The following is a 110544-nucleotide window of genomic DNA, read 5'->3' on the forward strand; positions in this document are numbered from 1 at the left end:
TAGGATGACTGGTCAGTGAGGCCCGGAGTCAGCCTGACTTTACTTCCCTGCACAAGGATTACAAGCCCACACCCAAGCTATCATGCTGGCTTTTTAAATTTTTATTTTATGTATGTATTTATTTATTTTTAAAGATTTATTCATTTATGGGCCTCGGCGGTTTGTGTTCCTGGAGTTGTGTCCATGCCAATGGATGCCCACACACTCCAGAGAGAATTTGACATCGCTGCTGCCGTTGTTGCTGTTATAACAATGACGACCACCGCTACTACTGTTTCTGGGATTGCCATTTCATATCTGGTTACTAAGCTAGCACAGTGGAGACCCTGGCAACAAAAGTAGCTACCACAGTTAATTAATCTTTCATTCTATTGGGCATGACAAATTTAAATCAATAGTTATATACATTTCAATTGGCTTTGAAACTTATAAATTTACCATCTTACAAGAACTCCAATTTGCAGTAAGGCTTGTTAAGGAAAGGAATGGCTCAGTTGCCTTTAGCCTACCGGCTATTGGGTGGGTTAAGACTTCTGTTGGTCTTTTTTTTTTTTTTTTTTTTTTTTAAGATTTATTTATTTATTATTATGTATACAGCATGAATGACTGCAAACCAGAAGAGGGCAGCAGATCTCATTACAGATGGTTGTGAGCCACCATGTGGTTTCAGGGAATTGAACTCAGGACCTCTGGAAGAGCAGTCAGTGCTCTTAACCACTGAGCCATCTCTCCGGCCCCCTTATTCTTTATTCTTACATATTATTATTGTGTCTACATGTGCATGCATGGTGATGGGCACATGTTTAAAGTAGAGGACAACTCTGTCATGTTGCTCTCTCATTCACCTTTCTGTGGGCCCAGGGATCAAACTCAGGCCTCACACTTGTGTGGAATGCCTTGTGCTAACAGCCATCTCTCCAGATGTTAGATAGGAGTTTTTCATTTTCTTTCTTTCTTTCTTTCTTTCTTTCTTTCTTTCTTTCTTTTTTTTTTTTTTGATTTATTTATTTATTTATTTATTTATCATACAGTGTTTTGCCTGCATGTATCCTTGCAGGCCAGAAGAGGGCACCAGATCTCATTACAGATGGTTGTGAGCTACCATGTGGTTGTTGGGAGTTGAACTCAGGTCCTCTGGAAGAGCAGCCAGTGCTATTAACGGCTGAGCCATCTCTCCAGCCCTAGATATGAGTTTTTCTAATGTATTAATCCATATTTAATCCAGTGTCTAATGAAACATTTTTTAATTTTGTTTGAGACAGGGTCTCCTTATATAATCCTGGTTGGCTTGGAATTTCTTTTGTAGACCAGGCTGGCCTTGAACTCCTGGAGATCTGCCTGCCTCTGCCTCACTCCTCAGTGCTGGTTTTAAAGGTATGTGATGTCATGCTGAACTTAATTAAACATTTTAAAGTAAGCTTACATCTTTATGATCTAATTCTAGGCTGAGAAGTGCTTTCCTCCCACTCAAGAGGCTCTGGGTTTGGATTCCCAGCACTACATAAGCAAGGCAGAGGGCCAGTGAGATGGCACATTAGGTAAAGCCACTCACCACCAGGCCTGAGTTCAATCCCCAGGACCCACACGATAAAAGAGAAAACTGGGCCGGGAGGTGGTGGTGCACGCCTTTGATCCCAGCACTTAGGAGGCAGAGCCAGGGGGATCTCTGTGAGTTAGAGGCCAGCCTGGGCTACAGAGTGAGCTACAGGACACATGTACAAAACTACAAAGAGAAACCCTGTCTTGAAAAACCAAAAAGGGGCTGAAAAGATGGCTCTTCCAGAGGTCCTGAGTTCAATTCCCAGCAACCACATGGTGGCTCACAACCATCTGTAATGAGATCTGGTGCCCTCTTCTGGCCTTCAGGGACACATGCAGGCAGAATACTATATACATAGTAAATAAATAAATAAATCTTTTTAAAAAAGAGAGAGAGAGAGAAACCAGAAGAGAGAGAAAACTGATCACTGCAAAGTAAATAAATACAATTAAACAAACAACCACAGTGGGCCACTCCTGTAATCCCAGCACTCAGATGATGGAGACAAGAGACTCAGAAACTCTGGGGCATGCTCAGTTTTGTACTTAGTAAGTTCAGGACCAATCTGAGCTACATGAGACTCTGTCTCTGAAACAAAATCCAATTTTATTAATAGAATATCACTTATGAGAATCCTTATCCCCACTCACATTAACTTCCATTCCCATTCCCAAGCCTGGGGGAATGGTCTCTTTCTAGCTATAGAGAACTCCCATTTCTGGACACTTAGAAATGGAATTGTGTCATCTTTTGTCCTTGGCTTCTTTCATAAAAGCATAGTGTTTTTTCGGCTTTATCTGTACCCAAGTGTGTTTGCTCATGGATTAGTAGTTTATGCCTTTTTACTACTGGGTGATAACTCAGTGTGTGGATGGATAGACCATGCTTTGTTTATTCAATCACATTTGGGCTGTTTTTACTTTTGGGTTATAAATAATACAATCATGAACACTTGCGTTTAGGTTAAGTTTTTGCCTGATTTCATCCCTAGCACTGTAGCACAGACACAGAGATTGGTTTAGACAGGGTCTCTAAATTCAGGCTCGATGTGAAAGAGACTGCCCTTGGACTTCTGATCCTCCTGCCTCTATCTCCAAAGTGCTGGGATTAAAAAAAAATCTTAGGTGCTGGGTGGTGGTGTGCATGCCTTTAATCCTAGCACTCTGGAGGCAGAGGCAGGTGGATTTCTGTGAATTCCAGGACAGCCTGGTCTATAGAGTGAGTTCTAGGACAGCGGCTACACAGAGAAACCCTGTCTTGAAAAACAAAAACAAAAATTATATATACATACATATATATTATATAATGTTATATATTATAAATATTTGGGGGCTAGGGAGATGGCTCAGTGTGTAAAGTACTTGCTATGAAATGGGGAGGCAGTGTGTTTGGATTCCCAACACCCACGTAAAAAGCTGGGCAAAGTAGCAAGAGCCTACAACTCAAGTGCTGTGCGGCAGAGAGCAGAGGACCACTGGAGCTCTCTGAGCAGCTAGTCCAGTCATTCAATGAGCTCTAGGTTCAATGAGAAACGCTGTCTCAAAAACTATGAAAATATCTGCAGAGAAAGATGACGGCATTGACCTCTAGCCTCCACAAGCATGCACAGACACACCTGCACACACAAGTTCTCACACCCGTGAGGGGGGACCCATATTCACACATGCACAAGTGATTAGCTGGCTGGGAGTAGAGGCACATTTCTCTTCGAAAGTGAGTAAAGGAGGAACAGAAATTCAAGGTTATCATCCTTGACTACATAATAAGTTTGAAGCCAGCCTGAGAGATCAGAGACCCTATCACAAAAGACAAATGCTGGGCGCAGTGGCTCAGGACTTTCCTTTCAGCATTCTGGGGGTACAGCCAGGACCCAACGTTGAGGCCAGCCTGGTTTGTGTAGGGCTATGGAGCAAGAATCTATATCAAAAAAGAAAAAAAGAGGGTTGGGGATTAGCTCAGTGGTAGAGCGCTTGCCTAGTAAGCACAAGGCCCTGGGTTCGATCCTCAGCTCCAAAAAAAAAAAAAAAAAGAAAGAAAGAAAGAAAGAGAAAAACCAGAAAAGAAAATACAAATTAACAAAATGGTTTTATTTCTCTCACACATCTAGTTTAGAGTGGAATTGCCAGGTAATTGAGTGGGACACTTCTGTTAACTTTATTTATTTATTTTGGTTTTTCTAGACAAGGTGTCCCTGTGTGGCCCTGGCTGTTTTGAAACTCACTATGTAGACCAGGCTGGCCTCAAACTCACAGAGACCAGCCTGCCTCTGCCTCCCGAGTGCTGGGGTTAAAGAGGTGTGTCAGCATTGCTCCGGCAGTTTTATTTATTTATATTAGTGCTGGGGGTTGTCCCTGAGCCCTGTGTACGCTAGGACGTGCTTCACCCCTGAGCTACACATGGCCAGGCCTATGTTTAACTTTTATGTATTTATTTGTGAGTGTGTGTGTGTGTGTGTGTGTGTGTGTGTGTGTGTGTGTGTGAGAGAGAGAGAGAGAAAGAGAGAGAGAGAGAGAGAGAGAGAGAGAGAGAGAAAGCTCACCGCATGGTTCTCTCCCTGTACAGGGACTCAGCTCAGGGGGTCAGGCTTGGTGACAAGCATCTTTTCCTACTGAGCCATTTTGCCAGCCATGCTCAGGCTGAGAGAGGGACTCACACTGTAGCCAAAGGGGCCAGGAACTCACAGCAATCCTCTTGCCTCTGCTTCCCAAATGCTGAGATTACAAGCATGAGCCGCTACCTCTGGCCGCCAAACTGCTGTTCAAACTGCTTATGTCATTGCGCACTCATTCATTCATTCTTTTCTTTTCCAGACAGGGTTTCTCTCTGTAGCCCTCGCTGTCCTGGAACTCACTCTGTAGACCAGGCTGGCCTCAAACTCACAGAGATCCACCTGCCTCTCCTGGTATTAAAAACATGGGCTGCCACCACCCGGCATCAATGCACGTTCTTGTTCACAGCCAGCTTAAAGATTATAACCTGGATATACATTGGGGTGAAGTATTGTTTGTTTGTTTTTCTGTTTCTCTGTGTACTTCAGGGCCTGTCCTGGAACTCACTCTGTAGACCAGGCTGGCCTTGAACTTACAGAGATCTTCCTGCCTCTGCCTCCAGAGTTCTGGGATTAAAGGTGTGTGCCTCCACTGCCCAGCCAATTACTTATTTAATTTTATGTGTTTGAGTGTTTTACCTGCATGCATGTATGTCTGTGTACCATGTGCATGCTTGGTACCTGCAGAGGTCAGAGGAAGGAGTTAGGTCCCTTGGAACTGGAGTTACAGATGGTTGTGAGCTGTAATGTGGGTGCTGGGAACCGAACTTGGGTCTCTGTAAGAGCAGCCAGTACTCTTAACCACTGAGTCATCATGCCAATCCCTCAGTTAATGTCTCTTAACTTTCTCTCTCTCTCTCTCTTGAACTTCCTTTTAATCTGTAAAGTTGTTTATTTATTTGTGTCTGTGTGCCATGGAAGCCAGGGGACAACTTTGTGGATTCAATTCTTCTTCTGTCATGTGGGTCCTGGGGCAGAACTCATGTTGTCAGGCTTGGTGGCAAGTGCCTTTACCTTCCGAGTCAACTCTTGGCCTTTTCTGGGCTTTTTGTTTTGTTTTTTTGTGTGTCTCTTGTTTTGGATTTGTTTATTTATTTAAATTACTTATTCAATTAAACAAATAAGACAGGGTCTCACTGTATAGCTCTGGCTACCCTGGAATTCACCATGTAAACAGGCTTATTTTTATTTTAGTGTGTGTGTGTGTGTGTGTGTGTGTGTGTGTGTGTGTGTGTGTGTGTGATATAAGTGGAGGTGTGTTGGAGACCAGAAGAAGCTGTCAAGATTCCCAGCACCTGGACTTGATAAGAAAAAAACATTTGAAAAATCTTTTGTAATGCCGAGCAGTAGTGGCGCACGCTTTTAATCCCAGCACTTGGAAGGTAGAAACAGGCAGATCTCTGTGAGTTCAAGGCCAGCCTGTGCTACAGAGTGAGCTCCAGGAAAGGCGCAAAGCTACACAGAGAAACCTTGTCTCGAAAAACCAAAAAAAAAAAAAAAAATCTTCTGTAGATGTATGTATGTGCATGGATGTTTTGCTCGCATGTATGTCTGTCCACCACATGCATGCCTGGTGCCTGCAGAAGTCAGAAGAGGAAGTCAGAACCCTTAGAACTGCAGTTACACATGAGTGTGAGCTGCTGTGTGGCTGCTGGGAACAGAACCCACATTCTCTGCAAGAGCAACAAGTGCTCTTACTCACTGGGCCATCTCTTCAGCCTGTTTCTCGTCAAATATTCGTGTGTGTGTGTGTGTGTGTGTGTGTGTGTGTGTGTGTGTGCACATGCACACGCGCCCATGGGTGCTTGTTCTGTGGCCCACATGTGGAAGGCAATGCAACAGGAGTCAGCTCTCCTCTCTTTACAAGTGGGTCCCAGGGACTAAACTCGGGTCGTCAGGCTTGACAGCAAGTGCCTTTACCCATGAAGTCATGCTACCAATTTTCCTTTCTTTCATTTATTTTAAAGATTTTGGTTATTTAAGAAAGCATTTAAAAAAAAAAAAAAAAACCGTAGCCCTGCCTGGTTTGGAACTCACTGTGTAGCCCTGCCTGGTTTGGAACTCACAGAGAGATCCACCTGCTCCTGCCTCCCAAGTACTAGGTGTGCATGTGACAGCGCAACTGACTATTTTTTTATGTTAAATATTTGTGTGTGGGGGGGTATGTGCAAATGAGTACAGGTGCCCTTAGAGGTCAGAGGCATTGGCTACCTACCCCTGGAGCTGGAATTATGTGTAGTTGTGGGGTGCCCCTTGTGGATGCTGAGAATTGTCAGGGTGTTTGTTTGTTTGGTTTTGTTTTGTATTTGGAGACAGGATCTCTCTGTATAGCCCTGACAGTCCTGGAACTCTGTATAGACCAGGCTGGCCTCGAACTCACAGATATCCTCCTGCTTCTGCCTCCTGGGTGCTAGGATTAAAGACGTGCGCCACTCACCAGGCTCCAGGCTGCTCTTGAACTCCTCAGCCTCCTGCTTTTGCCTCCTGGGTGCGGGATTGCCTCTTTGTGCAAAGCTATCCACCCTCCACCAGCATGTCTGTCCTATTTAGAGGCCAACCCTGGAGCTGCAGCCCAGCGTTAGCGTGCCTGCCAGGCATAGTCAAGGCTTGGACTAAACCCCAGCACCAAAAAGGAAAAAACGAACCAAATCTCTTGACCCAAAGTCTGTTCGCCCATCCCTCTCCCTTTCACAGGCAAACTTGCCCGAGTCTGTCTGCACAGGCTGTTTTCCTTTTTTTTCTCACTTCCCACTTACTCCGCAGCCCACTTCCATCTGCTTCCTCCCCAACCTGTCACCGAAATAGCTCTGCTGTGGTCCAAGTGGCCTCTATCTCATCCAGCCTCCCTCTCACTGAAACCAGCAGGCCCTTGCCAGCCCCGTTGACCTCTCTGCCCCAGCCACACAAGCCTCGGCTTCTTCCGCTCTCCATCACAGGCTCCCCTCTTGTCTTCAGCCCCAAATGCTGCTGGCTCCCGGGGCTCCAACGAGAGAACTCTGCCCCTTCAAGCATCAGTCTGTGTCCACTTTGCAGTCACCATCAAGGGCTGGAATCCTCCTCTCAGCTCAGACCTACCTGTCCAGCTGCCCTGGAGTCTCCTGCTGGGGCATGTCAAAAGGCAATCTGATCAACCTGGCCAGACCCCTCAGCTCTCCTCCTCTTCCCACAACCAAGAGCTCCACTGTGATTCTATGAACCATTTCTACAACCACAAACCTTGCTGTTATCCTGATCCTTGGAGTCAGACCTGCAGCCAGGCAAACCACAGACTGGATTGTGTCCACAGCCATGGACTGGATTGTGTTACACGCTTTCAGGACAATTTTCTGCCTGATTTTTTTTTTTTTTCTAGACAGTGTCTCATATAGCCCAGGCTGGTCTCAAACTTCTATGCAGCCAACAGTGACCTTGAACTGGTATCACTACCTCCACTTTACCTCCCAAGTGCTGAGATGACAGATGTACAGCACCAGGCCAGATTATGCAGTGTCAGAGACCCTGTCCAGGACTTTCTTCCTGCTACATAGCACTCCCCCAGCTGAGCCTGGGCCTCAGTCTTCCCTTTCCTTCCATTTGCGGTTGCAGTGGACTAAAACCAGGGCCTCTGGCATGCTAGGCAAGTGCTCTCCTGCAGCTACATCACAGCGCCATCATTTCAGTTATATTTATGCATAGTGTGTTTTGTCTGTATGCATGTCTGTGCACAACATATGTGCAGGGTCCAAGGAAGCCAGAGGAGGGTGTTTTACCTTCTGGAACTGGAGGTACAGATGCTTGTGAGCTGCCACGTGAGTGCTGGAAATCAGACCCAGGTCCTCTGAAGGAGCATCCAGTGCTCTTAACCACGGAGCCATTGCTCCAGCTCCCAGCCTTATCCTTTTAACATTTCCCACCGTGTCCAGGCAAGGAGTGAATCCTAAGTGTGACAATTTTACAACAGGTCCTGCTGGAAAGAGACATGGATTCTCCTTCCTTCCGCCCTGTGATGTTCTCTCTCCACTCTCCAGTCACTTAGTACCTGTGGGTGTCTAAAGCAACAACTTCTGCCTCCCACCCCTCAGCCCCGTTTCTCCTGCTCCCTTCTGGGCAATGCCTACTCCTACTCACAGTGTTCTAGAATCACGGTTTCCCCAGGAGAAGCCTCTTCATGGCCCTTTCCAAACTGCAGCCAGCGGGCACGGTGGCCCATGCTTATAATAGGAGCTCCTGGGAAGTTGAGGCATGGGATCGGGAGTTTTAAGTCAGCCTGGATTACACAGTGAAACCCTGTCTCAAAACAAAAAGCAAGACCTGGGTTGGCGGCACTCCTCTGTAGTCCCAGCACTGTAAATGTGACAGTATAGGGTCAGGGTCACTCTGTACTACATTGTGAGTTTGAGGCCAGGGTGGGCTATGAGAGACCCGACTTCAAAAAACAAAGAGGTGTGGCATGGTGATGTTCTCTTAATCCCAGCACTCCATGGAGGTAGATGAATGAGAATCTGAATTCAAGGCCAGCCTGGTCTACACAGAAAATTTTAGGACAGCCTGGTTTATATAATGAGAGCCTTTCACACATAAAAATCAAAACAAAACAAAAAACCCATATAGAGGCAGCAGAGATGGCTCAGCAAAGGTCCTGAGTTTGAGTCCCAGCAATCACATGGTGCTTCACAATCATCTATAGGGAGATCTGATGCCCTCTTCTGGCATAAAGGTGTACATGCAGATAGAGCATTCATATAGATAAAAATAAATATTAAAAAACCCAAAACAAACACACAGTGGAGTATGATAGCACACACTTTTAATCCCAGCACTTGGAAGGCAGAGGTAGGCTGATCTCTGAATCTGAGGCCAGCCTGTTCCACAGAGTGAGTTCCAGGACAGTCAGGGCTACACAGAGAAACCCTGAGGCTGGAGAATTGCTCATTAAATAGTTAAGGGCAACCTTGATGCAGTTGCACAATGAAACTCTGTCTCAAAAGGAAACAATCAATCTACTTTCCTGTTTCCTAATGACATCTTGGACCTAAATTCTTTGTTGTTGTTTATCTGTTTTTATTTGTTTTTCCAGACAGGGTTTCTCTGTGTAGCCCTGGCTGTCTTGGATCTGGCTCTGTAAAGCAGGCTGTCCTTGAACTCACAGAGATGATTCTACCACTGCCTCCTGAGTGCCGGGATTAAAAGCATAAACCACCACTGCCTGGCTTGAGATTTCTCTTCTTCTTCTTTTTTTTTTTTTCTTTTTTTGTCGGAGCTGAGGACCGAACCCAGGGCCTTGCACTTGCTAGGCAAGCGCTCTACCACTGAACTAAATCCCCAACCCACAAGATTTATTTTCAATCTTATGTTATGTGTGATTGTCTGTCCCTGTAAATCCAGGAGCCTAGAGAGGCCACAAGAGGGCAGCAGATCCCCTGCAGCCCCTGTTGCAGGAGGCTGTGAGCCACCTTTTGAATGCCAGGAACTCATGTCCTTTGCAAAGAGCTCTTCACCACTGAGCAGGGGCTCCATCCCCACCTTTGCGTTCTGTGTTCATAGTTTCCAAGATGTGGCAATAATCTGCAGGTCAGAATTCAACAGAGGCCTTAATTAATCTAAATAATCGTATGTAGGAGCTGGCTGCTTGCGGCAGGAGGGCTGTTGGGCATTTAGAATTCCTCCATCCTCTGTCTCCTAGGGAATCAAAACTGAAGTATGCCCATGGGGTTAGCACAATGAATACCCAGTCACCCCAAACCAGAGAATTCTGTATCAGTGGTCACCTGCCAATATCATGTTACAGACAAAGGAAGCTTACACGCACGTGTGGGAACATGCAAAATGTGACAGCCATGGAGCCACAAATCAACAGGAAATTAAAAAAAAAAAAAAAAAAAAAGTACATCAAGCAGAAAACTTGGGGACCCAGGAAGGTCTCTTCCTGATAGACATCATACACCTTAGCCCTCCCAATTATGCATGGGAGTTAACTAAACATTCTGGGTAGAGAGGAAGTCAACCAACCAATCAGGGTGCCTGAAGAGTGCTCTGCATCCTGGAGATTGGAACGATTCCCATAGAAACCCCAGTTAACCTGTTCATAAATTATCATCTTAAACGAAGAACTTTCTTGCAGTCCACATTTATGAACTCTTAGGGAGAAAGGGATGTCCTCAGATTTTAAATTAGTAATGAAGGCTTTTTTTTTTTTTCATGTATGTCTGTGTGAGAGAGTATTAGAGTTACAGACAGTTGTGAGATGCCATGTGGGTGCTGGGAATTAAATCTGGGTCCTGTGGCAGAGCAGTCAATGCTCTTAACCACCTAGTCATCTTTCCAGATCCTGGTTTAATGTTTCTTGCTCATACTGCAGGCGTTGTTAATATCTTTTTTTTTTTTTTCCTTCCAGAGCTGAGGACTGAACCCAAGGCCTTGTGCTTGCTAGGCAAGCACTCTACCACTGAGCTAAATTCCCCCCCTCCCTTTTTCTAAAAAAGATTTATTTATCATGTATACAGTGTTCTGTTTGCATGTATCCCTGTAAGCCAGAAGAAGGCACCAGATCTTATTACAGATGGTTGTGAGCCACCATGAAGTTGCTGGGAAGAGCAGTCAGTGTTCTTAACCTCTGAGCCATCTCTCCAGCCCTTATGAAGCCTTTCTTTTCGTTGTTGTTGTTTTGTTTTTTTCAAGGCAGGGTTTCTCTGTAGCTTTAGAGGCTGTCCTGGAACTTGCTTTGTAGACCAGGCTGGCCTCGAACTCACAGAGATCCACCTGCCTCTGCCTCCCGAGTGCTGGGACTAAAGGTGGGCTCCACTGCTACCCAGCTCATCCCCTCCTCCCTCCAATCCTTTTTTTTTTTTTTTTTTTTGAGACAAGGTCCTGTCTTGTCTTTAGTCTTGGCTAGCCTAGAACTCACTATATAGCCCAGACTGGCCTTGTACTCACAGGATTCCACCTGTCTCTGCCTCCTTAGTGCTGGGATTAAAGGTGTGTATCACCACACCAGGCATGAAAAAATTTAAAAGATAAGTTTTATAATATAAAAACTAAAAACCCAATGAATTAATAACATAAAGCTGTGTACTTAAAAACAGTAAAATATGCCGGGCAGTGGTGCTACACGCCTTTAATTCCAGTACTTGGGAGGCAGAGGCAGGCATGTCTCTGTGAGTTGGAGGCCAGCCTGGTCTACAGAGCGAGATCCAGGACAGGCTCCAAAGCTACACAAAGAAACCCTGTCTCGAAAAAACAAACAACAACAACAACAAAAACACTTAAAATATCTTATCTCAGGGATGGAGATATGGCTCAGTGGTGTTAAGAACATTGGCTGCTTTTCCAGAGGTTCTGAGTTCAAGTTCCAGCAACCATGCGGTGGCTCCCAATTGTCTTTAACTGTAGTCCGGTGGGAACTGATGTTCTCATGTTGTGAAGACAGACACCCTTTTACATGAATAGATTTTTTTTTGGGGGGGGGTTTCTTCTTGAGAGAGGGTCTCACTATGTAGCCTTGGATGGCTTAGAACTCAGTAAGTAGATCAGGCTGGTTTCAAACTCAGTGATGTCCTTGCCTCTGCCTCCCCTGGGGATTACCAGGATTAAAGTCATATGTGCTTCCACGTCCAGCATATGTATTATTTTTCTGGAATAGTTCAAGTGATTTATAATTTGTTCAAAATTCACTCAAAAAATACACTTCAGGAAATTTTCCAACTATAATGTTATGATCACACCTCATATGATCACAACTAACAATTCTTCAGTATCATCTAATGTCCTAATATCCTGCCTGTCTTCAAATTTATCTACTTTTCCCTACAACGTGATTTTTTTTTTCATCCAGTTTGTTCTAAGCAGGGTCTAAATAAGGATGCATACCACATTTGGTTGTTTCAGAAGCCTCATTTAAATCTAGAAGAACTTCCCCTACTGTTCACTTGTTGAATTGTTAAAACATTTAAGTAGATTACAGACATCATGTCCCACCTTCCAGATTTCTCCCACTGCTTCTTCATAGTGGGGTTTCTCCTGGAAGCTGGAAACTCACTCTATGGATTAGGCTGGGTTAGACCCGGGTTTCTATACCCACAAAACCAGCTCATGGTGACACATCCCAGTCTGTGCTGGTCTGTGCCTGGGTGTCCTTGATCCCCAGGTTCTCCTGTGAGTGATGCAGACTGCCAACCCCTCATCTAGAAGTTGGGCTGGAGAGATGGCTCAGATATATGTGCAGGCCAAACACCAATGCACATCAGCAAACAGTCTACACAAGTTCTGGGATTACAGGGTTCTGCCTCCCAAGTTCTCTGTAGGGCCGAGAATGCAAGCCCCGCTAGGTATGAATTTAAGGAATTTAGATTGTGCTCTCTGGATATGGTAGCACATACTTGTAAGCTTAGCACTTTGGGGGCAGAGTCAGGAGAACTTTTGTGAGTCTGAAGTTAGCCTAGGCAATGTAGTAAGTTCAAGGCTAGCCAGGGCTGCAAAGCAAGACTTTGTCTCAAAAGCAAGCAGCAAAATAGAAATCTCTAATTCTTTTTTTAATATTTATTTATCTTTATCTGCATTGGTGTTTTGCCTGTGTGAGGGTGTCCGGTCCCCTGGAACTGGAGTTACAGGTGTGAGCTGCCTTGTAGGTGCTGGGAATTGAACCTGGGTCCTCTGGAAGAACAGCCAGTAGTTTTAAACTGCTGAGCCATGTCTCCGGCACAAAATCTCTAATTCTTACAGGACAAGAACTGTTTTCTTTTTCTTTTTTCAAGACAGGCTTTCTCTGTGTAGCCCTGGCTGTTCCGGAACTCACTGTGTAGACCAGGCTGGCCTCGAACTCACAGAGATCCGCCTGCCTCTGCTTCCCGAGTGCTGGGATTAAAGGTGTGTGTCACCACCACCCAGTTAGGACAGAGAATTTTGAAAAGCTGCAGGTCAGACTTGGAAGTGGTGGGGTGCATGGAGTTGTGCCACACAGAATGGCTTGAAAGGGGACCACATTTGCCAGCTGACCAGTTCAAACCCTGCTCCATATGGTAGTTTGGCATGAGCCATCCAAGTTATATCTCCACTAGTTTGATTTTACAGAGGAGGAAACTGGAGGCTCTGTCTTGCTCAGGCATTCTGCTAAATCCTGAGGGCAGGTCTGGTGAGCACCAGAGGGAGCACCATTTGATGGGAGGTCCAGCAGCCAGGCACTGACTAGGAAGGAGGAGCCTGGTGGAGGCAGAGGCCCAGGTCCCCCACATCTTGGGTGGGAGGAAGAGAAAATAATGAGCTTGTTCCCTTGCAGCTGTCCAGATGTCCCCAAGCTACTCCCTTGAGAACTGGTGTTTATTACAGGACAACGGCTGTAATTTGGCTTCTGGCATGTTTGGACAATTAGCTTACATTATCCTTCATTGATGTTTCATTCAAAGCAAGGACAGTCTTCCATTCATTCTGCGGAGGCCTGTCTTCAGTGAGAGTCACAGAAGGGACCCTGTGAACCTGGAGCTACTGTCTCCCTCTCAGGGGTGGAAGTTGGCCAGAGCTGAGGTTAGGCCAAGGTGAGCAGTCTGTCTGCAGGGCAGCTGGAGTCAGCTGGGGGTTGGGGGCAGTGCTGGGATCTGAACTCCCCTCAGAAGGTAATTGCCTTGCAGAGGCTCTACACACTCAGCCAGTGTAGGGGTTTGAATAAGAATGGTCCCCCATTGGGTGGTGAATCTCTGTGAGTTTGAGGCCAGCCTGGTCTACAGAAAACCCTGCATTGAAAAACCAAAATTTGCTAGGCGGTGGTGGCACACGCCTTTAATCCCAGTACTCGGAAGGCAGAGGCAGGCGGATCTCTGTGAGTTCGAGGCCAGCCTGGTCTACAAACGGAGTTCCAGGAAAGGCACAAAACTACACAGAGAAACCCTGTTTCGGAAAAAGAAAAAACAAAACAAAACACACAAAAAAAAGAATGGCCCCCATAAGCTTATGTATCTGAATGTTTAGCCACCAGGGAGTAGAACTGTTGGAAATAATTATAAGGATTAGGAGGTGTGGCCTTGTTGGAGGAAGTGTGTCCAATCTGTGTCTGTCTGTCTATGAACCATGATGTAGCTCTCCGCTACTACTGCTCCAGCCCCTGCCTGCATACTGCCATGTCCCACCATGCCGATAACAGACTAAACCTCCGAAACTGTGAGCAAGCCCCCAGTGAAATGTTTCTTTTATACGAGTTGCCTTGGTCATGGTGTCTCTTCATGGCAATGGAACTGTGACTAAAGCAGTCAGGGTCCAGAACTGTGGCCCAGAGGACAGAACACAGAGTCCTCGGGAAGGAAGCAGCTGAAACGTCAAGGACTCTCAGGCTGAGTGAGGGTGGCACCTGGAGAAAAGGGGACCCTTCTGCATCCAGGCAGTAACCTACAAGGGGTTACTGGGGTCTTGTGGGGGCGATTCAGAGACAGGAAGGAGGGAACTGGGGATGAACTCCCAGGGCTGTCTAGAGGCTGGGAACCTCCCTAGGACCTGCAGGTAGGTGTGTGTGTGTGCGTGCGTGTGTGTGTGTGTGTGTGTGTGTGTGTGCGTGCGTGCGTGCGTGCGTGCGTGCGTGCGTGTGTGTGTGTGTGTGTGTCTGTCTGTCTGTCTGTCTGTCTGTCTGTGTAGCTCTGGGCACTGCTGGGAGAGGAAGGGGGAGTCTGAAGAGGAGGCTAAGCACAGGAGGAAATGCCACTCACTGACAGTTTAAGGGGCACCTTGATGGAGGGCTGACTGGACTGTTCGGAGTAGGCTTAGACAGATTTGAAAGAAGGGTTGCAGTGGGAGAGAGAGGGACTGAGAAGGGAATGGGGGAGAATGATTCATGATTTACACGCGTGAAACTGTCAGAGAAACAAAACAAAACACACACAGGGCCTGGAGAGACGGCTCACAGTCAAGAGCAGAGTTGCTCTTGCGGAGGACATGGGTTCGCTTCCCAGTACCCACATGACAGCACACGACCCTCTGTAATTGAAGTTCCTGAGGATTTGATGTCTTCTGGCCTCTGCGAGTACCAGGCATGCATGTGGTGCATTTAGATATATGAGTGGAAAACACTCATGCACATAAAATACAATCTTTAAAGAGGAAAGGGAGATTTAAAAGTCATGAAGACAGGTTTCTAAGCACTAAGAGAACTGAGAAGAATCACTTGGAGCCAGAGCTTGGGGACAAGGAAGACAAAAGCACACTGAGGTCTCAGCAGGAATAGGCCCAAGGATGTCACCTGCTGAACAGAGCTACCATCAGAAGCAGCCACCTGAGCACATGAAGGCACAAAAGCCTAGACAGCTTGGGCCACATGCTCACCTCCAGGCTGCCCAGAGCGTGAAGACAGAGGCTGGGCATTCCATCTTCGTCCTCTCTAAACATTTACTGATAATCTAGCACCTGCCTGGCAGTCTGGGGTCGCTGACATAGCCACACCGTCTTCCAAGATCCTCTCCTGGCACTCACACAGGAAAGGAAAGGATGGGACTTGTCATAAATACCTAAAAGTGCTGTTAAGGAAAATGGGAGCACAGAAGTGTGCTATAGTTTTCATTGTTGTTGTTGTTTTTTGTTTTTTTGTTTTTTGGAGACAGGGTTTCTCTGTGTAGCTTTGTGCCTTTCCTGGAACTCATTCTGCAGCCCAGGCTGGTCTCGAACTCACAGAGATCCGCCTGCCTCTGCCTCTTGAGTGCTGGGATTAAAGGCGTGTGCCACCACAGCCCAGCTGTTTTCATTGTTTTTATGGGCAGAGGATGTAGTTCAGTTGGTACAGTGCTTGCCTAGTATACAGGAAGTCTTGGGTTCAATATCCAGCACGCATAAAACCAAGCATGGTGGAACATGCCTGTAATTCCAGCACTGAGAAGGTGGAGGCTAAAGGGTCAGAAGAAATCTGAAGTCATCTTCAGCTACAAAGTGAATCCAAAGCCAGCCTTGCCTACATGAGATCCCATCTCAAACAAAAACCAAAACCTTAGAGAGGGTTTCACACAGTAGCCCAGGCTGGCCTAAAACCTGCAATTCTCCTGCCTCAGCGCCAGGAGGAGTAAGCGCCGCCTTGCCGGGCTTGGGCACAGTGTTAAGTCGAGTCCAGGGAGGCCTTTTTCATGGAGCAATGACTTCCTGTTTTCATTCGGTAACTATATTCATTAATTACATTAATTGTATTGATTTATTACATTCATGATATTATGTCCTGATACTACTGTCCATTTGTGGGGCTTTTCAATCACACAAAACAGAGATTCTGTGCTTAGGAAATCATTGCTCTATATTCCTTTCTTCTCCATCTTGAGATAATGTCTAATCTTTCTGTCTCTATGAACTTGTGTATTCTATATATTTCATGTAATACAATTCTATAGTATTTGTTCTTTTTTGAATATAAAAACATTATATGTACAACTGCAGGGGAAATTAATACTCAGATAGCTTGAACATAGAAACAGGTTATAATTCAAAAGTCCAGGGTTATTTGAAACAGGAAAATATTTTCTCTGTAGAAAATAGTAAAAATGGGTTGGGGATTTAGCTCAGTGGTAGAGCGCTTGCCTAGCAAGCGCAAGGCCATGGGTTTGATCCTCAGCTCCAAAAAAAAAGAAAAGAAAAGGGAACACACACACACACACACACACACACACACACACACACACACACACACAAATAAATCGTGTTAGTAAAAGCTGGGAAAATAAAATAAGATACAATTTCATGCCAAAAAGTTGCGAACAGGACATCTTAAGACTTCACCACTTTCTTCTATCCCAGGTTACTCTAAAAAAAAAAAAGAAAGAAAATAGTAAAAATGATAACATTTCCCAATAAGTCCTTCTAAGCAAAATAATAACTGAATTATACATATAAATGTTGATTAGATTCTAGGATACAGGAGAAACCTATCTTCATCTGTTCAGAGAGCTAGGTTTGGTGTAAGTGAGATTCCTATTCATCTTTCCCTTCACTGATTTACAGCAGACATTTTTCTACAAGCTAATCCATAATCTAAAAAGATGTTAGCCTCCCCTCCAGGAAGGTCTTTGAAGGCAGGAACATGTTGAGAAACATCCAGGACGCCAGCCAGGCTGTGGTCCTGTGCAGACGAGGTAGAAGAGACCCACCAGAAAGATTGGGGCAGCGGGTTAGATCAGTCCTTTCAGGACCCTGTAAGACCAAGGTCTCCTTCCGAGTATGACAGGGTTTTTGTGTTCATATTACATATGGCATGCATTCACACAAACACACACAATATACATAAATTAAAATATATTTTGGGATTGGACCCCTGGAAATGGCATTACAGACCGTTGTGAGCCACGATGTGGGTGCTGGGGACCGACACAGGTCCTCTAAGAGCACTACATTCTCTTAACCGCTGAGCCATCCCTCCAGTCCATTTTATTTAGTTTTTGGGTTTTTATTTTTTATTTTTTATTTTTTGAGACAGGGTTTCTCTGTAGCTTTGGAGCCTGTCCTAGAACTCGATCTGTAGACCAGGCTGGCCTCGAACTCACAGAGATCCGCCTGCCTCTGCCTCCCGGGTGCTGGGATTACAGGCGTGTGCCACCACCGCCCGGCCCATTTTATTTTTATTATATTTACTGATTCATGTACATGTGCGTGGGTGCGCTTGTCCACTTAGTGGTCAGGAGGTAACTTGTGGCAGTTGGTTCTTTCTTTCCATCATGTGAATCATGGAGATTAAACTTGGTCCTCAGGTTCGCAGCAAGTGCCTTTACCCACTGTGCCATCTAGCCAGCTCAATTTTTTTTAGACAGAATCTCTCTCTTTTTTTTTTTTATTAAAGACTTATTTACTTATGTATAGTGATCTGCCTGCATGTATGCCTGCAGGCCAGAAGAGGGCACCAGGTCTCATTACAGATGGTTGTGAGCCATCATGTGGTTGCTGGGAATTGAACTCAGGACCTCTGGAAGAACAGTCAGTGCTCTTAACCTCTGAGCCATCTCTCCAGCCTAGACAGAATCTTATGCCGCCTGGAACTCCTGATCCTCCTTCTTTTACCTCCCAAATGATGGATTATGGAAATGTACCAGCAAGCTGTTTTTTTTTTGTTTGAGGCAAGCTCTCGCTCGGTATCCCTGGCTGACCTAGAACTCATTGCAAAGCCCAGACTGCCTTTATCCGTGGGAACCTCCCTTCCTCAGTCCATAGTTAGAACTAGTTATAGATACGCCTGGCTTTGTTGTTGTTGTTGATGATGATTTGTTTTTTTAGCAGCATCTGGCTGAGTCGCTTTTGATGGCCATGAACTTGTGCGGTCTCTTGCCTCTACCTCAAGTTGTGTGATGACAGGCCTACATCACCGTGTCCAATACCTGTACTGCTCAAATGTACTGTATATCCATTTCTGGGACATGGGAAGTGTGGCTCAGTGGTAGAGCTCCTGCCTAGTTGTCAAGGTCTTGGGTCCAGTCCTCAGAAGGACACAAATAAGTAAAATTTCAATCAGTGAATTTCAAGGGAGCGAGCATGAGATTCAGTGGTAGAGAGCCAACCTGGTGCAAGAGGCCCTGGGTTTGGTCCCTACCGTTGCAAATAAATAAAGTATGTTCTAGTACATGTAAAGTGTACCATATTAATTTGATTTTAAAAAGTGGAGAACTATGCCAGGTGGTGGTGGCGGCGGCGGCGCACCCCTCTAATGCCAGCACTCAGGAGGCAGAGCCAGGCAGATCTCTGTGAGTTCCAGGCCAGCCTGGTCTACAGAGCGAGTTCCAGGACAGGCACCAAAACTACACAGGGTTTCTACCCTGTCTCAAAAAACCAAAAGAAAAAAAGCTTGTAGAGCGGTGCTGGTACATGCCTTTAATCCCAGTACTTGGGAGGCAGAAGCTGGTAGATCTCTCAGTTTGAGGTTAGCCTGGTCTACAGAGGGAGTTCCAGGACAGCCAGGGCTACACAGAGAAACTCTGTCTTGAAACAAACAAACAAAGAAGTGGAGAGCTATACAGCAAATGCTACCTACAATCCCAGACAGAATTCAGGAGACAGAGGCAGGAGGTTGGCAGCAAGTTCAAGCCAGAATACTCTACATTTGGAGGTCAAGATAGCCAGTTCTACACAGAAGTCCCCGCCTTCAAAGAGCAGACTTTATAAAAGAGAATGTTTGCATTGAGGAGAGCGCGCTGATAAAGTGATGTCCATCAAGCATGAAGACCGGAATCTGACATGATCCCCAGAACCCATATTTAAAAAAAAAAAAAAAAAAAAAAAGGCAGGGAGAGGCTGGAGAGATGGCTCAGCAGTTAAGAGCACTGGACGCTCTTCTTCGGGTTTGTTGAGACAGAATTTCTCTGTGTAGCTCTGGCTGTCCTGGAACTCGCGCTGCAGGGAGAAAAGATCTACATGAGGGGTGGGTGGAGAGGGAATTCATGGCATGAAATTAACTGCACTCTTTTTCAGGAAGTGGGGTTCGCTTTGCAGCCCTGGCTGTCCTGGAACTCACTCTGGGGACCAGGTTGGCCTCACAGAGATCTGCCTGCCTCATTCCCAAATCCTGGGAGTAAAGGTGTGCGCCACCATGCCAGGCTATGGCAGTGGAATTGAAAGGAGAGAGTTCGGCCCGGCACGGCCTTGGGGCTGAGGAGCCCACCAGTCAAAAGTGCGAAGGACAACAGCCAGGAGCTACAGCAGAGACATCTGTACCCTGCGCAAGGCAGGGCTCATACTGACCCGTGCACACGCTCATCCCAGGCTGAGATACTGGCCCCCGTTACCGTCAGGTCCCAGCTGACCTCAGACCATCTCTGCAGCTCATCTCCGGCCTCCTCTGCACCTCCTCTACCTCATTATACCATGTGTCATTCTCCAGCCCTCTTTTTACCTTTTCCTTTTAAATACTGGAGCGTGACCATGGCTGTCCCCCAATTCCATGAATCATGGAATCAAGTTTCCCACATCTGGGGAAATTGTAGGGGTCAGCACACCTGGAGTGCACTAGGTAAGATTCACCCTGGGGGGGCTGGAGAGATGGCTCAGTGGTTAATAGCACTGACTACTCTTCCAGAGGTCCTGAGTTCAATTCCCAGCAACCACATGGTGGCTCACAACCATCTGTAATGAGATCTGGCGCCCTCTTCTGGCCTTCAGGCAGAATACTGTATACTGTATTCATTTATTATGATAAATGAATAATTCTTTAAAAAAAAAAAAAGATTCACCCTGGGTACTGTCTTCATGATCATAGTATCTCCTCTGCCAGTTGAATTATTATTTGAAACAAAGTTTTACTGTGTAGCCCTGGCTATCTGGAACTTGAAAGTGCTGGGATTATAAGTGTATATCACCCCTTGTGGATTCTGAGATACTAAATTGCTCAGGTGGTCTTAAATTTTCTACCTCTACTGTTCAAGTAGCTGGTTTATAGCTGGACTCCAAGCATCTGCTTTAATCTATGGGTGTCTATCCTTGACTTCAAGATCTTTGCTTTCCAATTTCCTACCCCCTTACTAGGGGTCTCCACTAATTCCTTCTCTCTCTCTTTGTAGTGTTTCTGAGGCAGGGTCTTACTCTGGCCCAGGCTGGCCTTGAACTTGTAGCTCACAGTGATCCTCCTGCCTTAGCCTCCCCAGTGCTGTGGTTACAAGTGTGCACCACCCAGCCTAGCCTATACGGATTCAATCTGTCAGCCTCTAGCATCGGGGCCTGGAATTTTCCAGCCTGAAGTCACCAGGCCTGTTCTTTCTAGAATCCTTCCCTCCTCCTTCCTGATGGCCTGTGACCACCATACCACCATCTTCGTCCTAAGTACCTGTCTTCCACCACATGAACTCTTCTGCTTCTAGTGACAGCCTGCTTGGCCACCCGACCTGGAGTCTTTCCAGCTTAGGTCTTCCATAGTCAGACTGGAACAGCTGAGTGTCTCCTGGGAGCTGTCACCTCCCACAGCACAGGCACCCAGGGTGGGATATCCACGGCTCAGTGGCTCTGTCACCTGACCTCTCTATCCAGCCCAGTCCCCTGCTCTGCTGCAGTTAGCTGCGTACTCATCTTACATCTGGACTCCTACACGTCCGCAGACCCCGACTCTATCCCCCAGCACTACTCAAGTATGCCCTGTGTTCAGCCGCACACCACCTAGGGGCATATTGAACCTGCTAGATCTCAGGCTGGGCTTGGTGGTACAGGCCTATAATCCTAGCATTTCAGAAATTGAGGCAAGGAGATTGCTGTGAGTTTGAGGCCAGCCTGAGCTAGTAGAAGCCCTGTCTCAGAAAATTAAAAAAATAATAAAAATAATAGCTATGCCTTTCCTGGAACTCACTCTGTAGACCAGGCTGGCCTGGAATCCAGAGATCCACCCGCCTCTGCCTCCTGAGTGCTGGGATCAAAGGTGTGCACCACTACCACCTACCTAAAAAGATAATTTAAAAATTAAGAATCTGCATTTGAGCCAGGTGGCAGTGGCACAGGCCTTTAATCCCAGCACTTGAGAGGCAGAGCCAGGTGGATCTCTGTGAGTTCGAGGCCAGCCTGGTCTACAGAGCGAGATCCAGGACAGGCACCAAAAATACAGAGAAACCCTGTCTCGAAAAAACCAAAAACCAAAAACAACACAAAACAAAAACCTGCATTTGAGAGGATGGAAAGATTGCTCAGTGATTAAGAGCCACTAGCTGCTTTTCCAGAGGTCCTGAGTTCAATTCCCAGCAACCACATGGTGGCTCACAACCATCTATAGTGGGATCTGATGCCCTCTTCTGTCATGGAGGCATACATGCAAATAGGGCACTCATACACATAAAATAGATCTTTAAAAAAAATCTACATTTGAGGCTGGTCAGTGGTGGCACATGCTTTTAATCCCAGCACTCAGGAGACAGAGGCAGGCAGATCTCTGTTAGCTCAAGGTCAGCTTGGTCTACAGAGATAGTTTCAAGATAGACAAGGCTACACACACACAAAAAAAAAACTGTCTGGAAAAAAAAATCTACATTTGAATATTAAAAAAAAAACAGAAACCCTGGGAGTTCACATGGACTTTAAGATTGAGAATCACTGGGGGCTAGAAAGATGGCTCAGAGGTTAAGAGCATTGACTGCTCTTCCAGAGGTCCTGAGTTCAATTCCCAGCACCCACATGGTGGCTCACAACCATCTGTAATGAGATCTGGCGCCCTCTTCTGTATAAATCTTAAAAAAAAAAAAAAAAAAGATTGAGAATCACTGTCCCAATTACCTCCCAACTTCTAGTGGCCACCCAACCCTAAGCAACATCTGAGGGAAGCAGAGTGAACATATATGGCCAATCACATCTTACCTAGAAAGCCTGAGGCACTGAGTTCTAGTCCTTGACTGCACAATTAGAAGGGAGACCTAATTATCTCCATTTTAGTTTGGCAAACGGAAACTCTTTGCATCTGAACCCTAAGTGTTGTCTTTAACATTTGGGCTTAAACCCAGACATTCTGACTGGACACCAAAGGCCCCTTCATCTGTTTGTTGCCCTATGGACAATTCCTCCTGTTCCTTCTCCGGCTACACTTGCTGGGACGGTTATCACAAAACACAGCTTCAACACAATGGCTTGGGGGCTCCTGTCTCTGAGCATGCTGGCTTCTGGCCTGGAATTTCTGCTGCCCCCATCTGCCTATGAGCCCTTGCTCACCCACTGGCCTTCGCTGACGTCACAGACACCTCGGATTGGGAACTGTTCACAGCACCCCTATTGCCCGACTCTCTTGAATGAGTGATTTCTGCATACTGCTGTCATTTCCGCCAGCCCAGGATTCATTGAAATACTTGCTGAACTTTCTCCACCTCTGTCCTGACTGAAGCTGTAAGAGGGATGGATGCATGTGAGACTTTAGGAAGGCCTGGTAGCAGAGAGGAACCGGGAAAACATACCCGTCATCAAGTCATCAAGTCATCCTCAGGCTGGAAAGTTCCCTGTGAAGAGTCACCAACCCACAGGGTTAAGTCCAAGGGGACTTCCGAGATGAAACCACCCACCCAACCGTCAGCCGGTCACTGCTGTGCCCAAGGCTACACGAAGGGCTAAGAAGATAGGCTGGGACTGGATTCCAAGAAGCTCTGAAGCTGATGACTCTTACCCCACGCACTTGCCCCTTGCTACCCACCCTCTCCCTAGAGGAAGTCGCTGCTGCCCTGATGTGGTCACCCCACCCGTAGGACTGAGGCCTCCGGCTGGAGAGGAGGACCTAATTATCTCCATTTTACAGTTTGGCAAACTAAAGCTATTTGCATCTATTTGCATATGAGCCCTAAGTGCTGTGTCTTCCCGTGAAAATGTGTGAAAAGCCCATGTTCAGGGCCATTGCAACAGCGATGACTCTGGACAACCTAGGGCCTGGGAAAGCCCCCGACTCCCACGGTTCCTCTTCAGATGGGCCTCTGAGTATGGGCACAGCGCTTGTGATTTAGGAAGGAACCTGCTGGCTCATCTCCCTTCCCCCTAGACGGGTCATGGGCAGTCATAACCTTTGGTGGGAAATCACCTTTTGCACCGATAGCAAGAGGCAACTCGCCCCCCTTTCAATCCTTGGGCTGGTACAGCAGCCTATTTCGGAGAAACTGACGGCCCCAGCTATGGTATGCTAACCAGTCACACAGCCAGGTAATGCCAGGGCTGGGGCTGGCACCAGAGACCAACTGGAACGCACCCTTCCCGCCCGCCCGCGTTCCCTCGACCCCATGCCAGGTCGGTCTACCCGATCACTAGAAACCTCGTACTCACGGGCTGGGCCGCCTCCGCGGAAAGGCACTTAACCTCCCCAAGCGGCCCCCAAGGTCAGCAGCTTTGCGTTGGGGGCTGAAAACAGTTCGCCAAGGAGGCGTAAAGGAAAAGCAAACCCGCCCGTGGGCACCCGCGCAGTCCGTTCTTCCAGCCCAGGTCTGTCTACTAGCCCAGAGAGGTCGTCCTCCCCTTCCCCCCGCCCCCCGGCCCCGGGGACCGACGAAAGCAAACGTAGGGCAAAAACCGAAACCGCCACCCTCTTCTGCCTCCCCCGCTCCGTTCCGGGAACCAGCGAGCCAGACTGCGCGGAACCGCGCCCGGCGGCAGGCGCCTGGGCCCGGGGCCGCCCCGACCGCAGCCCGCAGCCCGCAGCCCGCAGCCCGCAGCCCGCAGCCCGGGCCGGGAGGTGCGGGGGCCGGCGCGGTCGGGCCCGAGCAGCAGCGCGGCGCGCGCTTCCGCCCCGCTCGGCTCCGGCGGCGGCCAAGGCGGCCCCACAATCCCCTTCTGGCTCCGGGGACGGGCGGGGCGGGGCGGGGCGGGGCGGGGCGGGCCGAGAGGGCGGAAATAATTTTCTGTTTCGCCCTCTCTGCCCCAGTCCCTTTGCGGCGGGACGAGCAAGGCGGGCGGAGATGCGGGAGGCGGGAGTGGGACGCGCTGCCTGCACTGGCGCGCTTTGCCGGGGGCGGAGAGGGTGTCGAGAGGAACCGCAGGGATTGAGCGCCTACTGTGTGTACTTGGTCTCCACGCCTTAGGGCAACGTCCCACTTATGAAGAGACCGGCGGAGCCCAAGAGTTGAAAGCTGTGCGGCCAGAACATGCGTGACACCTCAAATCGGTGACGCGTCCTACTATTGGAGAGCACCATGAACTGGAACCACTTGTTGGTCGAGACCCGCTCCTGCTTGGGTCTTATGGATATGCACAAAGTGGGCGCTCAGAAAAAGGTCTGAAGCTGGAGAGTGAGCCTGACAGCTCCGCCCCCCCGGTACCGGCTGCGAACCCCGCCAAGCCTGCAGAGGGTTCCCCAAGTCCAGAGGGGAGCGCGTGGGGAAGAGGCGGGCGGCTCAGCTCCCCCCAGGCTGGAGACACGGTAGCAGAGCCCTGGTCTTTGCAGAAGCCAAGACTGGGTTCAAATCTTGGCTCTAGCTTTCGAGCTATGCGCCTTCGAGCAAGTTATTTAACCCGTGTCGCAGTCGCTCCATCCGTAAAACGGAGACCATTTCCACCCACCTTAGATGAGGATTAAAGCAAAATGTTCCTAAATCGCTAAACACGCGTCAAACGTCCATCCTAAAAGGGGACATGTTGGGCACGGGCTTGACTCAAGACAGGTATTCCGTCCCCTGTCCTCAAGTCACCAATTCCTGGGTGCAGGGACCAAGGGGTCGTAACGTGACCCTCGTCGGGCGAAACCCGAACTGTGAGCACTTTAGACGGTAGGGGTTCCCGAGGTAAATACTCCGGTATTTTGAAACTGTTGGAAAGGTAGGGCAGACATTTTCCGTCTTTCCTGCAGATCTGTTCTTGCCAGTAGAAGTAGTTCGCTAGAAACTTCAAGTCAGGTTTCTCCTGAGTCTTAACTTTTCATAGGAGCCAAGCTCACCATCTGAGTACAAAAGCAGTTCTAGCCGAGAGCTCGGCCCTCGACACGTCCCGATTCAGAAGCCCAAGATAAGACGACTACCTCTGGTCCACCTCTCTAGACCGTCGTCTCTCCGTCCTGGCAGCCTCCGGGATTCCCAGGGTCCAAGGGTGAGCCGCAGAGTCGGGGGCTGCAGCCCCGAACTCCCGCCTGGCCAGGATTAAGGGAGTAAATCCCTGACGCCACAGGCCAGGTCAAGGACAAGTTCTCCCCCGCCCTGCTCCCCCGTCCTGGGCGGGGAGACGCGCAGGGGGAGCTGCGGGCCCCGGCCCCTTGATGTTCCGGTTGAACAGGTGCTGGTGAAAAGGAGGCGGACCCGGCGGAAGAGTGGGCCAGGGGGGCAGTGCGCGGAAGGGGGAGCGGCCCCTCCAGCCTCAATCCCCCAGCCCGCCTCCTCCTCTGCCAGCCTCCTGCCCCTCCCCCCCAGGAAGCGTTCCCGGCCCAGAGGTCTTTGAAGTGTGGATGAAGCCCCCAGGGCTGCCGTCTCCCCTCGGCCACCCGACCTCCCGCTGAGGGGGTATTTGACCTTTGGTCCCATGAGGGCGCCGTGTCCCCCTTGTAAAGAAAAAAGGGGGGGATCAGATCTCGTCTTTGGGCCTATACCAGTCTGGGGGGGGGGCTGAGTCTTGGGTCGCCCCCTCCCCCAAGCCCCAGACCCAATTTCGGGGGCTTTAATCCTTCGTTGTGAGAGCTATTGTGTTTGTGTGCATGCCCAGAAGTCAGGCACGATTCTGTTTGCAAGGGCCTCCAAGGTAGCGATCTCTTAACTCGCGTTAAATCTTTAGGCACGCCTTGAAGCTGGAGGTGGAGCTAGGTCTTTGAGACTTCAGATGGCGGGGCTTGGGTGAAGCTGTGTACCTCGGCGTACCCCAAAGGTGTCTAGAAACCTTGAGAGTAAAGACTTCAAAGGGAAGCTGCCGGAGGGCAGGAATATCTACTCTGGCGGCCAGCCGATGCTAGCATTCAACAAATATTTGTGCAGGGCGTGGTGGTACACGCCTTGACTCTAGCACTTAGAAGGTGGAGGCAGAATAAGGAGTTCAAGGTCATCCTTCACCACACTGTGCGTTCGAGGCCAGCCAGAGCTGTCTCAAGCTAACAAAAACATTATTTGTAGAGCAAGTAAAAGTTTACGTGTGATATCGCCTACCCTCCAGAGTGGTCTCCAGGGACAGCGCCCATGAGATGCCATCCAAGGAGACACCCCCCACCCCTCCCAAGAACAAGCACGGGCAAAGGGTTCACATCACCCCGTTCCTTGTAGAGCCCCCCGGTTTTTTTTACCTCCCCCAGGTTTTCCTAAGGTTGAAGCACACACTCAGAGAGGGGGCGGGGGCGGTGTGATCGGAGACCCCCCCCCCCAAAGTGTGACACCCAGAGCCCACAGCGGGCTCTACCCACCTAGTGTCATAAAAGGGAAAGGAAGACGGGAAAGCTGCACGGAGCGCACGAGCGAAAAGCTCCCTACCAAGCCAGGCTTTGTTCCCTGAACCTAAGACTTTACCCGGCGGCGGGCGGGCCGGGAGCGAGCGAGCGAGCGGAGGCGCGCGGCCATGGCTGCCGCGGCCGGGCAGGGGGGCCGGGGGGGCGGCGCGTGAGCGGGCGGGCGGGCGGGCGGCGCGGGGCGGGCGGGCGCCCGCGATGTGCCACTCGGCGCCTCCCCCGCCGGGCCCTGCTTGCACGGCGGCCGGGCGGCCCTGGTAGCCGGCGAGCGGCGCGGAAGAGCAGCGCGGCGCGCGAGTCTCATTGTTGGGGCGGGGGGGGGGGGGCCCGTCGGGGCATGAGGGCGAGAGCACGGCGGGGGGGGCGGCCAGACAGAGCGAGCGAGGAGGAGGAGGAGGACGCCGAGGAGGAGGAAGGAGGAGGCAAAGAAAAGAAGCGGCGGCGGCGGCGGCGGAGGAGGGGGCGAGGAGGCGCGCGGCCCCCGCTCCCTCCCTCCGCCCCTGACCCCCGACCCCCGCCGGCCGGCCCCCCGCCCCAGCCCCGGAGGGAGCTCATGGGAGTATGAAGGAGATGGTAGGAGGCTGCTGCGTATGTTCGGACGAGAGGGGCTGGGCCGAGAACCCGCTGGTCTACTGCGATGGGCACGCGTGCAGCGTGGCCGTCCACCAAGGTAAGGCGCGCGCTGGCGGGGGGGGCGGCCGGCGCGGGGCCGCGGGACCCCGGGGGCGGCGCGCGGTGGCACCGGCCGCCCTGGGCCGCGCCCTCCGGAGCCCTCCCGGGGCGCGGGCCCCTCCCCCACCCACCTGAAGCGGAGGGCGGCGTGGGCTCCCCCCCTCCCCTCCCCCCCCCAGCCTGGGTCCTCCAGGACCGGGTCAGGCATTGTTTTCTGGCCTATTGTTCCAGTCCCGCGCCCCCCACCCCAAGTTGAAGGAGTTTTGGGGAGAGTCCAGGGAGCCAGGAGTGAACTCCCTGAGCCCCGCACCGCCGGTGTCCCGGCTGTCCCGGGAATGTTTACCTGCGAGGTATCCCCCCCCCCCCCACTCCTCCTGCCTGGTTTATTTTGGTTCCCGCTCCGGGAGGAAGAGGTCAAGGGGGGGTCATCCCCCTTTGCTTCCGGATGCTGGGAGGAGCGGAATTGGGAAGGGAGGAGAAGGGTCCCACGGGAGAAGGGACTCCTGAAATCCTCCGGGGAAGAGCTGCCTGGCCGGGAGAGCGGTGGGACAGGGGGCCGGGATGGAGCAGAGGGAGGTTTGGAGTTTCCCCCAGCTGCACATGGTTCGGGAGTTAACTCCTTAAGGAATCTTGCCGAGGGCGCAGGCTGGCATCCCCGCCTGTCTGGTACAGGCAACTGCCCCCCTCTTCCTGAGACAACCCTTAATGCCGTGGCTGCGGGCTCTTCCCGCCAGTCCCCTCCAGTTACCAGCACCACACCTGCTCAGCTTTGACTTTTGACCTGTACCTGCGATAGAGGCTCTTGGACCCCCGACTTCCTTGCCTCGCCTCTTACTGGCCCTTTAAGAAGTGCCCCCCCCCCCCATAACAACAAACGTGTTACAGTCCTGACTGTTTCTTGTTCTGATGCTTGGGGACTGACTGGTCAGGGCAGAGGATGGGAAACAGGTCCAGGGAAAAGATGGGTAGGGAGACGAGGATGGAGGATCTTTGGAAGTTTAAGGTCAAGGACTGTCAGACTTTTTGCCTCTGTTTGGAATGCTTGGTTGTGTGATTGAAGGCTGGCTGGCTCTAGGCTGTTGGACATTTCTTGTGGTCCTGTTTCTGAGTGACCTGGGGTCTGGGGAGCAGCCCCACCTGCTGGACTGGTTTTAGTCCACTGAGTCTCTCACCGCCCCCAGTTACTCTGGGAAAAAACTAGTGGCTGAGGGCTTTGCTCAGTGACTCTCCCCCCCCTCCCTTAGCTTGCTATGGCATCGTCCAGGTGCCCACGGGACCCTGGTTCTGCAGGAAGTGTGAATCTCAGGAGCGAGCAGCCAGGGTGGTGAGTTCAGATTCTACCATCTCCTTTTCCTCTCCCACATCTGCAGGTTGAGCTAGGGTACCCTGAGGCAGGGCAGCACTAAGCTCTGCCACTCAGGATATCCTGTTTCCTACCCCATCAACAGCCCTATCTCTCCCTCTGCTCATCACTTAGCTCTGCCCCACCTCCGGCATGGGGGCTTTGATTTTTGTGTGCATATGTGCTTTTTTGGGTAACTTTTAGTTATGAAAGGTTGTCAAGGCTACAGTGATGAACCTCAGTTCTCCTTACTCAGTCTCCGGCAGTTATGAGCTCATGGCCAAGCCTCTTTGCTATGTACCCTCACCCCTTACCCAACTCTTATGTCCTCTTGGGTCCTTTTGGATGAGTTCAGGGAGGGCTCAGAGCAGCAGATTCCCCAACCCCTGTGCTCCTTGCATTGGCAGAGGTGTGAGCTGTGCCCACACAAAGATGGGGCATTGAAGAGGACAGACAATGGAGGTGAGGGGACCCTGAACACCTGCTGAGGTCAGCCAGACCCCCTGAGCAGGTGTGGGGTGGAGGCTGGCTTTCCCTGCTCTGCTTGGTACAGGAAGGCTGTGGAAGCAGGGGACAGTCTACGGCTTGGTGTTGGGAGGGAGGGGTGGGGTCTTGCGCTTGCTTTAGTGCTGAGGCTAATCCCCACACTGCCCCAGGCTGGGCCCACGTGGTGTGTGCCCTCTACATCCCAGAGGTGCAGTTTGCCAACGTGCTCACCATGGAGCCCATTGTGCTGCAGTACGTCCCCCACGATCGCTTCAACAAGGTCAGTGGCCCCTTACTCGTCCCTTTCTGGCCCGCTGGCCTGGGGTGCCACCCTTATGCTCTCTGGTTCTCTTAGGGCACTCGGGAGATGGGTGGATACTTACACTGAACTTCCTTCTATGCACAACAGATGTATGCCTGTGTTCTGTAACGTGACAAAATAGTAAGCTACCTCCAAGTAGCACAGTCAGAGAATCGCCTTTAGTCAGTAGTACGTTTGTTTTCTTGAGTTTCTAATATGTGAGAGACATGGTGCATCGGGCACCCGGTGCTTGCTGGTCCAGACAGATGTATAAACAAACAGGCATGGAGATAAAGGGCACCCACTGAGGCTTGCTTGGGTGTAAGGTGGTTAAGGAAGGAGATGTTTAGGCTGAGACCTGGGGCATGAGAAAGAACTGACTTTGATTGAGGATGGCGGGTCCCAGGGTCCATGAAAAAGACACAGTATATGCAGAGGTCCAGCAGGCGGAGCAACGGGCGTATCAGGGAGCTAGGCTAACGTAGATGTCGGCCTCTCCAGCATTCCCGAGGATTGTGCTGGCTGTAGGAGAATATGCGTTGAAAATTGAATGCTCCGGCTGGAGAGATGGCTTGGTAGTTAGAGCACTTGCTGCTCTTGCACAGACTCCAGGTTCAGTTCCTGGTACTCACGTGACAGCATACAACCATGTTTACCTCCCGTTCAAGGGGATCAATCCAGTGCACTCTTCTGGCCTCTGAGGGCACCAGGCATACAGTGTTGTACACACATACATGTAGCCAAACACTCACAAAATTCAAACCTTTAAATTGAATCCATTTAAATTCAGAATCCATTTCCTCTGGCATACCAGTTGCATTTCGAGTGTTTGATGGCCTTGTGGCTAGTGCTTGTTGGCCTCCAAGCATTTGTTGGCTTGCATTGTGTAGGCTAGAGGCCATTTCTGTTCTTGCAGGAAATTCTGTTGGATGGCATTGAACTGGGGTGGAGGGAGACAGGATGGAATTGAGGGGAGGCCGGGGCGTCCCTCCGTGGGCAAGGTGGGGTTCCCTGGAGGAGGGATCAATTGTGCTGTGCCCTACAGACCTGTTACATCTGTGAGGAACAGGGCCGGGAGAGCAAAGCTGCCTCAGGAGCCTGCATGACCTGTAACCGCCACGGGTGTCGACAGGCTTTTCATGTCACCTGGTGAGATCCCTGTTCCCAACTGCTCTGAGGTTTGTGGTGGCTATTGAGTGGGATTATCTTGTGAGAGACGGTGGCGATGCCATGCTTGGAACTTGGGTCCAGGAAGAAGGAGGTGGGGACAGCTGTGGTTTGTGGCTACACCCTGGTGACCTGCCTCTCTTCAGTGCCCAGATGGCAGGCCTGCTGTGTGAGGAAGAAGTGCTGGAGGTGGACAATGTCAAGTACTGCGGCTACTGCAAATACCACTTCAGCAAGATGGTGAGTCCGTCCCACCCGCTAGTGGGCACACAGGCCCTGGGACATGCCTGTGCCCGGTACTGGAAGGTTGAAAGACCCCCATGCTCTAGTCCCTGCTTTTCAGGAACTGTGCCCGTCAGAACTAAACCAAGTATGGAGGCTAGGATACAGACAGGACCCCCTCCTCCCCATGCTTGTCAATCCAGGAATCCTAAGCTGTAGAACTAGGATGAGTAGGTTAACAGTTCTTGTTGGGACAATGTCTTTGCCACATTCATCATGACGGTTGACCTTGTATGGTTCTCCCACAGCCCAAAATGTGCTGCTTGGGCCTCATTTCACAGTTACGTAAATTAAGCATCCCTAAGGTTGCCGGGCAGTGGTAGAACACCCCTTTAATCCCAGCACTCTGGAGGCAGAGCCAGGCGGATCTCTGAGTTCAAGGCCAGCCTGGTCTACAGAGCGAGATCCAGGACAGGCACCAAAACCATACAGAGAAACCCTGTCTCGAAAAACAAAACAAAACAAAACAATCCCTAAGATTATATAGCTTGTCTCACAGCTCGTGGGTGGGATTCAGATTAAACAGATGCATCAGAAAGCCCCTCAGGAACCAGGCCGTGCCATGGGTAGACAGAGCCCTGAGGTGAGGAGGAGTCTGCTGGCGGCAGGAGGGAGGGTGTTGGATAAGACCAGGCAGGTAGTGAGCTTGAGGCAGGGAGATGAGGCGCTCATGGCTGAACAGACTTGGAGATTCCCCAGGCTGGGATGGATCAGCAGAGGTAGGCTACAGCCAGGACTCCATGCCCCAGGCCACACAGCTTGGAGAGCTCCAAAGCCAGAGAGTAACATGATCAGATTTGTGTTATAGGCAGATTACCCTGGCAGCAGCCATGAAGCTGGGTGGAGAGACAGCTGCAGGAATGGGGGCGGGTGACAGGGACCGGGCTGTCTGCTGGAGTCCTGTAGGTAGACTTGTCTAAACATGGGAGTTGGTCAAGAAGCAGAAGGTGACTGAAATAAGACCCAAGCTGTAGCTAATCACTGCCTGGGAGAGGATACCTGGGGTGGTAGGAAGCGGGCAGCTGGCCTCGAAGGGGCATACACACCCTGGTTCACACCAGCTCATCATGTTTTGTGCCTGTTGCTCTGGTGTAATGATTAATAGTTCCCTTCCCTTTTCAACAGTGCCCTGGTTGGCTCATAAATTACATGGTCGCCATGCTTTTTAGAGTTTGATAGCCACTTAGGACAAGGTCGGGGGTTTTGTTGCCTCTGCAGGTGGCACCGGGTAGACACGAGATCAGAATTTGGTGGGGGTCCCCAGGCAGGGTGGCAAGGGCAGATGGAGGTTACCAGGCTGAGGCTGCCTCTGTGGGTGTCCAGAATAGTCGGGGTCCAGATGTGAAAGAGACTTGGGAGAAAAGGTCTGGAGCTTGATGAAGTGGGAGCGGAGCCCAAGCTGGCAAGGTCCGAAGTTAATCCTAGGCTTTGGCAACCAGGGAGTAGTGGTGATCTTAGGGAGCAGCTGCAAGGCCGGGATGGGGAGAGCCATCAGACCAGGCACAGGAGGGCAGTCCTGGGGAGGTAGTTTGGTGTTCATAGCCAGTGGCCCCCAGTTCAGGGCGGCAGGTCTTCTGTACTGCTGGACCAAGGGAGGAAGGTCTGATGGCTAGTGAGCACTGGAGTTCGCAGGGATACTCCTTTTTCTAAGGGAAGGAGTGGAACTGGGCTGTGGTTCAGTCTGCCTGAGACTGCTCCAAGAACACTGTGGAGTGGAGCCGTGGAGTAAGGAGCCCAAGTCCACCCCCAACCTCACTGTACCTTGTTGGGGGCTGAGGCTGGTCCCGGCCTCTTTCGAACCTCTGTGGTTGAGTCTGTACATTGCTAAGACAGTGGTGCACACCTTTAATCCCAGCAATCAGGAGGCACAAGCTATCCAGTCTCTGTGAGTTCGAGGCCAGCCTGTTCTACAGAGTGAGTTCTAGGACAGCCAGGGTTACACAGAGAAACCCTGTCTCAAAAAAACAAACGAACAAAGACATCCGGGGAAGCTCTAGGATTTCTAGTTTGTCCAGAGTATCACCGAAGACAGGAGTGACCTGCAGGGGCAGAGGGACTGGCCTTAGGATCTTGTGACCTTCAGGAACCTTCCTTAAGCTAATGAAAGAAAGGTTTGGCAATTCCTCTCATTCTTTTCTTTCTTTTTTTTTTCCCTTGGTTTTTCGGGACATGGTTTCTCTGTGTAGCTTTGGAACCTTTCCTGGATCTCACTCTGTAGCCCAGGCTGGCCTCGAACTCACAGAGATCCGCCGGGCTTAAAAGCGTGTGCCAACACCTCCTGGCTAATTCCTCTCATTCTCTACCTCTAGAAGACATCCCGGCACTCCAGCGGGGGAGGTGGCAGTGGCGGTGGTGGCAGCGGGGGAGGAGGAGGAGGCGGCAGCGGCAGCGGTGGTGGAGGTGGCGGCAGTGGTACCAGCGGTGGTGGAGGCAGTACAGGGGGAGGCAGCGGCGGCGGTGGCAGCAGTGGCAACAGCTTCCTCACTGGCAGCAGAAGCCGGTCCGCCTCACCATCTACCCAGCAGGAGAAGCACCCTACCCACCATGAGAAGGGCCAGAAGAAGGTGAAGGCCTGCTCTGGTTCCCATACTTCTTTTTAGGGACTGCCACCAGATGCCCATGTTGGAGAGGGAACTCAGGAAGTGTAACTTGGGGCTCAGAGGTTGGGACCTGCTCTCTGTGTCTGTGTATTCCTGTTTTCCTCGTGACATGACAGTGTCCCCAGCCTCCTATTTCGTGACCCTACATGTTTGCACATATTTCTAGCCTATCTATCCCCTTGTGCCCCATGCCGAGAAGTGCTCACTTTTTGTTCATTGTGTGTTCCAGGGGGACACCCTTGTGAGTGCCTGCTCATGTGTGTGGCACTCCGGCACTGGCACGATAATGGGACAGGCTATTTTTAGCAGGAGGGAGGATGGGGGAGGGGCTCTTGGCTCTCTGAGGATCTTGCCTGAGCCGCTCCTGTCCAGCTGGAGTCTTCCATCCCTCTGTAGAGGGAGAGGACTCGCTGAGCCCCACTCCTAAGAGGGCTCAGTTCCCAACACCCACGTGTCATGGTTAACCTCCTTCAGACCACCCGTCCATCAATGTCTGGTTACCCTTTCCTCCCCAGAGTCGGAAGGATAAAGAACGCCTTAAACAGAAGCACAAGAAGCGGCCTGAGTCCCCCCCCAGCATCCTTACCCCGCCTGTGGTCCCCACTGCTGATAAGGTACCGCTGCTCATTCTCAGGATCCTGGGTGTGAGTAAGCATGTACTGTGAAGGGTGAGCAGGGGCCTGCGTGGGCATCATACTCTCACAGCTTGTGGGTTAATGTCACCTCTGCCCAGCAAGCCCTGACACATCATAAGGGTGAGGTGGGGGGTGCCTCCCTGCCTGTTAGCTTCCATGGGCACCTTTGTCTACACAGAGGCTCAGCATTGGGATCTTGTCTTCAGAGGGCAGATGGATGGCCCTGTGGCTTGTTCTCCATCCTGCAGGATAGGCTGAGAATGCCTACCACTGGCAGGACATCTAGATCCTACTTCATGCCGGGTGGGGGTGGGAACAGGCTTCTGACAATACCCTGAAATCCCTAGTCACCCCACCTCCTCAGCAGGCTTGTTTCTAGAAATGGGTGGCATCAGAATGAGCAACAGGCAGGCCCTACCCTAGGCCATTGAGCACTAATCCAAGCCAGAGCAGACCCATGGGAGTCCCCGGGGGCCTGGAGAAAGCACTCCCTCTTGTCCTATTACTGCTAGTCACCTCTGCTCCCTCACATGGTTGGCAGGGCACTGGGCATCTTAGCAGGAGGCTCAGGTATCAGGTTTCCAGGGTGATGTTGCTGTGGCAACTGCCCCCATAACTCCCCTCCTGCTTGGCTTCCCTGGGCTCACCTGGGAAAGCTGGTCCGACCTTTCCTGGAGCCTTCAGGCAGGTAGAAAGACCTGTCAGGCCCCTCCCAACCTCCCAACCAGGATAACCCTTGGACATGCTGTAGAGTTTTGCCTATCCCCCCTACAACCCATCCCAACATTTAAGCCCCCCTCCCCCAGCTCCTCTCTTCCACATCTGGCTCCCTTCAGAACTCCAGCTGCAGGAAAGAACAAAGGAAGACAGAGGAGGGCTCCGCCCAGGGAGGGGCAGCAGCCCAGGGAGGCTCTCTCTCCCTTCCCCTCATTTGTTCCTTGATCACAGTTTGAATACCTGGTGTCCACCCTAAAGAAAATCCCCTTCCCGGGTACCAGAGGCCCAGCTACCTTGAGACTGTTTCTGTACCCGGGGAGAGAAGGGGCGTGTGGGGAGGGCGGAACTCATTCCTTAGAATAACTCCGTGTGGTAGGTAGGCGCCGTGCCGCTTTCTCTTCCTCGGGTGCTCAGCCTGTCAGAAAGCACCCAGATAGTGGTCAAGTTTCAAGCCAAAGTGGTCTGGCTGGAAGGGCACCACACGGAACTGCCCTTGCTAGGCTCATAACAGCCATGGCCATCGGACTCTGAATTTACTGTTAGTCTCTGGTGTGGAGCTGCTCCTGACTCCTAGGAATGTGCTCCTAAGGATGGTGGTGTAGCTGAACCAGGTCCAGAGGCTAAACCACATAGATAGCATGGTGAGGAGGCCAGAGCCTTCTAGGCCCACAGCTGTGTTCCTCCGATACTCCCCCAACACCTTGCCCTCTTAGGTGATCGGACATAGGACAATGTACTTCAGGGCGGCAAAGCAACTCCTGACATGCAGGCATGGTTTGCAGGCCCTGAGAGGAAGATGGAATGGGTCGTCACCTAGGTGTGTAGGGAGGCTTCCTAGAGTGGGACTTCCTCCCTGGATGTTGGAGGAGCGAAGACAGGCCGCCCTGTGGAGGGTTGGTGTGTAGGCTCGGATGTCCAACAGGAGCTGGCAGTGGTCAGAACCAGGTGGTTGTGAGTGGTAACAACTGGAGGGCCCTGGACCAGCACCAGTCTTTAGGCCAGAGGTGTTTATTAGTGATCTTAGGTGAGTAGGCCAGTTCAGAATGTGGCCTGGTCTCTCTTGGGTCCTGGGGCAAAGACAGACAGACCTTGGGTTCAGGACATTCCCTAGAACTCCACAGCTACCTCCCGTCTCCATGTTCTAGAGTCTCCCACAGGCTCCTTGCCTGGAAAGCCTACACAGGAGACTTCCAGTTGAGCCCAGGTCCTCTGCCTTGGCCCTCACCCCGAATCAGGCTGAGCTGGACTGTACAGCCTGCGATGAGCGTCTCTTTCGTCTCTCCCTCAGGTCTCCTCAGCTACTGCTTCCTCCCACCACGAGGCTAACACTCAGGAGACCTCTGAGAGCAGCAGGGACTCAAAAGGGAAAAAGCCTTCCAGCCATAGCCTGAGTCATAAGGGGAAGAAACTGAGCAGCGGGAAAGGTGTGAGCAGTTTTACCTCCACCTCCTCTTCCTCCTCCTCTTCCTCTTCTTCCTCCTCCTCTGGGGGGTCTTTTCAGCCTGCAGGTGAGTATGGGTATCCTGGAGGAGGCTGGGAGCGGGAGCCTGCAAGGGCCTTTGCCTGGTGGTTCACATCTCTCGTTGTTTTACAAGCTGATGTGGGGTAACAAGGCAGAGAATCCCCCCAGTGGCTCATTTCCCAGCTGGACTCTCTACCCCCCCCCCCCCCCCCCCCCCCCCCGCCGCCGCCGCCGCCGCTTTTTTTCTTAAAAAGATTTCTTTATGTAGATGGGCGCTTTGCACACCAGAAGAGCGCGTGGGATCCTGATGGACGGGTTGTGTCAGGTCCCATTATTGATAGTTGTTTAGATCTCATTATAGACGGTTGTGAGCTGCCATGTGGGTGCTGGGGGTTGAACTCAGGTCCTCTAGAAGAGCAGTTAGTGCTCTTAACTGCTGAGCCATCTCCAGCCTCCACCTTTCCCTCTTAAGTCAGAACTCCTCTTTTCTTTACAGGGCCAACCGCTCTAGCCCCGAAGTAATATCCCCTACTTTTGTGTCAAAAGGGCCATTTGAAAGCATCAATATTAGTTCCAGGCACAGCGGCCTGTAATCCCAACATTTGGGAGCTGCAGGACCCCTGAATTTGGGGCCAGCTTGTGCTGAAGAGTGAGACCCTGTGCCCGGCCCGCGCTAATGTAACAGGAATTTGCCCAAGGGTGGGAGGTGCTGTCCTCCTGTTTTATTCTGCAGGGACTGTTAGCCTAGGACCCGGAGCCGGCCAGGACGCAGGCTTCCTTTCCTAGCTAGTGTCCCCCTCCTGCCGAGGGGAAAGGGGGAGGGGTCCAGCAGTAGTCCCCTTCCTTTGTTGCAGGCTCATCCTTGCAAAGCTCTCCTGAGTTCGCAGCGTTCCCCAAGCTGGAGCAACCCGAGGAAGACAAGCCCTCCAAGCCCACAGCCCCCACTCCGCCAGCCCCTCCCTCGCCCACGGTCCCCGAGCCGCCGAAAGCTGACCTCTTTGAACAGAAGGTGGTCTTCTCTGGCTTCGGGCCCATCATGCGCTTCTCTACCACCCCCTCCAGCTCCAGCCGGGCCCGAGCCCCCTCACCTGGGGACTATAAGTCTTCCCATGTTTCCGGGGCTGGGGCCTCGGCAGGCACGCATAAGCGGATGCCTGCACTGAGTGCCACCCTTGGACCTGCTGAGGAGGCCCCTGAGACGGGCCTGAAGGAGAAGAAGCACAAAGCCAGCAAGAGGAGCCGACATGGGCCAGGGCGTCCTAAGGGTAGCCGAGGCAAGGAGGGTGCCACGGGCCCGACTGCCTCCCTCCCTGGGGCTCAGCTGGCTGGTTTTACTGCTTCCTCACCCTTCTCCGGAGGGTCCCTGGTCAGCTCTGGCCTTGGGGGTCTGGCCTCCCGGACCTTTGGGCCTTCAGGAAGCTTGCCCAGCCTGAGCCTGGAATCCCCACTACTGGGGGCAGGTTAGTGACCCCAGTAGTTACAGAACATCATCTGTCTCAATATCTAGCCAACCCTGGGGGGTCAGGGCATACATGGAAGAGTTAGAGGAAACGGAGCTAGGTAGAGACTGCTCCAAAAGGAGAATGGAGATGGCCATTACCTCTAAGGTATTCCCTTAGATGTCTGTGCATGAAGAGGTTGGGGTAGACACTAGCAGGACTTCCATGTTCTGGTAGAGGAGTAAGACAAGCTAAGAATGGCCCAGGCTAAGGCAGGTAGTCAACTGAACGGCCCGAGTCCCAGGCATGCTGTGTCCCCTGAAGAGGGCCGCCTTCACTATCTGAAGAGGAGTCTGGGGTAGAATGTGACCTTAGAGTTTCCTCTGTGTCTTTGTACCTTCAGGAATCTACACCAGTAATAAAGACCCCATCTCCCATGGTGGAGGGATGCTGCGGGCTGTCTGTAGCACCCCACTCTCTTCCAGCCTACTGGGGCCCCCAGGGACCTCAGCCTTGCCCCGCCTCAGCCGCTCCCCGTTCACCAGCACCCTCCCATCCTCTTCTGCTTCCATCTCCACCACTCAGGTGAGGCCCTGTCCCTGGCTCCTCTCCTGGGCACCAGGGGGCCGGCACTTCCTCTGTGGGCCGCTTCTCCGGGTGTCCCCCCAGTGCGGCTGTGGCAGATTCCCGAGGAGCACTGTGAGGCTAGAGTCTGTTCCTCCCAACAGGTGTTTTCTCTGGCTGGCTCCACCTTCAGTCTACCTTCTTCCCACATCTTTGGAACCCCCATGGGCACTGTTAACCCCCTCCTCACCCAAGCTGAGAACAACCACACAGGTATGCTGCTGGCCCTGCGCCTGTTCTCTTTTCTTCTGAAGGACGTGGCTGTAGAGAGCAGGAGAGTCCCTTCCCCCTGGCCGTTGCCTACTCTGTCTAACCAAATTTACTTCACACACTACCAACCAGGGGGCACCTTCCAGGAAAAGAGGTGCAGGGCCAGGCAAGGCAGTGCCGCCCTGTCCCACAGAAGAGAATTGAGCTGCTCTAAGCAGCAGGTAGAGGATGCCACAGTCACCTCAGACAGTCCCGGGCCAGCCCAACGCCCTCAGCACTCTCCCTGGTCCTGTGCAGTTGTAGTCGGGGTCACAGAGGCCCTGCCAGCTGGGCTTTCTGCTCTTCAGGTGTTTAGGAGTTAAGGGGGTGGGATCACCTCCCCTCTCTCACCCTGAAGAGAAGTCTACCCAGCCTCTGAAAGCTGAACAGAGACTCAGGCCTGTCAGCTTGGAGGCGGGACTTAGCTCTAGGATGCCAGTTTAGGTAGGCTTTTCAAAGAAACCAAATCTTACTGCAGTTTCAGGACCCAGTTGGGTAAGATTGGTGTGTTTTCTATAACTCTGAGCATGTGTGTGTGTGTGTGTGTGTGTGTGTGTGTGTGTGTGTGTGTGTGTGTGTGTGTTGTGTGTGTGTGTGTGTGTGTGTGTGTGTGTCCATTTTGTGGCCAGCAGTTTTCTCTGAGTTTATGAATATAAAAAGTCAGACAGAGCTAATTATGATCATGCAGTGATTAAGGACTTGCTTTGTGTGTGCTGAACCCTCCAGCTAAGCACTTCACTTAAGAATCCTCGGAACAATGGCTGTAGTGAGGCTGGTTACCGTCTCAAGGTCACACAGCTAGTGTCTGGTTCATTTGGTCAGGTTTGTCTTGACCTCAGATTGGGTCACTGGAAGATCTAGAGGCAGACAGCAGGAGCCCTGTAGGATGGGGAAGAGAGCTTTCCTGAGGTGGGGGTGCCAGCATGAGCTCTCAGGCTAGGTTTGGGAGATACTGAAGAAGGGGTCTGAGGCAGACAGTCTCCCCACCCCTGATCCTTACAATCCCTTCTCCTTCCAAGAGCCAGACCTAGAAGACTGCAGCTTCCGGTGTCACGGGACCTCCCCCCAGGAGAGTCTCTCTTCCATGTGAGGGAGGGTGCACCTCTCGGGAGGGAGGAGTGGGTAGGGAAGGGATTGAGGATCTCCGGGTTGGTGGGGTGGGGCTGGAATCAGGGCGCTAGCTGGGCCTGAGTCCATCCCTCTGGCCGGCAGGTCACCCATCAGTAGCCTCCCTGCACTTTTCGACCAGACAACATCGGCCCCCTGTGGGGGTGGCCAGTTAGACACCACGGCCCCGGGGACGACTAATATGGAGCAGCTGCTCGAGAGGCAGGGCGATGGAGAGGCTGGTGTCAACAGTGAGCAGGGTGCCCAGGGAGGGGCCTGCCCCAGCCGTTCCTTTCCCTTTTCCCAGGGCTCGTCTTTAACTGACTATGACTCTGGGACTCTGGGCATTCTATGCTCCCTGCCCTTGTTCCTCCTGGCCTCCTGGCCCAGATCTTAACCAACCCCCAGGTTGCACCCTCAATTTCGGGGACATCGGGGCTCTTCCCCAGCCCTCAGACCTCTGTATCCCAGATCCACTGTACTGCCAGTGGGAGCAGCCTTCCCAAGGAGATCTGGGTTGCCTTTTCCCTCCAGACCTTGTCCCTCCGGCTGGCCCTGCCTCCTTAATGCAGGAGGCACTAACCTCAGGCTCCTCCTCCTCCTCCTCCTCTCCGAAGTTGTGGAGATGCTGAAGGCCCTGCATGCCCTGCAGAAGGAAAACCAGCGGCTGCAGGAGCAGATCCTGAGCCTGACAGCCAAGAAGGAGCGCCTCCAGATCCTCAATGTACAGCTCTCCGTGCCCTTCCCTGCCCTGCCCGCTGCCCTGCCAGCCACGAATGGCCCCATCCCAGGACCCTACGGGCTGCTTCCTCAAGGTGAGGGGACCCAGCCCAGGCCGGGGTGAGGAATTCCCGCCTGGTGACTTGAACTGTCCATTGCATCTCCTGCACTCCATCCTTCAGCGGGCAGTAACGACTCCTTGAGCACCAGCAAGAGCCCTCCAGGGAAGAACAGCCTTGGCCTGGACAATTCCCTGTCCACGTCTTCCGAGGTGGGCACTGCAAGGAGAGGCCGGGGAGGAGCACTGGGGAGGGTCCTTTCAGTCTAGTTACTACCAGCCACTGTTGGAAGCTGGCCGCCGAACAACTGATTATCTTAGTCATTATTTTAAATAGGTGATACGTATGGGGTGCCTCCTTAACACGGGGCACTGACAAAGCAGACAGTGAGGAAAGCAGACCCAGGCCTCCTGACGAAAGCAACTTGCAAGGGAGAAAGAAGGATGAGCTCGCTTAAGGGCTGGGGGAGCCTGAGGGAAGGCCGTCTTGGGGAAGGAGTGCTGAGAAGCGTTTGTGAAGGGTTTATTCCAGTGCCTCGCACAAACTAATCCCTGCGTAATTGGTAGCGGTTGGAAGAGCAGTGGCTGTTGTTATGTTGTGGAAATTATTGGAATCAAACAAACCGGGTGCTTGTTTCTTCTCTGCCACTTACCACTGTGACTTAGGGCCGTCATAATCATAAAAAGAACACTAGTTGCAAGCTTGCCTGTAACTCAAAAGCCTGAGTCTCTCGTCTGTCTCCACAGTGACCTTGTGGAATGGCTATTAGTAGCACCCATGGGGCATGAATACACAAAGCAAGGGAGAGAGGTTGAACCTAGGGCTACCCAAGGCACTGAGTTGTGGGCCTGGGATTTGAACCTGAGCCTCTCACTCCGGTGAGAGTTCTGAAGTGGAAATAACAGGGTAGTGCAGGTCACGTCCTAACCGCTGGACCTGGTCCCTTTGAAAAATCAGGGCCATTACTGTTGTTTGTTACTGAGCCAGAACAAGAATAGTTGCTGGGCATCCGGAAGTGGTCAGGGAACGCCATCTGAGTACTGTGTAGATCTTTAGTTTTCATCACTGGACTGCTGTTTCTCCAGGGTGCTTGGAGGCTTAGGGGGCTTCGCTTCAGGAGAATGCTGGTGGGTACTGGGCTGGGGGCCAGGAAGGTCCTGCTGGCCCTCCGCCCTCTGACTTGTCCCTCCCCCTCCCTCCCTCCCCAGGACCCACACTCAGGCTGCCCGAGCCGCAGCAGCTCATCGCTATCCTTCCACAGCACGCCCCCACCGCTGTCCCTGCTCCAGCAGAGCCCTGCTACTCTGCCTCTGGCCCTGCCTGGGGCCCCTGCCTCGCTCCCACCCCAGCCACAGAATGGGCTGGGCCGGGCACCTGGAGCAGCGGGGCTGGGGGCCATGCCCATGGCGGAGGGGCTGTTGGGTGGGCTGGCAGGTAGCGGGAGCCTGCCCCTCAATGGGCTTCTGGGGGGGTTGAATGGGGCTGCTGCTCCCAACCCTGCGGGCTTGAGCCAGGCTGGCGGGGCCCCCACGCTTCAGCTGCCAGGTTGTCTCAACAGGTGAGGGAGAGAACTCAACCCTGGGGAAGGGGAAGGGAGGCTGGATGTGGGAGGGATGCCCCCAGTAGCCTTTGTCCCCTCAAAGGGAAAAAGTGCCCTCGGCCCTATCGATTTATAATCCTGGCAGTCTGTTGGTTTGGGGGACTCCTTGAAACTTTAGCCTTGGGTGCATCTGGACAGGAGTAGTTCGGGGGACAAGATCTTAACCATGTCCCCACCATTAGTCTGTCCATCTACCTGGGCCTGAGGGAGTCCGGGAGCTCGTGGGAGTGGGGTGCACTTCTCTGCACCTCCTTACCTGTCCTACCCCTGCCTCAGCTTGACAGAGCAGCAGAGACACCTCCTTCAGCAGCAAGAACAGCAGCTCCAGCAGCTTCAGCAGCTCCTGGCCTCCCCGCAGCTGACCCCAGTGAGTGCCCCTCCCTTGCCAGCCCCTGCCAGCTCTACCCAAAGAGCCTCTACCTCCAAGAGCACAGCCCTCCGGGGAGGGGTTCCAGGCTGGTGGGTTTGAACCTGTGGGGCTACTGGGCAGAGGCTGCTGGGAGACTCGGCTCTGGCTCACATTGCAGTGAGGGTCTGGAGAGTGGCAGGTCCGGTCACTGAGCTTTGTAGTCTTCAGGGAAACTCCAGGATCTCGGGGAGGTATCTGAGCAGGTGACATTCTCTCAACTGGAGTCTTGGATCTGTCTTACATGGTGTGCTCTTGTTTTTTGTTTTGTTTTGTTTTTGTTTTTGTTTTTTTTTTTTTTGAGACAGGGTTTCTCTGTGTAGCTTTGGAGCCTGTCCTGGAACTCACTCTGTAGCCCAGGCTGGCCTCAAACTCGCAGAGATCCGCCTGCTTCTGCCTCCCAAGTGCTGGAATTAAAGGCGTACGCCGCCACCACCCTGCCCATGCTGTGCTCTTTCTTTGGAGGGAAGTGGTTTCACCTTTTTTTTTTTTTTTTTTTTTTTTGGTTTTTCAAGACAGGGTTTCTCTGTAGCTTTGGAGCCTGTCCTGGACTAGCTCTGTAGCCCAGGCTGGTCTTGAACTCAGAGATCCGCCTGGCTCTGCTTCCCGAGTGCTGGGATTACAGGCATGCACCACTGCCCGGCGTGGTTCCACCTTTTTAAAATGAGGGAATGAGGCTGGAGTGTGGCCCAGCATACCTTAGGTCCTTGCATGTATCCCCAGCAAGCTGGGTGTGGAGTGTAGTATATGACAGTAGTCCAAGTATTGTAGAAGCCGATGCTGGAGAATGGCCATGAGTTCAAGGCGAGCCTGGGCTACATAATGAGTTTGAGTCTGCCCAGGACTTCAGAGTAAGACATGAGTCTATGGGTTGGGGATTTAGCTCAGTGGTAGAGCACTCGCCTAGCAAGCACAAGGCCCTGGGTTCGATCCTCAGCTCAAAAACACAAAGAAGTCATGAGTCTTAAAGAAACAACACAACAGCCGCAAACGGTGACAAGTCTGTTAAGATGGCTCCACAGGTGGAGGACCTTCCTGTGAGCCGGATGACCCAGCTCAACCCCCGGGCCCACACGGTGGGAGGGGAGACTGCACCTCATAACTAACGCACAAAGTAAATACACGTAATTAAAGAAACTACTCGGGCTGGAGAGATGGCTCCGAGGTGAAGAGCACCGACTGCTCTTCCAGAGGACCCAGGTTCAATTCCCAGCACCACATGGTGGCTCACAGCCATCTGTAACGAGATCTGGCGCCCTCTTCTGTATATAAAAAAAAAAAACAAAAAACACCTACTCAACAAGAGGAGCAGTTGACTGATTACTGTATGGGGACAGTAATAAGAATAAGGTTTCTTTGACAAATTATTCTTGTTTGTTTGTTTTTGAGACAGCTGCCATCCCCAGCCCCACAGACAGGGTTTCTCTGTGTAGCCCTGGCTGTCCTGGAACTTGCTTGTAGACCAGGCTGGCCTCAAACTCAGATCTACCTGCCTCTGCCTCTTGAGTGCTGGGATTAAAGGCATGCACTACCATGCTGGGCTTTATTTTGTTTTTTGAGACACTGAAAATAAATTCCTTTTAAAGTTATAGGGAAAAAATGGTTGGGTGTAGCAATTTTTGCTTGTAATCTCAGCACATGAGAGGTAGAGGTGGGAGAATCAGAACTTCAAGGTCATTATCAGCTGCATATCAAGTTTGAGGCCAGTCTGGCCTGAATGGGACCCTGCCTCAAAAACAAAGCAATTTTTTGGCGCGCGCGCTTTCCATTTTATTTTTGTTTCACATGTATGTCTTTGTACCACATATGTGTGCAGTGCCCACAGAGGCCAGAAGAAGGCATTGGGTCCCCTGGAACTAGACTGTTTTATGGACTGTTGAAAGCTGCCATGTAGCTGCTGGGACTTAAACCCAGGTCCCGTGGAAGAGGAGCCATTGAGGCAGCATCTCTCTTGCCCACAAATGAATTTTTTTTTTTTTTTTTTTTTTTTTTTTTTTTTTTTTTTTTTTTTTGTTTTTTTTTTTTTTTTTTTGAGTCAGTGTCTCCCTAGGCCTGGAACTCCATATATAGACCAGGCTGGCCTTAAACTCACAGAGATCCTCCTGCCTCTGCCCCCTGAGTGCCACTCAAACCAGTTTTTTGGGGGGAAAACAACGAAGGGAAGTACCTGGAGACTATTCTCCCAGTTCAGTGCTTTCATGGGGAGTGGTGCTGTGGCCGGTTAGGGACCAAGGACCTGACATGGGCGGGGCCAGAGGTGTTTACACTGTGCACTTGCCCAGGTACTCAGTTGGCAGATGCTTACCTGGCCACATGCAGTCATTTTCTTGTGCAGATAGGGAGGTGGAGGCCCGCAGTACCAAAGTAAAGATGGAATCTTGGTCTTCCTGTTATGGGCCTTGCGGTTCCAGTATGAGGGCCCCTGGTCTGGCAAGGCAGGCAGCTTTGGGGAGGGCAGCAGGGGCCCACTGCCAATGGACAGTCTGTTGTCCTTGCAGGAGCACCAGACTGTGGTCTACCAGATGATCCAGCAGATTCAGCAGAAACGGGAGCTGCAGCGGCTACAGATGGCTGGGGGCTCCCAGCTGCCCATGGCCAGTCTGCTGGCTGGCAGCTCCACCCCACTGCTGTCCGCGGGCACCCCTGGCCTGCTGCCCACAGCATCAGCCCCACCCCTGCTGCCTGCTGGAGCCCTGGTGGCCCCTTCCCTCGGCAGCAATACAAGTCTCATGGCTGCAGCAGCTGCGGCTGCAGCAGTAGCAGCAGCAGGCGGACCTCCAGTCCTCACTGCCCAGACCAACCCCTTTCTCAGCCTGCCTGGGGCAGATGCCAGTGGGAGCGGTCCCAAAGGAGGGGTGAGTAAGGGGCCTGGGCCTTCCTGTGTCCCTTCTAAGGGACAAGCAGAGGATGGTTACAGTGATGTCATCAGGTACATCTGAGGTGGGAGGCAGCAACCCCTAGGTCAGCCAGATAGTGGTTCCCTTCTTTAGAGGCAAGAAAGGCCACTCTGAGCAGGAACCACTCAGAGAAAACAGCCTTCCAGCTTGGTGAGATGGCTTAGTGTGTAAAGAAAGGGTGCTTGCCACCAAGCCCAGTGACCTGAGTTTGATCTCAGGGACTCACGTAGTGGAGGGAGAGCTGATTCCAGAAATCTGCCCTGCTGTCCACACACGCATGTACACACATGCACATGCACACTGAATGCATTTTTGTTGTTGTTTTGTTTTAAATTCCTTTTTAAAAAGAAAACAGCTTTCCAGTGGGAGGAATAATTAAAATTTTAAAGGCCATTTCCTTTCTGTACAGCAGTTAGAAAAAGATGACCCTCTGGGTGGGCCAGCGACAGAAGAAAAGGCCTCTTTCTTCCTTGGAGGACTAGCCTGAGCCCAAGAAGCCAGCTTTGGGCACAAGCTAGGCATTTCCTCACTCCACACGCGGCAGGCTAGGCTGAGGCCTGGCTAGCTCACACTGCTCCTACAGCAGGCTTTTCCTTCCTTGGGAGCTGTTCCTAACTGGGTTTTAGGACCAGATGCCTCCAACACTCAAAGCCTCCCTTCCTGTCTTTCCAGACCGCTGACAAAGGAGCCTCAGCCAGCCAGGAAAAAGGCTAACTCCACCCTGCCCCTCCTGACCCCTACACGGCTTGAGGGTCCTTGTCTGGAATGGGTTCCTAGGCCCAGACTCTGCAGAGCCAGGCCCAGAGCCTGTGCTGATGCCCAGGGAGTGTGTGCCTGGAGTTCAGGTGCTGTGGAGAGAGAGAGACTGGAGGGAACCCTTCCACTTGGCCTGTTCCCTATTGCACTGGCTGCTTCAGGAGAGAGGATCAGGGGAAGACAGGCTCCAAGCCTGCCTAGGAACCCCCATCCTCCACAGATGCCTAGGGGCCCCCCAAAGAGCAAAGTAGGTCATGGCATAGGAAGTGGAGAGTTGGTTGGACCTACCGAATAAACCAGTCAGCACTTGAATGGGGAAGGTGAAGGGTGGGCCCTTGGGCCTATCCCTGTGTGGAAATTCCTCACGGAAAAAGGGCTGGTCCCAGTTGACCTTCAGTTTCTTCCCAGCAGAAGGTGTATCCCTTTGACTGTTTCTCATCATCCCTTCCCACTGAGGGTCACAAGCTGAGCTTGGAAAAGCCCACAGATGTGGGGGGCTGAGGAAGGGCAGGATAGCACCTCTTGGGGCACCGTGATGGGGCTGGGCGGGGCAGAGTCCTCGCTGTCCTTGGTGACCTGCCTCTTTTTGCACTATTGGTTTGAGGAGTGTCGGGGGTGGGGAGAGGGGGCTGCCTGACTCCACAGAGCGTGCGTGCATGGGTGTGCGTGTGCGTGTGCGTGTGCGTGTGTGTGTGTGTGTGTGTGTGTGTGTGTTGGATGGTCAGTCTGTTTAACCTGTCTGTCTGTCACCTCATTCTCTGGACCTGGGACAGCCAAGGGCAAGGACAGGACCAGTGGCTGGCACCAGAACCGGAGTTCCTAGCTCTTGTAGCCCCTACCTACCCCATCACCAACCCTGGTCCTTCTCCAGGCATGAATGGTTAACTTTTAAAGAAAACAGAACAGTACTCCAGTATTGGAGAATTCCTGGGGGCTGGGGGCTCTGTATCAGGGTAATATTTACCTTCCCTCCTCTGGACCCCATTCCATCTCAGGGCCCCCTCAGGGCCTCCTCCCCCACTGGTAGTTTGGTCTTTCCTGGCACGAGAGAAGGGGAGGGGTGAAGTGCCCCCTCTAAGCACGTCTCCCTCTCAGAAGTAGCTAGCCTGCCTCTTCAGCCCCCCTTTCACCAGCTCGCAGAGCCACTTAAGCTAACAAATGTGCCTTTCAGGCACCAGCTGTTTTCCAGGGTGTAGTAGTAGGTAGCAGCGTCAGTCTGCCCAGGGCTGTCAGTCTGCCCAGGGCCGTCAGTCTGCCCAGGGCCGTTGTGAAAAGGCGTTGAGTGGGACACGGGAGCGCAGCCATGGAGGCCTCTGTCCCTCCCTTTTGGTTGCACTGGCTGGGACTGAGGGTCAGTTCCAGTTTTCCCCGATGTTCATGTCTGTGGGTCTCTTTGCATGTGTGCATTTTGGTGTGTTTCTGTTTGGGTTTTGTTATTGGGGTTTTTTGTTTTTTTTTGTTTGTTTGTTTTTAAATAAAAAAAGATGTGTATATTTTTGGCAATGACAGAAACGTAGTGCAGATATATTTTTGCCTGTGCTGCTCAACTGTTTTTTTTCTGATATGGAGAATAATATTAATATTCCTGTTAAGACTTTGTAAGATATTAGGGTGGGTTGGGAACCTTCAGAGGCAAATTCTTTGACACTAGGAAGGATTTTGGGGGGCAGTTGTGATGACCTCAGAAATACTTTTCTAACTGAATCTTAGTATCAGAAAGACATTCTCATCTTTGCAGCCCTCACCTCTTATCAAAAGCCAGTGAGTCTTCCGATTCTTAGATGACTTGCTTAAACAGGCCCCAGCCACCGGTCAGAACCAAGTGGTCTGGAAAGCCATCAGATGTGAAGCAGGAGCTCTAGGTGCCCTGGACCAGATGCTCCCTCTCCCCAGTCACTCTGATCTTTGGAACTCTAGTCTCAACTTTCTCAAGCTTTTTTTTCCCCCCGACTTTGGGCCCGGATGCCCTGGCAGGTAGTCAGGTTAGATTTGCTGAGACCTGGGCCTTGCATGGATTGGTGCTGCTCTTTTTTAGATTTTCAAAACAAGGTTTCTCTGTGTAGCCCTGGCTGGCTGACCTGGATCTCACTCTGTAGACCAGGCTGGCCTCGAACTCAGAGATCCGCCTGCCTCTGCCTCTTGAGTGCCGGGATTAAAGGCGTGTGCCACCCTCACTGAGGGACACAGGAAGTTGTGACATTCTTGGTGCAGTTTCACAGGAGAAATTATGATGACCCTTGAAAGGGAGCAGAGTCCTGCAGAGTGGCCATAATGACCCCAGTCTTCCAGCCTTGGTCGTCTTTTTTTTTCCCCTGAAACAAGGTCTACTCTATTATGTAGCTCTGGCTGTCCTGGAACTTGCTATGTAGATCGGGCTGGCCTCAAACTCACAGAAATCCACCTGCCTCTGCCTCCTATGTGCTAGGATTAAAGGTGTGTGCCATCATGTCTGGCTTTGGTCCATTTCTTGATAAAGAGCTTTGGTGGGGTGAGGGGAAGGATGCAGATTTGGGGCCATCTCTGTCTGGGGGACGGGGAGGATGTGGTTTGCAGAGCGGAAGTGGAGTTTGAGAACGCATGAGTGGATCTTAATGTCACCACCCTGAGTGAGAAGCGATGAGTGAGTAATGCGTGAGGAGTCTGCGCCCACCAGGGGGGTCACGGCTAGTGGATACCAGTGCTAAAAGGGGCTCCCCTGTATTTAGGGGTCACTGGAGCTGGCTTTACAGGCTTTACAGCTCAGCCTAGGAGGGATGGGTACTCAGTGACAGCAGTGTTCAGCCTCACCTAGCCTGGTCATTCCTATCCCACTGTCCAACCTCTAAGCTGCAGCTGGTTGGCAGGCTGTCCCTGTGTGTGTGTGGTGTGTGTGTGTGTGTGTGTGTGTGTGTGTGTGTGTGTGTGTGTGTGTGATGGTGTGGTTGTGAGTGTAGGGTTGTGCCCATGGTGGGAAGGTATCTATCTATGTAGCACTAACTGTCTTAGCTCTGAGCTGACGAATCCTCTCCATAGACAATGACACTTTAAGGGTTGCCTTTAAGAAAAAAAAAAAAAATTGTATCTCCCCATCCCCTCTCCCTCATCCCAGCTTGTGGGTTTCCCCCTCAGGCTCCTGGGTCAACTGCTGCCCCTAGGTACCCTGATCTTGGGGCTGGTGACCCTTTCCCTTTCCTGTGTTGAGACCCAGGGAGTGCCCACCCTAGACTCCTAGGGAGGGCCTGGACAAGTGAGGGGAGCCCAAAGAGAGGCTAACATTTACATTTCCCTTTCCCAAACTGGTAATGCTGACAGGTTCTCAAAGACACAGGCTCCCTACTGCTTTCCATCTTAAGAGTGCAGTGGGCCAAAGGGAAGTAACAGGCAGCTGGTTCCTGGGAAGAGGTGCCCAATAGGATGGAGGTAACTTCACCCGGATCTTGGAGGAAGACTGGGCCAGGGAACCCTTCTGATCCCTCTAGCTACTTCCTCCTGGATTGCAGGTGTGTTAAAACTTCCACCAGACTACCTTGTCTTGACCTACTGAAGACTTGGGGACTGAGGGCTGCTCCCATTCTCCTGTGTTCACTTTCTCCAGCCCCACTTGGGACTGAAGACCGAACTCTGGCTCCCTCCCTTCCATCCCAGCCTGTTTCCATGTAGCGAACCCTTCCTAGGGGAGCAAGGAAGGGAAGCCACAGATTGCAAACCCAGGGGTTCATTTTTCATTCTTTCTGAAACCTTTATATCCTCAGCCCAAGAGGCAGTGTCCCCTTGCGACCTCCAAGCCTGGAATTGTGCATAGCCTGGGTCTTGTATCTTTGTATAACGGATGTTATTTGTACGAAGGGCAGTTCGTAACAGCACTTGTTCTTTTAATAAAAGAATGTTTTACTAAAAAAAAAAAAAAAAAAAAAAAAAAAAAAAATGGAAATCCAAAGAGACCTTGCTTTGTCTGGCTTCACTGAAGGGAGGGAGATGGGCTGCCACCTCTGGGGGCCTGTGGGAGGGGGGACAGGATATGTATGGCCAATGACCCTTTTTCAAGTACTTGGAGGAGCAGTTCAAACCGGAAGTCACAGACTACGCGGTGCAGGTGAAGATGCGGACAGCGGAGCTCCGCTGGCTGATCCGTCCCCACCCCGCGTGCGCTTTTGACACACTCACTGCCGTGGACTCCTCAGGGCCAGGGCGGCACCTGCCGGCTCCGGGGCGGCTCTGCCTGCCCTTCTTCCTGCGCGGGGCCGGCCGGGCGGCCTCTTCCGGGAGGAGTAGCGGGGGCGGAGCGGAGAGGGTGGCGACCCGGACGCGGCCATGCGCAGAGCGGCCCTGCGCGGCGTGGGGACGAGCCTGCACGCTGTGGTCATGCGCGGAGCCTCGGTTGAGCGTCCTCTCTCTGGTGACCCCGGGCCGTTCAGCCCCGCCTCCCCCGGCCAGGACCAGACCCCGCCCCTCGGCCGTGCGTCCCCGCGGCCGTGCGTCCCCGCGGCCGTGCGTCCCCTCGGCCGTGCGTCCCCGCGGCCGTGCGTCCCCTCGGGGCAGTTCTTTTGCCTGTGGGAGCATCGGGTGGATGCCAAGACCCGCCTCTGCTGCGACCCTTTTCCCAACCCCTTTGTCGCTCTCACGACCCCTTAGCCTGTGGTCTTTTCCTTCCCAGATGGGCTTCCGGCGTCCTCCCTTCTCCACTGATTTTATTTTTCTATTTCCAAATCACATCTGCCGGCCTGCCTTGTGGAAGCTGTGCCAGAGGCGGGAAATCTCCTCTTGGCTGGTGAGTACACCGAATGCCGCCTTCTCTCAGCAGAAGTGATGAGTCCCATCATTTCCCCTGATTTCAGGGCTACATCGAAGACAGCGACAGGGGACACCCCTGCTCCCAGCAGGCTCTAGGAAAAGTTTTGTGGAGCAGAGGGCAAGGAGCCAGGCTTCAGGACGGAGGCGAGGACAGCCATTTGATAAGCCCATTCCTGGGGTTTGAAGAAAGTAGCAGGGATCATGCAAACTTACAGTACTTCCAAGGCTGGGGATGACCCTGAGCCTCTTATCTTCCCTGGCCATAGGCCCGATGGTTCCCCAAAGACCCAGCCAAGCCCGTGGTGGCACAGAAAACACCTATCAGGTTGGAGCTTGTTGCCGGGAAAACCTACAGATGGTGTGTATGTGGCCGAAGCAAGAAGCAAGTAAGTTATTCCTGTGGTCTTTCACTTGGATGCGACACAGTTCTATAGTCCTACCACCCTGAACAAGCCTGACCTCAGAAGCTAAGCAGGGTTAGACCTCGTTATTTCTTGGATGGGAGATGCAACACACACACACACACACACACACACACACACACACACACACACATCTCCACCCCCACCCCCACTTGGAGTCAGCATGGTCTATCCTGGGAACTTTCAGCCTAGCCATATTTCCTTTCTTTCTGTATATACCCGAGATACAATGTGGGGGCCAGTGTGTCCCATTATGTCCCTTCCAGGAAGCGTTCAAAGCAGAGGCGTGGAAGATGGCCCTTCAGTAACTGCCTGCTGTAACTGGCTTCTCTCCTTGTAGCCCTCCCTCCCTCTGCACCTCTGTTCTCCAGCTCCTGGGCACCAAGGACTTGTCTTTCTCCCTCCTCCTCATAGGCTGCATCTCTGCCCATGTGCCAGGCTTTGGCCCTCACAGCTGGGAAGATTCTGCCCTGTCTTCCCCAGTGGATGTGACTTCTGTTTGCCTGGTGCCTTTTAATGCCATCCTGCATTGTAGCAGGAGCCTCTCTCTCTCTGGAGAACTCTGCACTGTTCTCCATGCTGGGTGACTGGGATGAGAAACCCAGATGCCAAGGCTTACTTTACCATAGATTTGTTGTGTGGCCTTTGAACAGATATTCCAGAGGGTGGGGCAGTTTCAAGGGCCTGCCAGCCAGAGGACTGGGGTGGGGTAGGTGCCATGCCCTTTAGGCAGGGTGCTGTCTGTCTCCTCCATTTCTGCCTCTAACAAAACCTCTCCCGCTTTGGGCCTCGGTCTTCATCATCTTGCTTTGAAGGCGTCTTGGGAAGGACATGGTACACACATTAATAGTGCTACTCCAGGCAGGCAGGTTGTCACAGACACACCCTTGCTGTTTTCTGGACCCAAGCAAGACTGACCCCACTGTGGAAAGGTACTGGGACTGCTGGGCTCTCTCTCACCCTGGTGACCATTGAGAAGAACGTCCACGTTCATGAGTCAGTGGGGATTCACTCAGCCCTTAACAAAACAAAATAAAACTGAGGGTTGTGGCTCTAGCTCAGTTGATAGAATGTTTGTTGTGCACTGTGCACGGAAGCCCCTGGAGTCTGTCCCCAGCACGGAATAAACAGGGTGTTGTTGGGGTTCACAGAGGTTTCCTAGTGAGATCTGAGCTTGCTTTACCCAGCAGGGCTGCATTAGAAGATTGCTTAACCACAAGCATGGTTACTAGGTGACTGGAAGGGTCTGCACTTGGCTGTGCTAGGGGGTGGGGGGAGGCCTTTGGCTCCACCCCTTGGCATTTCTATAAATGGCCCTTTCAAAGAGACAGAAGGGGTCGGTGGGTTTTGATCTAGGCCCTCCCGAGGCTATCCTGTGTTTCTGTCTCTCTCCCTCTATATTTCTATCTAAATATTTCTCACTTCTTCCTCCTCAAGAGTACCAGGGGGTAAAAGTGGGAGCAGGTCTCCCATAGGGTGTGATGACACACACCTGTAGTCCTAGCACTTGGAAGGCAGAGGCAGGAGGATAGGAGTTCAAAGGTCATCTTCCTTCAGGTAATATAGCCTGTTCAAGGTAGGCCTCCGTTACATGAGAATTTATCTAAAAACAAAAGAATGGGGCTGCTAACGCTCAGTAGTTGGAGACACTAGTCATACCACCCCCGTGACGACCCCCCCCCACAGGGTAGGATAAAACCAACTCCGCACAGTTGCCCCATGACTTCTGTGTGAGCGAGCACGCACGCACACCAAATTTTAAAGTGTAAGAGACAACAAAAAACTCCAACCTTGTTTGTGTTAACATTGCCTCTCACTGAGGCCCTGTTCCTCCTGCAAACTGTCCTGGCCTTCTGGGTTTCCCACAGGTGAACACTGAGGAATACTTGTAATACCTGTACAGTGACCATTCCCGTGACCCTCAGATGCAGGGCTGGGGAGAATAACTGGTCAACTCTCCCCCCACCCACCCCTCTTCTTTCTCTCCCATCAGCCCTTCTGCGACGGCTCCCACTTTTTCCAGCACACTGGCCTTTGGCCACTCAAGTTCAAGGCCCAAGAGACCCGCACAGTGGCCCTATGTACCTGCAAGGCCACCCAGCGTCCTCCTTACTGCGATGGTACCCACAAGAGTGAGCAGGTACAGAAGGCGGAAGTGGGCTCCCCACTCTGAGGAGTACTATGGCTCCCCGCCTCCGGCAGCCTTCCCCCCTGTGAAGCCAACAGTGCCACAGAAGGGAACATCCGAAGACCAAGTTGTTAGCAGCTGTTCCCTGAAGAACCTGTAGTCTCCTGTTGTACAGTTGAGAGCAGGCCCCTGGTTCAGCACCTGGTAAACTGTCACTATAAACAATGCGACCCACCCTCTCTCTGAGTGTCCCTGTGGTCACCGGCAAGGCTCACAGTGCCTCCTGCTAGAGTTGGATCTGTGGAGGCAGAGGGTATCCGTGGCCAAAGTGGAGCAGTTCAGATCCGCTCCAGTCAGCTTGGTAGGGCCAGGGAGCACTTCCTCTCTCCCTCCCTCCTCCTCCTCCTCCCTCTGCCCCAAAGAATGACAGGCTCAGGAGAGTATGCAGCATTTATTACAAAACCAAGAGATACAAACGACCAGCTGAGGAGAGTACAGTCACAGAACCTCAGACTCAGGACATGGTGCAAACAGACCCATGGCCTCAGGACCTCACATACCTGAGCCCATACCCTGGTCCTCCCCCTCCCCCTGCCCCCCGCCCCCGTCCATCTATGTACACTTGAGGAAAACCAGGTAGGCAAGGTCTGCCCCTAACAGGTGGTCCACTAGGTAGAGTCGGGGTAGCTTACACTTTATTTTCTTGTGCTTCTGCATGCCTGAGCCTTGTCCCTGCTCGGCCTCAGCTAGGAGAGCTGTTGGCCTGGGGCAGAACTGAAGTCTGTGCTTGTCTGGGGTTACCCATCCTAACCCTCCACTCTAGGCCCCCAGCGAGTGTCACCTCTGTCTTGCTAGGATGAGTTCCTGGGTCAGGGTAGGGCAGGAGGAAGGTCACACATAGACTTTGCAGGGCTGGCTGGGGTCTCCCCATAGCCTGAACCTCCTCTTCCACAAAGGTAAATGATGCAAAGGCCACACACAGGAAAGAGGAAAAAAAGGAAAGAGGGCGGATATAAAAAGGTAGAGCTGTCAATTCTTTGCACAAGGTTCCTACTGCCCAAAGAGGTGAGGGAGATGTTCTCTCCATGGCCACCCCACCCTCACAGCCAAGGGGCAAGCCACACTTGTCAAAGGCACTGTCTCGGCAATCTCCGGACATTCAACAGTGGGGCTCAGAGACGGGTGGGGTGGGGAGCGGTGGAGATGGACCCCATATCTAGTCAGCTAGCAGGCCCACTCTGTCTGCCCTGGGAAGCAGAGGGAACACAGGAGAGGGCCTTGGTACTTTCCAGTGGCCCCCTAAGACTACCAGGTATCCCCCCAGAGGAGCAGAGCAAACTACAGAAGGCCCCCTAGACAGACACACACACACACACACACACACACACACACACACACACACACACACACACACACGAATTTGTTTCCTGTGGCATTTAAATTAATCTGGTTGGTCCATAGAAAATAAGTATGTATATTTGGTTTTTCCTATGTACATATATATATTTATATATATAGATAGATAGATTTATTTATAAAACCCACCTCCCACTCTGAAGATGGGAGGAACCAGGGAAAGTCAAAGGTGGAAAAAGGGGCCCAGAAAAAGTAGAAGGGAGGGGAGAGGTGGCTGCTGAGGGAGAGGGTCCCTTTCCTCAAGTTAAGGGGGGCAAGGAGCTCCGTTAACAGTCATCTTGCGCCCCCTGCTGGTGGAGGATGGCGTCTGCAGGCAGTTCGAAGTGCCCCCGTTGGTAGCAGCGGTGGTCCCACTGGCAGTCGAAGGTGGAGTGGGGGAGGTAGGGTGGGTGGCTGGGGGGCCGTGGGAGCTGGGAGAGCCATGGGAGGGGGTTGCAGGGCTGGGCAAGGAGGAGGAGGTGGCCGGAAGGGTGGCAGGGCTGGGAGCCTTGTCGCTGACTGACTCACACTCGGATGCTCCGCTGGTGTTGGTGCCCTCTGAAGGAGTGGGCACTGTGGGCAGGGTGAGCCGCTTGCAGGCTGGCTGGACACGGTACTTAAGGGGGAGAGGTCCATTCTGTGGTGGAAGGGAAGAGGCCACCAATAAGAAAAGAATAAGTGTCAGCAGAAAGACCCACCAGGGGCCACCCCATCCCTGCACCCAACCAGGAGCAAAGGGATGGTCTGAGCCTTGAAGAGGAGAGGGCCTGCCGAGGGAAGAGTCAGACAAGCCAAACAGCCAAACAGACACAGAGCCAGTGAAGAAAGGGTATAAGAGATGGAGGCGGCGGGGTCGAGAGTGAGGGTGGGCTGTAAGACCCCACAGGATGCAGGAGGCATCATACACCACAGTGGCCACCCTTACTGCTGGCCCCTCTCTGGGTGGTAATAGCCAGGAGGGCATCAGCAAGAGATATGTGGTAGGTACGCCAGTAATCTCAGCCTTCAGGGGGCTGAGGCAGGAGGATTGCTGTGAATTCAAGGCCAGCCTGGATCTCATACCAAGTTTGAGGCCAGCCAGGGAGAGACCCTAGGTCAAAACAAGAAAAGAAATGGCCTAGAGCTGACCTGGTATGATGAGCCACCAGGGCCAGGCCTGGCTCCAGAGACAAGGGGTGTCTCATGTCACTGCCGTGGCCACGGACCATGCCAGGCCCAGTAGGACCTCCTCCCCGGGACTGCCCCCATCTTGTACCACCTGCTCCCAGGCTCACCCTCCGCCAGGGGTAGATGTAGGCAATGTCCATGAGAGTGTAATACTCCTTCAGGGGTTCATCTTCATAGAGGATCTCCACCTGCAGGGAAGAGGTGACATCATGAGGCCTGACTGTTGTGCCCGACTGCCAGGGCTGGGAGTCTCGGAGGCTGAGCGTGAGCGGAAATGAAAGATGGATTGCAGGAGACCCTTCCCTACTGTAGACATGACTTCCCTTCCAGAATTGTCCCAAGTCCCCCAACCTGCTGATGGGGAGGGGTCAAGCCTCTCGCTAGGTCTCTAGAGAGCCAACAAGGCCCAGGCCCCTTAGGGAACCACAGGAGCAGCTCTGATACCATCATCCCTGCATCTGACCTCACTGGTGAATGAAACAATGCCTACTGTCTCCCTACCCCAAGTGTAGGCTAAGTGAAGCCTTTGCAGGAGCAGCATCTAGGAGCTTGTCAAAGAAGCAGGGTCAACCGAATCAGACCCACAAGGGAGCCTGTGTTGCTGTGTTCAACAGGGCTAGCCGGTCTGGGTCCTAGAGCCCCCTGGCACTCTTGAAGGCCTGACACTTTTTGCACGCATACCTCCCTGGTCTTGGGCCTTTTGCACACCAGCTACAACAATTAGACTGTCGTATGCTGAACAGTTGGGCTAGCCTGCCTGTTCCTGCAGGTCCAGCTATAGAACTACATGATACCCATCAACCAGACACACTGACAGCCCCCTGATGTCTGAGATGGCACAGGCATTCACCTTGTATTTGCTGGGTACATCCATTTTGTTGCGGAGGAACTTTGCGAGGTGCATGACCGTCATGGCTGCTGGGCATCGCAGGAAACGCACGCCTGTCTGTGGGGGAAGAGGTCCCAGTGAGAAGGCCTATCCCAGGGCACTCTCTCTCCGCTCACAGCTCACTCCTGGGAAGGCCCTAGGACTCACCTTCTCCTTGTCCCCATCCCCATCCTCCATGAGGCTCTTCTTCTCCTCTCGGTCCCTGGAGGAGAGAGAAGGGAAAGATGGAGGAGTTGCTGGACCAAATCTGACGGGGTCTTGGAGGACGAGCCAGGGTGGAAAAAAAAGGATTAGGTTGAACTTGCCTGACTCCTTCGTAGAACTCAATGGAAAGGCTGACAATCTCATCATCGCCCAGAGCCCCCTTCTCCTGCTCTAGGACCTCGCCACGGTCCTCGTTGGAGCCATTGGGGACTGTAGAGGGAGACAGCTCAGAGGGGTTGGTCAGAGATAGAGCAAGGGGCTGAGGACCTAGGGAATGGGAGCGGGTGGCTCAGAGGCTGAGCCCCACCCCCTCTGCACAACACTCTCTAGCAGGGAGGTCAGGTGGAGATGGACTCACAGCGGGGGCAGCCCTGGCTTCAGGAACCAGAACAGAACGCACCGAGGGGAAGACACTCACCCTCCGTCAGGGGGTACGCTGCATAGAAGTCCCTTCGCCGTTTCATCTCATCTAAAGGAAGGAGGCAGGCATGAGTAGGCAGCCATTGGGAAATGGGGGAGGCTAGCTGGACGGCACAGAGGCTTGTGATACCTTTAAAAAGCCCAGGCACCAACTTGTAGACAATGTCCTGGAGGGTTTTGTCTGACCTGGGAAAAGAATGGTACATAAACATTAGCAGCCATAGTACCTTCATCTCTCCAGCCAGGGATCAGCTTGGTCCCCCTTTCACAGCCAGCACCCAGGCATGCAGGTTCTCAGTCTGGTATTTCCTAGCCTATGTCAAGCTGGAAGCCACTGGGAGGCAGGGTAAGAGGACACAAGCCCACCTGATGCTCAGTAGTGGTCGTGTTTTATGGACCTGGACGTCACACATGGGGCAGTACTTGTTGGTCTCCAAGTAGCGCACGATGCAGGTTTTGCAGACTTGGGGTGCGGACAGAGAGAGGACAGTCAGAACCCCTTTCTGCCCAGGCCTTCCCTTCCCACCTTGACCCAGTAGCTCAGGGTTGCTCACATGGCACTGTGCATTCACACATCTGGCCTGTTGCGCCTTGTCCACCCTTAGGCCCTATGTCTCTGTGTGAGGCAGGATGATGTCCTGCCAAATAAAGTGTACCAAGTCCCAGGCTCCTCTGAGCCAGTCTGGTAAGACATCCCACCAGTCCTGGATCTCTTGGATCCAATCCGACAGTGACCCCCAGTCTTCAGGGGTCAAACCAGCCAGAGATACCAGGGAAAGTGGAGGTTTTTGAGGTGAACTTCTGGGCCCAGGACTACCCCCAGTTTGTCCCTTCTTAGCAGTTCCTCAGTGACCCAGTGTCTGCTCCCCAGGGCAGCAAGAGCTGTGTTCCAGTTTCCCCAAGCTGAGCACCCCTGCACTCAACTCACAGGAATGTAAGCACTCCACAATAGTGGTGGCGTCGATGAAATATCCCCCACAGAGAGCACACATGAGGTGAGGATTCAGCTCCGTGATTTTAATCCGTGTGGTCCGATGCATGATGCCAGGGCCAGGACTGAGGAGACTGGGGAAGTGTCACCCTGAGAAATAGAAAGGGGATCAGAAAGCCAGCCACCTGGGCAGTGGGGGTGCACTCCTGTAGTCCCAGCACTCGGGAGGCAGAGCCAGGCGGATTGTGAGTTCGAGGCCAGCCTGGTCTACAGAGTGAGCTCCAGGAAAGGCTCAAAGCTACACAGAGAAACTGTGTCTCAAAACAAAACAAACAAACAAAAAAGAAGCCCAGCCACCCTAAGCCGCTTCCTCACATTGCTTCAATCAACAGCTTTCCTGAGCCGAGCCCCCCCCCCCCTTGTTTTTCTGTCTCAGATGTGGAACCAGGCACATGTCTGAGGCTGGCTGTCTCGGGGCCTCCCTCGAAGTGTTCACTGGGTGTTGGAGGCACAGGAGGTTTCTCCCACTTTGAGAAACAAGGCTGTGTACCATCTCAGAAGCATCAAGAAGACTGAGGTCAGACCATAAGAAACACTAACCAACTCTTGAAGATGGATGTGGGAGGGCAGGAAAATGGAAGATCTTCCTGGTAGCTGTGTGGTGATGGCATGGCACGCCTTTAATCCCAGCACTCAGGAGGCAGAGACAGGCGGATCTCTGTGAGTTCGAGGCCAGCCTGGTCTACAGAGAGTTCCAGGAAAGGCGCAAAGCTACACAGAGAACCCCTGACTTGAAACTTCTCCCACCCCCCAGAAAAGATCTTCCTGGGACACGTGGGCCTATGAGAAGGCTCACCATACCTGGTGCTTGCAACCAAGCCTAGTGAGCCACATGATGGAAAGAGAGGAAAAAAACCCCAAATAGCTGCAAGTTGTCCTTTACATACATACACACACACACACACACACACACACACACACACACACTAAATGTAATAAATTTTGCTGGGCGGTGGTGGCGCACGCCTTGAATCCCAGCACTCGGGGGGAGGCAGAGGCAGGCGGATCTCTGAGAGTTCAAGGCCAGCCTGGTCTACAGAGTGAGTTCCAGGAAAGGCGCAAAGCTACACAGAGAAACCCTGTCTCGGGAAAAAAAAAATTAACAATATTCCCAATTTCAACCCACCTCCATTCAAGTTGTCAAATATTTACCGAGTACTAACAGCTATGAGAAATCGTCCAGACAACTCAGTTCACAGACCAAAATGAAGACTAAATTATCGCTTCCCCATCAGTGAGATTCGTCATGGGGAAGCTTCTTGAGAGGTACTAGGTCACAGGCCTATCACTTGTCCTTTTGGCTGGATCCCTCCTAGTCCTCAGAGCACTCCCTCCTCTAACATCCCTGGACACATACAGCTAGCTCCTTGAATGTCTACCATGCGCTGACCCTTTGGCCTTCCGGCTGAGAACCCTAAGGCTGGTTTTCATTATGTCCCATGTTAGGAAGAAGCTGTAGGCCCAGCCTGGCACTGGATTCTACAGGTAGTGTAAGAGCCTGGCAAAAAGACCTTTACTGCACTGTGGTGAGAACCACTCCATGGTGCCCCCACCCCCAAAGCACACTAAGTGCTCTCCAGTGTGCTCGTGGTCCAGGAACCCACTTTCATGAACACACAGAATGGCTTCATGTGCCACTGGGATCCCACCACACCCCAACCTGGTGACTTCTGCCACCTGTTCACAGGCTACCCACCAGCAAACCACAGGCTCCCCTAGACACCTGCCAACACTGGGCAGAGAGCGTTCTCTGTCCCCAGCTCTCCAATGCACCTGGCCAGACCCTAGCAGGCCAAGGTCATTTCAAAGCTGACTCTGGCTCTGGACTGGAGGAGGCTGCCTCTTTCCTCCTCTCCCAGAGCAAAAGCCCAGGAGCCGGGCTTGAGAGGCTGGCCAAGCCCCAACCGCGCCTTTACAACATACAACCTTTCTTTTCCAGAAAGATTTCTAAAGCCACCACACGGGCTTTTCTAGGACAAGAAATTCACAGCCAGGATCAGCAGTTTCTATAGAGACCCCAGGATGAGCCTGGCCAGGACCCAAACAGCCAATAAGGCCCCAGGGCACCTGGCCAGAGACTGGGGTAGATGGAGAGACACAAAGGCCACACTTGGGACAGACACCGAGTTGCAGAAAAGAAAGACTGAACAAGACAGCCAGAGGCGGCCACCCCTGGCCTGCAAACCCGGCCTGCAAAGATTCTGCCCCTATAGGTGGCCCTAGCTGGTCCTCCCTGCAGGGGCCCCCCTTCACAATTTCAAAGAGGCTGCTGGCTACTCTACTGTTTAGTTGTTTCCATGGTAACATAGTCCCTGGCTAGAAGCCCAAATATTATTACAACCATCCAGAGGATAGAACAAACTCCAAGTGGCTGTCTCTTTGAGTGTGGGTAATAGCCACTGTGTGTACGTGCTGTCTGGGCTTCCAACGGTACTTCATGTGACTGCTTGCCTTGTGCGTGTCTGTGTCCAGAGACACACCGAGACAGAAGTAAATTGTATCAGAGTAGGATCCAGCCGGGCAATCTAGGCTGCAAGGGTAAGTACCCCCCCACACCTGGTACACATATGCAAAACACACACACACACACACACACACACACACACACACACACACACACACGCTCTTCACACTGCCTCAGGCATTTCAGTCACAGGTTCACTTTCTTTCCAAATGGATAGATACCGGTCTCTAAGAAGCCACAGGAGCCCCACTCAGCCCATCAATTTTGAGGTTTCATACAAGAGCAACCCCCAGGTCCCCTTCTGGGCTCAGAGTAGTAAGGGAAGGAGATGCCACAAACTGAAAAGCTCCTTGTCTCCTCTGGGAGCAGAGAGCCTCCCTGTTCCCCATCCTCATCCCTAGGGGCCTCAGAAAGCCATTGCTAGTGCTGGGGGTGGGGAGAGGCACTGATTGGCTCCCCACCTGATTGCCATGGTTACCTGCAGGGCCCTGTCAGCCAGCAGGTGCCAAGAGTATCTGTAAACAGGAGATCCAAGTCTCCAGAGCATCCGCTCCCCATTTCCCTGCCCAGGATCAGGACCTGGGTTCCATCCTCCACACACAGGGGGCTGTGGTGCTGGGGGACCAAGAGGGACAAAGAGGGACAAGGAATGATGCACCATGTCACCCTGGAGGGGACAGCGGGAGAGACAAAGGGCCTGGCGATGAAAAAGTGAAAGACACAGGTGCCAAGAAGCAGGAAAGGGGCGGAGGCCATTTGGAACTGGTCTCACTGGACCTGGGGAAGAGGCCAGAACCAACTACATCCCTCCAACCCCCGCCTCCGTCTTTATCTGAAGTCTGGATCTCTGCTCTCCCTGGCCCAGCTCCTGTCTCCCAGTGGCCCCAGGCAGGAAAGGGGCTCGGTCAGCACCTGCATCCAGTCCCTTGCTCACCTGTATCTGTATCTCTCCCCATGCTCCCAGCCCCCTGCTGACAGACATCTCACATCTCTTCAGTGAACCAGACTTCCTTCTCTCCTGCAGGTGCTGGCCTCTGACAACACAGAGGGTCCTGCTGCTCCCGGGGACACGAGCCACACAGCCTTGCTTGTCCACAAAATCAAATCAAGGCCCAGGCCCTGAGAGGTCATTCAAGGTCACATCCTAGCCCTTGACTAGCAGAGGTCGATGTGATCTTTGAAAGCATGTTATGCAGGCTTCTCATTTTACAGATGAAAAGCTTAGGTATGACTTGTCCAAGGTCACACAGAAAAACAGGGGCAATGCTCGGACAAGTATCTGCCTGCCTCCTGTTCTAACGCTTTTCGTATGCTGGTTCCCAGTGGGTGCTTCTTCCTCAGCTGAAGTGCTGAGCTGGTGAGTAGAAGGGCAGGAAGCTCACACATGGACTTGCTGAAAGGGAGGCAAAAGCTAATGCCTACACCACTTCCACCGTGTAGATGGGGAAACTGAGGCACCATGGAACCAGAGTGAGCCAGAGTCTAGTGTGTAGACACGAATTTCTAGCATTTGTTCCCGGGCCAGCTTCACAGACCAAACTGTGCAAACCTCATGTGTTTACATGTGGGCCAGAGCATTCTGCACTAGGACACTGTGAATCTCTCATCTCATCTTTTCCTAACCTTTGACACTGGAAAAAAGCTGGAAGCCTGCCCTACCCACCACTCAGCTCCTGAAGATAAAATTTAAAAAACAAAACAAAACTAAACCAAAAACCCAAAGAATATACTCAAGGCAACACTGCATGACACACAGATCCAGAGCCAGACACACCCCCTTCATCTCTCACATTTACAGCGCCCAGAGCCAGATAAGGGTGGTCACACACAAGACACACAGTCACTCGGCCAGACACACACCACCACCACCACCACCACCACATGCACAGCTAGACTGGAGCCAGGCTCCCACTCCACAGATGTAGAAACGATTCCCACCTACCCCATCACATCCTGCCTGAAGCCGGAACCACCAAGATTAACCTTCTATGAACCCTGGCCTTCTCTGGGTAAATTATAATTTAAGTCTTCCAGCAACAAAGGCAGCTCCCCGCCCCCCAGCCCGGCTCTGGGGCCAGAGGCTGGAGGACTACAGTCGACATCTGACCTGTACAATATGTAACCTCTTCCACTTCAGGCTCCCTCCGTTCCCATGGCAACAGCCCCATCAACCAGACCTCAGGGAGCCCTCTTCCCTCCTCCCTGCTCTCACCTCCCAATACTTCAACTTGAACAGAATCAGGCGACAGCCGGACTGGATCGTGGAGTCTGTTTCCTGCTCCCATTCTGAACACAGCTAGCTCTAAGTGCACAAGCCCCAGCCTTAAACCAGGGGAACCCCTGGGAAAACCTCTCCACCAAAACGCTGCAACAGAGCTGGCTTTATGCTCCTCCGATTACAGTAATAACACCTTGGAGCTGGGATAGGGATGTGTGTCGGCGGGGGTGGGGGATGGGGGGTGTTGTCATGAGTTTCAGGAACAGTACAACTGCAAGAAGTCTAGAGCGGGAGGCCCAGGGCTGTGCGAGCTGGCTAGGAGAAGCCCCTCCCTCGGAGAGAGGGAGCCCAAGAGAGACCGAGGCAGCATGGGGGATGGCGGGAGCAAGGCTGGGGGCTCCGAGAGACAAAAGACTCTGGGAAAACTCGAGGTAACACCTGTATATACTTAAAACATTTACATTCACACATACATACCCTCCTCCTCGCTCGAGCCAAGCTGAGCAATTTTGGGTAGACCCAGGGAGTAGAGGAGGGGAAGGAGGGGGTTGCCTAGACGCCCCTGGGAGACAGAAAGGGCGCGGGGTGTCCGCGGGCCAAGGGTTCCCCAGCTTTCAGGGCTAGCCGCGCCAGGGCTCGGAGAAGAAAGAGTAGCCGCTTCCATTTGCCCTCCCCTCCCCATGGAAAAAGGGCCAGCTCGTCAGACCCCTTGGCCACTCCTGGTGAAGGAGAAAGCACGCTAAACCTCCCCGCGCTCCCAGTCTACCCCCTCCACGCGTGCTTCCCCCGGAGCCCGGGTCAAAGGATCAGGCACCCCAGTGACCGAGTGGCCACTCCCTCCTTCCCTAGAGCCAAACTTCGGTGGGGCCCGGGGAGGGAGGTAGAGGAAAAGCTCTGCCGAGGTGGTTCGGGGAGGGGGCGGGGCGCCTCGCACCGGGACTGGGGAAAGGGACCTCTGGGGGAGGTGCCCGGGATCCGGACCCCAGCAGTTAGGGCGCCCTCCCCCGGCCTCGCAGCCTCCAGAAAGCCAAGTCCCCTTCCTCCGGGCCTCAAGTCCTCGCGCGTCTACCACGCTCACTGCCCACGCGAGAGAGGCGACCCTTGCCCGACTCGAAGGGGGGGCTGATGGGCCAGAGCCCCAGTCTGTTCCGGCTGGTGGAGACACTGGGGTGGGGGGCGACACCCACCCTGGCGTGTGTCCCCAAAGCCCTCGTGGCCGCCCGGACCCTCCCCCTCGATACCTCGCGAACAGGGTCTTAGCAGGGGGACTGCTGCACAAAGAGGAGGTGGTCGAGGGAGACGCCAGATCGTTAAGAGGGGGGATCCACTTCGGCCATCTTGGAAGGGAGGGAAGGGGAAAAAAAAAAAAGAGAGAGAGAGAGCGAGACCGGGAACGGGAGAAAGAAAGGCGGACGGGGCGAGCTTGGACAGCGGCTGGCAGGGCGGGAAGGGGACGCGATCGGCAGGCCAGGCCGGGGCGCTCGGCTCCCACTGGGGTCTGCGGGGAAAGGTGGACCGGCCCGGGTCGCCAGCCCCAGACGCTGACGAGGTAGCAAGGGTGCAGGCGCGAGTCGGCGTCCGCTTACCTGGCTTCGGGGTCCGGTGGGTCTCGGGGAGGGGGGGATGGGAGGGAGGGAGGGAAGGGAGGGGAGGGGGGCCACAGCCCTGTCGCTCGCTCGGCCGGCGGGAGGGGAGAAACCTAGGGTAAGAAAGGAGTTTGTAAGAGCAGCTTGGGGTGGGAGGGAGAGTGGGGAGGGGAGGGGACGAGAGGGGAGGGGAGGGGCGGGGGGGCGACAAAATGGCTTTTTTCCTCCAGACAAGAGTAGGTCCCGCCCACTACTCACCCACGTGACCTCATTCCTTCAGGATGTTTGCAGAGAGGGAAAGAGGAGGGGGAGAGGCTAGCTCAGCTGCTCCCCACTGCCGTGCTCTGGGCTTCCCCCAAACCCGAGACCCCCCTCTCATCCAAAGAGACCCCTTGAACCCAGAGGAGAGATCCTGTTGTGTTACCTGCGGCCACGATACCTTCTCCTCCTCCTCCTAAATTAAGTGTGCCCCCCCCCCCACACACACACACCGACCCTGCGATCCCTACTCTAGCTGGGGAGCTTGGAAAATGGTGAGATGCAGACTGGGCGGAAATGTGTCTCGCAGCACCCGCTGCCTGGCCGCCACCGAAGGGCGCTGGGGCGGGGGACACGGCGCCGCCGGCCACGCGTCCGAGCGAGGTTTCGCTCGCTTCTGCTGACATTCCCCCGAGATTCCTAAGTGCGTGTGTGACCCGGAGCGTGGCCCCCCTTCGCCCCGGGGGACGCCGCACCTCCCCAGGAGCGCACGGTGGCCGCGGGGCTTGGCTGTGGCCGAGGCTGGCGCGCTCGGCGTGCTCCGGCGGAGAAGAATGGAGCGCAATCCGGGGCGGGGAGAGCAGCCCGAGACACGAATTCGGGCGCCGGGCCAGAGACACAATAACTAGCCGAATTCGCGAGGCCCGGGCGCAATGGGAAGCGAGGAGTCGAGAGAGGACGCGCGCCTTTCCGCCGCCCGTGCGCCTCCCTGGCCGCCGCGGAGGAGCCGGCGAGCGCGAAGGCGGCCCGTGTCAGCCGACTCCGACAGTCACCCTCGGCTCCACCCCAGCGCTTGCCCTCGGGTCCCCAGCGGCCCCGGCACCAGGCAGGGGAGGAAGGAGAGCTGGAAGAGACGGCGCCGAGGCAGCGAATCGATTCTGCGTTACCACGAGAACCGTGGGCCTCATTAGGTCGCTCGATTTCGCTTATTCGTTACTTCTGATCTTTAGGGGGTGGCCACTGTGACTTTCCCTCCAGAGAGCTCGATTATCCGGCCTGAAATGCCTTTAAGCGCCAGCACGGTAGGTTGGCTGGAGCAGGGAATGAATCTTTGTGGAGCTTCGGAGCGCCCGCCTCCTCTCCTTGTCCCAAGCCCAAAGCAGCCCCGAAGTTGGGGCTCCCCGGACTGAGTGCTTTACACACTGGCTGGCTTAGCAGGAGCCCTGTGGACGCTGGCCGTCCAGTGACCCCTCCGGTTTCAGCCCTCAGCCCGCGCTGGCCGAATGAGGGTGGAGAGGGAGGGGCGGGAGAAATGTCCGCCTAGAGCGGGGTGATCCCATCGCGAGCGGGAGAGGCCCCCGGAGAATCGGTCACCTGCTTCCCAGTCGGGTACCACCAGCTCGCAAGCTACCGTGGAAAGGGGGCTCGAGTTAGACACGCCCACTGTCATCAGGGCATCTCGGCATCTTGGACTCTGCTGTGGCGAGCACAAGTGCCCAGCACGAAGGGTACCGCCACAGGGACCCCGTCTCTGCCATTCTCTCACTACAAGTCCCTGAACAAGAGAAACCTGAAGGGGCGTCGGAAATTTCGGTGCCATCAAACGCTGGCACACCCAGGAAGGTCTGGCTGCCCCTGGCTACCTTGCTTATTAAATGAATATCCATTTACTCCCCAAGCAGCTCTTAAGTTCCAGTCCGGAGTAAACCGCTGGAGAGTAGAGCACGCCCAAGACCCACTGCCCACTAAAACTTCAATAAATCATCTATGCTGGGACACAGTTAGCGTCTCTGGTTTATCAGGAGAATCAACCCACATCTGGAGTTCTCTGGTCTTTCTGTCTTTATTCTATTAGCTGTGGAGAAGCATCTGACACATGCCAATGTCAAGTATTGCTTTAGGCAGCGCAGGTAGGAGGGCATGCCTGAAAAACCCTTCTCCTCCCGCCTCTTGAAGCGCCAGGTGGTCCTCTAGGCTTGTGCACATGGGTGTGCACACATCAGAGAGGGAGTCCAGAAGAGAGTTCCTTTGAGCCAAACGTCAAGAGAACAGATTGAAAGAGTCCTTGCACATTCTCCTCAAGGAAGGTAGAGGCTTCCTGCCCACCAACACCAGTGCACCTATGCAAACGTGAAGAACTCTTCCTTCTCTCCATGTTGTCTGTATCCTACCCTGTCCTCTAGCTGGTAACTACTCACGGGAGGGTCACTATCAGTCATAAATCAGGTTCCCAACGGGCAGGAACCTGGGACATCAAGGCAGGGACTGTCTCCAGTGCATACTAGGCCTATGTAAGGATGAGATGCAATGGCCGTTGCTTTCATGTACAGCTTTACCTCTGTGTCCTTTACACCTCTCCCTCCTGCAAACAATACCCGTCCGTCTCTGCATCTATCTCCTCATTCTTCTTAATGGCTCTCTTTGCCTCTCTTTGGGGGCAATCTTACCCTACTCCCCTACTTATGTCCGCTTAGACCTCCCTCATTGTGTGCCTCTCTCTGTAGATCACAGCTAGTTTCTTCCTCTTTCGCCTCTATCCCCGAGATTTCTTTCCTGACTTTCCACCGGAACAGATGTACTACTTCAGGTTTATATCGTCCACTGACACAGACAATGGAAAGCTGTCCAGCCAACCTCCACAGCAAATTCACTCTTAATCCTAGGAAAAAAGCATCGTGAGACATGACAATGAGACAGAAAACCTGCCTTCGGCTTTTCAGTAATCTAGATTGGGGATAAAGAGTGGTGAACGGCGGTGGGGAGTCGTTAGGAGAAATCCTTCATTGACCACAACGAATTTCTAAACACTCTCGGTACAGAGTTTGGCTTTTGAGCATTTGTGATTTTTTTTTTTAAAGGGCGCACTTAAAAATACAACCGTCCCTGGGTGGGCTCGAACCACCAACCTTTCGGTTAACAGCCGAACGCGCTAACCGATTGCGCCACAGAGACGGTGACAGTTGCCTGTGAGTCTGAGAGCCGAGTCAATAGGAGCGACCGCGATGTGGCGCAAGAGCAGCGATAACGCAGACACAGTAGCTTTTCCAGCGAAAGAAATCCGACCCCGGAGAACAGGGAGTCGTGGCCGGAGAACCAAGGCGGGCTGGATTCCGGAGGGGAAGGCGAGGGACACGCACGTCCCACCTGGGTTGCCCTTCTATGTGGATGGACACAGAACGTTCCTCTGTAGCGTGAACGGAGACTTAGGGCTACGTCAGTCGACCTGTAGGAATGGGGGTGACGACTCCCAAAGCTGAACAATCTGTAGCCCACCCCCACCCCCCTCTGCAGTTGAACCCTCGCTGCACGAAACCTCGCTCGGCTTCCCATTCTGCAATGAATGAGCGCCGTGGGTGTTCGCAGCTCCGCCAAGTGCCCGGTACACAGTAGGGATTTGTGAATGAATACAAGAAGTCAGCTAGCTTGAGTAAAATGCCCAACTCCCACTGCGCCCCAGCAAGCCCGGGGACACCCTCTGAGCGCAACCGAAGCCCTACAAGGCCGCGTCCGCAGCCCACGTGTTGCCAGCTCCGCCCCTTCCCCGGGGCGGGCCGGGGGGGAGAGGACGCCCGAGTCCAGGTCCGCCAAGATCCCAGCATGCCCCGGACTGCAGGCTCTTCCGCACTCAGGGTGACTGTTCACTTTCCGCTTTCCAGACCTCGGTTTTGGTGTCTCAACCAAACTATGCATATTTGTGACTGACGGGACGCTTATCCAATAGAAAGCTGAACTGGTCAGGAAGAGTCGGCCCATCAGCCAATGGGGGAGACCCGGCGAGAGCGTTGGCCCAGAGAAAGCCAGAGCCGGTTTGCAGGAATTGCAGAGGCGATCGGAGTCCTACTAGAGCGCAATCATGGTGAGCTTGGGGAGTGGAGGGAAGGAGCCTGGGATGGGAATTGAAAGCATGGATGGGTAAGCCTTGAATGTGGGACGGAGAGGGTCTGGTGGTCAGTAGAATGTGCATGGCAGGACCGTGCGGATGAGTGCGGTTCCTGGGTGCCCCACCGGGCCGATCTCAGGGCTGGAGCTCCGGGCTTCCAGGCGCCTCCGGAGACTGGGCGGAAGGTTATGTCAACACTTAGCTCCACGATCTGAGCCCCTTGATGTGTCTGTTTCCAGTCTATTATGTCCTATAACGGAGGGGCCGTCATGGCCATGAAGGGGAAGAACTGTGTGGCCATCGCTGCGGACAGGCGTTTCGGAATCCAGGCCCAGATGGTGACCACGGACTTCCAGAAGATCTTTCCCATGGGTGACAGGCTCTACATAGGCCTGGCCGGGCTGGCTACCGACGTCCAGACAGTGTAAGTGTCCCAGAGCCCCGCCTTCACCCTGGTGTCTTGGTTGACCACCTGTCTTGAGCAGCCTGATGTGAGCCACCTGCCGAACACTAGCACTACTGGACCCTGTGGGAAGCATCCTTGTCAGGGAATCCTTTAATCTTGGTCTTGATATTACTGGCTAGCTGTCTCATTCTGCAGATGAAGACATTGAGAGTCTCAGAGCCTTTTATTCAAGATGCCATTAATGAATGCCTGCCGGATCCCAGTGCAGGTTTCTCTGAAGCCAAAGGCTGTGCACGGTCCCTAAAGCACTAGGTGGCCGACAAAACAGACATGACAGAGTGATAACTAACCCTGGTGAGCTGGTAGGCTTGAACTGCCACTTGCCTTGTTGACAGGGGTTATGTGGTTTCAGAGTCTGAAAGGGGAAGCAAACAGGTCGTGGTTTGTGATGCCTGAGCATGGGGTTTAGGATTGCTGTGGTTGGTGATCGGGGAAGCAAGGATGGGACTTTAAAAAATGAAATACGGAGCTGGGGTGGTGGTGGTGCACGCCTTTAATCCCAGTACCTGGGAGGCAGAGGCAGGCGGATCTCTGTGAGTTCAAGGCCAACCTGGTCTGCAAAATGAGTTGCAAGACAGCCAGGGCTACACAGAGAAATCCTGTCTTGAAAAACCAAAAGAAAAAATGTCTCTTTTATGTGTGTGGGTATTTTGCCTACTTATATGTCTGTACCACATGAGTGCCTGCAGAGGCCAGAAGAGGGCATTGGACATGGACACACACACACACACACACACTCTGCATGCACACCTAGCCTGAGTTGCAGATGATTGTGAACCAGTTATGTGCTGGGAATAGAATTCAGTTCTTCTGGAAGAGCAGTCACTGTTCTTAACTACTGAGCCAGCTCTCCAGCCCCTATATTTTTTCTTATTATTATTTTATTGTGTTTGTATGACCAGGTGCCACATGGGTGTGGAGGCCAGGGGACAACTTGCAAGTTGGTTCTGTTTTTCCATCATGTGGGTTTTAGGAATTGGACTGGGCAGGCTTGGCTTTAGGTGTTTTTACCTGTTGACCAACTCACTGTCTTCAAGGATGGGACTTTGCAAGTTGTTGCTGACCCGACCGGCCTCAGTGGCTGTTGTGAGGCCAAAGAACGATTCATTCATTTATTCCTTGAGCATTGAGGTCAAGGGTCAAGTCTCTCTCTTTCTCTCCCCCTCCCTCCCTCCTGGTACTAGAAATTGAAACCAGGATTTTAAATGCTTAAGCATGTGATGTGCTGTTGAACTGTATCCTCAGGCCCAAGCCCCCATGTCCTTTTATTACTATTATTATTAAAAGATTTATTTTATTTTGTGTGGATGGGTGTTTTGCCGCATGTATGTCTGTGTGTACCAACTGCATGTTGTGCCCTGGAGGCCGGAAGAGGTTGTTGGATTCCCCAGAACTGGAGTTGCCGAAGGCTGTTAGCTCATATGTAGGTCCTGGGAATTGAACCTAGGTTGTCTGGAAGAACAGCCAGTGCTCTTACACACTGAGCCATCTCCCCAGGCAATGCCCCCCCAGGCCCCTTATTTTTATTGTTTAAATGCAATACAGCCCACCCTGTGTGTCTAAAGGTTCTGCATCAGATTGAACTAGCTTGGATGAAAAGTATTCTGCTGGAATGGGGCTGTGATTCGATGGTGGAGTATGTGTTTAGTGAGCATGAGGCCCTGCGTTCATTCTCTACCATTAGGGAAAGAAAAGATGATGGTGGTGGTTCATGCTTATAACCCCAGCATTAGGGAGGATGAGGCAGGAGAATCACACCTACCTCAAGATTTGCTGGATTACCTAGTGAGTTCCCGGTTAGCCTGGGCTACAGAGCTAAGTGGGGCAGCTGTGAATTTGGAGGAAAAGATTGCATCTGTACTAAATATACTCAGACTTTTTTCTTGTCAGTACTCCCTGAACACTGGGGTAGAAGGACCATTCACATGGCGTTTCTGTTGTTTCAGAACATAGTAACCCAGGGGTGTTTAAAGACCCAGGGGACCATTGCATATTAAAAAATGATTTGAGCCGGCTGGTGGTGGCACACGCCTTTAAATCCATCACTCAGGAGGCAGAGGCAGGCGGATCTTTGTGATTTCAAGGCCAGCCTGGACTACAAAGTAGTTCAGGACTATACAAAGAAACCATGTCTTGAAAAACAAAAAAGTGATTTGAAAACAATGCCATTTCCTATGAGGAACATCTAATCTAGTGCCTGAAGTCATCAAGTGACATTTCCAAGATGGTTCCTGTTGTGAGCATCTTGTGACTGAGATCCAGCAGTTAGGACTGTTGCGGGGAAGATGGTGAGGGAGTTTTGTTGTTGTTTTGTATTTTTCTTTTAAAAATGTATTCTTCTTTTATGTGCATCGGTGTTTTGCCTGCATGTATATTTGTGTGAGGGTGCTAAGAAACAAACCCGGTCCTCTGAACCGCTGAGCTATCTCTCCAGCTCCGTTTTTGGCGGGGGAGATTCAAGACAGGGTCTCTCTGTGTAGCCTTGGCTATCCTGGATCTCACTCTGTAGACCAAGCTGACCTCGAACTCACAGAAATCTGCCTGCCTCCATCTCCCAGGTGCTGGGATTAAAGGCGTACCCCACCACTGAGGGGGCACCCCACCTTTTTTAAATTAAATTAAATTTTATTCATATGAGTGCTTTGCCTGCATGTATGTCTGTGTACCACATGTATGCCTGGTGTCTGAGAATGTGGTGAGCATCCTTGTGGGTGCTGGGAATTGAACCCGGGTCCTTCACAAGAACAAGCGCTTTTAACCACTGAGCCATCTCTCCAGCCCTGATGGTGATTGATTGATTGATCTATCTACCCATTTATCTTCCTCCCTCCCTCCTTCCCTCTCTCTCTCTCTCTCTCTCTCTCTCTTTCTTTCTCTTTCCTTTTCTGTGCCACTTGTTTTTTTTTTTTTTTTTAGCTGAGGATCGAACCCAGGGCCTTGTGCTTGCTAGGCGAGCGCTCTACCACTGAGCTAAATCCCCAACCTCTGTGCCACTTTTGAGGAGCTAAGGCAAGTCCTCCAAAGGGGATAGATTTTGAAGTTACACCTCAGGTGACATGTTGACTCTGGGGGAGCAGAGTCTAGAGGGACAGTATGTGTGGGGGTGGGGTGAGGGGGCGTGTTGTAAGCTGCACCTGGAGAGCTGAGCCTTATTTTTTGCAGGGGACCAGGGAGAAGTCAGAAAAGGAGAGGAAATGGAAGGCAATATAATATGGCTTAGTGGGTAAAGGTGCTTGTGGCTAAGCCCAGTAACCTGAGTTCAATCCCTGGAACCCAGATGGTAAACGGAGAGAACTGACTCCCTACAAGTTGCCTTCTGACCTCCACATGTCCAATACACATATACATAAACATGTGCACACACATAAACAAATAATAAAATAACAACAACAAAGAGAGGAAGAAGAGGGGAGACAGTTGGGGTAGGATTTCTGGGGAGGAGGACATGAGACCCAAGCAGCAGCAGGTGCTGGCGTCCTAGAGATGGGAAAGAAGCTTATTTGGGATCTTTTTTTTTTTTTTTTTTCTTTTGAGACAGGGTTTCTCTGTGTAGCTTTGCGCCTTTCCTAGAACTCACTCTGTAGCCCACACTGGCCTCGAAGGCGTGCTTATCGGGACTCTTAAAGTCTCAAGAACACAGCGTCCTTTGCTCTGTCCTCTGTCACTGGGTTTGCCTGCTTGCTGTGGGCAGCAACTCCTTATTCTCTTGGCCTCAGCTTCCTTCCCTATAAGATGAAATTAAATTCACCCCGAGACGCTCCATTCCTGTGTCTTGGAAGCCTTGTTTTGTTTAGTATGTGTGGCTGCTATGGTTGGTTGGTTCTATGTGGGGACTATTCTGGAACTCTGGAACAAGGCATCTATCTTCTCATCAGTGAGTACAGCACTGCTCCATCATCCCTTGGTAGGGACAGAAACGGTGTCTCCTCGTGTCTGTGCAGGTTGAAGACTAGATGACTTTTACCAGTGACTCATTCTCTGCTTCTCCTACCCCAGTGCCCAGCGCCTCAAGTTCCGGCTGAACCTGTATGAGCTGAAGGAAGGTCGACAGATCAAGCCTTACACCCTCATGAGCATGGTGGCCAACCTCCTGTATGAGAGACGGTGAGTGGAAGCAAGGTGGGGGTGTGGGGGGGACAGTGCTTAGACACTTAGTCGGAGTGCTGTGGGGACAGTTTCTCCCTGGCTTCCTTCCTTTCTTTCTTTCATTTCCCACCTTGCCCTCCTTCCCTCCCCTCATTTCTTCCTGTCTGAGACAGTGTCACTCTAGCATGGCTGGCCTGGAACTCAGATACACCAGGCTGGCCTGGAGTTATCTGCCTCATGAATGCTGGCTCAGCTCACAGAACCTGTCTTCACAGCCATTCTTTTCGTTTGTTGTTTTTGTTTTTGATTTTTTGTTTTGTTTTGTTTTTTCGAGACAGGGTTTCTCCATGTAGTTTTGGTGCCTGTCGTGGATCTCGCTCTGTAGACAGAGATCTGCCTGGCTCTGCCTCATAAGTGCTGGGATTAAAGGTGTATAAAGGTGTGCGTGCGCCACCACTGTCCTGCTGAGTCCTTATTCTTGTAGTGGACCCAGGTTTGATTCCCAGCACCTACAGGACAGCTCACAACAGTCTGTGACTCCAGTTCTAGGCGATCTGGTGCCCTCTTCTGGCTTCTGTGGGTACTGTATGCATGTGGTGTACAGACATACATACAGGCAAAACACCCATACACATAAAATAAAGATAAAAATCTTTTAAAAAAAAAAGTTCAAGGTCATCATATATCAAAAGAGGATGAAAATTTTAAATATCTTGTAAAATTTGATTCTCAGGAGGTTTGAAAAACTCAGGATCATGATACTTTTGGCATCCTTGGCACCCACACACATTAAAAAAAAAGGGGGAAAGAACTTTGTATCAAATTATCCTATTTGACCTGGGCATGGTGACATCCATCTGTCATCACAGCACTGGGTAATTCCAGGCAGGAGGATCAAGAGTTCAAAACCAGCTGCATAGGAAGTTGTTTGTTTGTTTGTTTTAAGGTTTTTTTCTTTATTGTGTATAGTGTTCTATATGCCTGCAGGCCAGAAGAGGGCACCAGATCTCATTACAGATGGTTGTGAGCCACCATGTGGGTGCTGGGAATTGAACTCAGGACCTCCGGAAGAGGTTAAGAGCACTGCTTGTTCTTCTACACAGGAAGTTTTTAAGATTTATTTATTTATTTATTAGGTATACAGTGTTCTGTCTGTATGTATGCTTGCAGGCTGGAAGAGGACACCAGGTCTCATTACAGATGATTGTGAGCCACCATGTGGTTGCTGGGAATTGAACTCAGGAACTCTGGAAGAACAGCCAGTGTTCTTAACCACTGGGCCATCTCTCCAGCCCATTAAACTTGTTTTGTTGCGCCCGTGCCCCCCCCCCTCCTGGGTACATGGACAGAACCTAGCGAGGCCTTGCACACAGACTGCACACGTGTTCTACTGCTCTGTCTTTTGCCTTCACCAAACTCCTCCTCTTTTATTTTTATTTTTTTCCTTTAAGTATTTCTTTTGTGGTGATGGGAGTTAAACTTAGGGCATCTTACCTGCTAGGCAAATGCTGTACCTCCGAGGTCCAGTTTCAGTCCTAAATCATTTTTATAGCGCCATTACTGATGACCATGTCCTCAGACATACTGCTTGTTCAGTTTAATCCCCAGGACTGGGGCTGGAGAGATGGCTCATCGGTTAAGAGCACTGACTGCTCTTCCAGAGGACCTGTGTTCAATTCCCAGCATCCACGTCACAGCTCACAACTGTCTGTAACTCCAGGATCCAACACCCTCATGCAGGGAAAACATCAATGCACACAAAATAAAAAAAAAATAAATTATTTTAAAAAAATCCCCAGGACCAACCTCCAGTGCCTATACACTCACCCCCTGTGCACTCACCCCCTACACACTCACCCCCTATATACTCACCCTTACACTCACCCCCTACACACTCACCCCCTATATACTCACCCTTACACTCACCCCCTACACACTCACCCCCTATATACTCACCCTTACACTCACCCCCTATATACTCACCCTTACACTCACCCCCTACACACTCACCCCCTATATACTCACCCTTACACTCACCCCCTACACACTCACCCCCTATATACTCACCCTTACACTCACCCCCTATACACTCACGCTCACACACTCAAGTGCTGTAGACCATCAGGTAGCACTCGGGAGGCAGAGGCAGATGGGTCTCTGTGAGTTTGAGACCAGCCTGGTCTACAGAGTGAGTGCCAGGACACAGAAACCCTGTCGTCAAAAACAAAACAAACAAAAATACTACAAACCAAGGAGACACACAGGAAGTTTCTCCTGGGATTGGCCTTTCTGTCTTGACTTTTTTGTTTGTTTGTTTGTTTGTTTGTTTGTTTGCTTTTTGAGACAGGGTCTCTCTGTAGCCCTAGCTGAACTAGATATCACTATGTAGACCAGGCTGGCCTCAAACTCACAGAGACGATCCTGCCTCCCAAATGCTGGTATCGAAGGTGTGTGCCACTATGCCCAACTTGAACCTGTCCATTAAGATCCTTTTTTTTTTCTTTTTAAAGATTTATTCATTTAGTATACAGAAGAGGACACCAGATCTCATTACAGATGGTTGTGAGCCACCATGTGGTTGCTGAAAATTGAACTCAGGACCTCTGGAAGAGCAGCTAGTGCTCTTAACCTCTGAGCCATCTCTGCAGCCCCCCACTTTTAATTGTTAAATTTGTTTTGCACTACTGGAATTCTTGGGCTCTCTGCATACTGGGCATGTGCTCTGCTGGTGAGCCACACCCTAGCCCAGTCTCAAATCCTTTTCTAGAGAAGTAGAGGTGTAAATGCACAAACAGAGAGCATAATCATGGTGGGACTTCGCCTAGTAATGAAGATGAGAAGCAGAATTCTCAAAGACTAGCGAGCGAGGGCGGGAGGGTGGGGAAGAGAAGGCAGAGAGGAGGGGGTGAACACATTTAGAACATTGCCGGAGAGAGGGAAGGGTCTGCACAGGGTTAGTCAGAGTGAAGGGATGTTTCCAAGCCCCTCCCTTGCTGGCCTCCCTTGTCGGACAGACGTGTGTGAACTCTGGACTCTCTCTCACCCCGGCCACAGGTTTGGACCCTACTATACAGAGCCTGTCATTGCTGGGTTGGACCCGAAGACCTTTAAGCCCTTCATTTGCTCTCTAGACCTCATTGGCTGCCCCATGGTGACTGATGACTTTGTGGTCAGTGGTACCTGCTCCGAACAAATGTATGGGATGTGCGAGTCTCTCTGGGAGCCCAACATGGTAAGTGAGCAGCATCCATCCGCCCATGGCCATTACAGACAGATGTGTCTGTGCAGCAGGAATTGAGGGGAAGGTGTGGAAAGAGAGCAGGCCACAGCTGCTGCTCCGTTTGAGGGTTTCCAGAAGCCTCTGTTGACCCGCCCTGGTCACATGCTTATTACAGCATCACACTAGGTTTCTCGTCCTCGTCCATTGCAGGCAGCACCAGTGTGAGCCTGGAGCTGGGTTTCTGAACTCGAAACCCTTCTATTTCAGCCATTTTGTTTGGTTGGTTTTGGCTTTTGAGACAGGGGTTCTCTCTGTGTAGCCCTGGCTGTCCTGGAACTCACTCTGTAGACCAGGCTGGCCTCAAACTCACAGGTCCACCTGCCTCTGTTTCCCTGGGTGGAAACCTATTCTTACATAAGTGAGTCAGCCCTGTTCTACCTCCATTCACCTCGGCTGTGAATGGGAGCATTCCTCAGACAGGGTATTGAGTGGGCTGGAGAGATGGCTCAGAGGTTAAGAGCACCGCCTGCTCTTCCAGAGATCCTGAGTTCAATTCCCAGCAACCACATGGTGGCTCACAACCATCTGTAATGAGATCTGATGCCCTCTTCTGGCATGCAGTCAAACATGCTATATACATAATAAATAAATAAATCAAGGGAAAAAAATTAGAGCTGCACTTCACAGGGAGGTGCTGAAATGTGGCTGTTCTGCTCTGCAGGCTCACTGGAGGCCAGGTACAAAGTGACTTCAAGGGCTTAACTGCCATTAACAAGGCAGGTCATTCAAATAGTTGTTCAGACACATAGAGGGGGAGGAGGAAGAGGAAAAAGCAGGCCTGGGGGCCGGCAGAGTCGCCTGTACTGGGTGGGGTTCAGTGAGTTGAGAGTGCCTGTAAGTGGGAGAGTGTGTGTGAGATGAGGCTGAGGAGTAGGATGGGACCTTCAGCACCCCGCCATGATCAAATGCTTTCCTTCAGGGAGAGGAACCTGAGGGTCCAGGCTACAGCTGCTGAGACCGGTCACTCATCTGCAGGAGATGCTGGGGTCCTGACTGGGGACAGGAGGGAAGCCAGAGGCAAGGCAGGGAGTCCAAGATGGAGAATTGAGGGGAAGGGCTGGTCTGAGGCGTGTGCTTGTAAGATTGCGTGGGCTGAGTTTAGAGGTGCCCATGGGACATGCAGGACCATCTCGGGCTGCAGAGAAGTCCAAGCTCTAACCTGGCAGAGACACGCTTCATTTTACAAGGGGACTGAGGCTCTGACAGAGGATGTCATCATGACACTTGCCCAAGGTCCCACTGTCAGGTTTGAAGTGTTCTTCATCCTGTTTCTTCCTGAGGAAGGAGCTGAGGAGGTCCCATATCCAAGGAACCATCATCCCTCACACCAGGCATGGCAGGGCCCAGAGCAGGGCAGCTGGAGTCCAGAAAATAGGAGGGTTGAGAAGGAGGAACACAGCCCAGGTCTGAAAGCTTGACTCTGTTGGCAGGATCCAGAACACTTGTTTGAGACCATTTCCCAAGCCATGCTGAATGCCGTGGACCGGGATGCCGTGTCGGGCATGGGCGTCATTGTTCACATCATGTGCGTATGAGTTGGGAGAAGTCTAGAACCTTCACAGACACTTGCGCCCCTCCTCTGCCCCTAGCTTACCACTGACCTCGGAAGCCCTCACCAGGTGTCAGGGCAGAGGAGCCTCTAGAAGAAGCAGAGCATGGTGACAGGCGGGGACATTTGTATTCTAGGCTCTGGGGAGGCGGGGACAAGAGGATTTTGATTCAAGATTAACCTGAGCTAAACAGTAAAACCCTGTCTCAAAAAAATAAGAGATGGGCATGAAAGGAAGGAGGGAGCCAACACAGGCCCAGAGCCCCAGAGTCGATGCTTTACCACAGGAGGCGCTAGGTGCTGCTCAGGCCCTCCAGCCCTGTTGGGTGACATTTTGTGACCCTAAGTCTCCTCACAGGGGACATTTCTTCCCTAACAGTGTCCCCAGAGTTTCAGGGATGACCATGGGAAGTAGCTTCCTGCAGACTGAGTGGCTGGTGGCCCTCCATCCTCCACACGCCTTCCAGTCTACAGCCTGGAACCCTGTGCATGGTTCACATCCCATATCCCATGCCCTAGCCAGACCTGAGGTGCTCTCTCCCAGTTTGTTCAAGGCTGTCACCAGGAACCTGATAGAATGGCATAGTGTCCCCTTTCCTAATGGGTCCTGCTTACGCACCATGAAAAGCAGAATTGAGTGGCCCAAGGTTCTTGAGTCTACTGCAGTGAGAGATGGGTGCTTGTGAAGCCACCTGTTCTGTTGGCCGGGGGGGGGGGGGGGGGGGGGGGGGGGCGCTCCACTCCTCTAGGTGTTTCAGTCCAGCCCAGACCCTCTCCAGAGAAAGCTCCCCTGCCCATGCCTCCTAACAGTCCATAGGGCAGCAGGCGCCAGACAGCCTTCCCCGTTCTTACAGCTAAGGGTCAGGGGAGGCAGGCAGAAGAGAACAGTACACATGATTATTGGTGTGTGTGTGTGGTTTTCTCCCTTGGCAGTGAAAAGGACAAGATCACCACCAGGACACTGAAGGCCCGGATGGACTGACCCCATGCTCTGGTCCCAGCTTTCTTTTGTTGTTTTTCTTTTTAATAAAATTGCTTTTCTTCCACTCAACTTGACTTTGTTCCTGTAGCTTTGTCCCCACAAGGGACAGGGTCCAGTACAGAGCTACTTTATCTCAGCCCTCTTTGGGGCCTGAACCCAGGCCCTTGGACATGCTAAGCACACATTCTGCTACTGAGCTATCCCTCGGCCCTGTGTTTTCTTTTGGACTTGCCTTGCTTCATTGGCACAAATGGGACTTCCTACTGGTCACTAGTGGATGCCTGCGCTGGGCTGGGCTGGTCACTCACCAGTGTCCGAGTCCGCTTGCAAAGTGGTGTTGCCAGGATAGAAACCAGTGTTTCCATCTGACCCCCAAACCTAGACCTCCTTCACTGACCTCTTGGCAGTCTTCCACCATCTGTCCATGCTTCGGTGGAATCTGGCCAAGGACCCATGACTACTGATCCAGGTCAGTATTTGTCTGCAGTTCATCACTGGGGTGGTGGGGCGCAGTCTCCTCCTTCAAGATGATTTCATTCACTACTTGGAGTACTCTCTGGCTCACTAGCTCATGAAACCTGCCTTAGATTCAGTGTCCCAGTAAACGGATGTTCACATGGTTCCCAGGTAGTCTCCGAATTGTCTGCAGGGTCCATCCAAACTCATTCCTGGTTTAAAATAATTTTTTTGTACTGCTGGGGGAATCAAGGCTTTCAATGTTGGGCAGCATTTTACCACTAACCACAGCCCAGGCTTGTGTCTGCCTTCCAGACTCCTGTCTTCCTTTGCAGGGTTGGGATTCTAGAAACACAACCGTGGTGGCATTTGGCTGCTCCCACCCCCCTTTTTAACGTCCTGAATCAGAAGGTCTGGGGTGAGCTGAGAGTTTTGTTTCTGAATCTCAGGAGCCACTGATAACGGCTGGTCCAGATCCACACTGAGAGCTACTAAACTTTTGTGTGCTTGCACACACTTGTGCGTGTGCTGGGGATGGAACCTAGGACCTTGTACGTTCCTAGGCAAGCACTCTATCACTGAGAAACACCCCAGCCCAAGTACTAAACTTTAAGGTACAAGTATGTAGATGGGTAGCTGGAGGCATCCAAGGATGCTGTATTCGAAACCACACAGCCAGTTGGGGTACACGGTTCCTAGCCATTGTCTATCCACAGCTGAAGTGAGGAAGGGGCAGTGGTGCATCCTGGGCATCTGGTAGGCATCCCACCCAGTGCTGGGAGCTTAACATTGCTCATTTATCGCATCTCCAAGTGGGCTGCTACCATATTGCTTCTCCAAAACTTACACTGATTTTGCCTGAACCGTCTCTAAAACAGGGACAAAAATAATTCTGATTCTGAAGAGGGGTAGGCTACATCATCGAAGGATTCACATACCAGATGTACACAAAGCTTTCTGAGTTTTATTTCGTCCTCCAGTTGGAGATTCATTTTAACACGCATGCATTTTAAAACAGTAACGGGGCTCGAACTGTTCAGAGCAGACATCAGACAAACAAGCACAGGGGTGAAAATTCCTATTTTAAAAAAATGGAACTTGCAGCCAGAAATGGGGAAGTCACATGTGGTGGGTGGTACTTTAATCCTGCGGTCCCAAAGGTGACTCCAGACTTCATTCACATTTTGTGTGTTTGGCGTTCTGACCTGCTGCTGAGATGTGCTGAGCAGACGTGCTTCCCCTAAATGTATGGGCTCTCCTCACCACACAAAATGGCTGTGGGCGAGTGACAGTCTCTTCTAGTGTCTCCCCAGCCTTTCTGGTGTCTCAACCCGTTGAAGGACAGCCGAGTCTCGTTTCCCCTTGAGTCACTCTAAGTGGCATATTTCAGAGGAGGACAGGACCATGGCTGGCAGATTTGGGGCAGCTGTCTAAATGTGTTTCCCTTTGGGCCCCCACCCCCCTTACTGCCACAGAGGTGAGGTCTCTAAACTCAGGAAGCCACAAGCCAGGGCTCTGAGGGCTGAGTGCACTGTCCTTTGTGCCCGACATACTTTTGAGTAGGTCAAGACTTGAAACAGCTAATGCTTTTCCCCTCTCAACCTGAACTGGTAAGACAACTGGGGGTGAGGTCGGCTACTAAGAAAGGCCTGGGTCTTTGGTCCACCTCTCAGGCAGGCCCGGCACACTGTGAAGAGGGGAGGGCTTGGCAGGACTCCAGCCTCTCCAGCCTTGAGCACTGTCAGGGGACCTGTTCAGGCCTGAAGCCCAGGATGAAGAAAAGTGATGGGCGAGGGGGGGAAGAGCTGCCTGTGGGGGACTATAGTGCCACTGAGAACAGCCTGGGGGCCACTCATGGATGGCGCCAGCCACAGACCAGTAACCCCTGAGCTAGATAAGGAGAGATTGAGTACTGCAGCAGAACCGCATTCCTTGCCCGGCCCTGCACATCCCTGACACAGGGTAGGGCTCAGACTGGAACAGCCCGTGGCCATTACTTAGTGTCTGTTAAGAGTTTCCATAGTACCCCTCACTTTAGCTGCATGTGAGATGTATGTTCTCAGCTTCACACTTTCCACAGGAGGGATGGGGAACAGAGAAGTTGTGACTGGATGCTCCGCTGTGTCAGGATGAAGAACTGGGGAGAGGATCCCTTCCCTTTCCCGAATCGTCTGGGTCTTAATTCTTAAAGATCTATTCCTGGAAGACCCAAGGTGATTCTGGATGCCATAAGATGGTCTGGCCGATCTTCATGGCCCTGAGGAGTGAAGTTAAGGGTCTCAACACATGCTGTCCAGAAAGTGAACGGTGGGACTCAGAAAAGAGGGAGCAGGGGTGTGTGTGTGTGTGTGTGTGTGTGTGTGTGTGTGTGTGTGTGATCACTTTGAGACTGATAGCATATTTTTGCCACAAAAAGGAAGAAAACTTATATGAACCAAGATAAATAGCTTTTAAACATATGAATGCCAAAGGAATCAGGGCCAAACCCGAGGTTTTGAAGACAACACAGAGAATGACCTTTTAAAAAACAATGTCAAGTCCACCAAACCACAGCTCAAATATTTTGACCCACTCAACAATACTGTCAGGAAAACAAAGAGCATTTGAAACAGAATGCTACCTCTCAAAATTGTAAACAATATACAAAAAACAAAAACAAAACCCCCACAAAACTCAATGTTAAACAAGTTAGATCCCCGTAGTTGCTTTGATAAGATTGTTACACTTTTCATACGCAGGACAATAGGATCAGCCTCGGCTTCCAAGCTTGGGGTTACTGGGAGCAGATGCAGATTTTTCACTCTTGATTGTGAGGTGGAGAAATCAGTCCAGACATTATTCCTATATAACCCTCTCCTAAATTAAAAACATTTCTCCATGAACCACGTGGTTCTGGTACTTCCCCAAGACACTTCTGGGTTCTGATCCCCAGAACTTGACCTATACTCTTCTTGGGCAGGAGTATGGCGCCGACCTGCCTCACCAGGAGGGCTTCCACCCAATGTGGCAGCTCAAGAGAAAGAAGCCGACTGCTATCTCGCTTCTTCTCTCAGTGCTGGGTATGGAGGACCACACAATGGCTCCAGCTCCCACAGCTGAGCTTGGCTAGCTTGGGAGGCAGTCACAGGAGTCCTCTATTCACCCGAGACAGTTCCACAAACCCGCTTCACATCTTTGGGGTTATCTACAAATTCTCCATCTCATCCTAAATTCCTGATTCCTTCTGAGGGGTTGGGAGGAGATAGGAATGTACCTCTCCCAGTGCAGGCCAACAGGGCCATTTTTCTTCCTGGCCACCAGTTACTCTGGTGGCATCAGAATTACTTGCGTAGTTCCCTTCTGAGGCACTGGGCCGGAATCCTGAAGGAGACTGCAGGATGTTGCTCTTTCCGAGGAGGCCTGTTGGCAGATCCCAAGTTCAGAAAGGGTAAGAGGGCAAGGAAAATCAGCCCTGAGGCTGGGGGTGGGTCAAGCCCCACATCTGGCCTCCAAATAGGCTTTCCTGGGTCACATCCTCAAGTGGCTCAAGCAACCTTGGGTGGAGCACCTTGCTGGCTGAAGCTATCCAGGTGGGAAATCACAGGCACAGGGAGCCAGACACCTACACGGTAGGCTGGGGCTTTGCAGTGGTGTCTCTGCAGTGAGCACCCAGGGACGGAGGGCTCTGCCCCTGACCATATGCTAGTTACAGGTGACTGCACGCCAGAGGTCAGGAGTTAGGATATGGATGATGCACACGACCCCGTTTGATACGTATTAGTTTCTGGGATTCCACTGAAACACAGGGGTCCTGATAAATGCGAAGAAGCTTTCTAGTTCCCCTTGAGCCAGTGGGAGGCAGGCTTGACAGACATCACAATTCCAGGTCCGAGGCGCAGGTGGCTGGGGGGTGGTCACTGGGTTCTTTGAGAACCAGCTGTCTGAGGGCCCAGCTGCTTTCTGCTCACTCATCATCTCATGAAGATGAACCTGTTCCCCTCTGAGGCCTCGGACTCTGGTCCAAGACGTTGGGGTCAACCCGCAATGTTCTTCTGTGAGGACAGGATGGAGGAGTGAATGTAACATTTCACTTGGATCCCAGGTGGAAACATGGAGGGAGCTATGCACAATACTCCAGGAAATTAAAAAGTCCTTCTGGGTGAGATCAAAACATGGCTGACGGAGGTGTCTGACCTCCTCTCACGGTGTCGGAGCAACTGTGCCGGTCTTAACTGAAGGGAACTGAGAGCCTGCTAGGAACAGGGAGGTGGCTAGGGTGATGACACAGAGCATTAGAAATAGCAAACCTGGGGCAATGAATTTCAGAAACAAACCCAAAGAAACCCACAAAATCATCTCTAGCCCCAATGTATCACCAAAGGTTACAAGATATCAAGAGGGGAGCCCATTTAACCAGGGACAAAGGGGCATATCAAGGGTGAGCAGGAAGTAAGGCTACATCCTGTGAGCACGCGCACACACAGCACGTCCCCCTCCCTCCCTGCTAGAACTGCTATGTGTCACAGGCTGCAGTCCCTTTACTAAAGCCCTCTGCTCCCCCTCTGCTCCCCGCCCTCCCTTCTAGCCCAAATACACCCTTTCCCTCTCCCGATCCCCGACCCCTTGTCCAGCAGTCTGGCCCTGGCAGAAGGCAGAGATGACTACGTCAGGATGTTGGACATGAACTCGTTGAAGCGTTTAGAGTACTGCTCCGGGTTCACAGTGGAGATCTCAGCCCCTGCCTGGAACACACAAGATATGATGGTCTCGGGTCAGATGCTCCAACTTAACCAGAAGACCAGGGGCGACAACTGAGAGGTACTGAGTCTTCTGGAGCCTTTCTATTTGTTTATTTTTCTTTTTAAACAAAAAGTAAACAAACAAACCCACTTAATCTTAGAGCAGTGGTTCTCAACCTTCCTAATGCTGCAAGTCTTCAATACACTTCCTCATGTGGTGGCCCCAACCATTAAATTATTTTGTGGCTACTTCCTAACTGTAATTTTGCTGCTGTTATGAATTGTAATGTAAATATCTGACATGCAGCCTCTGTGAAAGGGTTGTCTGACCCCCAAAGGGGCTGCAACTCCTAGGCTGAGAACCACTGTCTTGGACAAAGAAACAATTTTTCTAAAGCTAGTTTTTGATGTGTGGCCTATGCTAACCTTGACTAAATAGTCTTCCTGCCTCAGCATCCTGAGCACTGATGCTAACCTTGACTACATAGTCTTCCTGCCTCAGCATCCCGAGCACGAATGTGTCATGAGCCTGTTATTCAGCATCAGGGATTACCACGCTGGCAGGCCACCTCAGGAAGTGGCTTATGTGTCATGTCAGGGCTCTCCTGGCCCACTCCTCTGACTGATGTACCCACTGAAGTGGTAGAGAGGTTAGGAGCAATGTGTGGAGAATAGTGGCCACCAGCCTACGGGGAGCAATGTGTGCACGTAAACAAGGCTATTCTTGGCTATCTGACAAGATGCACAACATGCCCAGCAGCCCTGGGGAAAAGGACCTGGCAGCTCAGGCCCAAAGGCCAGACAGCTCCAGGGAAAAACAAGTTGTTTATTACCTGGCTAGGTGAGGAATGGAGCATACAGGAAGGCAGTAGGGAGCACAGGAAGGCAGGAGGGAGCACAGGAAGGCAGTAGGGAGCACACAGGCAGGAGGGAGCACAGGAAGGCTGTAGGGAGCATACAGGCAGGAGGGAGCACACAAGAAGGCAGTAGGGAGCACAGAAAGGAAGTAGGGAGCACACAGGAAGGCAGGAGGGAGCACACAGGAAGGCAGGAGGGAGCACACAGGAAGGAAGTAGGGAGCACACAGGAAGGCAGGAGGGAGCACACAGGAAGGCAGGAGGGAGCACACAGGAAGGCAGGAGGGAGCACACAGGAAGGCAGGAGGGAGCACACAGGAAGGTAGGAGGGAGCACACAGGAAGGCAGTAGGGAGCACAGGAAAGACAGTAGGGAGCACATAGGAAGGCTGTAGGGAGCACAGGGAAGACAGTAGGGAGCACATAGGAAGGCTGTAGGGAGCACAGGAAGGCAGGCAGGCGCTCTTCCTCTCTTTTAGGAAGAAGGGCACAGGCACAGTCCTGGAGAAGGCCAGGACCGCCCTCGCAGGCATTCTGAGGAGGGTAGACTTACACCATTGGGCTGGGCCCTGGACGAAGACTGAGAACTCACCCCATGTTTCACTGTTTTGGCAGCATGTGCCGCTTTCTTCTTGGCATCATATGGTGTGAGGATGTCGATGATGGCCATGAAATAGACCTCCTTCTTAGGGGCACCTGTATGAGGAGACAACAGGTAGCTGGGGCACACTCATAACCCCTGGTTCCAAGGTTCTGAATCATTTTGGAGTCTGGGAGCAAAGGATTATTATAGTCCCATCTCCTTTGACTTTCAGCTACTCCGTGGGACCAGAGCAGCAACACAAAAGGTCTGTCCTTCCCGTGAATTGCATCTTATTCACCCACGACCTGAGAGAAGGAACCCCAGGGTCCGGTCCTCAGGGTGACCGAGGCAGGGGGTGGCAAGTCGGCAATGAATGAGGTGGGGATGCAGACACCCCACACCCAGCAGTGTACAGAGGCACTCGGGGCTGGCCAGGCAGGGCGGAGTGGCACAAACTCCCACTTACTTTCATGGCTTTTCATGGCGTAGACGTCGACCGAGGGGTCGAACTCGCCTGGTCCGAAGAAGCGGGGGAAGCTGAGGAGGTTGCCAGGGCTGTCTGGGGGCGTGCCGTAGGAGCAGAGCAGGCTGCCGCCCACCCCGTCATTCTCACATTCCTCGTCCTCTGCTCGCTCTTCCACCTCCATCTCCTCCTGCTCTGCCCGGTCGACATCGTGGATGCCCACCAGTAGACTGTAGTCCATGATCTTCAGCTGGGCAAGGAACTACGGAGGAGAGAACAGAAAGATGGCAGGGAGGGGTTCTATGGGATGTCACAGTAGCATCTGGAAGGAAAGAGAGCAATCTTTTCAATTCATTTCTACACAGGCTTTGGAACCGGAACAGGAAGAAGACACTGTTGTCTCTACCATGAGAATGGCGTCTAAGGGTAGGCAATCACCCAGCAGGACCACAGTGTTAAGGCTAGCAGTGGGGTGAGAGGACTCCCTGAGGACAGACACAAGGCTGTGGCTGCAGGGTGAAGAGGAGCTGGACAGGTACAGGCTGTAGGGTGAAGGTCAAAGTGTCTAGTGCTGGAGGGAGAGTGGCCAGGACAGTCTCGGAGAAGAGATATAAGGGCACACTGCACTGGGAAAGACGGATGCAGCCCAGCTGTCTGTCTCTCTGTCTCTCTCTCTCTCTCTGTCTGTCTCTCTCTCTCTCTCTGTTTTTGTTTTTTCAAAACAGGGTTTCTCTGTGTACTTTTGGTGCCTTTCCTGGATCTCACTCTGTAGCCCAGGCTGGCCTCGAACTCACAGAGATCCACCTGCCTCTGCCACCTGAGTGCTGGGATTAAAGGCGTGCGCCACCTCCGCCTGGCTCAGCTGTTTCTCTCTAACCACAACTCTCAAATGCTTCTGAGTCTAAACCCGGGTAGCAGGCCAGGATTCAGAATTTTTCTTTTTTCAGCTGGGTATGGTCACTCACAAATTGTTTTCCCAGCACTCTGAAGGCAGAGGCAGGGAGATCTACCAGAGTTTGAGGACAGCCTGGGCTACATAATATGTTCCAGGACAGCCAGGGTTACATAGAGAGACCTTGTCTAAACCTCCCACTCCCACCCCACCAAAAAAAAAAAAAAAAAAAAAGAGACCATCCCAAAACAAAAAAATTTTTTAAATGTATTTAATATATGGGACTAAGCTGAAGAATTCGCTCAGCAGTGAAGAGCATTGGCAGTGTTGGGTGGTAGTGGCGCACGCCTTTTAATCCCACTAGGGAGGAAGAAGCAGGCAGATCTCTGTGAGTTCAAGTCCAGCCTGGTCTACAGAGCGAGTTCCAGGACAGCCAGGGCTACACAGAGAAACCCTGTTGGAAAACCAAAAGAAAAACAAAACAAAACAAAACAAAACGAAAGGCACCTCCAGGCCATCACTCTTCACTGAAAGTCAAAACAAACCATGTGCAGCAGGGAGGAATTCTGGACCCTCCCCTGGGGAAACAGATGTCAGAGCCAGGGAATGTCTGGTTGGAGGACCTTAACAGCTGGTTTCCCATCACTAACGATAGATATATGAGAACTCCATGTGTGAGATGACTAACAAAGATACAAAGAGGAAGCAGTCCATACTGGGTTACAAATGCCCCACTAGTAAAACGATGTGTATGGTGGTTAGAAGGGGCCCATGTGTTTGAATACTTGGTCTCCAGTTGGTGGAACAGTTTGGGAAGGATTAGGAGGTGTGGCCTTGTTGGAGGAGGTGTGTCACTGAGGTGGGCTTTGAGGTTTCAAAAGACCTGTGCCATTCCCATCACGCTCTCTGCCTCCTGCTTGTGGGTAGATGTGAGCACTCAGCTGTTCTTGTTGACATGACTTTGCTCTGCCATCATGGACTCTCACGCTCTGAGACCATAAGCCCAGTTAAACACACACACTCTCTCTCTCTGTCTCTCTCTTTCAAAACAGGGTTTCTATGTGTAGCTTTGGTGCCTTTCCTGGATCTCACTCTGCAGCCCAGGCTGGCCTGGAACTCACAGAGATCCGCCTGGCTCTGCCTCCTGAGTGCTGGGATCAAAGGTGTGCGCCACCACCGCCTGACTAAACACTTTCTCTTATAAGTTGCCTTGGTCACGGGGTTTTGTCACAGCAACAAGAAAAGTCTACTACAGTGCCTGAGGAATGCCCATCTATCTGTACAAGCTTGAGGTATGACTCATCCCGACACCTCGGGTCCTGCTCACCCCACCACCCATTCAATGTACTCCTGGGAACAATAAGTTCCATTTTCTGCAGGTTAAAGAGGTTCCCAAACTGGGAACAGGATGAAGACAATGGTTAGGTAGTACCTCAACATCTCGCTTCAGTTTTTCCAGGAAGTTCTTTTTACTCTCTTCTCCCACGTGCAGCTTCTGCCCTTCATTGAGGAAGTCATTATCTTTGAACGTCGGCAAATCCTTGGCCTGGGAGAGCAAGAACACGGTCAAGTCAGGCAGGCTGCCTCACTCGCCCAGGTAGAATGGGCTATTCTGCTGGGAGCAGCGTGCAGAGACAGGAAGGGTCTTTAACACAAGATGCTCTGCGGGGGCAGCACAGGAGCCAACAGACTCAGGCATGAGACAGGCAACGACGGCCGGTGTGCCGTCTATCAGACAACGAGGACTGAGCTGAGCCGGGACTACATCAGAACGCAGGAGCCGCTAACTGACTCAGGCTGGACCATGGCCGCGAAGCCTCCTTCATCCCAGCAGAACCACAAAGACTCCAGCAAAGGCTGGGTATGGCAAGGACAGGCAGGTGCCTAATGACACCGACACTTCATGGTGACAGACTGCATGTGTGGGGGCTGGGCCGGGGGTCACAGAGGGGAGATGACAGATGGCCAATCGCAAGCAACCCTTCACCCTGCTCAGCACCAACATACCTTCTCCTTGTCACTCGCTTCTCTGGCAACTGTGGAACCCTGGAAGGAAAAAAGCCGTCAGAAGTCCTGCTGAGGCAAACTCCCTTTGCAGATACACATGTGTACAAATGGGAGTGCAGCATATATGCACATGTGTATAGGGGCCAGAGGTGGACATTGGCTATTTTCTGATTTTGTTTGTTTGTTTGTTTGCTTTGGCTTTTTTTTTAGCTGAGGATCGAACCCAGGGCCTCGCGCTTGTGCTCTACCACTGAGCTAAATCCCCAACCCCTGCTTTGGCTTTTTGAGACAGGGTTTCTCTATGTAGACCTGGTTGCCCTCGAACTCACTATGTAGACCAGACCTCTGCCTGCCTGCCTCCCTGGTGTTGGGATCTCTCTTTTTTTTAAAAAAACAATGTCTCTTACTGAACTTGGAGCTCATGGAGTTAGCTGGACTGGCTGGCAAGCAAGCCCCAGTGACCCTCCTGTTTCTGCTTCCTGGGATCAGAAGTGAACAACCCCGCACTTGGCTTTCACTTGGGCTCTGAAAGGGGCTTGAACTTTGGTCCTCACATGCTTTTACCTCAAGCACTTTGCCCACAGAGCCATCACCCTAGCCCCTGAGGCAAACTCCTTTGAACAAGCCAATGTACACTAGACACTTGTTAGTCAGCCAGTAAACGGAAGTAGACTGGCTGGGATCTTGGAGGAGCCAGAGGCAATCACAGCCCACTCCAGCCATTTCTTGTGCTGTGACTAAAAGGCACGGCAGATCTCAGTCAACAAGACCTCAGCTCCCACAGAACTTGCCTGACAGCAGTGGCCAAATCATGCATCACAATGGTGCTAAGTGGTACCAGGAGGAGACTGAACCACAGGGCTGGGCCTGGATGGTGGAGGGCGGCAGCGGCCCGGCCTTCTTCAGAAGGGAAGCAGGAAGTGTTTAGTTAGGGGGAAGAGGAAGTGTGGAGGAGCACAGGGCTGCTGGGAAGGAAACTGTTCAGACAGCATGTATGAAATCCTGGCCAGTGGGAGGGAGGGGCTTCGGGGAAACAAAGGAAGTGAGTGTGGCTGCAGCAGAGGGAGGGGACAGCAAGGAGAGGCTACAGAAGTCAGGAACAGAGCGCTCGGTTCACAGCCTTCAGTGCACCCTTCTTGGTGTCTAGAAATGCACTTAGGCTGTCACTCCATGGCATCTGGACAAAAGCCTGAGTGAATGCACCAGCACAGCCTGCCCCACTCCACTGCCCTCGGAGTCCACATCCCACTGACAGGAACCAAGAGCACCAACTGTCACACACATATGGTATACCTAGGGCTTAAGTAATCTCTTTATTACTGTCACCTTGACTTCCAACAGCCTTCGGTCTACAAGAATCAGGCACATCAACTCTAGGGTCGTCTATCTCGATAACATGTGTGCGACAGCCCTCCCCACACGTGAAGCTGGAGGAGCAGCCTTTCCCCACCTCCGAGAGACAGGGGACACACGGGGGACACAGAGCCCTTTACCTTGAGGTCGTATTTGCGATGTACGGTGAGCCGATGGCTGAACACGTTCCTGGTGACCACCATGTAGGTCTCCACACCATCCACGGTCAGGCGGTACATGCCCAGGAACTGTGGCAGGAGGGTATTGCCATGACACTCCACTATGAACTAGAATGGAGAACAGGGAGAGAGAGAAGGCTAAGGGGCAGGAAAGCACTTGGAATGATGGGAACTCTCCCAGGTCAAGACGCTCTCTGAGATTCTACCTCTAGACTAGTGGTTTTCAAAACAGGCTCTGTAGGGGCTGGAGAGTGCAGTGGTTAAGAGCACTGGCTGTTCTTCTAGAGGACTTCAGGAAAAGCAAGTAACTGTATGACCAAATGACCCACAACTCTGACTATAATGTGGTTTAAAAACCAGGGTTTCTGTTGTGACATCAAAGACCAGAAGTTCCCTTTACCATTTCCCATTGCCTGGTTCTCAGACCAAGTGGTTAACTTCCATTATAACTTAACTGGATTAAGAAGCACCTAAGAGGGAACCAGAGAGATGGCTCAGTGGTTAAGAGCACTGGCTGCTCTTCCAGAGGACCTGATTAGTTTCCCAGAACCCACAAGGCAGCTCACAACTGACTGCAACTCTAGTTCCAAGGGTTCTAACACTCTTTTCTGGCCTCTCTGGGAACCAGGCACTCGTATGGTACATATATACATACATGTAGCCAAAATACCCATACACATAAACTTAAATTAATTTTTTAAAAAGTACCTAAGAGCTGGGCAGTGGAACACATTATTAATTCCAGCACTCGGGAGGTAGAGGCAGGCAGATCTCTGTGAGTTTGAGGCTAGCATGGTCTACAGAGTGAGATCCAGGACAGAGAAACCCTGTCTCGAAAAACCACCCCCCCCCAAAGAAAATTACCTAAGAAATCAGTACAATACACCTCTGGGCACACAGGATATATTCCAGAGCCAATAAGACCTAAGGAATGACTGAATCTACCACTTGCTAATAGTGGGAAGGTAAGAGGTGGAGGAAGAAGGTAACTGGGGGCGTGTCCCCAGGAGCTGTGTCCTGCTCTAGCCACTTCCTGCGCATCCTTTCTCTGCTTCCCGCCTGCATGAAGTAAGCAGCTCTCCATGGCTACACAGTTCCAGCACTGTGATGCTCTTCCAAAGTGCAGCCAAGGGACCGGGTGCTCCGAAACCATAAGCCAACACAGATCCTTCCTCCTTCTTTTTATTTTTATTACATTTTATTTATTGAGTGATTTTTCAAAATAATTTATTTAAATTTATTTTATGTGCATTGGTGTGAAGGTATCAGATTCCCTGGAACTGGAGTTACAGACAGTTGTGTACTGCCATGTGGGTCCTGGGAATTGAACCCAGGTCCTCTGGAAGAGCAGCCAGTGCTCTTAACTGTTGAGCCATCTCTCCAGCCCTCTTATTGATTTACTGCACATTTGTAGAAGTCAGAGGACGCCAGCCTGGGCTACAAAGCGAGTTCCAGGAAAGGCGCAAAGCTACACAGAGAAACCCTGTCTCGAAAAAAAAAAAAAAAAAAAAAAAGAATCAGAGGACAACTTGTAGGAGCTGATTCCTCCCTTCCACCATGTAGACTGAACTCAAGTCATCAGCCAGGGTGGTCTGGATGCGAATGTCCCTCACAGGCTCAGATATTTGGATACATGGTCCTCAGATGGAGCCATTATTTGGGTAGGTTTCTGAGGTGTGGCCTTGCTGAAGGAAGTCCGTCAGTGTATGTGGGCTTTGAGGTTTCAAAGCTACACACCAGTCCTGGTTTGTTCTCTTGGCTTCCTGCTGTTCCAGATGCCAGGCCTGCCACCTCTACTCTGCCATCATGAATGCCAATCGTCTGCAAGTGCAAGCCCAAATACACTCTTCTAGAAGGAGCCTTGGTCACGTGATTACCACAGTAATGGGAAAGTAATCTATCAGGCTCGGTGGCAAACACTCTTACCCACAGAGCCACCTCATGGGCCCCAGATCGTCTACCCTTTAAACGGTGTCTGCCAGGTGTTTTGCTGTAGGAATGAGAAAAGGAACTAATGCGTGAGGAAGCCCCTGCCATTACCAGAGGGGACCCAGCCCGAGTGTGCTCTCTCCCTCTCCCCATCAGTCCTCCGCAGCCCAGGCCTGGGACTCACCATACCTGGTGGTATTTCTTTAAGATGTTGTGCATCTCAGCCACATCCTCACTTGACACAGTCTTGATGACAAAACGCCGGTCGTAGGTGGTGAGGAAGCGCGTGCCGCACCTGCCTTGGCTGTCGCTGTTGATGGGGGCACTGCGTGTCACTGAGTTCTGAGGAATCACAGTGAAGGCAATGGGTTCTGACGAGGAACACAGGACTTTCTTCGTTTCTTTCCCACAGGGCTTGGCACCTGCCGGGCAAGCTCCCGCTGCTGGGCTACCTCCCCATCCCTAAGATTCTGACTGCAGCTCTGAATCGTCGCCGTCACTGAAGGACTAACAAACACCAAGACAGAGGTCCCCAGGGTGGACCTTTCCTAACCCCCTTTCGCTTGGGGTGTTCACAGCCCTCTCTAAAATCTTCCTCCAGACAATGCGAGTTGTTCCTGCCCTTGACCTCAGATGAGGCTCTGTGTGTAACGTGTCTGTCCTGACCCTGAGAACTGCTCTAAAAACTAGAGCTGTGAGCGACTGGGTTCCCATCCTGACTCTCACAAGCAATGTGGCCTCGAGTGAGCCATTTACGTTTCCCTATTTGGAAGACAGGGAGACAGACCAAGAGGAGCGTCGGAGTCTCTCAGGTAAGAAAGCTCAGGAAAGAGTTAAAAGGCCGACGACAGGAAGCAATGGGTACTTTGCTATGCACGAGGTGCAAACACCTCCTAAGGAGAGAAGCTGGTCTCATCTCTCTTCCCAGCGCCTCTCTGGTATAGGCCTTGCTCATCTGTGTATGCTGGAAGGCCTAGGAGGCCCTGTGGCTCTGTCTCTGGTCCTCCTCATGACCTTACTCCCACTATGGTCAAACAGAGAAGCCCAAAGAGGGTGGGGTAAGTGAGTAGACAGGGGCATCTGGACTTTGGGAGGTAAGAGCAAGGGGAGATCCCTGCTGCCCAGGTTACTAAAAACACACCCACTGGGACCTGCAGAAAAGCTCTTGGCCCAGTCCTTTCCCAATCTCATGAAGTCCTACTCGGTCACTTAATACCTCACAAAACCCCCTGGAGGGGCTGGAGAGATGGCTTATCAGTCTGAAGTGCATACTGATCTCGCAGAAAACTGGAGTTTGATTCCCAACACTCAACTATAACTCCTACTCAAGGAGAATCCAATGCCTCTGACCTCCATGGGCACCTGCACTCACCCCCACACAGACACACTCTTTAATCTTAGCATTCAGGAGACAGAAACGGTGGCTCTCTGTGAGTTCAAGGCCAGCCTGGTCTACATAGCAGGTTCTAGGACAGCCAGGGCTACATAATTAGTCAAAAAGCCAAAATGAACAAAAGAATCCTGCAATATGAAGACGCAGGGCATGCTGGAGATTCTGTAGTAAAGGTGCTAATTAAAGAATGCCCTAGGGGGCTGGAGAGATGGCTCAGTGGTTAAGAGCACCGACTGCTCTTCTAGAGGTCCTGAGTTCAATTCCCAGCAATCACATGGTGGCTCACAACCACTTGTAATGGCCTCTTCTGGCCTGCAGGGATACGTGCAGGCAGAATACTGTGTACATAATAAATAAATAAATCTTAAAATAAAGAAAAAGAAAAAAGAAAGCCCTAGGCTCTCCTTCAACTTGATAAGCCAGACTTGGTTGACTACCATGGGAGGCCTTACCCCACTCTGAGGAGTGTTTGGGGGTAGAGTGGGAGGGAGGTGAGGAGGCGGGAGAAGGGGAGGGAGGGAGGGGGGAACTGGGGTTGATATGAAAAATGAAAAAAATTTTAATAAAAAAAAATAAAAAATTTAAAAAAGATACAAAGACAGCAAAAAAAAGACTGCCCTATGAGTCCCCAGTCCAAAAAAGGTAGGTAGGCTGTGTGAGTGAGCTCCCCTCTCTCCTGTCCAGCCCTGTAGGAGCAAGCCAGGTGGCGATGCACAGCTCTGTGGCCTTGTGTCCAGCAGCATCCCAGAATCTCGGTCACTGCGAGTCCCGTCCCTGAACAACTCACTTCAGCCCTGAGCACAGTCATGCAAGGCTACTGGAGGCAGGATGCAGACAGACAGACAGGATGTGGTGAGCCGGCCCAGAGACAGGGACCAAACCACTGCAGAGGGAACAGAGCCAAGCGCCACGGGGCGACAAAAATGGCGGGATGTCTTGAGAAAAGCAGACTCCATTCAGGTTAGGACTTGGTCCCGGCAGAGGGGCTGGAGAGACCTTGGGACTTCTCAGTCGTGGACATCCATCCCTGGGTGCTTGGGGCTGGCATCCACTCTTCCCCCTCCTCAGACAATCATCTCTGCATGCAAGCCCTCCAGAGTCGGGAAGGGGGAAGGGAGGGGAGGCTTGTCCCCAGACTCATCGGCTCCTGGGAACTCTCTAAGGTTTACCATTTGTTTTTGATCTCCCTGTGATATCGGCAGGGATGACTGAAGAAGCCAGCTGCCGTCCCACTGCTTAAGGGCAAAGAGATCTCTTCCACCTGCTCTCACAGGGCTGTGTGACAGGAAAGAGGGGCTCCAAGTACCAGGAGAGGTGAGGAGTCATGCTGCCGAGTCAGGCTCTGCTGGCCTGACTGATAGTACGTACGGCTTCTACAACAGGGCCATGCTCTGAAGGGAGCCGTCACTCAGCCATGCCTGCCCCTCCCACCACGAGGACGGTGGGCATGTTCAGGAGGTGACACTAGGTTGCACTACACTAGGTGTCTTCCTTTTCTAATCTGTCTTAGCTGCTTTAACAGGCCTCACTGTGTTCTCTCTCTCTCTCTCTCTCTCTCTCTCTCTCTCTCTCTCTCTCTCTTTCTGTCAAACTATAAAGGAGAGGGTTCTTCAGCCTAGACTGGGAATGTCACACTGAAATGATGCCGCTCTCACACAGACCCCTCCCTTCCCACAGCAAGAGCCTTGGAGGCATCCTCAGAAGCTCCCGAAGGCCCAGTGGTCCCGGTCTGCTGGCACTGAGTGAGCTTGGACAGGGAGACGCAGAAGCTGAGGGACTCTGCCCCATGTTTGTCTTGTGGCTTTCCTGACCCCCTCATCCCACAACCCTGCGGCTGTGCCAAGACAACCCCGTACCTGGTAATCCTGGTCATCAATCCCAAACCTCTCCCTGAGGTTTCGGAACACCATAGGACAGTACTCCTTGAACTTGAAGCGGCTGGGGAGGTTTTCCCTGGGGAAAGCAGACACACACTTTGTGAACTGCCCTTACTCAGCTTGAGAGACACCAGAGTCCTTCCAAGTGTGACCCATAGAAATTCTGGAAGCGAGTCTCAAAATCTGTAGAACTTTACACCTCATCTCTGTGAGAATTCATCTAACTGTACACTTATAATCTACATGACTTTCTTTGTCTGTTTTGTTTTTGTTTTTGTTTTTTCCCCAGAGCTGAGGACCGAACCCAGGGCCTTGGCTTGCTAGGCAAGCGCTCTACCACTGAGCTAAATCCCCAACCCTTGTTTTGGGTTTTTTGGTATGCTGTCCTTAAAATTTAAAAAGGAAAGTGTATCCACTGGGAGGTGAGGCCCAGCGCAGGCACCCCCTCACAACGGGCTGGGATGAGAAGAACTATCTCCAGAGATCATTCTCATCGATAGGCCATTCTTCTCTGGGGTACTGCTGTGGAACATCCTGGAGATGCTCAGGTCCAGGAAGCCCTGCCTGCATGGCCACAGACAAAGGGAAAGGTGGCTTGAACCAAGTGCTCATCTGGAGTGGGTGCACTCAGGAGACTGAGGTAGAAGAGTGAGCGCTGAGAGTTTAAGGCCAACCTGGGCTACCTAGAAAGTTCCAGAACAGCCTGGGTATCAAGTGAGAAACCTTCAGACAAACTCGGTCTGTACCGGAGAGGTCTTCAGTCAGCTGACTAGGAATGTGGTTTTTTGGCTTGTTTGCATTTTTTGTGGTATTGGGGATCAAGCCCAGGCCCCACACATGCAAGACAAGTGTTCTACCGCATTCCCAGTCCTGGAATCACATCTTTACAAAGCCATGCTACTCCTTAGTCAAGGCCAGACTCCTAAAAAGAGAGCCAATGACCTGGAAATGGGGGCCTTCTGCACCTCCTTCTTTCCAGCAACTCTGCCAGGAGCTTCCCCTCTGCAGACTTCCCGAAAATCAAAATAAAGGCTTCTCCTGAAGCCTCCCTACACATCTCCTAGAATGGCACTGTTGCCTAATAAACATTCCATCTGCAACTACTGAAATGAACCAATATAAAGAGGGAAGGAAGTTAAGAGCTCAGGTGTTCTGCTCTGGACCAGGGAGTGCGTGAGACGTCTGTCCCGGAGCTCTAACCTCTCAAACAGTAGCACCCCTTTGTCTGCCTGAGTTGAGGGCTGCCTACCATTCCTTAGGAGGTAGCTGTTCTGAAGACAGATGGCTTCAAGAACAAGATGCTCCTACCTACTAGGACAGAGAAAAACCACTAGGAGATGTTGAGAAATCAAGCTTTTCCTCCGGGCTGACAGTCTGAAAATGGTGGGGTGACTGTCCAGCTGGTGAGGTGGCAGAGACTAAGGACAACAGACAGCAGGACCCAAGAGGAACATGCAGAATGGAGCATAGTGGGAGAGCCAAGAGGCTTCTGGTGTGGCCCATGGTGAAATGTAAAACCAAGGCTGCAAAGAGGCCCAGCAACCAGGAGTTAGGGTGAACACCCGTAACTCGGCACTTGGAAGTGGAGGCAAATGGACTATCAGAAGTTCAACACTGAGATAGACTACATACTGAGATCCAACCTAGGCTACATGAGATACTGTCTCAAAGCAGCAGAGGCAGCAGTAACAAGAAAAGGCTTGGGGCTGGAGAGATGGCTCAAGGGTTAAGAGCACTGGCTGCTCTTCCAGAGGTCCCGAGTTCAATTCTCAGCAACCACATGGAGGCTCACAACCATCTGTAATGAGATCTGGTGCCCTCTTCTGGCCTGCAGGCATACATGCTGTATACATAATAAATAAATAAATCTTTAAAAAAAAAAAAGGTGTGTGGGGGGGGGGGTTTGGGGATTTAGCTCAGTGGTAGAGCACTTGCCTAGCAAGCGCAAGGCCCTGGGTTCGATCCTCAGCTAAAAAAAAAAAAGGCTTGGAAGGCATCTGTAATTCAGGAGGTTGAGGCAGGAGGACCACCAAGAGTTTGAGGCTGGCCTGGGTTAAGCCGGCATATTGGCATAAAACTGACTGAAGGTTCCAAAAGTGTCTTGAGACGACTTCTAGACATCGGCCTGAAGTCCAAGAAACCACAAAGTCAAAAGAGAGAAGAGTTATTCTGGGTGGTGACCTTGGGCGCCAAGCTCAGCCTGTGGTTTACACACACAGGTGGGACAGGAACATGCCAGCAGCGGAGATGAAGATGAAGACAGGTCCCTGCTGCAGGTGCACACTAGCTACCTCGGCTCCCAGAGCTCCCTTCTCTGGAGCTGGTCCTGAGCGAGTCACCTGGGGCCCAGCTACATGCCCTAAGGGACACTGGCAGTAGGCTGATACAGGAAGGAGATGACATGTGGGGTGGCGGGGAGGGGGTGGGGAGATCCCATTTTAAACGCATTTTCCAGGCTGTTTGTCGACTCTGCCAACAAGTGTCCTTGTGACAGTGTCAGGTGCTTCCAGGAAGTCAAGGGCTGCCCTCAAGACCTCCCCTCCCCCAGGAGACCACTTACTTATTGAAGAGGTGATTGTCCACCTTGATCTTGCTGTAAGCTTTGAAGTCATCTGGCATTAACATGACAGGGACAGGGACATTGCTCAGCTCATTGATCTGCAAAGCAAGGCCAAAGTGAGGGTCTTAGCCAGGAGGTCACAGCCTTGGAGACAGGATGTACAATGTGGAATGCACCCCTCCAGGTTCTCTCCCTATCGGCATCCTGCTCTTCTTTGGAGTAATCCGTTCCCAGCCTCACCTCCACCTGTGGAGAGTCTCCTCTGCCTGATAAGGTAGAGTTCAAAAGGCATGTTCCGTGAAACTTCCCTTGGTCCCCAGACCTCCCAAATACTGCAGTCAATGCTGATGAACGTCGCGGGCATTGCTGGACTTCAGCTAAGCAATGCCCTATGACTGATCTTTCTTTCTTTTCTTTCTGGTGCTGGGGGTCAAATCTAGAACCTTGTACATGCCAGGCCACACTACTGACTGTGCTAGCAAAGATCACCCAGTTGACCTCTGGGGACTCCGTGATAGTACCCTTACTTGCACATGAGTTACTTGATATTTGTTGACTGTAATTTATCTATTAATGAGTGAATGCCCTATTGCCTTGGTGGTAATCTTAATACAAACTTCAGGTCACTCAAAAAATTAGCTCATGGCTAGGAAAAAACTGGGTGGATCTGTGTGGGTGTAACTTGCATCTCCAAAGCAAAGGGTTAAATTTAAAGGGATCAGGGTGCATGTTGCATGCTTTTAATCTCAGTACTCAAGAGGCAGAAACAGGTGGGATCTCTGAATTCAAGGCCAGCCTGATCTACTTAGAGTTCCATGCTAGCCAAGGCTATATACATAGTAAGAACCTGTCTCAGGGAAAAAAAAAAAAAAAAAAAGATTAGTGAGCTGAGGAGTTAGATACCTGGGCCCTGGCTCACTCTGACCCTCCTGATTAAAGCAAGAACTAGTTAGTTCACCAGCAACAACCTGCTTATGCTGAATTGTTGGGGAGATGCCTTGTCCCTACTGCAAACAAGCCTTCTCAGTCACACACACATACACACATACACACACACACACACACACACACACACACACCATCCCCAGGTAATAGAGGCCTGGACAGGGAGCCAGGAAGACACAATACAACACACACACACACACACACACACACACACACACACACACCATCTCCAGGTAATAGAGGCCTGGACAGGGAGCCAGGAAGACACAACACACACAAACACACACCCCACACAATAGAGGCTTGGACAGGGAGCCAGTTCCTCATTGGTGCAGAGCTGAGGGCAGATCCTGCACTCCCCATCCTGTTTGGACAATTAGTGGTCTAATTAGCCACAGATGTCCTCCCCCATCACAGCAGAGCATTTGACATTTGACCCTCAACCCAGTTGCCACTAATGCATCTAATGCATTCAGGATTTACCGAGGAAACCTTAGACATGACTTAATGGACTGGGGGTGAGGGGCACAGCCTGTGTCGCCCAGACACTGTCTTTGCAGAAACTCTATTATCTACAGGAGGCCCCAGGTGGCGGCAAGGGATAGCCTAGAGTCATTAGGACTCCATCAGGGGTACAAATGGAGGAACCGGCATTTAATTTGCTTCTCCTTTTATATCCTACACCTTTTTTACTTAGAAATGTCAGATGATGGAGTAAGTTTCAAGTTAATTGGGCTAGTGAACCACTTTCCCAGAGTTGGTGAAAGCCCGATGCATTGACAGGTAAACTGAGGGAAATGGAGTGCACACGCACACGTGCGTGCGTGTGTGTGTGTGTGTGTGTGTGTGTGTGTGTGTGTATGTGTATGTGTGTGCGTGTGTGCACGCGCGCACGCGCGCAAAGGAAGTGGAGAGGGAGAGGGAGAGGGAGCAATGGGGTATTCACCAATGGGTATTCACCAAAACCTTGACTAGAATCGACACGGAAGTACAGCCCAAGTATTCCATCACATGAAACTCTAGAACAGGACAGGAATCCAAACACAGAAGTCACACACTACAGCCTGGACAGGCTGGGGACTGCCAAGAGTAAAGGGACATAAGAAACATGTTCCTTCTTCTTAGGCATGGTGCACACACCTTTAGAAGAAGCCCAGCACTTTGGAGGCAGAGACGGGTGGAAGCTCTGTGAGTTTGAGGCCAGCCTGATCCAGATAGCAAGTCTCAGGACAGCCAGGGCTACAAAGAAAGACCCTGTCTCAAAAAACAAAAAACACCAAACAGCCCAAAAAGAAGCAGCAGCATGTTCCAGGGTGATGAACATAATCTAAGACCAGGAGTGGGAGCACATGCCAGTAATCCTAGTACTTGAGAGGAGGAAAATCAAGAGTTCAAAGCCAACTGAGCCACATGAGACCCTATCTCAAACAAAACAAAGCAGAAAGCTGGTCATGTAGCTCAGTGGCAGAGCACCTGACTAGCATGTGCAAGGCTCTGGGTTCAATCCCTAACACTGCAAATAAATAAAAAGTAAATATAAAAAACCCTATGTTTTGTCTGGTTACATGAGCATATGTTTTTCTGTCAAAAGTAAGTAAACCATACATTAAGAATTTGTGGGTTTTATTGTAGGCACAGTTTTTCCTTGATAAAGGTAGTTTTACAATTCCCAGAATCCCCTTCGGTGATGACCTTTATTGGCTACACCTTTCAGGAATCAAAAGAACAGTTGCATGGCATGGGTGCTCACAAGAGAACTTGACTGTCCAATCTGTGCCTTCAGCGGACACCAGTCCACTTCCTTGTTTTTCTGTCATCAGAGACAATTCCTGCGGGCTAGCCCACTTCCTTTTCCTGGCATTTCAAGCCTTGCTCTAAAAGCTCAAAGAGAAATAGACACTCAGAAGGCCGAAGCAGGAGGACGCTGAGTTTAAGGTCAGCCTGGGATACACAGAAAGATTCTGTCTGAAAAATGTGTGAGAGTGGGTGTGGTGGGACATGCTGGGGGTCCTAGCAGTGAGGCCGAGGCAGGAGGGTGAGTTGGATAGCGAGACCATCCCAGACAGTAAAAACGAAGGAGCAAGCAGGCCTTTAATTCCAACACTGGGGAAGCAGAGGCAGGCAGATCTGTTTGAGTTGGAGGCCAGCCTGGTCTACACAGCCAGTTCTAGGCCATCCAGATCTGCAGGGTGGTAAGGGTCTATCTCAAAACAAAAGAAAACCCGTAAAAATAAAGGGCAATACAGACAATGGAGCGCAGGGATCTTATACAATTCTGAGGGTTTGTTTTTCTTTTCTGAGACAGTGCCTTCCTATGTAGTCCTGGCTGGCCTGGCATCTGATAAATGTAGACCAGGCTGGCCTCGAACATGTGATCCTACTGCCTCTGTTTTTCCTGGGCTCAGATCACTGGCAGGCACCATACCGAACTTCACTTCTGGCTTTTCATCCCTCCATTAGGAAGACCATTTCATTGGCTTAGAGAATATGTTTACTTCCAAACATTACAGATACTGCTACAAATTTATTCCAGATTAGTCTAAGACACAAACTTAGTGCTAAGGCCAGGGCTTGACACTTCTGGAACTAGAAAAGACTGTCTATTAACCATGACTGCTTATTTTAATAGGACCAGGCTGGATTATCCTAAAAGGAACCACTAGGGAATGCTTTACATATTCATTCTCTGAATCCTCCTTTCCTTTTCTTTTTTTAAAAGATTTATTTATTTATTATGTATACAGAAGATGGGAGCCAGATCTCATTACAGATGGTTGTGAGCCACCATGTGGGTGCTGGGAATTGAACTCAGGACCTCTGGAAGAGCAGTCAGTGCTCTTAACCTCTGAGCCATCTCTCCAGCTCTTTTCTTTTCATTTCTTTTCTTTTTTTTTTTTTTTTTTTTTGGTTTTTCGAGACAGGGTTTCTCTGTTTAGCTTTGCACCTTTCCTGGAACTCACTCTGTATCCCAGGCTGGCCTCGAACTCACAAAGATCCTCCTGCCTCTGCCTCCCGAGTGCTGGGATTAAAGGCATGCGCCACCACCACCCGGCTGAATCCTCCTTTTCTTAAAAAGCTTTAAGTACGTATATATGTGTACGTCTGTGTATAGATATGTACATGAGTGCAGGTGACTGAGGGGGCGTTAAAAAGGGTGTCAGATCCTTGGGAGCTGGTGTTACCGGTGGTTGTGGGTCACTCACCATGGGTACAGGAAATGGAACTCAGAACTGAGCCCCTGCCAGAGCAGTAGACACTTCTTTTAGCTGGAATGACAGGAGTTGAGAGCCACCAGACAGAGAAGCTAGGAACTGAACTCAGGACCTCTGGAGAAGCAGCAAGTGCTCCTAACTCCTGAGCCATCTCCCCAGGCCTCGGTGTAACTCTGTGACACTGGCTAGCTTTGGGTTTCAATGTCATCCTTTTTACTGAGTATACAACCTAATAACCCAACTCAAACTCTGATAATACAGTGGTGAACAACCTATATCTCACCTTTGGTTCCAGGGAGCCACATCTGCAGGTGGGGAGTCACTCTAGGGATCAGAGTTCTCTACCCGCTTAGTTTAAGTACTAAATTTTATATCCTCAGCGAGCTTTATTCACTTTCAACTGAACAGTACTTAGTGAAGCAGCCACTGTGTGATTCTTTCTGGGTTCGGTACAGGTGTGGCAGGAGCGGAGGTTGGGGGGATACTGTATACACCAAAGAAGTAAGACACTATGCTCTTGGGGATGTGAAACAACGCCGTACAGGGACTCTCAGAGAGTTCACAGTGAAGCAGGAACATGGAGAGACATGAGCAAAGGTTCTAGGGCAGATGTCTGGCCCTCACACACAAGCTAGAGGCAGGGCACCCAAGCCTCTCCCAGCATTGCCAAGAGTACTTGACACTGGAAGAACCTACGATAAGATCATGTTATATCTCTGCTTCAAAATCTTCCATGGCTGCCAGGGCAGTGGTGGTGAACGCCCTTAATCCCAGCACCTGGGAGGCAGAGGCAGACAGAACTCTGTGAGTTCAAGGCCAGCCTGGTCTATAGCGTGAGTTCCAGGACAGCCAGGACTACATAGAGAAACCTTGTCTTAAAAAACAAAAAACAAACAAAAATCCTCCAAGGCTCCTCATCCACCTTAGGGCAAAGCTGCATGTGAGTCTTTAGCCTGGCATTCGATACCTTTCCCGATCTGGCTTAGTCTCTGCCAAACTTCTGCGCGACTGACTTGAAGCCAGGAGTGTGCCAGAAGCTTGAGATATACAAACAAAAAGACATCTTCCATTTGGCTGGGAAGACAGACAAGCAACAGAAACAATGTGATGAGTGCTGGAACTGTGTCGTATATAAAAGGAGATGAAAAAACAGACGAGGCCAACTGACTCTGCTGTGCAGTGGGAGAGAGAATGCTGCTTACTGGAGCAAGTGGTAGAGAAACACACTGGGATAAGGTCTAGGGTAGTTCTCAAAAACAACAAACAACAAAGCCAAAAGAGGCAGGGAATTCCAAGCGATGGGGATGGCGAGCACCGAGCCTCAGTTTGGAAACCTGAAGCCGTAAGAGTGTGTGCAAGTGGGTATCGAGAGCACTACAGGTCAGAGGTGAGGGGATAAAGCAGAGGCCAGTAAATGATCCATGGTGTCAGGAATATTAGTAAGTAACAGCTAACTGGACCTGGTGGTGGTGGAGGCCCCGAGTCCTAGCCATTCAGGAGGTTAAACTGAAGGATTATAAATTCAAAACCAGCCTGCACTGGATTTGGGTGCAAGTTTAAGGCCAGTGTAGGCAGTTTAGAAAAACATGTCCTAAAGAGTTTAAAAAGAGGGTCAGGGTGTGGGTGGGCTGTGGGGCCAGTGAGATGGCTTGGCAGGGAAAGACACCTGCTACCAAGCCTGATGACCTGAGTTCCATCCCTGGAAGGAAAAATTAAATCCTAAAAGTTGTCCTCTGACCTCTACACACATAGGAATGAAGAAGATTGGGGTGGTAGAGTAGCCAGGTTAAAAAATAAATAAGCTGGGTGGCGGTGGCACATGCCTTTAACCCCAGCGAGTTCCAGGACAGGCACCAAAGCTACACAGAGAAACCCTGTCTCGAAAAATCAAAACTAAATAAATATAAAATAATAACAAAATGAAGAGGTTGGGATGTAGCTCAGTATTAGAGCACTTGCTTAGCATGTACAAGGCTCTGAGTACAACATCCAACACCATAAAAGATTAATTAACTAAAATAACAGTTGCTTTTATTGATTAAATCCCAGGTTGATGCTTTCTAAGACTATAACATCAGTATATTTAATGAATTTTCTTTTCTATGTCTCTTTCCCCCCATTGATTTATTTTGTGTGCAAATGTGCCCAAATGTGCAGGAAGATCATTTATGGGACCATTGCAACAGTTCAGATGATGGATTAGGGCAATAAGAATGAAAATGATAGCCGGGTGTTGGCGCACGCCTTTAATCCCAGCACTCAGGAGGCAGAGGCAGGCGGATCTCTGTGAGTTCGAGGCCAGCCTGGTCTACAGAGTGAGATCCAGGACAGCCAGGGCTACACAGAGAAACCCTGTCTCGAAAATAACAACGAAACAAACCAACCAACCCACAAACAAAAGGCTAAGTAAAAAGAATGGCAAAGATAAGACCATGAGAATAGTCTCAGATCTGGCTTAATGACAGTCCTGTCTCGAAAGGCCCCCTGCTTCCCCCAGGATCAATTACTCACTCATTCCTCTGTGCATCTTTACAGACTGAGTATCACACTTAGGGTCATTTTTTTCATTGCATTTACCTATTTATTTATTGTTTATCACGTGTGCCAAGGCACATGTGTGTAGGTCAGAGGACAACTAACGGGAACCATTTTTCTCTCTCCTCCACGACGGGAGTCCCAGGAGCCTCACGGGCCAGGGTAATTATTATTTTTTTATGTGTCTGATTTCTCTGCTTGGCTGAGAACCCTTAGCACGATTGGAACTAAAAAGCGGCTTGATAAATGTTGAGCTGAAGGATGGATGAGCAGGAAAAAAGGAGGGAGTTGGGGTCTGAGGATGACAGAGACGAGCAAGACTTCTGTAACTGTGCCAGTATCTCCTGTCTGGAGGATGGGAAGAAGGTTCACTGTGGCCGGCTAACTGAAGCCTCAAGCAGTTAAAGACACAGACCCACTTGAATGCCAGGCTAAGCACACCAAACTGGAAGGCAAGTCTGTTGCATCTCCTCACAGAAATGGTTTTTGGATTATCCACATGATTAATTCCACGAGCCATGAACATAAATAATGCAGAGGCTAAACAAGCTGAGTAAGAAGCTAGGCTGGGCAGAGTAGCTCGCACTTCCGCACTGGGGAGGAAGAAGCTGGAAGGCTACATGCCACACAGTGAGATCCTGGCTCAAAAGGAAATACACGGGACCCCGTGGAGCTGGGGACTTCCTAGCTGCTTAGGAAGACTGCAAATCCAAGGCCTGTCTGGGAACAGAATAAGTTTAGGCCACCCTGTGCAACTAAGCGCGATTGCAATTTAAAAAAAAAAAGCAAAGAAAGAAAAGAAAAATGGAAACGGGACTAAGGGTGTGACTCAGTTGGTAGAGTACTTGCCTAACACGTACATGGCCCTGGGTTTTATACCCAGCACTGAATAAAACTGAGAGTAATGATACATGCACATAAATCTAGCACTCAGGTGAGGGCAGGAGGTTCAGAAGTTCAAGGTCATCCTAGGCTACATAGAGAGTTTGAGGCCAGCTTGAACCAGGACATGAGGGCTTCCTTGCTCCTGATGGGTTGCTAGCCTTTCTCTTTCTTCAGAAGCCTGATATGGGACTGCATCTTAAAGTTGAGGGAAAAAAATGCTCGCCTAGCATGTACAAGGCTCTGTGCTCATAACCATATCCTAGGACTGCAAAATAAATAAATAAATAAGCACAATTTGTTTTTAAATGCACAAAGGATTTAATAGACATTCTCCAAAGGAAATATACAATGGCCAGCACATATGGAAGGATGCTTAACATCATTAGTTACCAGAGAAATGCAAATCAAAATCACAGTGAAATACTGTTTCACACCCATTAGAATACCTATGCTAAAAAGACAGTAACAAGTGTTGACAAGGATCTCGAGCAATTATGTCACATGCTGCTGGAGGAAATGTACAATGATATAGCCACTCTGGGGAAGAGCTGAGTGAATACAGAGTTACCATCAACTGCTACTATTCTTCCCCAGGAGCCTCTACACGTGTGTGGTTCCTAAAGGGGCCAACAGAGACAGGGCAGCCTTCCTGTTCTGTGTTCCTTCAGAGAGTACCTATTCCCTAACCCCAGACCCTCTGAACTATATTCTCACCCACTAAAACCTCAGTTTTCTTTCTCTCCACACTGGTTCTGCCCTGCCCGGTCTAACATCTCCTACCCTCTCTTCCTCCATAGAGACCATGGGCTGTAAGTTTTATCCAGGGACTCCTATGACAACACTGAGTTCAAATGCCTCTCTTAAAAAACAAAACAGTTCTTCTTCACTCAGAAGTAAAGCAACCGACCAATGAGAAGAAGAAGGTGAGCGGCTTTCATCATAGACACATGCATTCACATCTGATAAACCATTTTAGCTTTAGACCAACGTGAGTAAAGGTTTGAAAGACTGATAAACTGAAGAAAAGGTGATATCTGAAATCTAAAGTGGTAAAGAGGTGTAACAGGAAGTTTCTGAAGAAAGAGAACCTTCAAGAAAGGCCAGCAACCCTCCAGGAGCAATGGAGCCCTGATCCCCTAGAGAAATGGCCTTCTGGGTACCTATCTCATATGCAACCTCAACACCTTGCTGTAGTCCAGAATGAAATAGGACAACTAACTGACCTTCAAAGCTCACTTGTCCAGGGTGGTACACCGAATCCCTCTCCCATCATCCTGGAAGCATCATGTTCAGATGTGTGTGGATCTTGCCTAACAACAATGCTTTTCCAGCTAGCCCATGAAACTTTCTTAAAGTTAGCAAAGGGAAATGGTGACCACTATGTCCACTAGTCACTCAGAGCCTTCCATCACATGCCCATGTCTTTGTAAACTTATTACCTGCCCATTAGAAAACCAAATGCTGGGGTTGGGGATTCAGCTCAGTGGTAGAGCGCTTGCCTAGCAAGCACAAGGCCCTGGGTTCGATCCTCAGCTCAAAAAAAAAAAAAGAAAAGAAAAAAAAGAAAGAAAAGAAAACCAAATGCTAACATTCCCAGGAACTGGTATGCACAGCAGGCGTACACACGTGCATAGACATGAACACACACACACACACACACACACACACACACACCTTCCTAGACCAGCACATACTCAGGTTCTGTAGCAAGACCATCTAACCTTGGTCATGGCTAAGAAAGAAAAAGGAACAAGAGACTTGTCACTCAAGGACCCACCACTACAGCTGGTGGTAGTGGTGCAGGCCTTTAATCCTAGCACTTGAGAGGAAGAGGCAGGCTGATCTCTGTCGTGTTCGAGGCCGGCCAGGTCTATAGAGTGAGTTCCAAGACAGCTAGAACTACAGAGAAACTCTGTTGGAAAAACCAAAACAAAACAAAGGAACTGTCACTAACCAACAGAGCCTCTTGGTGCTAGACAAGGAACTGTATATTCCAGTTGGCAAGCTATCCTCTGCCAAAGGCTACGGCCTCACATGTGACATAAGGGAACCAAAGTTACCCACCTTCAGGCTTCTACCAGCTCTCTGCACAGACAGGATGCTTTCTAGTGAGAAGCAGGATGTCAAACAAAATCAAGGACTGACCTCCAGAAAGGATGGGATTATAGGGTTCACATTTGCTGACCCCAGTTTCCCTGGAAATGTCAGATGACCCCAGAAGCAGCAAGAAGCAAGAGGAACAAACTCTGTCCACTGTTGACCTCTAGCAGCTTGAGAGGGCCAAGCATCACACTACCCTGTCAGGACACTCATTAACCCCAGTGATGATATGGGAAAGGTAACCTGGGCAAGACCAAGAAGCCGGCAAGGATCTCACATACACATGCACGCTTCTATACGGGACAGAGATCGGACACACTAGCTGAGCTTGTGGTTCTGCAATCTCCAGCCAAAGGCCCTCTAGGTCTTCTACCAAAGCAACAGAAGATGAAGTCTTGTTGACCCTGGGTCATTGTTTCGTCTTACAAACAATTTCAAATGTTCAGAAGGGCCGGGGAGCCTGAAGAATAAAATCCACAGTAGACCCAACACTTCATTTCCCTCATTCTAAACTCGGGGGTCCTTTCACTTGTCTGTTCCCAGTGTGGGGACTCACAAAGAAATGGTCAGAAGGCAAGGAGCAAGCCCTCGAAGAGGAAGAGGGCAGACCCTAAACAAACAGCACATAACCAAAGACAACCAGCTCAAACTGTCCACGTCCAACTTCTTAGCAGAGGCTACTGCACCATCTCAGAGCACCCAGAACCCGGGGCCCCACTCCTCTCGGACAACAATCACCTTTATCACATCCTGGAAAACCACAGGATACACAAGAAGTCAACGTCTTGAAATAAAACACCACAGAAAACGGGGAAGACATATTATCTCTATAACCAGGTCTACACTCTCTCAGGCCTTGTGTCCACTCTTCTTCATCCAAGGGGACCCAAGTCATGTGTCTGTGGTTCGGGGAAGCGGAGGCTTCTCCAGACGGTACCTCTTCATGAAGAAGAAGAAAAAGGAAACCCAGAGAGGATTTCCACAGCCAGGGGTAAGAAGGCCTAGAGGATGGGGAACTTTGGGTAGCCACATCGACCAAACGACCACAAACAGGAATAGTCAGGCAAACCAGTGCCATCTGCCCTGTCAAGTGGGCAGCGATCTGGCAGCCAGCTATAAGGGACAAGGGGAAGAGCCATGCAACTAGCAGGCTGAGGTTAGAAGCGGCGGCGTCGCAGCACCCAGGCCTTCCCTCGAAGCTCCGGGAGCTGCACAGATCAAGCATTCGGACGCAGGAAGCCAGAGGGGCAGGAGCGAAGGGGAGACGGCGACGGCATAACACGGGGACACCAGGCCTCGCGCGGCGAACGGGGAGTGCACGCCGGGCCGGACAGCGTGCACGGGTGGGCGGGCATGCAAGTGGCTCGGCGGAGGGGTTGCAGGCGTCACCCGCGGGGCGAGCGTGGCGAGGCCCGGGGGAGTAGGGGCGCGCATGGGGAAGCTGGTTACCGTGTGGTTCACCCCCCACATCAGGACGCTGAGGATCGGCTCGCTGGCCCGGAATAGCTTCACTTTCTGGCACACGAAATGCTTCTTCTTGGTCTTGGTTTTGCTGGCGCTGAGCGGCGCCACCGCCACCGCCGTGGTGCTGGTGCAGTTGGACGACATGCCCGGGGCGGCGGCGGCGGCGGCGGCGGCGAAAGGGGGGGTGGCGGAGACAGCGCACCAGCGAGCGGCCCCAGGCCTCCCCCGAACCGATCCCCACCCCCGCTGCCTCACCGAGCCATGGTCGCGCCCGTCCCGTTACCTCCCCACCCCGCCCCGGTGGTTCCGTCCGCCCCACGCCCCGCCCTCGCCGCCCCGCCCCGCCCCGGGGAGCGGACCAGCCCGCTCCTCGCCCCGCCCCCGGGCGGCCCCGCCCACCTCCTCCCGGCCGCCCCTGCCCGGTCGGAATGGTAGCGCCCGTCCCGGGAGCCTGCGGCCGCCCCGCCCACCCCTCCTCCCCGGGCCCGCCGGGAACCCAGCCGTGTTCACGCGCAGGAGTGAGGAAGGGGGGCATGGACAGCCTTGAGGCGCTCCGTAGGAAAGGCTCCTTGCTCAAGCCCTCCCAAAGCCGGGGTTTGGCTTTGCCTCAACCTGAGGTAACCAAGATGGCGGCAGCGCCCCGGCTTCGGGAGGGGTGGAGGGGCCGGCATGCG

The 110544-nt window shown here is 51.7% G+C and overlaps 5 protein-coding genes, 2 non-coding genes and 1 pseudogene across 14 annotated transcripts; 4 read left to right on the plus strand and 4 right to left on the minus strand.

Moving 5' to 3' along the window:
- Positions 1 to 3483: 3483 nt before the first annotated feature.
- Trnat-agu lies at positions 3484 to 3555 on the plus strand. Its single transcript has one exon. It is a non-coding gene; the product is annotated as a tRNA-Thr (tRNA).
- A 16351-nt stretch (positions 3556 to 19906) lies between these two features.
- On the minus strand, positions 19907 to 20079 carry LOC118590563 (annotated as a pseudogene).
- Positions 20080 to 27273: 7194 nt separating this feature from the next.
- On the plus strand, positions 27274 to 47041 carry Mllt6 (MLLT6, PHD finger containing). 4 transcript variants are annotated; one of them, XM_036195451.1, is made up of 21 exons: positions 27274 to 27517; positions 28764 to 28843; positions 29269 to 29323; positions 29518 to 29627; positions 30694 to 30797; positions 30962 to 31055; positions 33407 to 33661; positions 34213 to 34311; positions 36338 to 36557; positions 37366 to 37971; positions 38354 to 38535; positions 38679 to 38787; positions 39843 to 39909; positions 40036 to 40181; positions 40548 to 40745; positions 40833 to 40921; positions 41795 to 41836; positions 41918 to 42267; positions 42586 to 42676; positions 45214 to 45570; positions 46285 to 47041. In XM_036195451.1, exons 1-21 carry the CDS (start codon positions 27409 to 27411, stop codon positions 46324 to 46326), a joined length of 3405 nt encoding a protein of 1134 aa, XP_036051344.1. In that variant the 5' UTR covers positions 27274 to 27408; the 3' UTR covers positions 46327 to 47041. The 4 variants fall into 4 exon arrangements, with proteins under 4 accessions (XP_036051344.1, XP_036051346.1, XP_036051345.1 ...); XM_036195453.1 differs by having other exon boundaries at positions 36338 to 36473; XM_036195452.1 differs by lacking the exon at positions 41795 to 41836.
- Positions 47042 to 50431: 3390 nt separating this feature from the next.
- Positions 50432 to 53927, plus strand: Cisd3 (CDGSH iron sulfur domain 3). The gene is given in 5 exon segments (XM_036195530.1): positions 50432 to 50687; positions 50690 to 50727; positions 50729 to 51115; positions 51405 to 51524; positions 53554 to 53927. Coding segments are annotated over 5 exon segments (966 nt in total). The 5' UTR covers positions 50432 to 50446; the 3' UTR covers positions 53734 to 53927.
- A 196-nt stretch (positions 53928 to 54123) lies between these two features.
- Positions 54124 to 65973, minus strand: Pcgf2 (polycomb group ring finger 2). Of its 5 annotated transcripts, none has more exons than XM_036195527.1 (11): positions 65757 to 65973; positions 65023 to 65135; positions 58692 to 58844; positions 58130 to 58226; positions 57894 to 57949; positions 57762 to 57812; positions 57445 to 57553; positions 57287 to 57341; positions 57101 to 57196; positions 56358 to 56438; positions 54124 to 55720 (listed from the first exon to the last, which is right to left on the minus strand). In XM_036195527.1, exons 3-11 carry the CDS (start codon positions 58801 to 58803, stop codon positions 55349 to 55351), a joined length of 1029 nt encoding a protein of 342 aa, XP_036051420.1. In that variant the 5' UTR covers positions 58804 to 58844; positions 65023 to 65135; positions 65757 to 65973; the 3' UTR covers positions 54124 to 55348. The 5 variants fall into 5 exon arrangements, with proteins under 5 accessions (XP_036051420.1, XP_036051418.1, XP_036051417.1 ...); XM_036195525.1 differs by lacking the exon at positions 65757 to 65973 and adding an exon at positions 65281 to 65307; XM_036195524.1 differs by lacking the exon at positions 65757 to 65973 and having other exon boundaries at positions 65023 to 65190.
- A 2125-nt stretch (positions 65974 to 68098) lies between these two features.
- Trnan-guu lies at positions 68099 to 68172 on the minus strand. The gene has a single exon. It is a non-coding gene; the product is annotated as a tRNA-Asn (tRNA).
- Positions 68173 to 68977: 805 nt separating this feature from the next.
- Psmb3 (proteasome 20S subunit beta 3) lies at positions 68978 to 79532 on the plus strand. The gene is made up of 6 exons (XM_036194432.1): positions 68978 to 69076; positions 69340 to 69524; positions 73563 to 73670; positions 76707 to 76884; positions 78363 to 78457; positions 79415 to 79532. The coding sequence occupies exons 1-6, from the start codon at positions 69074 to 69076 to the stop codon at positions 79461 to 79463; spliced, it is 618 nt and encodes a 205-aa protein (XP_036050325.1). The 5' UTR covers positions 68978 to 69073; the 3' UTR covers positions 79464 to 79532.
- A 1331-nt stretch (positions 79533 to 80863) lies between these two features.
- Positions 80864 to 110127, minus strand: Pip4k2b (phosphatidylinositol-5-phosphate 4-kinase type 2 beta). Its single transcript, XM_036196141.1, has 10 exons — positions 109856 to 110127; positions 98730 to 98827; positions 96149 to 96245; positions 93089 to 93241; positions 90932 to 91078; positions 89439 to 89477; positions 88864 to 88977; positions 86543 to 86801; positions 86086 to 86189; positions 80864 to 84640 (listed from the first exon to the last, which is right to left on the minus strand). Exons 1-10 carry the CDS (start codon positions 110012 to 110014, stop codon positions 84560 to 84562), a joined length of 1251 nt encoding a protein of 416 aa, XP_036052034.1. The 5' UTR covers positions 110015 to 110127; the 3' UTR covers positions 80864 to 84559.
- Positions 110128 to 110544: the final 417 nt, after the last annotated feature.

Source organism: Onychomys torridus, chromosome 8 (assembly GCF_903995425.1).
Source record: "Onychomys torridus chromosome 8, mOncTor1.1, whole genome shotgun sequence".
Lineage (NCBI taxonomy): Eukaryota > Metazoa > Chordata > Mammalia > Rodentia > Cricetidae > Onychomys > Onychomys torridus.

What these genes read in the sequence shown, in the direction of transcription:
- Pcgf2 (XM_036195527.1), bottom strand. Translation starts at nt 58,803, where the DNA reads ATGCATCGGACCACACGGATTAAAATCACGGAGCTGAATCCTCACCTC. An exon ending in GGGATGGGGACAAGGAGAAG is followed by an intron (nt 57,197 to 57,286) that starts GTGAGTCCTAGG and finishes CTTCCCCCACAG; the next exon opens with ACAGGCGTGCGTTTCCTGCG. An exon ending in ATGTACCCAGCAAATACAAG is followed by an intron (nt 56,439 to 57,100) that starts GTGAATGCCTGT and finishes TCTTCCCTGCAG; the next exon opens with GTGGAGATCCTCTATGAAGA.
- Psmb3 (XM_036194432.1), top strand. An exon ending in AACCTCCTGTATGAGAGACG is followed by an intron (nt 73,671 to 76,706) that starts GTGAGTGGAAGC and finishes CCCCGGCCACAG; the next exon opens with GTTTGGACCCTACTATACAG. An exon ending in GGCGTCATTGTTCACATCAT is followed by an intron (nt 78,458 to 79,414) that starts GTGCGTATGAGT and finishes CTCCCTTGGCAG; the next exon opens with TGAAAAGGACAAGATCACCA.
- Mllt6 (XM_036195451.1), top strand. Translation starts at nt 27,409, where the DNA reads ATGAAGGAGATGGTAGGAGGCTGCTGCGTATGTTCGGACGAGAGGGGC. An exon ending in AGCTGAGAACAACCACACAG is followed by an intron (nt 38,788 to 39,842) that starts GTATGCTGCTGG and finishes TCTCCTTCCAAG; the next exon opens with AGCCAGACCTAGAAGACTGC. An exon ending in TTCGCTTCAGGAGAATGCTG is followed by an intron (nt 41,837 to 41,917) that starts GTGGGTACTGGG and finishes CTCCCTCCCCAG; the next exon opens with GACCCACACTCAGGCTGCCC.
- Pip4k2b (XM_036196141.1), bottom strand. Translation starts at nt 110,014, where the DNA reads ATGTCGTCCAACTGCACCAGCACCACGGCGGTGGCGGTGGCGCCGCTC. An exon ending in GACAATCACCTCTTCAATAA is followed by an intron (nt 96,246 to 98,729) that starts GTAAGTGGTCTC and finishes TGCTTTCCCCAG; the next exon opens with GGAAAACCTCCCCAGCCGCT. An exon ending in AAGCGAGTGACAAGGAGAAG is followed by an intron (nt 88,978 to 89,438) that starts GTATGTTGGTGC and finishes TTGCTCTCCCAG; the next exon opens with GCCAAGGATTTGCCGACGTT.